Below are 144,179 nucleotides of genomic sequence, written 5' to 3' on the forward strand. Positions count from 1 at the left end.
AACTCTGTGATTCTGTGTCTCTGTGACTCTGTGATTTTGTGACTCTGTGACTCTGTGTCTCAGGAGCTCTGTAACACTGTGATGCTGAGATTCTGTGACTCTGTCTCTGTGACTCTGTGACTCTGTGACGCTGTGACTCTGTGATGCTGTGACTCTGTAACTCTGTGACTCTGTCTCTGTGACTCTGTGACGCTGTGACTCTGTGATGCTGTGTCTCTGTGACTCTGTGATTCTGTGTGACTATGTGACTCTGTGTCTCTGTGACTCTGTGATTTTGTGACTCTGTGACTCTGTGTCTCAGTAGCTCTGTAACACTGTGATGCTGAGATTCTGTGACTCTGTCTCTGTGACTCTGTGACTCGGTGACTCTGTGATTCTGTGTCTCTTTGACTTTGTGACTCTGAGACTCGGTGACTCTGTGACACTGTGATTCTGTGATTCTGTGTCTCTGTGACTTTGTGACTCTGTGACTCTGTGACTGTGACTCTGTGACTCTGACTCTGTGATTCTGTGTCTCTGTGACGTTGTGACTCTGTGACTCTGTGTCTCTTTGACTTTGTGACTCAGTGACTCTGTGATTCTGTGTCCCTCTGTGACGCTGTGACTCTGTGACACTGTGATTCTGTGTGACTCTGTGACTCTGTGTCTCTGTGACTCTGTGATTTTGTGACTCTGTGACTCTGTGTCTCAGTAGCTCTGTAACACTGTGATGCTGAGATTCTGTGACTCTGTCTCTGTGACGCTGTGACTCTGTGATGCTGTGACTCTGTAACTCTGTGACTCTGTCTCTGTGACTCTGTGACTCTGTCTCTGTGACTCTGTGACTCTGTGTCTCTGTGACTCTGTGACTCGGTGACTCTGTGATTCTGTGTCTCTTTGACTTTGTGACTCTGAGACTCGGTGACTCTGTGATTCTGTGTCTCTGTGACTGTCACTCTTGTGTCTCTGTGACACTGTGAGTGTGTGTTTCTGTGATTCTGTGACTCTGTGACTCTGACACGGTGACTCTGTGACTCTGTGTCTCTGTGACTCTGTGACCCTGTGTCTCTATGACTCTGTGACACTGTGTCTCTGTGACTCTATGACTGTCTCTATGACTTTGTGTCTCAGTGATTCTGTGACTCTGTAACTCTGTGATTCTGTGTCTCTGTGACTCTGTGACTCTGTGACGCTGTGACTCTGTGATGCTGTGACTCTGTAACTCTGTGACTCTGTCTCTGTGACTCTGTGACTCTGTGTCTCTGTGACTCTGTGACTCGGTGACTCGGTGACTCTGTGATTCTGTGTCTCTTTGACTTTGTGACTCTGTGACTCTGTGTCTCTGTGACTCTGTGACTCTGTGACACTGTGATTCTCTGATTCTGTGTCTCTGTGACTTTGTGACTCTGTGACTCTGTGACTGTGACTCTGTGACTCTGACTCTGTGATTCTGTGTCTCTGTGACGTTGTGACTCTGTGACTCTGTGTCTCTTTGACTTTGTGACTCAGTGACTCTGTGATTCTGTGTCCCTCTGTGACGCTGTGACTCTGTGACACCGTGATTCTGTGTGACTCTGTGACTCTGTGTCTCTGTGACTCTGTGACTGTGACTCTGTGACTCTGACTCTGTGATTCTGTGTCTCTGTGACGTTGTGACTCTGTGACTCTGTGTCTCTTTGACTTTGTGACTCTGTGACTCAGTGATTCTGTGTCCCTCTGTGACGCTGTGACTCTGTGACACTGTGATTCTGTGTCCCTCTGTCTCTGTGAATCTGTGTCTCTGTGACTCTGTGTCTCTGTGATTCTGTGTCTCTGTTACGCTGTGAAGCTGTGACTCTGTGTCCCTCTGTCTCTGTGACACTGTGAATCTATGATTCTGTGACTCTGTGACGCTGTGACTCTGTGTCTCTGAGACTCTGTGATTCTGTGTCTCTTTGACTTTGTGACTCTGTGACTCAGTGACTCTGTGATTCTGTGATTCTGTGTCTCTGTGACTTTGTGTCTCTTTGACTGTGTCACTGTGTCTCTGTGACGCTGTGACGCTGTGGCTCTGTGACACTGTGACTCTGTGACTCTGTGATTCTGTGTTTCTGTGACTTTGTGACTCTGTGTCTCTGTGACTTTGTGACTCTGAGTCTCTGTGACTCTGACTCTGTGACTCGGTGACTCTGTGATTCTGTGTCTCTGTGACTTTGTTACTCTGTGACTGTGTGACTCTGTGTCTCTGTGACTCTGTCACTCTTGTGTGTCTGTGACACTGTGAGTCTGTGTTTCTGTGATTCTGTGACTCTGTGACTCTGTGACTCTGACACGGTGACTCTGTGTCTCTGTGACTCTGTGACCCTGTGTCTCTATGACTCTGTGACACTGTGTCTCTGTGACTCTATGACTGTCTCTATGACTTTGTGTCTCAGTGATTCTGTGACTCTGTGTCGCTGTGACTCTGTGATGCTGTGACTCTGTAACTCTGTGATTCTGTGTCTCTGTGACTCTGTGATTTTGTGACTCTGTGACTCTGTGTCTCAGTAGCTCTGTAACACTGTGATGCTGAGATTCTGTGACTTTGTCTCTGTGACTCTGTGGCTCTGTGATGCCGTGACTCTGTGATGCCGTGACTCTGTGACTCTGTGGCACTGTGACTCTGTCTCTGTGACTCTGTGACACTGTGACTCTGTGTCTCTGTGATTCTGTGATTCTGTGACTCTGTCACCCTTGTGTCTCTGTGAGTCTGTGTTTCTGTGATTTTGTGACTCTGTGACTCTGTGGCTCTGTGTCCCTGTGTCTCTGTTCCTCTGTGTCTCTGTGACTCTGAGCCTCCGTGACTCTCTGTCTCTGTATTTCCATGACTCTGTGACTCTGTGATTCTCTGACTGTGTCTCTGTGTTTCTGAGATTCTGTGATTCTGTGACGCTGTGACTCTGTGACTCTGTGACGCTGTGACTCTGTGACTCTGTGACGCTGTGACTCTGTGACTCTGTGTCTCTGTGACTCTGTGTCTCTGTGACGCTGTGAATCTGTGATGCTGTAACGCTGTGACGCTGTGATACTGTGTCTCTGTGACGCTGTGAATCTGTGACTCTGTGTCTCTGTGTCTCTGTGACTCAGTGACACTGTGACTCTGTGACTCTGTGTCTCTGTGTCTCTGTGATGCTGTGACTCTGTGATGCAGTAACGCTGTGACGCTGTGACACTGTGTCTCTGTGTCTCTGTGACGCTGTGAATCTGTGACTCTGTGTCTCTGTGTCTCTGTGACTCAGTGACACTGTGACTCTGTGACTCTGTGTCTCTGTGTCTCTGTGACTCTGTGACTCTGTGATTCTGTGTCCTTCTGTCTCTGTGAATCTGTGTCTCAGTGACTCTGTGATTCTGTGTCTCTGAGACGCTGTGACGCTGTGACTCTGTGACACTGTGATTCTGTGTCATTCTGTTTCTGTGAATCTGTGTCTCTGTGACACTGTGATTCTGTGACTCTGTGACTCTGTGACTCGGTGACTCGGTGACTCTGTGATTCTGTGTCTCTTTGACTTTGTGACTCTGTGACTCTGTGTCTCTGTGACTCTGTGACTCTGTGACTCTGTGATTCTGTGATTCTGTGTCTCTGTGACTTTGTGACTCTGTGACTGTGACTCTGTGACTCTGACTCTGTGATTCTGTATCTCTGTGACTCTGTAATTTTGTGACTCTGTGTTTCAGTAGCTCTGTAACACTGTGATGCTGAGATTCTGTGACTCTGTCTCTGTGACTCTGTGACTCTGTGATTCCGTGACTCTGTGATGCCGTGACTCTGTGACTCTGTGGCACTGTGACTCTGTCTCTGTGACTCTGTGACACTGTGACTCTGTGTCTCTGTGATTCTGTGATTCTGTGACTCTGTCACCCTTGTGTCTCTGTGAGTCTGTGTTTCTGTGATTTTGTGACTCTGTGACTCTGTGGCTCTGTGTCCCTGTGTCTCTGTTCCTCTGTGTCTCTGTGACTCTGAGCCTCCGTGACTCTCTGTCTCTGTATTTCCATGACTCTGTGACTCTGTGATTCTCTGACTGTGTCTCTGTGTTTCTGAGATTCTGTGATTCTGTGACGCTGTGACTCTGTGACTCTGTGACGCTGTGACTCTGTGACTCGGTGACTCGGTGACTCTGTGATTCTGTGTCTCTTTGACTTTGTGACTCTGTGACTCTGTGTCTCTGTGACTCTGTGACTCTGTGACTCTGTGATTCTGTGACTCTGTGCCTTTGTGACTCTGTGACTCTGTGACTGTGACTCTGTGACTCTGACTCTGTGATTCTGTGTCTCTGTGACTTTGTGACTCTGTGACTCGGTGACTCTGTGATTCTGTGTCTCTGTGACGCTGTGACTCTGTGACACTGTGATTCTTTGTCCCTCTGTCTCTGTGAATCTGTGTCTCAGTGACTCTGTGATTCTGTGTCTCTGAGACGCTGTGATGCTGTGACTCTGTGACACTGTGATTCTGTGTCCCTCTGTCTCTGTGAATCTGTGTCTCTGTGACTCTGTGTCTCTGTGATTCTGTGTCTCTGTTACGCTGTGAAGCTGTGACTCTGTGACACTGTGTCTCTGTGACACTGTGAATCTATGATTCTGTGACTCTGTGTCTCTGTGACTCTGTGACGCTGTGACTCTGTGACACTGTGTCTCTGAGACTCTGTGATTCTGTGACTCTGTGTCTCTGTGACTCTGTGTCTCTGTGACTTTGTAAGTCTGTGACTCTGTGACTCTGTGACTCTGTGTCTCTGTGATTCTGTGTCTCTTTGACTTTGTGTCTCTTTGACTGTGACACTGTGTCTCTGTGACGCTGTGGCTCTGTGACACTGTGTCTCTATGACTGTGTGACTCTGTGACTCTGTGACTCTGTGATTCTGTGTCTCTGTGACTTTGTGACTCTGTGACTCTGTCTCTGTGTCTCTGTGACTTTGTGACTCTGTGACTCTGTGTCTCTGTGAATTTGTGACTCTGAGTCTCTGTGACTCTGACTCTGTGACTCGGTGACTCTGTGATTCTGTGTCTCTGTGACTTTGTTACTCTGTGACTGTGTGACTCTGTGTCTCTGTGACTCTGTCACTCTTGTGTCTCTGTGACACTGTGAGTCTGTGTTTCTGTGATTCTGTGACTCTGTGACTCTGACACGGTGACTCTGTGACTCTGTGTCTCTGTGACTCTGTGACACTGTGTCTCTATGACTCTGTGACACTGTGTCTCTGTGACTCTATGTCTCTGTGACTCTTTGACTGTCTCTATGACTTTGTGTCTCAGTGATTCTGTGACTTTGTGACTCTGTGACTCTGTGTCTCTGTGTCTCTGTGACTTTGTGACTCTGAGTCTCTGTGACTCTGACTCTGTGACTCGGTGACTCTGTGATTCTGTGACTCTGTGACTCTGTGATTTTGTGACTCTGTGACTCTGTGTCTCAGTAGCTCTGTAATACTGTGATGCTGAGATTCTGTGACTCTGTCTCTGTGACGCTGTGACTCTGTGATGCCGTGACTCTGTGATGCCGTGACTCTGTGACTCTGTGGCACTGTGACTCTGTCTCTGTGACTCTGTGACACTGTGACTCTGTTTCTCTGTGATTCTGTGATTCTGTGACTCTGTCACCCTTGTGTCTCTGTGACACTGTGAGTCTGTGTTTCTGTGATTCTGTGACTCTGTGACTCTGTGGCTCTGTGTCCCTGTGTCCCTGTGTCTCTGTTCCTCTGTGTCTCTGTGACTCTGAGCATCCGTGACTCTCTGTCTCTGTATTTCCATGACTCTGTGACTCTGTGATTCTCTGACTGTGTCTCTGTGTTTCTGAGATTCTGTGATTCTGTGATTCTGTGACGCTGTGACTCTGTGATTCTGTGACTCTGTGACTCTGTGACTCTGTGTCTCTGTTTCTCTGTGCCTCTGTGAAACTGTGTCTCTCTGACTCTGTGACTCTGTGACTCTGTGTCTCTGTTACTCTGTGACTCTGTCTCTGGGACACTGGGACTCGGTGCTTCTGTGACTCTGTGACTCTGTGTCTCTGTGACTGTGTCTCTGTGACTCTGTGACTTTGTGACTCTGTGACTCTGTGACTCTGTGTCTCTGAGACTGTGTCTCTGTGACTCTGTGACTTTGTGACTCTGTGACGCTGTGACTCTGTGACTCTGTGACTCTGTCTCTGTGACACTGGGACTCGGTGTTTCTGTGACTCTGTGTCTCTGGGACTGTGTCTCTGTGACTCTGTGACTTTGTGACTCTGTGACTCTGTGTCTCTGAGACTGTGTCTCTGTGACTCTGTGACTTTGTGACTCTGTGACTCTGTGTCTCTGAGACTTTGTACTCTGTCACACTGTATCTCTGTGACTTTGTGACTCTGTGACTCTGTGTCTCTGTGTCTCTGTGACTCTGTGACTCTGTGACTCTGTGATTCTTTGACACTGTGTCTCTGTGACTCTGTGTCTATGTGTCTCTGTGACTCTGACTCTGTGACTCTGACTCTGTGTCTCCGTGAGTCCGTGTCACCATGTCTCTGTGTCTCCGTGTAAAGAGCTGAGCAAACAGTGGGAGATTGTGGGAAAGCCGAGACAGTGAAGGGAGGCTCAGGGAGTGTGGACAGTGAATGCAGACTGAAGGAGTGTGTCAACAGTGAAGGGAGACTGAGGGAGTTTGTGGACTGTGAAGGGAGACTGAGGGAGTGTGTGGACAGTGAATGGAGTCTGAGGGAGTGTGTGGACAGTGAAGGGAGGCTGAGGGAGTGTGTGGACAGTGAAGGGAGACTGAGGGAGTGTGTGGACAGTGAATGGAGACTGAGGGAGTGTGTGGAAAGTGAATGGAGACTGAGGGAGTGTGTGGACAGTGAAGGGAGACTGAGGGAGTGTGTGGACAGTGAAGAGAGACTGAGGGAGTGTGTGGACAGTGAAGGGAGACTGAGGGAGTGTGTGTACAGTGAAGGGTGACTGAGGGAGTGTGTGGACAGTGAAGAGAGACTGAGGGAGTGTGTGGACAGTGAAGGGAGACTGAGGGAGTGTGTGGACAGTGAAGGGAGACTGAGGGAGTGTGTGGACAGTGAATGGAGTCTGAGGGAGTGTGTGGACAGTGAAGGGAGACTGAGGGAGTGTGTGGACAGTGAAGAGAGACTGAGGGAGTGTGTGGACAGTGAAGGGAGACTGAGGGAGTGTGTGGACAGTGAAGGGAGGCTGAGTGAGTGTGTGGACAGTGAATGGAGACTGAGGGAGTGTGTGGACAGTGAATGGAGACTGAGGGAGTGTGTGGACAGTGAAGGGAGGCTGAGGGAGTGTGTGGACAGTGAAGGGTGACTGAGGGAGTGCGTGGACAGTGAATGGAGACTGAGGAAGTGAGTGTACAGTGAAGGGAGACTGAGGGAGTGTGTGGACAGTAACTGGAGACTGAGGGAGTGCGTGGACAGTGACTGGAGACTGAGCGAGTGTGTGGACAGTGAAGGGAGACTGAGGGAGTGTGTGGACTGTGAATAGAGACTGAGGGAGTGTGTGTACAGAGAAGGGAGACTGAGGGAGTGTGTGGATAGTGAAGGGAGACTGAGGGAGTGTGTGGACAGTGAAGAGAGACTGAGGGAGTGTGTGGACGGTGAAGGAAGGCTGAGGGAGTGTGTGGACAGTGAATGGAGACTGAGGGAGTGTGTGGACAGTGAAGGGAGACTGAGGGAGTGAGTGGACAGTGAAGGGAGACTGAGGGAGTGTGTGGACAGTGAATGGAGTGTGAGGGAGTGTGTGGACAGTGAAGGGAGACTGAGGGAGTGTGTGGACAGTGAAGAGAGACTGAGGGAGTGTGTGGACAGTGAAGGGAGACTGAGGGAGTGCGTGGACAGTGAAGGGAGGCTGAGGGAGTGTGTGGACAGTGAAGGGTGACTGAGGGAGTGTGTGGACAGTGAATGGAGACTGAGGGAGTGCGTGGACAGTGACTGGAGACTGAGCGAGTGTGTGGACAGTGAAGGGAGACTGAGGGAGTGCGTGGACAGTGAAGGGAGACTGAGGGAGTGTGTGGACAGTGAAGGGAGACTGAGGGAGTGTGTGGACAGTGAATGGAGTCTGAGGGAGTGTGTGGACAGTGAAGGGAGACTGAGGGAGTGTGTGGACAGTGAAGAGAGACTGAGGGAATGTGTGGACAGTGAAGGGAGACTGAGGGAGTGTGTGGACAGTGAAGGGAGGCTGAGGGAGTGTGTGGACAGTGAATGGAGACTGAGGGAGTGTGTGGACAGTGAATGGAGACTGAGGGAGTGTGTGGACAGTGAAGGGAGGCTGAGGGAGTGTGTGGACAGTGAAGGGTGACTGAGGGAGTGCGTGGACAGTGAATGGAGACTGAGGAAGTGAGTGTACAGTGAAGGGAGACTGAGGGAGTGTGTGGACAGTAACTGGAGACTGAGGGAGTGCGTGGACAGTGACTGGAGACTGAGCGAGTGTGTGGACAGTGAAGGGAGACTGAGGGAGTGTGTGGACAGTGAATGGAGACTGAGGGAGTGTGTGGACGGTGAAGGGAGACTGAGGGAGTGTGTGGACTGTGAATGGAGACTGAGGGAGTGTGTGTACAGAGAAGGGAGACTGAGGGAGTGTGTGGATAGTGAAGGGAGACTGAGGGAGTGTGTGGACAGTGAAGAGAGACTGAGGGAGTGTGTGTACGGTGAAGGAAGGCTGAGGGAGTGTGTGGACAGTGAATGGAGACTGAGGGAGTGTGTGGACAGTGAAGGGAGACTGAGGGAGTGAGTGGACAGTGAAGGGAGACTGAGGGAGTGTGTGGACAGTGAATGGAGTGTGAGGGAGTGTGTGGACAGTGAAGGGAGACTGAGGGAGTGTGTGGACAGTGAAGAGAGACTGAGGGAGTGTGTGGACAGTGAAGGGAGACTGAGGGAGTACGTGGACAGTGAAGGGAGGCTGAGGGAGTGTGTGGACAGTGAAGGGTGACTGAGGGAGTGTGTGGACAGTGAATGGAGACTGAGGGAGTGCGTGGACAGTGACTGGAGACTGAGCGAGTGTGTGGACAGTGGAGGGAGACTGAGGGAGTGCGTGGACAGTGAAGGGAGACTGAGGGAGTGTGTGGACAGTGAAGGGAGACTGAGGGAGTGTGTGGACAGTGAAGGGAGACTGAGGGAGTGTGTGGATAGTGAAGGGAGACTGAGGGAGTGTGTGGACAGTGAAGGGAGGCTGAAGGAGTGTGTGGACAGTGAATGGAGACTGAGGGAGTGTGTGGACAGTGAAGGGAGACTGAGGGAGTGTGTGGACAGTGAATGGTGACTGAGGGAGTGTGTGGACAGTGAATGGAGACTGAGGGAGTGTGTGGACAGTGAAGGGAGACTGAGGGAGTGTGTGGACAGTGAAGGGAGACTGAGGGAGTGTGTGGACATTGAAGGGAGGCTGAGGGAGTGTGTGGACAGTGAATGGAGACTGAGGGAGTGTGTGGACAGTGAAGGGAGACTGAGGGAGTGTGTGGATAGTGAAGGGAGGCTGAGGGAGTGTGTGGACAGTGAATGGAGACTGAGGGAGTGTGTGGACAGTGAATGGAGTGTGAGGGAGTGTGTGGACAGTGAAGGGAGGCTGAGGGAGTGTGTGGACAGTGAAGAGAGACTGAGGGAGTGTGTGGACAGTGAAGGGAGACTGAGGGAGTGCGTGGACAGTGAAGGGAGGCTGAGGGAGTGTGTGGACAGTGAAGGGTGACTGAGGGAGTGTGTGGACAGTGAATGGAGACTGAGGGAGTGTGTGGACAGTGACTGGAGACTGAGGGAGTGCGTGGACTGTGACTGGAGACTGAGCGAGTGTGTGGACAGTGAAGGGAGACTGAGGGAGTGCGTGGACAGTGAATGGAGACTGAGGGAGTGTGTGGACAGTGAAGGGAGACTGAGGGAGTGTGTGGACAGTGAAGGGAGGCTGAGGGAGTGTGTGGACAGTGAAGGGTGACTGAGGGAGTGTGTGGACAGTGAATGGAGACTGAGGGACTTTGTGTACAGTGACTGGAGACTGAGGGAGTGCGTGAACAGTGACTGGAGACTGAGCGAGTGTGTGGACAGTGAAGGGAGACTGAGGGAGTGCGTGGACAGTGACTGGAGACTGAGGGAGTGTGTGGACAGTGAAGGGAGGCTGATGGAGTGTGTGGACAGTGAAGGGAGACTGAGGGAGTGTGTGGATAGTGACTGGAAACTGAGGGAGTGTGTGGACAGTGAAGTGAGTCTGAGGGAGTGAGTGGATCGTGAAGGGTGACTGAGGGAGAGTCTGGACAGTGAAGAGAGTCTGAGGGTGAGTCTGGACAGTGAACAGAGATGTGTCATGTGTTGGGGTATGAATGGGGATGTGGGATGCGGCGGACGGTGACATCCTGTATTGTCCTGTGCCCGTGAGGCTGATGTTGGCATGGGCGTCTGAGTCCCAGTTGAAGACTGGAAGAGGAGGAGTACTGGGTGAAAGGGCACAGTGGAGTGAGTCTGGATTTCCGTCCTCACTCACTGCTGGTTTCCGAGGTCACTGTTCAGCTGTGTCTGTCCGCAGGGAATAGCATCGTGGGGAAGCTCATCATGAAAGCTGCTGCGGAACACTTGACGCCTGTCACCTTGGAGCTGGGAGGGAAAAATCCATGTTACATAGACCAGAGCTTTAGTCTGGAGAGCACAGTTCACCGCCTGGTCTGGGGCCGTTTCTTTAACACTGGCCAGTGCTGTGCCTCTCCAGACTATGTGCTCTGCTGTAAAGAGGTTCAAGAGCAGCTCGTCCCTGCCATCAAACAGTGTCTGAAGAGATTCTACGGGGAGGAACCGAAAGAAAGTGCCGACTATGGGAGAATAGTCAGCGATCAGCACCTGCATCGTCTGCAGCAGCTCCTCAACGCTGCTCAGGTGGCGATAGGCGGCGACACTGATAAACAGGACCGATATTTCGGTAGGCATTGCTGAGTCCGTGAATTAAACACTGTGTCCCTGTCCCAGTCAGTATTACTGAGTCAGTGAATTAAATAGTGTCCCTGTCCCAGTCAGTATTACTGAGTCAGTGAATTAAATACTGTGTCCCCTTCCCAGTCAGTATTACTGAGTCAGTGAATTAAATAGTGTCCCTGTCCCAGTCAGTATTACTGTGTCAGTGAATTAAATACTGTTTCCCTGTCCCAGTCAGTATTACTGAGTCAGTATATTAAATACTGTGTCCCTGTCCCAGTCAGTATTACTGAGTCACTGAATTAAATACTGTTTCCCTGTCCCAGTCAGTATTACTGAGTCAGTATATTAAATACTGTGTCCCTGACCCAGTCAGTATTACTGAGGCAGTGTATTAACTACTGTGTCCCTGTCCCAGTCAATATTACTGAGTCAGTGAATTAAATACTGTGTCCCCTTCCCAGTCAGTATTACTGAGACAGTGAGTTAAATACTGTGTCCCTGACCCAGTCAGTATTACTGAATCAGTGTATTAAATACTGTGTCCCTGTCCCAGTCAGTATTACTGAGTCAGTGAATTAAATACTGTGTCCCCTTCCCAGTCAGTATTACTGAGACAGTGAGTTAAATACTGTGTCCCTGACCCAGTCAGTATTACTGAATCAGTGTATTAAATACTGTGTCCCTGTCCCAGTCAGTATTACTGAGTCAGTGAATTAAATACTGTGTCCCTGACCCAGTCAGTATTACTGAGGCAGTGTATTAAACACTGTGTCCCTGTCCCAGTCAGTATTACTGAGGCAGTGAGTTAAATAAAGTGTCACTACCCCAGTCAGTATTACTGAGTCAGTGAAGTATAAACTGTATCCATGTCGCAGTCAGTATTCCTGAGTTAGGGAATTAAATACTGTGTCCCTGTCCCAGTCAGTATTACTGAGTCAGTGTATTAAATATTGTGTCCCTGTCCCAGTCAGTATTACTGAGTCAGTGGATTAAATACTGTGTCCCTGTTCCAGTCAGTATTACCGAGTCAGTGGATTAAACACTGTGTCCCTGTCCCAATCAGTATTACTGAGTCAGTGTATTAAATATTGTGTCCATGTCCCAGTCATTATTACTGAGTCAGTGAATTAAATGCTGTGTCCATGTCCAAGTCAGTATTACTCTGTCAATCAATTCAGTACCTTGTCCCTGTCCCTGTTAGTAATACTGTGTCAGTGAATTAAATACCGTGTCCCCGTCCCAGTCAGTATTACTGAGTCAGTGGATTAAATACTGTGTCCCTGTTCCAGTCAGTATTACTGAGTCAGTGGATTAAACACTGTGTCCCTGTCCCAATCAGTATTACTGAGTCATTGAATTATAAACTCTGTCCATGTTCCAGTCAGTATTACACATTCAGTGAATTGAATACGATGTCCCTGTCCCAGTCTGTATTACTGAGTTAGTGAATTAAATACTGTGTCCCTGTTCCAGTAAGTATTACTGAGTCAGTGAATTAAATACTGTGTCCCTGTCCCAGTCAGTATTACTGAGTCATTGAATTATAAACTCTGTCCATGTTCCTGTCAGTATTACAGATTCAGTGAATTGAATACGATGTCCATGTCCCAGTCTGTATTACTGAGTCAGTGAATTAAATACTGTGTCACTGTCTCAGTCAGTATTATTGAATTAGTGAATTAAATACAGTGTCTCTGTCCAAGTTAGTATTACTGAGTCAGTGAATTAAATACTGTGTCCCTGCCCCCGTCAGTATTACTGAGTCAGTGAATTAAATACTGTGTCTCTGCCCCAGTCAGTATTACTGAGACAGTGAGTTAAATACTGTGTCTCTGCCCCAGTCAATATTACTGAGTCAGTGAATTAAATACTGTGTCTCTGCCCCAGTCAGTATTACTGAGTCAGTGAGTTAAATACTGTGTCACTACCCCAGTCAGTATTACTGAGTCAGTGAAGTATAAACTGTGTCCATGTCGCAGTCAGTATTCCTGAGTTAGGGAATTAAACACTGTGACACCGTCCCAATCAGTATTACTGAGTTAGTGTATTAAATATTGTGTCCCTGTCCCAGTCAGTATTACTGAGTCAGTGAATTAAATGCTGTGTCCATGTCCAAGTCAGTATTACTCTGTCAATCAATTCAGTACCTTGTCCCTGTCCCTGTTAGTAATACTGTGTCAGTGAATTAAATACCGTGTCCCTGTCCCAGTCAGTATTACTGATTCAGTGGATTAAATACTGTGTCCCTGTTCCAGTCAGTATTACTGAGTCAGTGGATTAAACACTGTGTCCCTGTCCCAATCAGTACTACTGAGTTAGTGAATTAAATACTGTGTCCCTGTTCCAGTAAGTATTACTGAGTCAGTGAATTAAATACTGTGTCCCTCTCCCAGTCAGTATTACTGAAAAAGCATATTAAATACTGTGTCCCTGTCCCAGTCAGTATGACTGAGTCATTGAATTATAAACTCTGTCCATGTTCCAGTCAGTATTACAGATACAGTGAATTGAATACGATGTCCCTGTCCCAGTCTGTATTACTGAGTCAGTGAATTAAATACTGTGTCACTGTCTCAGTCAGTATTATTGAATTAGTGAATTAAATACAGTGTCTCTGTCCAAGTTAGTATTACTGAGTCAGTGAATTAAATACTGTGTCCCTGCCCCCGTCAGTATTACTGAGTCAGTGAATTAAATACTGTGTCTCTGCCCCAGTCAGTATTACTGAGTCAGTGAATTAAATACTGTGTCTCTGCCCCAGTCAGCATTACTGAGTCAGTGAATTAAATACTGTGTCTCTGCCCTCGTCAGTATTACTGAGTCAGTGAATTAAATACTGTGTCTGTGCCCCAGTCAGTATTACTGAGTCAGTGAATTAAATACCATGTCCCTGTCCCAGTCTGTATTGCTGAAGTAGTGAATTAAATACAGTGTCTCTGTCCAAGTTAGTATGATCGAGTCAGTGAATTAAATACTGTGTCCCTGTCCCAGTCAGTATTACTGAGTCAGTGAATTAAATATTGTGTCCCTGTCCCAGTCAGTATTACTGAGTGAGTGTAGTAACTACTGTGTCCTGTCCCAGTCAGTATTACTGAGTCAGTGAATTATAAACAGTGTGCATGTCCCCGTCAGTATTCCAGAGTCAGTGATTTAAATACTGTGTCCATGTCCAAGTCAGTCTTACTGTCAATCAATTCAATACCATGTCCCTGTACCTGTCAGTAATACTGTGTCAGTGAATTAAATACCGTGTCCCTGTCCCAGTCTGTATTACTGAGTCAGTGAATTAAATACTGTGTCCCTGTCCCAGTCAGTATTCCTGAGTTAGGGAGTTAAATACTGTGTCCCAGTCCCAGTCAATATTACTAAGTCAGTGAATTATAAACTGTGTGCATGACCCCGTCAGTATTACAGAGTCAGTGAAATAAATGCTGTGTACCTGTCCCAGTCAGTATTACTGAGTTAGTGAATTTTAAACAATGTGCATGTCCCCGTCAGTATTACAGAGTCAGTGATTTAAATACTGTGTCCCTGTCCAAGTCAGTATTAATGAGTGAGTGAATTAAATGCTGTGTCCATATTCCAGTCAGTATTCCTAAGTCAGTGAAGTATAATTTGTGTCCGTGTCCCGGTTTGTAGTACTGAGTCAGTGAATTAACTACTGTGCCCCTGCCCGAGTCATTATTACTGAGTCAGTGAATTAATTACTGTGCCCTGTCCCAGTCAGTATTACTGTGTCAGTGTATTAAATATGGTGCTCCTGTCCCAGTCAGTATTACTGAGTAAGTGAATTATAAACTGTGTGCATGTCCCAGTCAGTATTACTGAGTCAGTGACTTAAATGCTGAGTCCGTGTCCAAGTCAGTATTACTCTGTCAATCAATTCAATACCATGTCCCTGTCCCTGTTAGTATTACTGTGTCAGTGAATTATAAACTCTGTCCATGTTCCAGTCAGTATAACAGATTCAGCGAATTGAATACAATGTCCCTGTCCCAGTCTATATTACTGAGTTAGTGAATTAACTACTGTGTCAATGTCCCAGTCAGTATTAGTGAGTCAGTGAATTAAATACTGTGTCTCTACCCCAGTCAGTATTACTGGGTCACTGAATTCAATACTGTGTCCCTGTCCCAGTCAGTATTACTGAATTAGTGAATTAAAGACAGTTTCTCTGTCCAAGTTAGCATTACTGAGTCAGTGAATTAAATACTGTGCCTCTGTCCCAGTCAGTATTACTGAGTCAGTGAATTATAATCTCTGTTCATGTTCCAGTCAGTATTACAGATTCAGTGAATTGAATACGATGTCCCTGTCCCCGTCTGTATTACTGACTTAGTGAATTAACTACTGTGTCCATGACTCAGTCAGTATTACTGAGTCAGTGTATTAAGTACTGTGTCCCTGTCCCAGTCAGTATTACTGAGTTAGTGAGTTAAATACTGTGTCCCTGTCCCAGTCAGTATTACTGAGTCAGTGTATTAAATATTGTGTCCCTGTCCCAGTCTGTATTACTGAATTAGTGAATTAAAGACAGTTTCTCTGTCCAAGTTAGTATTACTGAGTCAGTGAATTAAATACTGTGTCTCTGTCCCAGTCAGTATTACTGAGTCAGTGAATTATAAACTCTGTTCATGTTCCAGTCAGTATTACAGATTCAGTGAATTGAATACGATGTCCCTGTCCCCGTCTGTATTACTGACTTACTGAATTAACTACTGTGTCCATGTCCCAGTCAGTATTACTGAGTCAGTGTATTAAGTACTGTGTCCCTGTCTAGTCAGTATTATTGAGTCAGTGAGTTAAATACTGTGTCCCTGTCCCAGTCAGTATTACTGAGGCAGTGTATTAACTACTGTGTCCCTGACCCAGTCAGTATTACTGAGTCAGTGTATTAAATAACGTGTCCCTGTCCCAGTCAGTACTACTGAGTCAGTTTATTAAACACTGTGTCCCTGTCCCAGTCAGTATTACTGAGTCAGTGTATTAAATACTGTGCCTCTGTCCCAGTCAGTATTACTGAGTCAGTTTATTAAGTACTGTGTCCCTGTCCCAGTCAGTATTACTGAGTCAGTGTATTAAGTACTGTGTCCCTGTCCCAGTCAATATTACTGAGTCAGTGAGTTAAATACTGTGTTCCTGTCCCAGTCAGTGTTACTGAGTGAGTGAATTAAATACTATGTCTCTGTTCCAGTTAGTATTACTGAGTCAGTTAAGTATAATTTGTGTCCGTGTCCCATTTTGTAGTACTGAGTCAGTGAATTAACTACTGTGCCCCTGCCCGTGTCATTATTACTGAGTCAGTGAATTAAACACTGTGTCTGTGTCCTAATCAGTATTACTGAGTCAGTGATTTAAATTCTGTGCCTTGTCCCAGTCAGTATTACTGTGTCAGTGTATTAAATACGGTGCTCCTATCCCAGTCAGTATTACTGAGTAAGTGAATTACAAAATGTGTGCACGTCCCCGTCAGTATTACTGAGTCAGTGAATTAAATGCTGAGTCTGTGTCCAAGTCAGTATTACTCTGTCAATCAATTCAATACCATGTCCCTATCCCTGTTAGTAATACTGTGTCAGTGAATTAAATACTGTGTCCCTGTCCCAGTCAGTATTCCTGTGTTAGTGAGATAAATACTGTGTCCCAGTCCCAGTCAGTAATACTGAGTCAGTGTATTAAATACTGTGTCTCCGCCCCAGCCAGTATTACTGAGTTAGTGAATTAAATAGTGTGCTCTTGTCCCAGTCAGTATTACTGAGTCAATGTATTAAATACTGCGTACCTGCCCCAGTCAGTATTACTGAGTTAGTGAATTAACTGTTGTGTCCATATCCCAGTCAGTATTACAGAGTCAGTGATTTAAATACTGTGTCCCTGTCCCAGTCAGTATTACAGAGTCAGTGATTTAAATACTGTGTCCCTGTCCCAGTCAGTATAACTGTGTCAGTGTATTAAATATTGTGTCCCTGTCCCAGTCAGTATTACTGAATTAGTGAGTTAAATACTGTGTCCCTGTCCCAGTCAGTATTACTGAATTAGTGAGTTAAATACTGTGTCCCTGTCTCAGTCAGTATTACTGAGTCAGTGAATTATAAACTGCGTGCATGTCCCCATCAGTATTACTGAGTCAGTGAAATAAATGCTGTGTACCTGTCCCAGTCTGTATTACTGAGTTAGTGAATTATAGACTGTGTCCATGTCCCCGTCAGTGTTACAGAGTCAGTAAATTAAATACTGTGTCCCTGTCCCAGTCTGTATTACTGAGTTAGTGAATTATAGACTGTGTCCATGTCCCCGTCAGTGTTACAGAGTCAGTGAAGTAAATGCTGTGTACCTGTCCCAGTCAGTATTACTGAGTCAGGGAATTATAAACAGTGTGCATGTCCCCGTCAGTATTACAGAGTCAGTGAATTAAATACTGTGTCCCTGTCCCAGTCAGTATTGCTGAGTCAGTGTATTAAATACTGTATCCCTGACCCAGTCAGTATTAATGAGTCAGTGGATTAAATACTGTGTCCATGTCCCAGTCAGTATTACTGAGTCAGTGAATTAAATACTGTGTCCCTGTCTCAGTCAGTATTACTGAGTCAGTGAGTTAAATACTGTGTCCCTGTCTCAGTCAGTATTACTGAGTCAGTGAATTGTAAACTCTGTCCATGTTCCAGTCACTATTACAGATTCAGTGAATTGACTACAATGTCCCTGTCCCAATCTGGATTCCTGAGTTAGTGAATTAAATACTGTGTCCATGTCCCAGCCAGTATTACTGAGTCAGTGAATTAAATACTGTGTCTCTGTCCCAGTCTGTATTACTGAATTAAAGACAGTGTCTCTGTCCAAGTTAGTATTACTGAGTCAGTGAATTAAATACTGTGTCCCTGTCCCAGTCATTATTACTGAGTCAGTGAATTAAACACGTGTCTCTGTCCCAATCAGTATTACTGAGTCAGTGAATTAAATACTTTGCCCTGTCCCAGTCAGTATTACTGTGTCAGTGTATTAAATATGGTGCTCCTGTCCCAGTCAGTATTACTGAGTAAGTGAATTATACACTGTGTGCATGTCCCAGTCAGTATTACTGAGTCAGTGACTTAAATGCTGAGTCCGTGTCCAAGTCAGTATTACTCTGTCAATCAATTCAATACCATGTCCCCATCCCTGTTAGTAATACTGTGTCAGTGAATTATAAACTCTGTCCATGTTCCAGTCAGTATTTCAGATTCAGTGAATTGAATACAATGTCCCTGTCCCAGTCTGTATTACTGAGTTAGTGATTTAACTACTGTGTCCATGTCCCAGTCAGTATTACTGAGTCAGTGAATTAAATACTGTGTCTCTACCCCAGACAGTATTACTGAGTCAGTGAATTAAATACTGTGTTCCTGTCCCAGTCTGTATTACAGATTTAGTGAATTAAAGACAGTGTCTCTGTCCAAGTTAGTATTACTGAGTCAGTGAATTAAATACTGTGTCCCTGTTCTAGTCAGTATTATTGAGGCAGTGTATTAAATACTGTGTCCCTGTCCCAGTCAGTATTGCTGAGTCAGTGAGGTAAATACTGTGTCCCTGTCCCAGTCAGTATTGCTGAGTTAGTGAGGTAAATACTGTGTCCCTGTCTCAGTCAGTATTACTGAGTCAGTGAGGTAAATACTGTGTCCCTGTCCCCATCAGTATTACTGAGTCAGTGAAGTAAATGCTGTGTACCTGTCCCAGTTAGTATTACTGAGTCAGGGAATTATAAACAGTGTGCATGTCCCCGTCAGTATTACAGAGTCAGTGAATTAAATACTGTGTCCCTGTCCCAGTCAGTATTGCTGAGTCAGTGTATTAAATACTGTATCCCTGACCCAGTCAGTATTAATGAATCAGTGGATTAAATACTGTGTCCATGTCCCAGTCAGTATTACTGAGTCAGTGAATTAAATACTGTGTCCCTGTCCCAGTCAGTATTGCTGAGTCAGTGTATTAAATACTGTATCCCTGACCCAGTCAGTATTAATGAGTCAGTGGATTAAATACTGTGTCCATGTCCCAGTCAGTATTACTGAGTCAGTGAATTAAATACTGTGTCCCTTTCTCAGTCAGTATTACTGAGTCAGTGAATTGTAAACTCTGTCCATGTTCCAGTCACTATTACAGATTCAGTGAATTGACTACAATGTCCCTGTCCCAATCTGGATTCCTGAGTTAGTGAATTAAATACTGTGTCCATGTCCCAGCCAGTATTACTGAGTCAGTGAATTAAATACTGTGTCTCTGTCCCAGTCTGTATTACTGAATTAAAGACAGTGTCTCTGTCCAAGTTAGTATTACTGAGTCAGTGAATTAAATACCGTGTCCCTGTCCCAGTCTGTATTACTGAATTAGTGAATTAAAGACAGTGTCTCTGTCCAAGTTAGTATTACTGAGTCAGTGAATTAAATACTGTGTCCCTGTCCCAGTCATTATTACTGAGTCAGTGAATTAAACACGTGTCTCTGTCCCAATCAGTATTACTGAGTCAGTGAATTAAATACTTTGCCCTGTCCCAGTCAGTATTACTGTGTCAGTGTATTAAATATGGTGCTCCTGTCCCAGTCAGTATTACTGAGTAAGTGAATTATACACTGTGTGCATGTCCCAGTCAGTATTACTGAGTCAGTGACTTAAATGCTGAGTCCGTGTCCAAGTCAGTATTACTCTGTCAATCAATTCAATACCATGTCCCCATCCCTGTTAGTAATACTGTGTCAGTGAATTATAAACTCTGTCCATGTTCCAGTCAGTATTTCAGATTCAGTGAATTGAATACAATGTCCCTGTCCCAGTCTGTATTACTGAGTTAGTGAATTAACCACTGTGTCCATGTCCCAGTCAGTATTACTGAGTCAGTGAATTAAATACTGTGTCTCTACCCCAGACAGTATTACTGAGTCAGTGAATTAAATACTGTGTTCCTGTCCCAGTCTGTATTACAGATTTAGTGAATTAAAGACAGTGTCTCTGTCCAAGTTAGTATTACTGAGTCAGTGAATTAAATACTGTGTCCCTGTTCTAGTCAGTATTATTGAGGCAGTGTATTAAATACTGTGTCTCTGTCCCAGTCAGTATTACTGAATCAGTTTATTAAATACTGTGTCCCTGTCCCAGTCAGTATTGCTGAGTTAGTGAGGTAAATACTGTGTCCCTGTCCCAGTCAGTATTGCTGAGTTAGTGAGGTAAATACTGTGTCCCTGTCTCAGTCAGTATTACTGAGTCAGTGAATTATAAACTGCGTGCATGTCCCCATCAGTATTACTGAGTCAGTGAAATAAATGCTGTGTACCTGTCCCAGTCTGTATTACTGAGTTAGTGAATTATAGACTGTGTCCATGTCCCCGTCAGTGTTACAGAGTCAGTAAATTAAATACTGTGTCCCTGTCCCAGTCTGTATTACTGAGTTAGTGAATTATAGACTGTGTCCATGTCCCCATCAGTATTACTGAGTCAGTGAAGTAAATGCTGTGTACCTGTCCCAGTTAGTATTACTGAGTCAGGGAATTATAAACAGTGTGCATGTCCCTGTCAGTATTACAGAGTCAGTAAATTAAATACTGTGTCCCTGTCCCAGTCAGTATTACTGAATTAAAGACAGTGTCTCTGTCCAAGTTAGTATTACTGAGTCAGTGAATTAAATACCGTGTACCTGTCCCAGTCTGTATTACTGAGTTAGTGAATTATAGACTGTGTCCATGTCCCCGTCAGTGTTACAGAGTCAGTAAATTAAATACTGTGTCCCTGTCCCAGTCTGTATTACTGAGTTAGGGAATTATAGACTGTGTCCATGTCCCCGTCAGTGTTACAGAGTCAGTGAAGTAAATGCTGTGTACCTGTCCCAGTTAGTATTACTGAGTCAGTGTATTAAATACTGTATCCCTGACCCAGTCAGTATTAATGAATCAGTGGATTAAATACTGTGTCCATGTCCCAGCCAGTATTACTGAGTCAGTGAATTAAATACTGTGTCTCTGTCCCAGTCTGTATTACTGAATTAAAGACAGTGTCTCTGTCCAAGTTAGTATTACTGAGTCAGTGAATTAAATACTGTGTCTCTGTCCCAGTCTGTATTACTGAATTAAAGACAGTGTCTCTGTCCAAGTTAGTATTACTGAGTCAGTGAATTAAATACTGTGTCCCTGTCCCAGTCATTATTACTGAGTCAGTGAATTAAACACGTGTCTCTGTCCCAATCAGTATTACTGAGTCAGTGAATTAAATACTTTGCCCTGTCCCAGTCAGTATTACTGTGTCAGTGTATTAAATATGGTGCTCCTGTCCCAGTCAGTATTACTGAGTAAGTGAATTATACACTGTGTGCATGTCCCAGTCAGTATTACTGAGTCAGTGACTTAAATGCTGAGTCCGTGTCCAAGTCAGTATTACTCTGTCAATCAATTCAATACCATGTCCCCATCCCTGTTAGTAATACTGTGTCAGTGAATTATAAACTCTGTCCATGTTCCAGTCAGTATTTCAGATTCAGTGAATTGAATACAATGTCCCTGTCCCAGTCTGTATTACTGAGTTAGTGAATTAACTACTGTGTCCATGTCCCAGTCAGTATTACTGAGTCAGTGAATTAAATACTGTGTCTCTACCCGAGACAGTATTACTGAGTCAGTGAATTAAATACTGTGTTCCTGTCCCAGTCTGTATTACAGATTTAGTGAATTAAAGACAGTGTCTCTGTCCAAGTTAGTATTACTGAGTCAGTGAATTAAATACTGTGTCCCTGTTCTAGTCAGTATTATTGAGGCAGTGTATTAAATACTGTGTCTCTGTCCCAGTCAGTATTACTGAATCAGTTTATTAAATACTGTGTCCCTGTCCCAGACAGTATTGCTGAGTTAGTGAGGTAAATACTGTGTCCCTGTCCCAGTCAGTATTACTGAGTTAGTGAATTAACTACTGTGTCCATGTCCTAGTCAGTATTACTGAATCAGTGTATTAAATACTGTGTCCCTGACCCAGTCAGAATTAATGAGTCAGCGGATTAAATACTGTGTCACTGTCCCTGTCAGTATTACCGAGTCAGTGAATTATAAACTCTCTCCGTGTTCCAGTCAGTGTTACAGATTCAGTGAATTCAATACGATTTCCCTGCCCCGGCCAGTATTACTGAGTTAGTGAATTAACTACTGTGTCCATGTCCCAGTCAATATTACAGAATCATTGAATTAACTACTCTGTCCCTGGCCCAGTCAGTATTACTGAGTTGGTGAGTTAAATACTCTGTCCCTGTCCCAGTCAGTATTACTGAGCCAGCATATTAAATACTGTGCCCCTGTCCCTGTCAGTATTACTGAGTCAGTGAATTATAAACTCTGTCCGTGTTCCAGTCAGTATTACAGATTCAGTGAATTGAATACGATATCCCTGTCCCAGTCAGTATTACTGAGTCAGTTTATTAAATACCGTGTCCCTGTCCCAGTCAGTATTACTGAGTCAGTGTATTAAATACTGTGTCTCTGTCCCAGTCAGTATTACTAAGTCAGTTTATTAAATACTGTGTCCCTGTCCCAGTCAGTATTACTGAGTCAATGTATTAAGTACTGTGTCCCTGTCCCAGTCAATATTATTGAGTTAGTGAGTTAAATACTGTGTTCCTGTCCCAGTCAGTATTACTGAGTGAGTGAATTAAATACTGTGTCTCTGTTCCAGTCAGTATTAGTGAGTCAGTTAAGTATAATTTGTGTCCATGTCCCAGTTTGTAGTACAAAGTCAGTGAATTAACTACTGTGTCCCTGCCCGTGTCATTATTACTGTGTCAGTGAATTAAACACTGTGTCTGTGTCCCAGTCAGTATTACTGTGTCAGTGTATTAAATACCGTGTCCCTGTCCCAGTCAGTATTACTGAGTCAGTGAATTAAATAGCGTGTCCTGGTCCCAGTCTGTATTACTGAATTAGTGAATTAAAGACAGTGTCTCTGTCCAAGTTAGTATTACTGAGTCAGTGAATTAAATATTGTGTCCCCGTCCCAGTCAGTATTACTGAGTCAGTGTATTAACTACTGTGTCCTGTCCCAATCAGTATTACTGAGTTAGTGAATTAAATACAGTATCCCTGTTCCAGTCACTATTACTAAGTCAGTGAAGTATAATTTGTGTCTGTGTCCCAGTGTAGTACTGAGTCAGTGAATTAACTACTGTGCCCCTGCCCGAGTCATTATTACTGAGTCAGTGAATTAAACACTGTGTCTGTGTCCCAATCAGTATTACTGAGTTAGTGAATTAAATACTGGGCCCTGTCCCAGTCAGTATTACTGTGTCAGTGTATTAAATATGGTGCTCCTGTCCCAGTCAGTATTACTGAGTAAGTGAATTATAAACTGTGTCCCTGTCCCAGTCAGTATTACTGAGTCAGTGACTTAAATGCTGAGTCCGTGTCCAAGTCAGTATTACTCTGTCAATCAATTCAATACCATGTCCCCATCCCTGTTAGTAATGCTGTGTCAGTGAATTATAAACTCTGTCCATGTTGCAGTCAGTATTTCAGATTTAGTGAATTGAATACAATGTCCCTGTCCCAGTCTGTATTACTGAGTTAGTGAATTAACTACTGTGTCCATGTCCCAGTCAGTATTACTGAGTCAGTGAATTAAATACTGTGTCTCTACCCCAGACAGTATTACTGAGTCAGTGAATTAAATACTGTGTTCCTGTCCCAGTCTGTATTACAGATTTAGTGAATTAAAGACAGTGTCTCTGTCCAAGTTAGTATTACTGAGTCAGTGAATTAAATACTGTGTCCCTGTTCTAGTCAGTATTATTGAGGCAGTGTATTAAATACTGTGTCCCTGACCCAGTCAGTATTAATGAGTCAGTGGATTAAATACTGTGTCCCTGTCCCAGTATGTATTACTGAGTCAGTGAATTATAAACTCTGTCCATGTTCCAGTTAGTATTACAGATTCAGTGAATTGAATACGATGTCGCTGTCCCAGCCAGTATTTTTGAATTAGTGAATTAACTACTGTGTCCATGTCCCAGTCAGTATTGCTTAATCAGTGTATTAAATACTGTGTCCCTGTCCCAGTCAGTATTACTGAATCAGTGTATTAAATACTGTGTCCCTGTCCTAGTCAGTATTACTGAGTTAGTGAGTTAAATACTGTGTCCCTGTCCCAGTCAGTATTACTGAGTTAGTGAGTTAAATACTGTGTCCTTGTCCCAGTCAGTGTTATTGACTCAGTGAATTAACTACTGTGTCAATGTCCCAGTCAGTATTACTGAATCAGTGTATTAAATACTGTGTCCCTGTCCCAGTCAGAATTACTGAATCAGTTTATAAAATACTGTGTCCCTGTCCCAGTCAGTATTACTGAATCAGTGTATTAAATACTGTGTCCCTGTCCCAGTCAGAATTACTGAATCAGTGTATAAAATACTGTGTCCCTGTCCCAGTCAGTATTACTGAATCAGTGTATTAAATACTGTGTCCCTGTCCTAGTCAGTATTACTGAGTTAGTGAGTTAAATACTGTGTCCCTGTCCCAGTCAGTATTACTGAGTTAGTGAGTTAAATACTGTGTCCTTGTCCCAGTCAGTATTATTGACTCAGTGAATTAACTACTGTGTCAATGTCCCAGTCAGTATTACTGAATCAGTGTATTAAATACTGTGTCCCTGTCCCAGTCAGCATTATTGAGGCAGTGTATTAAATACCGTGTCCCTGACCCAGTCAGTATTACTGAGTCAGTGAATTATAAACTCTGTCCGTGTTCCAGTCAGTGTTACAGATTCAGTGAATTGAATTCGATTTCCCTGTCCCAGTCAGTATTTCTGAGTTAGTGAATTAACTTCTGTGTCCATGTCCCAGTCAGTATTACTGAGTCAGTGAATTAAATACTGTGTCTCTACCCCAGTCAGTATTACTGAGTCAGTGAATTAAATACTGTGTCTCTGTCCCAGTCAGTATTACTAAGTCAGTTTATTAAGTACTGTGTCCCTGTCCCAGTCAGTATTACTGAGTCAGTGTATTAAGTACTATGTCCCTGTCCCAGTCAATATTACTGAGTTAGTGAGTTAAATACTGTGTTCCTGTCCCAGTCAGTAATACTGAGTGAGTGAATTAAATGCTGAGTCCGTGTCCAAGTCAGTATTACTGAGTCAGTTAAGTATAATTTGTGTGCGTGTCCCATTTTGTAGTACTAAATCAGTGAATTAACTACTGTGCCCCTGCCCGTTTCATTATTACTGAGTCAGTGAATTAAACACTGTGTCTGTGTCCCAGTCAGTATTACTGAGTCAGTGAATTAAATAGCGTGTCCCTCTCCCAGTCTGTATTACTGAATTAGTGAATTAAAGACAGTGTCTCTGTCCAAGTTAGTATTACTGAGTCAGTGAATTAAATACTGTGTCCCTGTTTCAGTCAGTGTTACTGAGTCAGTGAAGTATAAATTTGTGTCCATGGCCAAGTTTGTAGTACTGAATCAGTGAATTAAATACAGTATCCCTGTTTCAGCCAGTATTACTAAGTCAGTGAAGTATAATTTGTGTCTGTGTCCCAGTGTAGTACTGAGTCAGTGAATTAACTACTGTGCCCCTGCCCGAGTCATTATTACTGAGTCAGTGAATTAAACACTGTACCCTGTCCCAGTCAGTATTACTGTGTCAGTGTATTGAATATGGTGCTCCTGTTCCAGTCAGTATTACTGAGTAAGTGAATTATAAACTGTGTCCCTGTCCCAGTCAGTATTACTGAGTTAGTGAGTTAAATACTATGTCCCTGTCCCAGTCAGTATTACTGAGTCAGTGTATTAGCTACTGTGTCCCTGTCCCAGTCAGTAGTACTGAGTCAGTGTATTAGCTACTGTGTCCATGTCCCAGTCAGTATTACTGAGTCAGTTTATTAAATACTGTGTCCCTGTCCCAGTCAGTTTTACTGAGTCAGCATATTAAATACTGTGTCCCTGTCCCAGTCAGTATTACTGAGTCAGTGAATTATAAACTCTGTCCGTGTTCCAGTCAGTGTTACACATTCAGTGAATTGACTACGATTTCCCTGTTCCAGTCAGTATTACTGAGTTAGTGAATTAACTACTGCGTCCAGTCAGTATTACAGAATCATTGAATTAACTACTCTGTCCCTGTCCCAGTCTGTATTACTGAGTTGGTGAGTTAAATACTGTGTCCCTGTCCCAGTCAGTATTACTGAGTCAGTGTATTAACTACTGTGTCCCTGACCCAGTCAGTATTACTGAGTTAGTGAGTTAAGTACTGTGTCCCTGTCCCAGTCAGTATTACTGAGTCAGTGTATTAACTACTGTGTCCCTGACCCAGTCAGTATTACTGAGTTAGTGAGTTAAATACTGTGTCCCTGTCCCAGTCAGTATTACTGAGTTAGTTAGTTAAATACTATGTCCCTGTCCCAGTCAGTATTACTGAGTCAGTGTATTAACTACTGTGTCCCTGACCCAGTCAGTATTACTGAGTTAGTGAGTTAAATACTGTGTCCCTGTCCCAGTCAGTATTACTGAGTTAGTGAGTTAAATACTGTGTCCCTGTCCCAGTCAGTATTATTGAGGCAGTGTATTAAATACTGTGTCCCTGACCCAGTCAGTATTAATGAATCACTGGGTTAAATACTGTGTCCCTGTCCCAGTCAGTATTACTGAGTCAGTGAATTAAATACTGTGACCCTGTCCCAGTCTGTATTACAGAATTAGTGAATTAAAGACAGTGTCTCTGTCCAAGTTAGTATTACTGAGTCTGTGAATTAAATGCTGTGTCCATGTCCCAGTCAGTATTACAGAGTCAGTGAAGTATAATGTGTGTCCATGGCCAAGTTTGTACTACTGAATCAGTGAATTAAATATTGTGTCCCTGTCCCAGTCAGTATTACTCAGTCAGTGAATTAAATATTGTGTCCCTGTCCCAGTCAGTATTACTGAGTCAGTGTATTAAATATTGTGTCCCTGTCCCAGTCAGTATTACTGAGTCAGTGTATTCAATATTGTGTCCCTGTCCCAGTCAGTAATACTGAGTCAGTGAATAATAAACTCTGTCCATGTTCCAGTCAGTATTACAGATTCGGTGAATTGAATACAATGTCCCTGTCCCAGCCAGCATTACTGAGTTAGTTAATTAACTACTGTGTCCATGTCCCAGTCAGTATTACTGAATCAGTGTATTAAATACTTTGTCCCTGTCCCAGTCAGTATTACTGAGTTAGTGAGTTAAATACTGTGTCCTTGTCCCAGTCAGTATTACTGAGTCAATGTATTAAATACTGTGTCCCTGTCCCAGTCAGTATTATTGAGGCAGTGTATTAAATACTGTGTCTCTCTCCCAGTCAGTATTACTGAGTCAGTGAATTATAAACTCTGTCCGTGTTCCAGTCAGTGTTACACATTCAGTGAATTGAATACGATTTCCCTGTCCCAGTCAGTATTACTGAGTTACTGAATTAATTACTGTGTCCATGTCCCAGTCAGTATTACAGAATCATTGAATTAACTACTCTGTCCCTGTCCCAGTCAGTATTACTGAGTTAGTGAGTTAAATACTGTGTCCCTGTCCCAGTCAGTATTACTGAGTCAGCATATTAAATATTGTGTCCCTGTCCCAGTCAGTATTACTGAATCAGTGAATTAAATACTGTGTCCCTGTCCCTGTCAGTATTACTGAGTCAGTGAATTATAAACTCTGTCCGTGTTCAAGTCAGTATTACAGATTCAGTGAATTGAATACGATTTCCCTGTCCCAGTCAGTATTACTGAGTTAGTGAATTAACTACTGTGTCCATGTCCCAGTCAGTATTACTGAATCAGTTTATTAAATACTGTGTCCCTGTCCCAGTCAGTATTACTGAGTCAGCATATTAAATACTGTGTCCCTGTCCCAGTCAGTATAACTGAGTTAGTGAGTTAAATGCTGTGTACCTGTCCCAGTCTGTATTACTGAGTTAGTGAATTATAAACTGTGTCCATGTCCCCGTCAGTATTACAGAGTCAGTAAATTAAATACTGTGTCCCTGTCCCAGTCTTTAGTACTGAGTCAGTGTATTAAATACTGTGTCCCTGTCTAAGTCAGTATTACTGAGTCAGTGAATTGTAAGCTCTGTCCATGTAACAGTCAGTATTACAGATTCAGTGAATTGAATACAATGTCCCTGTCCCAATCTGGATTCCTGAGTTAGTGAATTAAATACTGTGTCCATGTCCCAGTCAGTATTACTGAGTCGGTGAATTAAATACCGTGTCCCTGTCCCAGTCTGTATTACTGAATTAGTGAATTAAAGACAGTGTCTCTGTCCAAGTTAGTATTACTGAGTCAGTGAATTAAATACTGTGTCCCTGTTTCAGTCAGTGTTACTGAGTCAGTGAAGTATAAATTTGTGTCCATGTCCAAGTTTGTAGTACTGAATCAGTGAATTAAATATTGTGTCTCTGTCCCAGTCAGTATTACTGAGTCAGTGTGTTAAGTTTTGTGTCCCTATCCCAGTCAGTATTACTGAGTCAGTGTATTAAATACTGTGTCCATATCCCAGTCAGTATCACTGAGTTAGTGAGTTAAATACTGTGTCCCTGTCCCAGTCTGTATTACTGAGTCAGTGAATTAAATGCTGAGTCCGTGTCCAAGTCAGTATTACTCTTTCAATCAATTCAATACCATGTCCCTGTCCCTGTTAGTAATACTGTGTCAGTGAATTATATCCCGTGTCCCTGTCCCAGTCTTTATTACTGAATCAGTGAATTTAATACTATCTCCCTGTTCCAGTCAGTATTACTGAGTCAGTGTATTAACTACTGTGTCCTGTCCCAGTCGGTATTACTGAGTTAGTGAATTAAATACAGTGTCCCTGTTTCAGTCAGTATTACTAAGTCAGTGAAGTATAATTTTTGTCTGTGTCCCGGTTTGTAGTACTGAGTCATTGAATTAACTACTGTGCCCCTGCCCGAGTCATTATTACTGAGTCAGTGAATTAAATACTGTGCCCTGTCCCAGACAGTATTACTATGTCAGTGTATTAAATATGGTGCTCCTGTCCCAGTCAGTATTATTGAGTCAGTGAATTATAAACTGTGTGCATGTCCCAGTCAGTATTACTGAGTCAGTGAATTAAATGCTGAGTCCGTGTCCAAGTCAATATGACTCTGTCAATCAATTCAACATCATGTCCCTGTCCCTGTTAGTAATACTGTGTCAGTGAATTAAATACCGTGTCCCAGTCCCAGTCAGTATTACTGAGGAAGTGGAGTAAATACTGTGTCTCTGCCCCAGTCAGTATAACTGAGTCAGTGAATGAAATACTGTGTCATTGTTCCAGGCAGTATTACTGAGTCAGTGCATTAAATAGTGTGTCCCTGTCCCTGTCCCAGTCAGTATTACTGAGTCAGTGTATTAAATACTGCGTACCTGCCCCAGTCAGTATTACTGAGTCAGTGAATTAACTGCTGTGTTCATGTCCCAGTCAGTATTACAGAGTCAGTGATTTAAATACTGTGTCCCTGTCCCAGTCATTATTACTGAGTCAGTGAATTAATTGCTGAGTCCATGTCCAAGTCAGTATTACTCTGTCAATCAATTCAATACCATGTCCCTGTTTGTAATACTGTATCAGTGAATTAAATACCGTGTCCCTGTCCGAGTCTGTATTACTGAATCAGTGAATTTAATACTATGTCCCTGTCCCAGTCAGTATTACTGAGTCAGTGTATTAAATACTGTGTCTCTGCCCCAGTCAGTATTCCTGAGTTAGTGAGTTAAATACAGTGTCCCTCTTCCAGTCAGTATTACTGAGTCAGTGTATTAAATACTGTGTCTCTGTCCCAGTCAGTATTACTGAGTCAGTTTATTAAGTACTGTGTACCTGTCCCAGTCAGTATTACTGAGTCTGTGTATTAAGTACTGTGTCCCTGTCCCAGTCAATATTACTGAGTTAGTGAGTTAAATACTGTGTTCCTGTCCCAGTCAGTATTACTGAGTCAGTGAATTAAATACTATGTCTCTGTTCCAGTCAGTATTACTGAGTCAGTTAAGTATAATTTGTGTCCGTGTCCCATTTTGTAGTACTAAGTCATTGAACTAACTACTGTGCCCATGCCCGTGTCATTATTACAGAGTCAGTGAATTAAACATTGTGTCTGTGTCCCAATCAGTATTACTGAGTCAGTGAATTAAATACTGTGCCTGTCCCAGTCAGTATTACTGTGTCAGTGTATTAAATACGGTGCTCCTGTCCCAGTCAGTATTGCTGAGTAAGTGGATTATAAACTGTGTCCCTGTCCCAGTCAGTATTACTGAGTCAGTGAATTAAATGCTGAATCCGTGTCCAAGTCAGTATTACTCTGTCAATCAATTCAATACCATGTCCCTGTCCCTGTTAGTAATACTGTGTCAGTGAATTATATCCCGTGTCCCTGTCCCAGTCTGTATTACTGAATCAGTGAATTGAATACAATGTCCCTGTCCAAGTCTGTATTGCTGAGTTAGTGAGTTAAATACTGTGTCCCTGTCCCAGTCAGTATTACTGAGTCAGTGTATTTAATACTGTGTCCCTGTCCCAGTCAGTATTACTGAGTCAGTGTATTAAATACTGCATACCTGCCCCAGTCAGTATTACTGGGTCAGTGAATTAACTGCTGTGTTCATGTCCCAGTCAGTATTACAGAGTCAGTGATTTAAATACTGTGTCCCTGTCCCAGTCATTATTACTGAGTCAGTGAATTAATTGCTGAGTCCATGTCCAAGTCAGTATTACTCTGTCAATCAATTCAATACCATGTCCCTGTTTGTAATACTGTATCAGTGAATTAAATACCGTGTCCCTGTCCGAGTCTGTATTACTGAATCAGTGAATTTAATACTATGTCCCCTGTCTCAGTCAGTATTACTGAGTCAGTGTATTAAATACTGTGTGTCTGCCCCAGTCAGTATTCCTGAGTTAGTGAGTTAAATACAGTGTCCCTCTTCCAGTCAGTATTACTAAGTCAGTGAAGTATAATTTGTGTCTGTGTCCCAGTATAGCACTGAGTCAGTGAATTAACTACTGTTCCCCTGCCCGAGTCATTATTACTGAGTCAGTGAATTAAACACGTGTCTGTGTCCCAATCAGTATTACTGAGTCAGTGAATTAAATACTGTGCCCTGTCCCAGTCAGTATTACTGTGTCAGTGTATTAAATATGGTGCTCCTGTCCCAGTCAGTATTACTCAGTAAATTAATTATAAGCTGTGTGCATGTACCCATCAGTATTACAGAGTCTGTGAAATAAGTTTGTGTCCCTGTCCCAGTCTGTATTTCTGAGTCAGTTTATTAAATACTGTATCCCTGTCCCAGTCAGTATTACTGAGTCAGTGAATTTTAAACTCTGTCCGTGTTCCAGTCAGTGTTACAGATTCAGTGAATTGAATACGATATCCCTGTCCCAGTCAGTATTACTGAGTTAGACAATTAACTGCTGTGTCCATGTCCCAGTCAGTATTACTGAATCATTGTATTAACTACTCTGTCCCTGTCCCAGTCAGTATTACTGAGTTGGTGAGTTAAATACTGTGTCCCTGTCCCAGTCGGTATTACTGAGTCAGTTTATTAAATACTGTGTCCCTGTCCCAGTCAGTATTACTGAGACAGTGTATTAAATACTGTGTCTCTGTCCCAGTCAGTATTACTGAGTCAGTTTATTAAGTACTGTGTCCCCGTCCCAGTCAGTATTACTGAGTCAGTGTATTAAGTACTGTGTCCCTGTCCCAGTCAATATTACTGAGTTAGTGAGTTAAATACAGTGTTCCTGTCCCAGTCAGTATTACTGAGTCAGTGAATTAAATACTATGTCTCTGTTCCAGTCAGTATTACTGAGTCAGTTAAGTATAATTTGTGTCCGTGTCCCATTTTGTAGTACTAAGTCAGTGAACTAACTACTGTGCCCATGCCCGTGTCATTATTACAGAGTCAGTGAATTAAACATTGTGTCTGTGTCCCAATCAGTATTACTGAGTCAGTGAATTAAATACTGTGCCTGTCCCAGTCAGTATTACTGTGTCAGTGTATTAAATACGGTGCTCCTGTCCCAGTCAGTATTGCTGAGTAAGTGGATTATAAACTGTGTCCCTGTCCCAGTCAGTATTACTGAGTCAGTGAATTAAATGCTGAATCCGTGTCCAAGTCAGTATTACTCTGTCAATCAATTCAATACCATGTCCCCATCCCTGTTAGTAATACTGCGTCAGTGAATTAAATACCGTGTCCCTGTCCCAGTCTGTATTACTGAATCAGTGAATTGAATACAATGTCCCTGTCCAAGTCTGTATTGCTGAGTTAGTGAGTTAAATACTGTGTCCCTGTCCCAGTCAGTATTACTGAGTCAGTGTATTTAATACTGTGTCCCTGTCCCAGTCAGTATTACTGAGTCTGTGAATTATAAACTCTGTCCATGTTCAGTCATTATTACTGAATCAGTGATTTAAATACTGTGTCCATGTCCCAGTCAGTATTACTGAGTCAGTGAATTAAATACTGTGTCCCTGTCCCAGTCTGTATTACTGAATTAGTGAATTGAATACATTGTCCCTGTCCCAGTCAGTATTACTGAGTTGGTGAGTGAAATACAGTGCTTGGCCCAGACAGTATTACTGAGTCAGTGAATTAAATATTGTGTCCCTGTCCCAGTCAGTATTACTGAGTCAGTAAATTATAAACTCTGTCCATGTTCCAGTCAGTATTACAGATTGAGTGAATTGAATATGATGTCCCTGTCCCAGTCAGTATTACTGAGTTAGTGAATTAACTACTGTGTCCATGTCCCAGTCAGTATTATTGAATCAGTGTATTAAATACTGTGTCCCTGTCCCTGTCATTATTAATGAGTCAGTGTATCAAATACTGTGTCGCTATCCCAGTCAGTATTACTGAGTCAGTTTACTATAAACTCTGTCCGTGTTCCAGTCTGTGTTACAGATTGAGTGAATTGAATACGATTTCCCTTTCCCAGTCAGTCTTACTGAGTTAGTGAATTAACTACTGTGTCCATGTCCCAGTCAGTATTACTGAATCATTGTATTAACTACTCTGTCCCTGTCCCAGTCAGTATTACAGAGTTGGTGAGATAAATACTGTGTCCCTGTCCCAGTCAGTATTACTGAGTCAGTGAATTAAATACGGTGTCCCTGTCCAAGTCGGTATTACTGAGTCAGTTTATTAAATACTGTGTCCCTGTCCCAGTCAGTATTACTGAATCAGCACATTAAATACTGTGTCCCTGTCCCAGTCAGTATTACTGAGTCAGTGAATTATAAACTCTGTCCCAGTCCCAGTCAGTGTTAATGAGGAAGTGGAGTAAATACTGTGTCTCTGTCCAAGTCAGTATAACTGATTCGGTGAATGAAATACTGTGTCATTGTTCCAGGCAGTATTACTGAGTCAGTGCATTAATTATTGTGTCCCTGTCCCAGTCAGTATTACTGAGTTAGTGAATTAAATAGTGTGTCCCTGTCCTAGTCAGTAGTACTGAGTCAGTGTATTAAATACTGCGTACCTGCCCCAGTCAGTATTACTGAGTCAGTGAATTAACTGCTGTGTTCATGTCCCAGTCAGTATTACAGAGTCAGTGATTTAAATACTGTGACCCTGTCCCAGTCAGTGTTACTGAGTCAGTGAATTAATTGCTGAGTCCATGTCCAAGTCAGTATTACTCTGTCAATCAATTCAATACCATGTCCCTGTCCCTGTTTGTAATACTGTATCAGTGAATTAAATACCGTGTCCCTGTCCGAGTCTGTATTACTGAATCAGTGAATTTAATACTATGTCCCTGTCCCAGTCAGTATTACTGAGTCAGTATATTAACTACTGTGTCCTGTCCCAGTCAGTATTACTGAGTTAGTGAATTAACTACTGTGTCCATGTCCCAGTCAGTATTACTGAATCATTGTATTAACTACTCTGTCCCTGTCCCAGTCAGTATTACTGAGTTGGTGAGTTAAATACTGTGTCCCTGTCCCAGTCAGTATTACTGAGTCAGTTTATTAAATACTGTGTCCCTGTCCCTGTCGGTATTACTGAGTCAGTTTATTAAATATTGTGTCCCTGTCCCAGTCAGTATTACTGAGTCAGTGAATTAAATACTGTGTCCCTGTCCCTGTCGGTATTACTGAGTCAGTTTATTAAATACTGTGTCCCTGTCCCAGTCAGTATTACTGAGTCAGTGAATTAAATACTGTGTCCCTGTCCCTGTCGGTATTACTGAGTCAGTTTATTAAATACTGTGTCCCTGTCCCAGTCAGTATTACTGAGTCAGTGAATTATAAACGCTGTCCGTGTTCAAGTCAGTATTACAGATTCAGTGAATTGAATACGATATCTCTGTCCCTGTCAGCATTACTGAGTCAGTGAATTATAATTTCTGTGCATGTCTCCGTCAGTATTATAGAGTCAGTGATTTAAATACTGTGTCCATGTTCAAGTCAGTATTACTGTCAATCAATTCAATACCATGTCCCTGTCCCTGTCAGTAATACTGTGTCATTGAATTAAATACCGTGTCCCTGTCCCAGTATGTATTACTGAATCAGTGAATTAAATACTGTGTCCCTGTCCCAGTCTGTATTACTGAGTCAGTGAATTAAATACTGTGCCCTGTCCCAGTCAGTATTACTGTGTCAGTGTATTAAATACTGTCTCCCTGTTCCAGTCAGTATTACAGAGTTAGTGAGTTAAATACTGTGTCCCTGTCCCAGTCAGTATTACTGAGTCAGTGAATTATAAACTCTGTCCATGATCAGTCAGTATTACTGAGTCAGTGAATTATAAACTCTGTCCATGTTCCAGTCAGTATTACAGATTCAGTGAATTGAATACGATGTCGCTGTCCCAGTGTGTATTACTGAGTTAGTTAATTACTACCGTGTCCATGTACCAGTCAGTATTACTGATTCAGTGAATTAAATACTGTGTCCCTACCCCAGTCAGTATTACTGAGTCAGTGAATTAAATACTGTGTTCCTGTCCCAGTCTGTATAACTGAATTAGTGAATTAAATACAGTGTCTCTGTCCAAGTCAGTATTACTGAGTCAGTGAATTAAATACTGTGTCCCTGTTCCAGTCAGTAGTTCTGAGTCAGTGTATTAACTATTGTGTCCTCTCCCAGTCAGTATTACTGAGTCAGTGTATTAAATTCTGTGTCACTGTCCCAGACAGTATTACTGAGTCAGTGAATTTTAAACTCTGTCCGTGTTCCAGTCAGTATTACAGATTCAGTGAATTGAATATGATTTCCCTGTCCCAGTCAGTATTACTGAGTTAGTGAATTAACTACTGTGTCCATGTCCCAGTCAGTATTACTGAATCATTGTATTAACTACTCTGGCCCTGTCCCAGTCAGTATTACTGAATTGATGAGTTAAATACTGTGTCCCTGTCCCAGTCAGTATTACTGAGTCAGTGTATTAACTACTGTGTCCCTGTCCCAGTCAGTATTACTGAGTCAGTGTATTAAATACTGTGTCCCTGTCCCAGTCAGTATTACTGAGTCAGTGTATTAATTTCTGTGTCCCTGTCCCAGTCAGTATTACTGAGTCAGTGTATTAAGTACTGTGTCCCTGTCCCACTCTGTATTACTGAGTTAGTGAGTTAAATACTGTGCCCCTGCCCGTGTCATTATTACTGAGTAAGTGAATTAAACACTGTGTCTGTGTCCCAATCAGTATTACTGAGTCCGTGACTTAAATACTGTGTCCCTGTCCCAGTCAGTATTACTGTGTCAGTGTATTAAATACGGTGCTCCTGTCCCAGTCAATATTACTGAGTCAGTGAATTAAATGCTGAGTCCGTGTCCAAGTCAGTATTAGTCTGTCAATCAATTCAATACCATGTCCCTGTCCCTGTTAGCAATACTGTATCAGTGAATTAAATACCGTGTCCCTGTCCCAGTCTGTATTACTGAATCAGTGAATTTAATACTATATCCCTGTCCCAGTCAGTATTACTGAGTCAGTGTATTAACTACTGTGTCCTGTCCCAGTCAGTATTCCTGAGTTAGTGAGTTAAATACTGTGTCCCAGTCCCAGTCAGAATTACTGAGTCAATGCATTAAATACTGTCTCCGCCCCAGTCAGTATTCCTGAGCTTATGAATTAAATAGTGTGTCCTTGTCCCAGTCAGTATTACTGAGTCAATGAATTAACTGCACTGTCCATGTCCCAGTCAGTATTACTGAGTTAGTGAGTTAAATACTGTGTCTGTGTCCCAATCAGTATTACTGAGTCAGTGAATTAAATACTGTGCCCTGTCCCAGTCAGTATTACTGTGTCAGTGTATTAAATATGGTGCTCCTGTCCCAGTCAGTATTACTGAGTCAGTGAATTATAAACTGTGTGCATGTCCCCATCAGTATTACTGAGTCAGTGAAATAAATGCTGTGTACCTGTCCCAGTCTGTATTACTGAGTTAGTGAATTATAGACTGTGTCCATGTCCCCGTCAGTGTTATAGAGTCAGTGAAATAAGTGCTGTGTACCTGTCCCCGTCAGTATTACTGAGTTAGGGAATTAGAATTTCTGTGCATGTCCCCGTCAGTATTACAGAGTCAGTGATTTAAATACTGTGTCCATGTTCAAGTAAGTGTTACTGTCAATCAATTCAATACCATGTCCCTGTCCCCATCAGTAATACTGTGTCGGTGTATTAAATACCGTGTCCCTGTCCCAGTATGTATTACTGAATCAGTGAATTAAATACTGTGTCCCTGTCCCAGTCAGTATTACTGAGTCAGTGAATTATAAACACTGTCCATGTTCCAGTCAGTATTACAGATTCATTGAATTGAATACGATATCCCTGTTCCAGTCAGTATTACTGAGTCAGTGAAGTATAATTTGTGTCCATGGGATAGTGAGTTAAATACTGTTTCCCTGTCCCAGTCAGTATTATTGAGTCATTGTATTAAATACTGTATCCTATCCCAGTCAATATTACTGAGTCAGTGTATTAAATACTGTGTCCCTGTCCCAGTCAGTATTACTGAGTCAGTGAATTAAATAGCGTGTCCCGGTCCCAGTCTGTATTACTGAATTAGTGAATTAAAGACAGTGTCTCTGTTCAAGTTAGTATTACTGAGTCAGTGAATTAAATACTGTGTCCCTGTTTCAGTCAGTGTTACTGAGTCAGTGAAGTATAAATTTGTGTCCATGGCCAAGTTTGTAGTACTGAATCAGTGAATTAAATATTGTGTCCCTGTCCCAGTCAGTATTACTGAGTCAGTGTATTAACTACTGTGTCTGTGTCCCAGTCAGTATTACTGAGTTAGTGAATTAAATAAGGTATCCCTGTCCCAGTCACTATTACTAAGTCAGTGAAGTATAATTTGTGTCTGTGTCCCAGTGTAGTACTGAGTCAGTGAATTAACTACTGTGCCCCTGCCCGAGTCATTATTACTGAGTCAGTGAATTAAACACTGTGTCTGTGTCCCAATCAGTATTACTAAGTTAGTGAATTAAATACAGTGTCTCTGTCCAAGTTAGTATGAATGAGTCAGTGAATTAAACACTGTGTCCCTGTTCCAGTCAGTATTACTGAGTCAGTGAAGTATAATTTGTGTCCATGGGATAGTGAGTTAAATACTGTGTCCCTGTCCCAGTTAGTATTACTGAGTCAGTGTATTAAATACTGTATCCTGTCCCAGTCAGGATGACTGAGTCAGTGTATTAAATACTGTGTCCCTGTCCCAGTCAGTATTACTGAGTTAGTAAGTTAAATACTGTGTCGCTGTCCCAGTCAGTATTACTGAATCAGTGTATTAACTATAGGTCCCTGTCCCAGTCAGTATTACTGAGTCAGTGTATTAAATACTGTGTCCCTGTCCCAGTCAGTATTACTGAATCAGTGTATTAACTACTGTGTCCCTGTCCCAGTCAGTATTATTGAGTTAGTGAATTAAATACTGTGGCCCTGTTCCAGTCAGTATTACTAAGTCAGTGAAGTATAATTTGTGTCCGTGTCCCAGTTTGTAGCACTGAGTCAGTGAATTAACTACTGTGCCCCTGCCCGAGTCATTATTACTGAGTCAGTGAATTAACTATTGTGCCCCTGCCCGTATTATTATTATTACTGAGTCAGTGAATTAAACACTGTGTCTGTGTCTCAATCAGTATTAGTGAGGCTGTGAATTAAATACTGTGCCCTGTCCCAGTCAGTATTACTGAGTCAGTGAATTAAATACTGTGTCCCTGTCCCAGTCAGTATTACTGAGTCAGTGAGTTAAATACTGTGTCCCTGTCCCAGTCTTTATTACTGAATCCGTGATTTAAATACTGTGTCCCTGTCCCAGTCAGTATTACTGAGTCAGTGATTTAAATACTGTGTTCCTGTCCCAGTCTGTATTACTGAGTCAGTGAATTCAATACTGTGTCCCTGTCCCAGTCAGTATTACTGAATCAGTGTATTAAATACTGTGTCCCCATCCCAGTCTGTATTACTGAATCAGTGGTTTAAATACTGTGTCCCTTTCCCAGTCAGTATTAATGAGTCAGTGAATTAAATACTGTGTCCCTGTCCTGTCAGTTTTACTGTGTTCGTGAGTTAAATTCTGTGTTTCTGTCCCAGTCAGTATTACTGAGTAAGTGAATTATAAACTGTGTGCATGTCCTCGTCAGTATTGCAGAGTCAGTGAAATAAATGCTGTGTATCTGTCCCAGTCAGTATTACTGAGTCAGTGTATTAAATACTATATCCCTGTCCCTGTAAGTATTACTGAGTCAATGTACTAAATACTGTGTCCCTGCCCCAGTCAGTATTACTGAGTTTATGAAGTATAAACTTTGTCCCTATCCCAGTCAGTACTTTTGGGTCATTGAATTATAATTTGTGTCCATGTCCAAGTCATTATTATTGAGTCAGTGAATTAACTACGGTGTCCCTGTCCCAGTCATTATTACTGGGTCAGTGATTTAAACATTGTGTCCCTGTCCCAGTCAGTATTACTGAGTTAGTGAATTATAAACTGTGACCCTATCCCAGTCAGTATTACTGAGTTAGAGAATTATAAACTATGTCCATGTCTCAGTCAATATTACTGAGTCAGTGAATTATAAACTGTAACCATGTTCAAGTCAGCATTACTGAGTCAGTGAATTAAATACTGTGTCTCTACCCCAGTCAGTCCTCCTCCTTTTTAAACAGCTATAGGTGTCCTCTTTCTCAGCTCTCGTTCATCCTGCCATGTGACGGTTGTAACTGTTGCTCTTTTTTGCCTGTGATGATATGAACAGTGACGACTGAGCTGGCAGGTTCACCAAGAAAGCTCCAGTGTCAGAGAACAGATGAAAAAATCTCCCTCAGCACTGATTTTCCGACAGTATAGCTCTCCCTCAGTACTGACTCTCCATTGATGCAGCACTCCGTCAGTAGAATCCCCGACAGTTCGGCATTCCCTCAGTACTGACTTTCCGACAGTGCAGCACTCCCTCAGTACTGACCCTCTGACAGTGCAGCACTCCCTCAGTACTGACCCTCCGACAGTGCAGCACTCCCTCACTACTGACCCTCTGACAGTGCAGCACTCCCTCAGTACTGACCCTCCGACAGTGCAGCACTCCCTCAGTACTGACCCTCCGACAGTGCAGCACTCCCTCAGTACTGACCCTCTGACAGTGCAGCACTTCCTCAGTACTGACCCTCCGACAGTGCAGCACTCCCTCAGTACTGACCCTCCGACAGTGCAGCACTCCCTCAGTACTGACCCTCTGACAGTGCAGCACTCCCTCAGTGCTGATCCTCTGGCAATGTGGCATTCGCTCAATGCTGACTCTCCGACTGTGCAACACTGCTTCAGTACTGACCCTCCAACAATGCAGCAGTCCCTCATTACTGACCCTGCAACGTGCAGCTCTCCGTCAGTACTGACTCTCCAATAATGCAGCACTCCCTCAGTACTCACCCTCTGACAGTTGGCTCTCCCTCAGCACTGACTCTCCGACAGTGTGGCATCCCCTCAGTATTGACCCTTTGACAATGCAGCACTCCCTCAGTTATAATCCTCCAATAGTGCAGCAATCCCTCAGTATTAACCCTCGGACAATGTAGCACTCCCTCAGTGCTGACCCTATGACAGTGCAGCATTCCCTCTGTACTGATTTTCCGACATTGCAGCACTCCCTCTGTACTGACCCTCCTCGGCCCGTAAAGGCCATAAAACGATCAAATGTTTCCCCTGTCTCTGGAGTGTAGAATCACCAGTTGATATTTTGGTACGATGGAGGAGATTTTTTTTTTTACTCAGAGGTTCTGAATGTTGGAACTCTCTAATGGAGAGTGGATGATCAGTATGCAAGCACGGTTAAGGTAGAGACTGAATGATTTTTGGTCCGTAGTGGTGCGCAGTATAATGAGGAATAGTTAGAGTGATAGCCCTCTATTGTTCAATCGACCATGATTGTATTGGTTGAAGGGACAGCCTCGCTTGGCTGAATGGCCTCTCGGGTCCTATTTTTCTCCATCGTCCTGCCTCATTCCCATGCCATTTCCCCCCCCCTCCGTGTTTGTGATGTTCTTTCCTATACACCTTAAAATAATGTGAGCCACGCGTGTTTTCCCGGTCCTTCGGCCTCCCACTGACACTGCATCTTCTGCTCCCAGCTCCCACAGTCCTGGTGGATGTAAAGGAATCAGATGCAGTAATGCAGGAGGAGGTTTTCGGTCCAATTCTGCCCATTATCAACATCAACTCCATGGAGGAAGCCATCGCCTTCATCAACAGGCATCAGAAGCCTCTGGCCATCTATGTTTACACCACAAACATTAAGGTTGGGAGTATTGTGAGCAGGCTCCCTGTGTGGGTAGGGAGAGCTAGTATGTAACTGAGGGAATGGCCTGAGGGAGTATAGGAAGCTTGGAGCTAATCCCTGTCAGACACGGTCCCAGAACTCCCTGCACTGCCATGCTGGGCTCCACGGGATGTTGCCTGGAGATCCCTGAGCGGGATCCACAGCCTCACTGAGGCTTCTGCTAAATGTCTCAGCTCAGCGACACCCACAGAACCAGGCAGGTCACAGCCTGAGCAAGGCTTCCCTATTGGTCAGTGCGCTTGGAATGATGTCTCCCTATTGGTCAGTAGGCTCAGAATGATGTCTGCCTATTGGTCAGTGTGCTAGGAATGATGTCTCCTTTTTTGGTCAGTATGTTCAGAATCATGTTCTCTATTGGTCAGTGTGTTCTGAATGACGTCTGTCTGTTGGTTAGTGTGTTCTGCATGATATCTCTCTATTTGTCATTGTGTTCTGGAGGATGTCTCTATTGGTCAGTCTATTCTGGATGCTGTCTCTCTATTGGTCAGAGTGTTCTGAATGGTATCTCTGTATTGGTCAGTTTGCTCGCAATGATGTCTTACTGTTGGTCAGTGTGCTCTGCATGATGTCTCTCTATTGGTCAGTGTGCTTGTGATGCTGTCTCTCTATTGGTCAATTTGCTCTGGATGCTGTCTCTCTAATGGTCAGTGTGCTCTGGATGATGTCATTCTATTGCTCATTATGTCTCTCCATTGGCTACGGGTCAGTCGATCCCAAAGTCACCTACAGGTCTGGAGGTGGCATAACCTCCCATCCTGAATCTGAAAGTGCCTCCCACCTTCCTCACCACATACAGTGAGCAAACACTAACATGTAAAACACGTGATGTAACCTGACTCAACACCAACCCTCTCCATCTCTCTCTCTCTGTCTCTGTCTGTCATTCCATCTCTGTAAATCAATCTCAATTTCTCACTCATTGCATCTTCATCATTCCATCGTCTCTGTCACTCTCTCTCTGCTTTTTTGCGAGTCTATCCTTCTGTTTGTCCTCACATCTGTCTATCTTTTCCTTTCTCTTTCTAGACCCTGTTTGTCTCTAACCCCTTCATCTCCCTCTCTCTCTCTGTTTTGGCTCCGAACCCCCCCCCCCCCCCCGGTCCACAATCTCTTTCTGTGTATCGAACCGAGCGCGTGTGCGTGACCCGCATTTCCCACACGGTTCAGCGGCATCCTTGGTTGTGACAGCGGAGGTTGCCATCCTCTCCAGTTGGTTAAGGAAGGAGCCGAAGCTGTGACCGATAGGGGTGAGGCTCCGTGGGCCCAGCTGGAGTAACTGGGAAGGCCAGAGGAGACTGCCAGACAATTGGAAATGTGTCCATGGTTCACAGTCAGCACTGTTCACTTTCCAACCAGATCGAATTGGATCTCACCCTCATTAATAATCCAGGACGAGTCCCCTCCATGCCCCAGTTCCAAGATAGATGGGCCCTGGGGAATGTTGTTGAACAGATAGACCCTATATCTGCAGGTACATAGTTCCTGGAAAGTGGGTAGACAGGGTGGTGAAGGAGGCGTTTGGCATGGATGTATTTCCTCGAAACCTGTCATATTCTAAGGGAGCCAAGACCGGGTAAACGTAAGAGGTGACATTGTGAGCTTTTCACATCTATTAGTCAGTGCATCGAGTTTGGGAGTTGGGGCTGTTGGGGATGTATCAGACGTTTGTGAGGCCACCTTTAGAATGCTGCGTACAGTTCAGGTTTCCCTGCTGGCAGAAGGATGTCATAGAGTCATAGATTTGTATAGCACAGAAACAGACCCTTCGGTCCAGCTCGTCCATTTTCCGACCTGATATCCCAACCTAATCTAGTTCCATTTGCCAACACTTGGCCAATATCCCTCTAAATCCTTCCTGTTCATATACCCATCCAGATGCCTTTTAAATGTTGTAATTGTACCAGCCTCCACCACTTCCTCTGGCAGCTCATTCCACACACGCACCACTCTCTGGGTGAGCGTTAAATGAGAAAAGATTTACAAGGATGTTGCAAGAACTGGAGGACTTGAGCTAGAGGGAGAGGCTGGACAGGCTGGGGCTGTTTTCCCTGGAACGGCGGAGGCTGAGGGCTGACTTATAAAGATTTATAAAATCACAAAAGGCTTAAGAAGGTATTTTTTCCCAATGCATGGCGTAGGTTGTAAGGTGGAGAGGAGGAAGATTTAGAAGGAAGTCGAGGGGAAACTTTTTCACACAGAAGGTGGTGCATGTATGGAATGAACTGCCAGAGGAAGTGGTGGAGGCTGGTAAAATTATAGCATTTAAAAGGCATCTGGATGGGTTTATAAATAGGATGGGTTTGGAGGGGTATGGACCAGGCACAAGCAGGTAGGACTGATCCAGTTTGAGATGCCTGGTCAGCACGGATGAGTTGGACCAAAGGGTCTGTTTCCTTGCTGAATGACTCTGACTCTCTGACCCCAAGAGAATGGCTGATCCAGCAACAAACTGCTGTTGACTGACAAGCAGGAGATGCCGCAATGTGACCTGGATATCCTTGTACACCGTCGCTGAGAGTAAACATGGCGAGGCAGCAGGAGGTGAAGAAGATAAAAGGTACGTTGGTCTTCGCAGTGAGAGGATTGGAGTAAGGAGCAGGCTTGGCTTGCTGGGATTGTACAGAGGCCTGGGTGATACCACCCCTGGAGTACTGGGTGCAGTTTGGATCTCCTTATCTGAGGAAGGAGGTTCTGCTGATGGAGGGAGAGCAGTGAATGTTTCCCAGACTGAGTCCTGGGATGGCAGGACCCACCTATAAAGGCAGACTGGATCTTTTCGCATTATATTCAGTAGCGTTCAGAAGAATGAGGGAGGTATTTCCTTGAAACCTGTCATATTTAAATGGGGCCAGGACCGGGTAGACATAAGAAGTGACATTGTGAACTTTTCACTTCTGTTTGAGTACATATGACAACAAAGGATATGCTATTGTGTTCTGTAATGAGGGAGTTACTTCATTGAAACTGGTAAAATTGTGACTGGGCTGGTCAGGGTAAACACAGGAACATAGATAGAACATAGAATGCTTCAGCGCAATACAGGCCCTTCAGCCCTCGACCTGTGGAACCAATCTGGAGCCCATCTACCATACACTATTCCATTCTCGCCCATATGTCCATCCAGTGACCATTTAAATACTCTTAAAGTTGGCGAGTCCACTACTGTTGCAGGTGCAGGCATTGCATTCCACACCCCTACTAATCTCTGAGTAAAGAAACCACCTCTGACGTCTGTCCTATATCTATCACCCCGCAATTTAAAGCTATGTCCCCTCGTACTGGCCATCACCATCCGAGGAAAAAGACTCTCACTGTCCACCCTATCTAACCCTCGGATTATCTTACGTGTCTCGAGGAAGGACATTATTGATGACTGGGGATTTCTGGGACCCGGGGGTCACAATTTGAGGATACAGGGTAGGACTGAGGTGAGGAGACATAGAGAGCGAAGACCTTGTGGAACTGTCTGCCCACAGAAAGTGATTGAGGCCAGAATATTGAATGTTTTCAATAAGGTGTTTGTCGTGGTTCTTACGGTCACTGGGATCCAACGGTCTGGGGGAGAAAGCAGGAAGTGGGGGAACTGAGTTGGGCGATCAGCCATAATTGTATTGAATGGTGGAGCAGACTCGATGGGCCGAATAGCCACCTCTTGCTCTGATTTTTGATGTTTCGGACAATCAAGGGGCAGTGACCACAACATAAGGAGAAGAAGGAATCTGTGGGGAATTACCCACGGCAACAAACGAGGCTTAAGTAAACACAGCGAGGCCAGAAGGCCAGCCAACACAGTGCTACTGTTCAGCAGGATTGCTTTGAAGAGATTGTCAGGTTGAGATTTCAAGAAGCCGAAAGAGAACATAAACCTTAAACAGTAACATTTTCACAGTCGTAGATGTCAGACAGAAGCTAAATTATTCCAGCTTCCCTTTGGAAAACTGGATGGAATTCCACAGGACGCGGCCCATTTCAGACTGCGAGGTGGAGAATTGGCTTCTCAGAGGATGGTAATCCTGTGGCGTTCTCCTCCACAAAAGGTTACAGCCAAAGAACTAGATGAATCTCTAGAAACTCACTGTGTGCAGGTTAATGGGGATAGTACTTGTTTCTGGTGTTGAGATAGACGATCAACTCCCCCACTAACTCTCTCTCTCTCCCCCTCTCACACACACACTTTCTCCATTTCTCTGTCTCACATCCCTTTATGGTGTTTCTCACTCGCTGCCTCTTTATTTTATTATCTCTTTAGGTTTTTCAATTTTGTTCTTTTACATTCTGTTTGTGTGTTCAATGTGGTCTCTATTTTTCTCTTCCACACCATCTCTTACTCTCTCATTCTCTCTGTCCTTCTGTCACTTTGTCTTGCTGTCTTTCCCCTCCTTTGTCTGTGTCCATCTCTCTACATCCCCCCGCCTCTCTCTCTCTCACCTTGTCTCCCTTTAGTTCCTCATCTCTTGCTATCTGTCTCTCTACACATTCAGCTGTCTGTTTTTGTTTTCCTGTCTGTCTATTCTGCTTCTCTGCCTGTCTCTTGCTTTCTGACTCTCTCTATGTCTCTCTGTCTCCCTCTCTGACTGTCCCTGTGGCTCTGTCTGTGTGTCTCTGTCTCCCTCTCTGACTGTCCCTCTGCCTCTGTCTGTGTGTCCCTCTGCCTTCCTCGTTAACTGTCCCTCTGTCTGTGTCTGTGTGTCTCTCCGTCTCCCTCATGGATTGTCCCTCTGTCTCTGTCTGTGTCTCCCTGTCTCCCTCATTGACTGTCTCTCTGCCTCAGTCTGTGTGTCTCGTTGTCTGCCTCACTGACTGTCCCTCTGTCTCTGTCTGTGTGTCTCTCTGTCTCCCTCGCTGACTGTCCCTCTGTCTCTGTGTGTCTCTCTGTCTCCTTCACTGACTGTCCCTCTGTCTCAGTCTGTGTCTCTGTCTCCGTTGCTGACTGCCCCCCCCGTCCCTGTCTGTGTGTCTCTGTCTCCCTCTCTGACTGTCCCCCGTCCCTGTCTGCGTGTCTCTGTCTCCCTCTCTGACTGTCCCTGTGTCTCTGTCTGTGTGTCTCCCTGTTTCCCTCACTGACTGTCTCTATGTCTCAGTCTGTGTGTCTCCCTGTCTCCTTCGCTGACTTCCACTCCGTCTCTGTCTGTGTCTCTCTCTCTCCTCACTGACTGTCTCTCTGTCTCTGTTTGTGTGTCTCTGTTTCCCTCCCTGTCTGTCCCTGTGTCTCTGTCTGTGTGTCTCTGTCTCCCTCTCTGACTGTCCCTGTGTCTCTGTCTGTGTGTCTCTGTCTCCCTCTCTGTCTGTCTCTGTATCTCTGTCTCCCTTGCTGACTATCCCTCTGTCTCTGTCTGTGTCTCTCTCTGTCTCCCTCCCTGTCTGTCCCTGTGTCTCTGTCTGTGTGTCTCTGTCTCCCTCTCTGATTGTCCCTGTGTCTCTGTGTGTCTCTGTCTCCCTCTCTGTCTGTCCCTGTATCTCTGTCTCCCTCACTGACTGTCCCTATGTCTCAGTCTGTGTGTCTCCCTGTCTCCTTCACTGACTTCCACTCCGTCTCTGTCTGTGTCTTTCTCTCTTCCTCACCGACTGTCTCTCTGTCTCTGTTTGTGTGTCTCTCGTTTCCCTCTCTGACTGTCCCTGTGTCTCAGTCTGTGTGTCTCTCTGTTTCCCTCACTGACTGTCCCTCCATCCTTGTCTGTGTGTCTCTGACTCGTTCGCTGACTGTCCCCCTGTCTCTGTCTCCCTCTGTGATTGTCCCTGTGTATCTGTCTGTGTGTCTCTCTGTCTCCCTCGCTGACTGTCCCTCTATCTCTGTCTGTGTATCTCTGCTTCCCTCACTGACTGTCCCTCTGTCTCCATCTGTGTGTCTCTCTGTTTCCATCACTGACTCTCTCTGTCTCTGTTTGTGTCTCTCTGTTTCCCTCACTGACTGTCCCTCCGTCCTTGTCTGTGTGTCTCCTTGTCTCCTTCGCTGACTTTCATTCCGTCTTTGTCTGTGTCTCTCTGTCTCCTTCACTAACTGTCCCTCTGTCTCTGTCTGTGTCTCTGCCTCTTTCACTGACTGTCCCCCTGTCTCTATCTGTGTGTCTCTGTCTCCCTTGCTGACTGCCCCTGTGTTTCTGTCTGTGTCTCTGTTTCTCTCGCCGACTGTCCTTGTGTCTCTGTCTGTGTGTCTCTCTGTCTCCCTCGTTGACTGTCCCTCTGTCTCTGTCTGTGATTTTCTGTCTCCTTCATTGACTGTTCCTCTGTTTTGGTCTGTGTCTCTGTCTCCTTCACTGACTGGACCCCGTCTTTGTCTGTGTGTCTCTGTCTCCCTCTCTGACTGTCCCTGTGTTTCTGTCTGTGTCTCTCTGTCTCCCTCACTGTCTGTCCTTGTGTCTCTGTGCGTCTCCCTGTCTCCATCGCTGACTGCCCCTCTATCTCTGTCTATGTCTCTCTGTCTCCCTCTCTGACTGTCCTTGTGTCTCTGTCTGTGTCTCTGTGTCTACCTCGCTGACTGTCCCTTTGTCTCTGTCTGTGTCTCAGTTTCCCTCACTGACCGTCCCTCTGTCTCTGCCTGTGTGTCGGTCTGTTTCCCTCACTGACAGTCCCTCTGTCTCTGTCTGTGTCTCTGTTTCCCTCACTGACTGTCCCTCTGTCTCTGCCTGTGTGTCGGTCTGTTTCCCTCACTGACTGTCCCTCTGTCTCTGTCTGTGTCTCTGTTTCCCTCACTGACTGTCCCACTGTCTCTGTCTGTGTCTCTGTTTCCCTCACTGACTGTCCCTCTGTCTCTGTCTGTCTGTCTCTCTGTTTCCCTCACGGACTACCCCTCCATCCTTGTCTGTGTGTCTCCCTGTCTCCTTCCTGACTTTCACTCCGTCTCTGTCTCTGTTCGTCTCTCTGTCTCCCTCACTGACTGTCCCTGTCCCGGTGTGTGTCTCTGTCTCCTTCGCTGACAGTCCCCCTGTCTCTGTGTCTCTGTCTCCCTCTCTGACTGTCCCTGTGTCTCTGTCTGTGTCTCTCTGTCTCCCTCACTGACTGTCCCTCTGTCTCTGTCTGTGTCTCTGCCTCTTTCACTGACTGTCCCCCTGTCTCTGTCTGTGTGTCTCTGTCTCCCTCTCGGACTGTCCCTGTGTCTCTGTCTGTGTCTCTGTCTCCCTCGCTGACTGGTGAGGACAGTGCAGGAGAGAGAGAGAGAGAGAGAGAGAACCTGCACAGTTACTGCCTTTGCTGTTTTTGAATTCATGTGTCGCTGGACATCGGAGTGTGCCTCGGAAAATTAAAAAAGAGTGAAGTTCACAACTAATCTTGGAGGAACCTGTTGGGCGAAGTTCACATTGAATCAGATAAGTTAATTGTTGTTTTAAGTCTGTCCAATAGAAAGGCTGCAGTGGTGAGTACAGTGGGTTCTTTCTTGATTGTATGTTTTTGGAGATAAGTCTCTAGATTAAACTTAAAATATAAGCCATAACTATCTATTTAACCTGGGGCAGTGTTTTATAGAGGAATAAGACGGTGTTATTTTCTGGGTCTGTAGATTGTGAAGGAGCAAAAATAGCCTTTGCAGTGATATGTACTTCTTGTCAGACGTGGGCGTTTAAAGAGAGTTTAAGGGTTACTGCGGATTGTATCTGCCATAAATGCTGTTGGATGCGAATCTTATCAGATCGAGTGGATCGGTTGGAGAGACAGATAGAAGCAATGAGGAAATTGCAACAGTAACAGTATGTGATGGATGGCAGTTATAGGAAGGGGGGAAAGTCTCAGATACACTCACATAGATGGGTTAACTCCAGGAAGGGTAAGAGAGGTAGGCACCTAAGCCAGGAGTCTTTTGTGGATATACACATTTCAAACAGGTATGCTGTTTTGGAAAATGTAGGGGGTGATGGATTCTCATGGGAACATAGCACGAACAGCCAAGTTTCTGGTATTGTGTGTTTCTGTTTCCCTCACTGACTGTTCCTCCATCCTTGTCTGTGTGTCTCCTTGTCTCCTTCGCTGACTTACATTCTGTCTTTGACTGTGTGGGTATCTAATGCAACGAGGGGTACGTCGGCTTCCAAGAGATCAATTGTGTTAGGGGATTCTGTAGTCAGAGATACAGACAGACGTTTCTGTGGCCAGCAGAGAAAAAGCAGAATGGTATGTTTTTTTTTCCTTGTGCCAGAATCAAGGATGTCTCAGAGAAGGTGCAGAATGTTCTCACGGGAGAGAGGGGCCAGCAAGAGGTCTTTGTCCACATTGGAACCAACGACATAGGAAGGGAAAAGTTTGAGATTCTGAAGGGAGATTACAGAGAGTTAGCAGAAATTTAAAAAGGAGGTCCTCAAGGGTGGTAATATCTGGATTACTCCCAGTGCTACGAGCTAGTGAGGGCAGGAATAGGAGGATAGAGCAGATGAATGCATGGCTGAGGAGCTGGTGTATGGGAGAAGGAGTCACATTTTTGGATCATTGGACTCTCTTTTGGGGTAAAAGTGACCTATATAAGAAGGACGGATTGCACCTAAATTGGAAGGGGACTAATATACTGGCAGGGACATTTGCTAGAGCTGCTTAGGAGAATTTAAACAAGTAAGGTGAGGGGGGGTGGGACCCAGGGAGATAGTGAGGAAAGAGATCAATCTGAGACGGGTGCAGTTGAGAACAGAAGTGAGTCAAACAGTCAGGGCAGGCAGGGACAAGGGAGGATTAATAGATTAAACTGCATTTATTTCAATGCAAGGGGCCTAACAGGGAAGGCAGATGAACTCAGGGCATGATTAGGATCAAAGGACTGGAATATCATAGCAATTACAGAAACATGGCTCAGGGATGGGCAGGACTGGCAGATTAATGTTCCAGGATACAAATGCTACAGGAAGGATAGAAAGGGAGGCAAGATAGGAGGGGGAGTGGCATTTTTGATATGGGATAGTATTACAGCTGTGCTGAGGGAGGATATTCCCGGAAATACATCCAGGGAAGTTATTTGAGTGGAACTGAGAAATAAGAAAGGGATGATCACCTTATTGGGATTGTATTATAGACCCCCAAATAGTCAGAGGGAAATTGAGAAACAAACTTGTAAGGAGAACTCAGCTATCTGTAAGAATAATAGAGTAGTTATGGTAGGGGATTTTAACTTCCCAAACATCGACTGGGACTGCCATAGTGTTAAAGGTTTAGGTGCAGAGGAATTTCTTAGTGTGTACAAGACAATTTTCTGATTCCGTATGTGGATGTACCTACTAGAGAAGGTGCAAAACTTGACCTACTCTTGGGAAATAAGGCAGGGCAGGTGACTGAGGTGTCAGTGGGGGAGCACTTTGGAGCCAGCGACCATAATTCTATTCGTTTTAAAATAGTGATGGAAAAGGATAGACCAGATCTAAAAGTTGAAGTTCTAAATTGGAGTAAGGCCAATTTTGACAGTATTAGGCAAGAACTTTCGAAAGCTGATTGGAGGCAGATGTTCGCAGGTAAAGGGACGGCTGGAAAATGGGAAGCCTTCAGAAATGAGATAATGAGAGTCCAGAGAAAGTATATTCCTGTCAGGGTGAAAGGAAAGGCTGGTAGATATAGGGAATGCTGGATGACTAAAGGAATTGAGGGTTTGGTTCAGAAAAAGAAGGAAGCATATGCCAGCTATGGACAGGATAGGAACTATGAATCCTTAGAAGAGTATAAAGGAAGTAGGAGTATAATTAAGAGGAAAATCAGGAGGGCAAAAAGGGGACATGAGATAGCTTTGGCAAATAGAATTAAGGAGAATCCAAAGGGTTTTTACAAATATATTAAGGACAAAAGGGTAACTAGGAAGAGAATAGGGCCCCTCAAAGATCAGCAAGGCGGCCTTTGTGTGAAGCCACAGAAAATGGGGAAGATACTAAATGAATATTTTGCATCAGTATTTACTGTGGAAAAGGATATGGAAGATATAGACTGTGGGGAAATAGATGGTGACATCTTGCAAAATGTCCATATTGCAGAGGAGGAACTGCTGGATGTCTTGAAATGGTTAAAGGTGGATAAATCCCCAGGACCTGATCAGGTGTACCCGAGAACTCTGTGGGAAGCCAGAAAAGTGATTTCTGGGCCTCTTGCTGAGATATTTGTATCATCAATAGTCACAGGTGAGGTGCCGGAAGACTGGAGGTTGGCAAACGTGGTGCCACTGTTTAAGAAGGGTGTAAAGACAAGCCAGGGAACTATAGACCAGTGAGCCTGACGTCGGTGGTGGGCAAGTTGTTGGAGGGAATCCTGAAGGACAGGATGTACATATATTTGGGAAGGCAAGGACTGATTAGGGATGGTCAACATGGCTTTGTGCGTGGGAACTCACGTCTCACAAACTTGATTGAGTTTTTTGAAGAAGTAACAAAGAAGATTGATTAGGGCAGAGCAGTAGATGTGATCTATATGGACTTTAGTAAGGCATTCAACAAAGTTCCCCATGGGAGACTGATTAGCAAGGTTAGATCTCATGGAATACATGGAGAACTAACCATTTGGATACAGAACTGGCTCAAAGGTAGAAGACAGAGGGTGGTGGTGGAGGGTTGTTTTTCAGACTGGAGGCCTGTGACCAGTGGAGTGCCACAAGGATCGGTGCTGGTTTCTCTAGTTTTTGTCATTTACATAAATGATTTGGATGCGAGCATAAGAGATACAGTTAGTAAGTTTGCAGATGACACCAAAATTGGAGGTGTAGTGGACAGCGAAGAAGATTACCTCAGGTTACAACAGGATCTGTACCAGGTGGGCCAATGGGCTGAGGAGTGGCAGATGGAGTTTAATTCAGATAAATGCGAGGTGCTGCATTTTGGGAAAGCAAATCTTAGCAGGACTTATACACTTAATGGTAAGGTTCTAGGGAATGCAGGTTCATAGCTCCTTGAAAGTGGAGTCGCAGGTCGATAGGATAGTGAAGGCGGCGTTTGGTATGCTTTCCTTTATTGGTCAGAGTATTGAGTACAGGAGTTGGGAGGTCATGTTGCAGCTGTACAGGACATTGATTAAGCCACTGTTGGAATATTGCGTGCAATTCTGGTCTCCTACCTATCGGAAAGATGTTGTGAAACTTGAAAGGCTGCAGAAATGATTTACAGGGATGTTGCTAGGGTTGGACAATTTGAGCCATAGGGAGAGGTTGAACAGGCTGGGGCTGTTTTCCCTGGAGCGTCGGAGGCTGAGGGGTGACCTTACAGATGTTTACAAAATTATGAGGGGCATGAATGGGGTAAATAGGCAAAGTAGTTTCCTTGGGGTGCGGGACTCCAGAACTAGAGGACATAGGTTTAGGATGAGAGGGGAAAGATATAAAAGAGACTTAAGGGGCAACTTTTTCACGCAGAGGGTGGTGCATGTATGGAATGAGCTGCCAGTGGAAGTGGTGGAGGCTGGTACAATTGCAACATTTAAGAGGCATTTGGATGGGTATATGAATAGGAAGGGTTTGGAGGGATATGGGCCAGGTGCTGGCAGGTGGGACTAGATTGGGTTGGGATATCTGGTCAGCATGGACGGGTTGGACCGAAGGGTCTGTTTCCATGCTGTACATCTCTATGACTCTATGACTGTCTCTGTGTCTCTGTCTGTGTGTCTCTCTGTCTCCCTCACTGTCTGTCCCTCTGTCTCTGTTTATCTCTGTGTGTTTGCCTCTTTCTTTCAGTCTCATGTTCTCTGTCTCTCTATGACCCTTTGTCTTCTTTTTCCACACTCTCTCAGCCACTGTTTCTCAATCAGTTCATCTGTCACTTCTTCTCTTTGCCTTTCTCTTTCTGCCTCTCTCTCAATGTCTCTCTGTGTTGCTCCTGTCTTCCTATTCTTTACTCTCACACTCTGGCTCTGCCTCACCCTTTCTCTCTTCCCTACTCCTGAATCTGTCTGCCACTTTTGCCTTTTTCCTCTGTCTGTTTCACCCTCCTTTACTCAGTCTCTCTCTCTCTCTCTCTCTCTCTGCCTTCTCCCCATTCTCTTTTTCTCCCAGCGGATTTTGAGAGCCTGTAATTTTTAATGAGTATTGCCTTCAGGGAGTTGCCCTACACCCCCGACCCTGACCCCAGCAGTGTTTCTGACCCGATGCTGTGTTTCCAGGTGGTGAATGAAATGTTGGAGAAAACTAGCAGTGGGGGCTTCTGTTCCAATGACAACATGGTGCAGATGACTCTCAACACATTACCCTTCGGAGGGATCGGTAAGTCTTCTTCTTGGGACTCGATGGAGATGGAAAGGCCCAGGCTCCAACCGCGGCCTGTGTCCCTTGTTCACACTCACTCACTCTCACTGCCAATTACACCGAAGCACACACACACGCGCGTGCACACACTCACTCACACACACACATGCACTCACACATGCACTCATAATCGTTCTCTCTCTCACTCACACACACACCCTCACTCACTCGCAATCACTCTCACTCACACATACACATGCACTTACACACATATATACACATACACACATTTACACATACACACAAACATATGCACACACACAATCACTCTCAACCACTCAAACACACACATTCACACATTCACACTCAATCACACTAACACACGTGCACACACATATACTCTCACACTCACACTCTCACACTCACTCTCACACACTCACATTCACACACTCACACTCTCACAATCACATAAACACACATTTATTCACACTCGCACACACTCAATCAAACAAACACGCTCACATTCACTCACACAGGCGCACTCATACACGCACTCACACTCACATTCATGAACGTGCACTCACACACACGTACACACTCACACATACACACACTCACAGATACATACATACTCACACACATGCAAACACATTCAGAGACACTCACTCACACACATACATCCGCACTTACTCACACTCTCACTCACATACACACTCAGACACACTCGCAGTTGCACTCCACTCACACACATGCAGGCACACACTCACTCCCTCTGTCTCACACACACACACACACACCACTCTTCAGATTGTCCAGATAGCATCTATGATATATGTGGGCTGAGACAAAACACGTCAATCTAAATGACAGTATTTTGAACAGATGAGTGCTCCCTTAGGACATCCAGTGCAGCATTCCCTCAGTACTGACCCTCTGACAGTGCAGCATTCCCTCAATACTGACCCTCTGACAGTGCAGCACTCCCTCAGTACTGACCCTCTGACAGTGCAGCATTCCCTCAATACTGACCCTCTGACAGTGCAGCATTCCCTCAATACTGACCCTCTGACAGTGCAGCATTCCCTCAGTACTGATCCTCTGACAGTGCAGCACTCCCTCAGTACTGACCCTTTGACAGTGCGGCACTCCCTCAATACTGACCCACTGACAGTGCAGCATTCCCTCAGTACTGACTCTCTGACAGTGCAGCATTCCCTCAATACTGATCCTCTGACAGTGCAGCACTCCCTCAGTACTGACCCTCTGACAGTGCAGGATTCCCTCAGTGCTGACCCTCTGACAGTGCAGCATTCCCTCAGAACTGACAATCTGACAGTGCAGCACTCCCTCAATACTGACCCTCTGACAGTGCGGCATTCCCTCAATACTGACCCTCTTACAGTGCAGCCTTCCCTCAGCACTGACCCTCTGACAGTGTGGCACTCCCTCAGTACTGACCCTCTGACAGTCCAGCATTCCCTCAATACTGACCCTCTGACAGTGCAGCACTCCCTCAGCAAAGACCCTCTGACAGTGCAGCATTCCCTCAATACTGACCCTCTGACAGTGCAGCATTCCCTCAATACTGACCCTCTGACAGTGCAGCATTCCCTCAATACTGACCCTCTGACAGTGCAGCCTTCCCTCAGCACTGACCCTCTGACAGTGCGGCACTCCCTCAATACTGACCCTTTGACAGTGCAGCCTTCCCTCAGCACTGACCCTCTGACAGTGTGGCACTCCCTCAGTACTGACCCTCTGACAGTGCAGCCTTCCCTCAGTACTGACCCTCTGACAGTGCGGCACTCCCTCAGTACTGACCCTCTGATGGTGCAGCACTCCCTCAGTACTGACGTTCCGATAGTGCAGTACTCCCTCAGTACTGACCCTCTGATAGTGCAGCACTCCCTCAGTACTGACCCTCTGACAGTGCGGCACTCCCTCAGTACTGACCCTCTGATATTGCAACACTCCCTCAGTACTGATGTTCCGATAGTGCAGTACTCCCTCAGTACTGACCCTCTGATAGTGCAGCACTCCCTCAGTACTGACCCTCTGACAGTGCAGCACTCCCTCAGTACTGACCCTCTGACAGTGCAGCACTCCCTCAGTACTGACCCTCTGACAGTGCAGCACTCCCTCAATACTGACCCTCTGACGTTCCGATAGTGCAGTACTCACTCAGTACTGACCCTCTGATAGTGCAGCACTCCCTCAGTACTGATCCTGAGACAGTGCAGCACTCCCTCAGTATTGACTTTCTAACAGTGCAGCACTCCCTCAGTACTGACCCTCTGACAGTGCGGCACTCCCTCAATACTGACCCTCTGATAGTGCAGCGCTCACTCAGTACTGACCCTCTGACAGTGCAGCACACCCTCAGTACTGACCCTCCGACAGTGCAGCACTCCCTCAGTGCTGACCCTCTGACAGTGCGGCACTCCCTCAATACTGACCCTCTGACAGTGCAGCACTCCCTCAGTACTGACCCTCCGACAGTGCAGCATTCCCTCAGTACTGACCCTCTGACAGTGCAGCACTCCCTCAGTACTGACCCTCTGACAGTGCAGCACTCCCTCAGTACTGACCCTCTGATAGTGCAGCACTCCCTCAGTACTGACCCTCTGACAGTGCAGCACTCCCTCAGTACTGACCCTCTGATAGTGCAGCACTCCCTCAGTGCTGACCCTCTGACAGTGCGGCACTCCCTCAATACTGACCCTCTGACAGTGCAGCACTCCCTCAGTACTGACCCTCCGACAGTGCAGCACTCCCTCAGTACTGACCCTCTGACAGTGCAGCACTCCCTCAGTACTGACCCTCTGACAGTGCAGCACTCCCTCAATACTGACCCTCTGATAGTGCAGCACTCCCTCAGTACTGACCCTCTGACAGTGCAGCACTCCCTCAGTACTGACCCTCTGATAGTGCAGCACTCCCTCAGTACTGACGTTCCGATAGTGCAGTACTCCCTCAGTATTGACCCTCTGATAGTGCAGCACTCCCTCAGTACTGACTTTCCGATAGTGCAGCACTCCCTCAGTACTGACGTTCCGATAGTGCAGTATTCCCTCAGTACTGATGTTCCGATAGTCCTGGACTCCCTCAGTACTGACCCTCTGATAGTGCAGCACTCCCTCAATACTGACCCTCTGATAGTGCAGCATTCCCTCAGTACTGACCCTCTGACAGTGCAGCACTCCCTCAGTACTGACGTTCCGATAGTGCAGTACTCACTCAGTACTGACCCTCTGATAGTGCAGCATTCCCTCAGTACTGACCCTCTGACAGTGCAGCACTCCCTCAGTATTGACTTTCTGACAGTGCAGCACTCCCTCAGTATTGACTTTCTGACAGTGCAGCACTCCCTCAGTACTGACCCTCCGACAGTGCAGCACTCCCTCAGTACTGGCCCTCTGATAGTGCAGCATTCCCTCAGTACTGACCCTCTGACAGTGCAGCACTCCCTCAGTACTGACGTTCCGATAGTGCAGTACTCCCTCAGTACTGACCCTCTGACAGTGCAGCACTCCCTCAGTATTGACTTTCTGACAGTGCAGCACTCCCTCAGTATTGACTTTCTGACAGTGCAGTGCTGCTTCCATCACGATAGATTGGCATGGAACACTATGCTGTGGGGTTGGGCAGAGTTGATGTGGTCTCTTATTGATCATTGGCAGGTTACAGTGGGATCGGGGCCTACCACGGGAAGTTCAGCTTTGACACGTTCTCCCACAAGCGGGCGTGTCTGCTGAAGAATGTTGGGATGGAAAAGGTCAACGCTACCCGTTACCCTCCCTACAATGAACAAAAACTCACCTGGCTCCTTTGGGCCACTGACATCAAGAAGAGAGACTGTAGCTGTCAGCTGTTGTAGATTCGGACCGTGAACAGCTCTCTACCACAGTTGTTCAGCATCAATATCTGTTACTGCATTAAAACCTGTTGTTGTTTGTTTAATACCTGTTACCTATCGCTCTTGCAACCTGTGCATCACAACAGGGAACTGCAAACCCTTTGTTCTTGTTTCCTCATCCTGTACAATTAGCACATCCCTGGTTATTGATTTCACAGCAGGACCCGACGGCTGGACACTGCCTTAAGACACATTGCTTCATGACTCCCGTGTTACGATTTCACGATTTAATTGTTTATCCCTTGATAAAACCCAGATTCTCAAACTTTTGATTAAAGCACATTGCATCGAAATCTCGCCGGTGTTCTCTGTGACTTAGGTTATCTGTGCTTTCTTGCATTCTGTCATTCTGAGCGCAGGATTAGAGAACATAATGGAATGAAAATAGGATGGCGAGGGGTGTGTACGCAAAGTATACGGTGCAGGATTGTTGACCACAGTGCCGACTCTGGAAGGCTGCCATCTTTTTATTCACTCCTGGGACATTGGCTGGACTTGCACTTATTCCCGTCTTTAGTTGCCCCCTTGAGAAGGTCGGGGTGAGCTGCCTTCGTGAACCACTGCAGTCCCTGTGCTGTAGGCAGACCCACAATGCCCTTAGGGAGAGAATTCCAGGAGCTTTACCCAGTGATAGTGAAGGAGCGGTGATATATTTCCAAGTCTGGGTAATGCGTGATGCAGAGTGGATTGTTGGGAGTCTGCGGTCAGTCAGTGGGCTAGAGTAAGAACAATGGAGCAAGGCACGGAGTGAATCCAAATGGACCTTCTCCCACAATCGGCCAGTTTCTGCTGTTGATGTCTAACCCCAGGAAGATTGGACAGACTTCTCCAGTTGACATAAAGGATCCCACTTTCAAGCAGAACAGAGATGGCGACTGAGGTGATGCTAATATTCTGACTGATATTTCACCCCCTGTGACTTCAATCCTGATTTATAGCAATACAGTTAACCCTTAACTGTCCTCTGGAATGACCTAGTGAGACACTCAGACTTGGAGCACAGAACAACACGGTATGTGTGTGCGTGTGTGTACAATGTGTGTGTGTGTCCGTGTACAGGGGTGTATGTGCGTGTGCATATGGCCGCGTATGTGTGCAGGGCTGTTTGTGTGTACAGGGCTGTGTGTGTGTGTGTGTGTTTAGGGGTGTATATGAGTGTATAGGGTTTTGTGTGTACAGGAGTATGTGTGTGTATACAGGGGTGCAGGTTGTGTACGGGGGTATGTGTGTACAGGAGCATGTGTGTGCGTAGGGGTGTATGTGTGTGTGTACAGGAGTGTATGTCTGCGTGTGTATAGGGTGTGTGTGTGTGTATGTACAGGGGTGTATGTATAGAGTGCGCGCGTGTGTGTGTATACCAGAGTGTGTGTGTGTACAGGTGAGTGTGTGTGTGTCTATACAGGGGTGTATGTGTGTGTGTGTACAGACATATGTGAATGTACAGGTGTGTGTGTAGAGAAGTGTGCATCTGTGTGTATGTGCGGGGCAAAGGTGTGTGTACGGGGTGTATGTTTGTGTGGGTGTACGGGGTGTGTGTACAGGGTTGCATGTTTGTGTGTGAACCGGTGTGTGTGGGCGCAGGTTGCGTGTGTTGTATACAGGGTTATATTTGTGTGTTTATACAGGGATGTGTGTACAGGAGTGTATGTATAAGCGTATGTACAGCGATGTGTGCATGTAAAGGAATGTGTACAGGGGTGTCCATATGTGTGTATGTGCAGGGGTGTGTGTTTGCACAGAGGTGTGTGTATGTGCAGGGGTGTGTGAATGTGTACAGGGGTATGCATGTGTGTGTACATTGTGTGTGTGTCCATGTATAGGGGTGTATGTGTATGTGAACATGGCCGTGTGTGTGTGCAGGGGTGTTTGTATTTACAGGGGTGTGTGTGTACAGGAGTGTATATGTACTGAGGTGTATATGAGTGTACACGGCCCAACAAGTCCACACCGACCCTCTGAAGAGTATCCCACCCAGACCCATTTCGCTCTGACTAATGCACCTAACACTATGGGCAATTTAGCACGGCCAATTCACCTAACCTGCACATCTTTGGACTGTGGGAGGAAACCGGAGCACCCGGAGGAAACCCACGCAGACACGGGGAAAATATGCAAACTCCAGACAGACAGTCGCCCATGGCTGGAATTGAGCCTGGGGCCATGGTGTTGTGAGGCAGCATTGCTAACCACTGAGCCACAATGCCGCCCTCATGTGTATGTTTGTGTGGGTGTATGGGGTGTGTGTACAGGGTTGTATGTTTGTGTGTGTACAGGTTGTGTGTGTGTGTGTATACAGGGTTAAATGTGTGTGATTGTACAGGCATGTGTATACAGGAGTGTATGTATGTGTGTATGTACAGTGCTGTGTGCATGTAAAGGATGTGTGTATGTGTACAGGGGTGTGTGTACAGTGGTGTGTGTATGTATAGAAGTGTGTGTATGTGCAGGGGTGTGTGTATGTGTACAGGGATGTGCATGTACAGTGGTGTATGTACAGGGGTGTGTGTATGTGTACAAAGGTGTGTGTATGTGCAGGGGTGTGTGTATGTATAGGGGTGTGTGTATGTGCAGGGGTGTGTGTATGTGTACAGGGGTGTGCGTGTACAGTGGTGTATTTATGTACAGGGTTGTGTGTATGTGTACAGAGGTGTGTGCATGTGCAGGAGTGTGTGTATGTGTCCAGGGGTGTGCGTGTACAGTGGCATGTTTGTATGTACAGATCTGTGTGCGCATAGGGGTATATATATGTGTGTATGTACAGGGATGTGTGCATATACAGGGGTTTGTGTATGCACAGGGTGCATGTATGTGTACAAGGATGTGTGTGCATGTGTGTGTGTGTGTGTGTGTGTATACACCAGTTTCCACTGCTCTCCCAGTGGAAAGACCCATCCTTTGGGTGAATGTTACAGACTGGCCTTTGCCAAGATCCAGGAAAACGTGCTGAGGGACTCACTAGAGCTCAGGGCAGTAAGCAATCCCCACTCAGGCAAACCTACTGCCTCAACTCGATCCGCCATTATGGAGTGAGGGCTGGTAACATATAGAATCCTCATTGCTCCTACTGGAATGTATATATTTATTAGCATATTCAATCAATGTTCCATTTGGATGGCAACACATAACAGAACATAAGAAATAGGAACAGGAGTGCACCATTCAACTCCTTTGAGCCTGTTCCACCACTCAATAGGATCATGGCGAATCTGACATTCCTCATGCTCGTGCCACGTATCCTTGATTCCCTGACTGAACAAGAATCTATCTGTCTCAGCCTTCATTATATACAAGGACTCTGCTCAGCTCCATCTCTCTGTAGCAAAGCTTCCAAAGACTCTCACCCCTCTGAGTGAAGAATTTCCTCCTCATCTCAGTCTTGTATTGGTGACCAGATGGTGCCAGCTGTCCTAAACTTTCCTAAAGGAGGTCGGGTTTGGGGGGGAGACATCCTCTCAGCATTGACTGTCCAGCTCCATAAGAGTCCAGTATATTTCAATGAGACACCTCTCATTCTTCTAAACTCCAGTGAGTAAAGTCCCAACTTATTTAGCCTTTGCTCATCAGACAATCCCTCCCTACCAGGGTTCATCCTCATGAACTTTCTCTGAACTGCCGAAAATTAAATCATGCCTTTTCTTAAGTAAGGGAGCCAAAACAGAGCTCCAGATGTAGTTTCACCGGTGCCTTGTACAGCAGCGTTAAGACTTCCCTATTCTTATATTCCAAACACCCTTGAAATAAGGACCAACATTCCATTAGCCCTCCCTTTCTGACTCACTGTTGCCCCAATGTACTAGCTTTCAGTGTTCATGCACAAGTTGCTCTCAGACCCTTTCTGTTGCGTCTTTCTGCTGCTTTTCTCCATTTAAGTAAAACTTTTCTTTGAATCTTCCTTCCAAAATGACCTTCACATTTTCCCACGTTATACTCTGTTTACTTACTTTCTGTGCACTCATTAAACCTATCATTTTCTCTCTGGAAATTGCCTGTATCCCTCTCAAAACCTACCTTTCTACCTTTTCCTCTCAAGGTTTCCTGAAGAAGGGCTCATGCCCGAAACGTCGACTCTCCTGATCCTTGGATGCTGCCTGACCTGCCGCGCTTTTCCAGCAATACATTTTCAGCTCAAGGTAACCTTGTAGGTTGAGTCACTAGTTAGGAAGGCAAAAGCAATGATGGCATTTATTTTGAGAAGACTTGAGTATAAAAGCAGAGGTGCACTCCTGAGGCTCTATAAGGCTCTAGTCAGACGACATTTGGAGTATTGTGTGCTGTTTTGGGCCCCATATTTCAGGAAGGATGCACTGACCCTGGAGCGTGTTTAGAAGAAATGCACGAGAACGGTCCCAGGAATGAGAAGCTTAACATATGAGGAACATTTGAGAATTCTGGGTTTATACTCGATGGAGTTTCAAAGGATGTGGGGGCATCTAACTCAAGCACACAGAATACTGAATGGCCTGGACAGGGTGGATATTGGGAAGATGATTCCATTGGGAGGAGAGACTAGGAACCAAGGGCACAGCCTTAGAGTAAATGGGAAGACCTTTTAGAATGGAGATTAAGCGAAACTTCTTCAGCCAAAGAACGGTGAATCTATGGAATTCACTGCCACAGAAGGCTGTGAAGGCCAGGTCATTAAGTGTATTTAAGACTGAGACAGATAGGTTCTTGAGTATCAAGGGGATCAAGGGTTACAGGGAGAAAGTGGGTGAATAGGGTTGAGAAAATAATCAGCCATGACTGAATGGTGGAACAGACGCAATGGGCTGAATGGCCTAATTTCTGCTCCTATGTTTTATGGCCTAATGGTCTTTTTGTGTTTCATCTGCAAATTTGGCTTCAGTACATTTGCTTCTGTCACTAAAGTGAAAATCCTCAAGTGAACACTTTAATAAGTTTTTGTATTATGTTCCATACATGACCATTCATTTAGCTCAGTTGGCTGGACTACTGGCTTGTATTGCAGAGTACTGCCAGTTGTAGAGGTTTAAATCCCTGACTGACTGAAGTGACCATGAAGGAGTCTCCCCACCCTCTCCCCTTGCCTGAGGTATCGTGTCCCTCATGTTAAACTATCATCAGTTACCTCTCTCTCTAATGAGAGAGCGGGACGATGGTAACTTTGCCTTATCTGTCATGTCTGATTGAAATGACAGTAATGTAGTTTATTTTGCATTTTATTTCATAAAGTACAGTATACTTTTGCAACAAAAAAGTAATCGATTCATGTAAATTATCTAATTTTATTATTTAACAATTCAGTATCATCATTAAAACATATTCTGTCACAACCATATTGTTTGTTTTCCCAAACAAGTCATAGGTTTGTTTTCCCAAATTGTAAAAAAGAACACTTTGAAAATGCTGCAATCCTCATGTCCCTGTGGAGATTTCCAGAGAGTATAGATAATAGGCTTCATTAACTCTGAGTCGAGTTCAGTCGGATAGTTCATCGAGGCAGAGTAGTGCATTCAGTAGATGCACGGAATAGCTCTGATTGCCAATGAAATATATTCCATGACCCTGGCTATCATTGGGTGTTCTGAGTAAGTGGGTTTACACAGAAACTGTTTTTCCTGTGGGACTGATACAGACCTTTATGCAGACACCTGAATCACTGTTATAATTTCATTTTCAAAGCATCAATTGGGCTGAATTATCTTGACTGTGAGTTTCTGATTGTGGTTTGGAAGCAGTGAGGACTGCAGATGCGGGAAAGTCAGAGTCCATAAAGTGTGGAGCTGGAAAAAGCACAGCAGCACAAGCAGCATTAGAGTCGATGTGTTGGGCAGGACCTGACGCTAAACCCCCTGCTTTTCTGATGCTGCCTGACCTGTTGTGCTTTCTCGACTCTGATTGTAGTTTGCATGATTGTGTTTAGATTACATTACATTACATTACATTACAGTATGGAAACAGGCCCTTCGGCCCAACAAGTCCACACCGACCTGCCGAAGCGCAACCCACCCATACCCCTACATTTACCCCTTACCTAACACTACGGGCAATTTAGTATGGCCAATTCACCTGACCTGCACATCTTTGGACTGTGGGAGGAAACCGGAGCACCCGGAGGAAACCCACGCAGACACGAGAGAACGTGCAAACTCCACACAGTCAGTCGCCTGAGGCGGGAATTGAACCCGGGTCTCAGGCGCTGTGAGGCAGCAGTGCTAACCACTGTGCCACCGTGCCTCCCACAATAACGCAATAATGCACCAGTGATGTCTCATCAACCTGAATCAATGTAGTTACAGCACAGATAGCCTTTCTACGTATCAGAAACACAAAAAAATGCTGGAGAAACTCTGCAGGTCTGGCAGCATCTGTGCAGAGAAAGCAGCGTCAATGTCTTGAGTACTTCCTTCAGAAATGCATCTGTTCAACCCGTGAAACTGATTTTGATAACTTTTTGTAAGTTCTCTGTTCTCTCTGTTGTAGACTCTGTTCTCTCTCCAGAACCACTGAGTTTCTCTAGCAATTTCTGTTTTTGCTTCAGATCTTCAGCATCAGCACTTGTTTGGGATATTTTCGAATCAGTCTGTTCAGAGGTGACATGACCCACCTGAGATTGCAAAAACGGGGATGTGATGTTGGAGCTGTACAGGTCCTTGGTGAGGCCACAGCTGGAGTACAGTGTGCGGCTCTAGTCCCCACACTACAGGAAGGACGGGATCGCACTGGAGGGGGTGCAGAGGAGATTCACCAAGATGTTGCCTGGGATTGGAGGTATTCAGAGGTGACGGAAAGGCTGGATAGGCTCGGGTTGTTGTCTTTGGAGCAGAGGAGGCTGAGCGGGAGCTGATCGAGGTTATGAGGGTGCTAATGGAGTTTAGAAGGACGAGGGGAATCTGATTGAAACTTTCAGAACACGGAGAGGCCTGGATAGAGTGGATGTGGAGAAGATGTTTCTAATAGTAGGAGAGACTAGGGCCCGAGCGCACAGCCTCAGAACTAAGGGATGATCCTTTAATGCTGGGAAGTGATTCAGTCAGAAAACTTAGCAGCACAAGCTCATTTTCTCAGGCCGGGTTATTTCCATGTTTCTACTGCCCTTTCTGTTAGTGAAAGGCAGGAAAGTCACCCTTGAGCCTGCCTGTATCTCTTTGCTCAGTTAACATCCTCCTTATGACTTCAAACCAAGTGTTTGCCTCCCCATCCTATCTGGTCTGGTGTGTGACTGCTCCTCCATTTGGTGTGGTGGTGGTGAGGGGAGTGGGCGGGTTGGGAGGGGGGGGAAGGGTAGTGAGGGGGTGGCGGTGGGAGATGAGGGGATGCTGCGATGCTGGATTGTTTTCACTCACTTCATCGTCCCACCTCATCCTGTTCTCCTGCTGCTCCCCTCCAACACCAAAAGTTTCCATCTGGTCAAACCGAAATCTACTCAGGATACGCTTCCTTGCACCCTCCCAATTTCGATTCAGTCAGGACTTTTGCTAAAGCTTCATCCAATTGGTTCAGACGACCCTAAATGACCCGTCACTCTCTCTCTTTCTGTCTGTCTCTCACTCACTCTCTCTCTCTCTAGCTCCCCAAGAGAGTTGTCATGACTCCCTGCCTGTCCGGCCTCCCAGTTCTTGCCCTCCAATCCAGTTTGACCACCTCACCATGGATCAGCAGTGTATTGGCACGTTTTACCACCTGGCTTCCACAGGGAATGGAGGAGATGGAATTTCCCAATGGAGCTGGAGATCCCACTTTGATACATGACTATTGGGCTGCCCCATACCCCTGGCGTCCTCGTGGCTTTCCTGCTCCAATTGACAGTGACCCAGCGCATTGTCATCACAAGAAACTCTGTCTTCTCACGGTAGCACTTACATCTCCACCAACCCGTCTTCTCACTCTTTCGCCTCGTTCACATTTCAGGAGAATCATACACAGAATGGTGAACGTCTTCCCTTTAAATATCCCCTCTTGTTCTCCCAACCTTTTCTTAGCAGTTCATTGCTGATGTGATCCAGGTCAGATACAAATATTAGCCAAAAGTGAGTACTGCAGATGCTGGAAATTAGAGTCGAGAGTGTGGGGCTGGAAAAGCACAGCAGATCAGGCAGCATCCAAGGAGCAGGAGAATTGACGTTTCGGGCAAAAGCCCTTCATCAGGAAGGTATTCCGAAAGATCGATTCCCCTGCTCCTCAGATGCTTCCTGACATGCTGTTTTTCCAGCACCACACTTAGATACAAATATTATCAACCTGACAGGTTCACACAGCTTCTTTCCCAACTGGTGCTACCTGAGCAGTTGCGTGTTTCCATTTATTCATATATACATGCTAGTTTAATTGTAAAATCACATTCCCAGCTCTCTGAGTATTTCCTTTTATTGTCGAGGGATTGCACCTGAATAGCTGGAAGTGTCAAATGAGTCTGAGGCATTGGGGAGGTGGAATCTCTGATTTAAGGTCCATGTCTTAAGATCAAAAGAAGTAGAAACAGGAATAGACCATTCAGCTCCATGAGTTCACTCTGCCTTTCAATTGGATCATGGATGGTCGGACCTTCCTCACTTTCCTGCCCTTTTCCCATACCCTGACTGATCAAGAGTCCACCTGTCTCAGCCTATACACAAGGAGTCTGCTCTTACAGCTCTCTGTAGGAAGGAGTTCCAAAGACATCCAGCCCTCTGAGGGAAGAAATTCCTCCCTACCTCAGTCTTAAAGTGGTTCTCCTTTATTCTGAGACTGTGCCCTCTGGTCCTCTATTCTCCCATGATGTGAAACATCCTCTCAGCATTTACACTGTCAAGCCCCTTAAGAATCTGACATGTTTCAATGAGATCACTTCCCATTCTTTTAAACATTAGTAAATAGAATCCAAACCTGTTTAACTTCTGTACATACAACAATCCCTTCATTATCAAGGGTCATTCTAGTTTTCTGGCCCCAACAGCCATTGGAATGTCCTGGCCCACCAATGACTACTCAGCTCCTCATCCAGACGTGTGCACCCACTGGAAACTGTGGTAACATGGTGGAATCTGGAGTAGAAAGTCCGGTGCAGGTAACATCCAAACGGAAGTGTGTCTGACCACGCATTAATTGACCAAATCCCATAGCGATCTGAAGATGCAAACATAATGCGTTTGATCCTTCACATTATGGACCCTTCGCCTCTCAGGATCTGGGAATGGGCGTGGTGTGAAAGTCAAAGAAAGTCATTGCCATTTGTCCAAACCCACAAGTAGTGTGCTTCCATTTTCACGGATGCTGAATTTCACCTCCCTTCAGCTTTCTACTTTCCTACACTAGGTTGCTTATGGTAAAAAATGCAAAGCCAGTTAAATTTGTTAATGTGAAGGTGCTGGTGTTGGACTGCGGTGCACAAAATCAGAAGCCACATGCCACCAGGTTATAGTCCAACAGGTTTATTTGAAATCATAAGCTTTTGGAACGCTGCTCCACAGTAAAATAAACTTGTTGAACTGTAACCTGGTGATGTATGACTAGTTAAATTCAAGGTTGGGAATATCACTCAAACTTATTAATATATCAAGCAGGAAGCGAACTAAGACTTATCCCATAAACTCTCAGTGTGTTAGGCCTGGGAATAGGCATATCTGAGATGAACCAAAATCATAAATGTGATGCTTAAACAATTTAATGCCTCTTTTGTTTGATTCAAACATGTTCTCTTCTCGCTCTTGCAGTTAATTTAGTGGCGCTCATGATCCTGTCTCAGGGAAGCTGTGGTCTGTCCTCCTGCACCACTTGTTATCTGGTGGCCATGGCAGCATCATATCTGATGGTTCTTATCACTGAGGTTATACTGAGGCACATCAATTCTTATTATTTCCATTATCTTTCTTGGATATCAGTCCTGTGTGCAAGATAATCTATTTCTTGTCAACAGCTGCCACCGTCTGCTCTGTTTGATTCATGGTCACTTTCAGCTTTGAGTGATTTGTCATTATCTGCTACCGGAGACTGAAACCTGAACATTGCAAAAAGACAAATGCAGTTGCAATTCTATCAATAATGTACAGCCTGATCTGTTTAATACATGTTCCTTTCTACTTTAGATTTAAACCTTATACAATATTTCACAACCTACCATGGTTCCATGTTTCAAAGCTGAGCTATTTTAGTGAGCTCAGCTGGGTGGGATTTACATGGTTCCTTACACTTGTTAATCCATTGCTGCCATTTATTCTAATTCTGCTACTCAATGCTCTGACAGTCAGACACATTATAGTGGCCAGTCGAGTCCAGAAGGGACTGAGGAGACAGGGCAAGGGAGAGAATCACAGTGACCCAGAAATGGACAGCAGGAGGAAGCCTGTGATTTTACTCTTTACCATTTCCAGCAGTGTTGTGATTTTGTGGTCAGTATATGTGATAAATTTCATTTATAACATTATTCCTGCAACTGATCCCACAGATGGTGATAATTCTTTATTCATATTTGAACAAGTTGGAGTTATGTTCGTGAATTTAAGTTGCTGCACAAATGCATTTATTTACGGGGTGTCACAATCCAAATCAAGAAAGCAGCGAGATGTACCTTTTGCATCAATCAACATTGTGATTAGCCAAATGCAGATCCCAAAGTTTCCAAATTGTGGATGATGCTTTAATATTTGTAAATATCTGCATTGACTGGTTTGAGGGGTGGGTGATTTAAATGTTACTGGTGAGGGCACAGCCTTAAAGTAAAGGGAAGACTCTTCAGAACGTAGGTAAGGAGAAACTTCTTTAGACAGAGAGTGGTGAATCTGTGGAATCATTGCCACAGATTGTGGAGGCCGCATCATTGAGTATAAGTAAGACAGAGATATATAAGTCCTTGATTGTCAAAGGGATCAAGGGTTACAGGGAGAAAGTGGGAACAGGAGATTGAAAAAAACCTATCAGCCATGATGGAATGGCGGAGCAGGCTCGATGGGCCGAAAGGTCTAATATCTGTTCCTATGGTCTTATGGCTTAGAGGGGGCAACATTCTTAACATGTAACCAGGAGAACATTCATACCAACACGTACGAAGTAACACAAGGGTGAAAGCTCCTGGATCTAATTTTGTGAGTGGAATTGAAGTGACAATTGTCAGCTTTGCAGATTGAGCCAAGTTCATCAACAGTAAAAGAGGTGACCGCTGCTCAAATAGCCAGACAGCTCAACCTTTCACAACTTGAACAACTCACCACTTTGAAACTGAGGATCCGAAAGATGATTTACCACATCTTATGCAATTTTTCAAGAGCAGCAAAGAATAAGATTGTCTCTATTTTGGTGCACAGTTGATTTTTTTAAAAAATTATCATTTGGAGTTTGAAATGAATTGTGGATTTTGCAGACACCTTGAAATAAGCAGATCTGGAAAATGAAAATCTGGGAGTTTTCTGGCTCTATTCCCACATTCTTGCTGTCAATTCAATAAGTAGGAACAGAAATTTCTCCAAAAGAGCATCTGGAAATTTATTATTCATTGCAATTAAAGGCAATTATGTTAAACCCACTATGGTTATCAACCCCAACATTAATTTAATACAATACAATACAGTTGCACAGCACAGTCTGACAACTGTCTGAATATAGTTAAAATCTGAGAATGACAAGGTCAAATATGAATGCAGATTGAATGTTTTGAAATGTCAAATTTCCTGGACTACACAGAAATCCCAATCCAGGCAGCAGTTAGAATTCTGCATCAGTTAGCCGAATTTATTCGCAAACAACATCGAACATTTACTGAGCCAACTTATCTCCAGCAGCATTACAGCTCAATCCTCATTCACCTTGGTCCCATGTGGAATTCATACATCTCCATTTCAAGATTTAAACTTGCCTCTTCCCTGTATTGCTTGCAAAGAGTCTGAACAACACTTGTTCCACCCCAACAAGTTGCTCCACGTTAATTAGGTTTAACTTGAACTTTTGAAACTTGACACGTATGCCACTGCTTTAGACTCCACAGGATCTGAAGCAGTCCATGGCCCCTTTGCAGAAAGATCTGAACAATAAAAGACATTTGGATAGATCCATGAATAGGAAAGGTTTGGAGGTATATGGGCCAGGAGCAAGCAGGTGGGACCAGTTCAGTATGGGATTACCTTCAGCATGGACTAGTTGAAACATGACTGAATGGCAGAAAAACCTGTATTTATAGATGCTTCAATCTTCCACATCGTGAATAATTTAAAATTACAGGTGGTGATAATTACAACTGTGCAACACATGGATTTAGGTAGGTTGTTACATTTGTTACAACAGAGTATAGAAGGCAATATTACGACAAAGTTTACTGAGCAGATGAAATCTCCCTGTGCTGTTGTGGAACCTGTTCCTAAAGGACTGACGCTAACAGCTACATGGAGCCACATCATCACAACCGGGAGACCCCACATTCCAAGTGAGGGGACAGTTTCAGACCGGGCAGTGATGCAAATCCTGCCAAACATGAGACTAACCTGATCCCACAATCCAAATAATGACTGAAGTCTTCTGATTAATGATATACTTCACTTAAACTTGAGCTTACCATGTCCGCCTCTCAGTAACTTACATTTGCAATAGGGGTCAGCATATCCCTCCAGTACAAGTGACACTTGAACCCATGATGTAGTTAGCCAGGCTGCTGTGGTCTCACTGCTGGTGTTAATCACATTTGACCATGCTCATCCCATTCTGCTGGTGCAACACAAATAATGAAGTTGACCATTATTTAGTATTGGCGATGTCCCACGCTATCGGTAGAAGTGACTGTACTGCATTGATATGAGAATGATGATCTCATTGACATGAGATGTAGTAAAAATATCAGTTCATTAACGCTGGTGCCCTGCAGATACACCGGAGAAAACCGTGCTGCTCTGGTACTAGTGCCCAGCTACAAATATCTAGATGTGGTTCTTTGGTAATGGTTGTACAGTGACACTTGATCAAACAAAGATATTCTGATAAGAACAGTACTATTAAATGAACATGAGGCATCGCAGTGCTTCTTTGCTGTGATACTTTTCTGATATTTACATTTACGCTTTGAGTGCTTTTCCACAGAGAATTACACTAATTATTTTCATAGGGGCTAACCGTGCTCCCATAAACCCTTCTTCAGGAATGAGGCTGGTGTGCCAAGCGGGCTGAGATTAAAGGTTGGGGGAGGGGGTGGAATTTGGTGGAGGAGCGCTGGGAATACGATAGGTGGAAGGAGGTGAGGGTGAGGGTGATAAGCCGGAGAGGTCGGGAAGGAGATTGCAGGTCAAGAGGGCGGTGCTGAATCCGGGGGTTGGGGACTGAGCTAAGGTGGGGGGGAAGAGGAAATTAGGAAGCTGGAGAAATCTGCATTCCTCCCTTGTGGTTGGAGGGTTTCTAGGTGGAAGATGAGGCGCTCTTCCTTCAGGCGTCGTGTGGCCAGGGTCTGGCGATGGAGGAGGCCAAGGACCTGTATGTTCTTGGCGGAGTGGGATGGGGAGTTAAAGTGTTCAGCCATGGGTCATGTGGAATATAAATAGCAACTGATGGGATGAATAGTTTGTGTGTGCTCCTGATTCAAGGTTCAAGCAAAAGAGAAGTCGCAAACAATCACACTGACATTCCAAATTAATTGGAACAGTTATAGGGCCATCCAGCACAGAAACAGACCCTTCAGCCCCCCAATCCATGCTGAGCATAATCCCAAGCTAGACTAGTCCCACCTGCCTGCTCCTGGCCCATATCCCACCAAACCTTTCTTATTCATGTACTTGTCTTTTAAACATTGTAATTGTACACACATCCACTGGTTCCTCAGAAAATTCATTCCAAAAATCAACCACTCTCTGTGTAAAATATTTGCTTCACATGTCTTTTTTAAATCTTTAAAGATTTACCCCCTTTTCTTGAAATCCCCCATCTTTGGGAAAAGACAACTACCATTAATTCTATCTGTACCCCTCATTAGTTTAAAAACCTCTTTAAGGTGACTTCCCAAGATCCTTTACTCCAGTGAAGAGAAGTCTCAGTGTTATGAAGTTGAAGACATGTGCTGTACCTTTCAGAGAGAGCGAATGCTGTCCTGCACTGAGAGCTTGCAAGCACCTGTCGTATGACTAACTAGCAGTTTCAGAGTGTACTGCAAAATTAAAAATATGTAGCATTTGCCTGCGAAATGGATACTGAGTTCGTTGCTGTTTTGACAGTAATTCAAATTTAATGAATCAATTTAAATTATGCCCCAGTAACTAAAACACAATTGAGTTTGAATTTATTGTTTTTGCCAACATCGAACCGATGGGACGATGTGATGTTAGAGGTATAAAATAGGCTGGCAGTTTGAAAGTCAGACAGAGTAACTGCCATCGACAGTGTAACTGCCATTGAAATACTCCCTGTCAAAGGTACTTTTAATATAAAAAATATTTGCAGTAAAATAATGAAAATGACCCAGAGAGATCTTCAGCCAGAACAAGAGAGACAGAGACAATGACAGCCGCTGTGTGGTTTTGAAATTAACTTGGTGTAATTTTAGTAAGTATCTTATTGGAACGGCATATTGTTATAAAGTTGGAGGCAGACAGTAAGCAGTTAAGAGAAAGGGGGGCTTAGAGTTGTGAATACTTTTTGTTTAATGTTGACTTTTAGAGTTAAGGAATGAATTTAGCTTCCATCAAGAATTTCATCCAGTGAGGGATAGAAATTGGGAAAAGGGAAGATCTTACACTACAAAACAAAGAGTAGAGAACATTGGAAGTTGTTTATCACAGGATTAAAAATAAGTCTTAGTGGGGAGAAAGGAGGTGAAATGCCTCAGGTGTTTCCACTGTGGAAAAGTGGGACACTTAAAGTCACAGTGCTGGCTGTTAAAGAAAGGCATTGTTGGAAAAGATGTGGTAAAAGAGGCTCAGCCAGTGGCATTCGTGAAGATAGTAAAGGAAACCCCAAGAAAAGTCGAGGAACTGCAGGAGAGGTCACAGCCTTGGCAGGGGCTGGATATCGAGTTAGTATCTGATCTCTACAAAGACGTTGCCTCTGTGGGTAAGGTTTACTCAGAAAGAAGGAAAATATGTTATAATTTTGAGAGATACAGGTTCTAATCAGTGTCTCATAGTAAGAGATGAATGTAATAACACTCCTTCTGACCTGTTACCTGAGAGAGCGGTAATTTGTGGGATAGATGGACAGAAATTTGGCATTCCCCTCTATAAGATCAGGTTGGAGTGCCAATCAAGACTGGGCAAGTTACAGTGGGAGTGATTGACAGAGTGTCTGTTCCAGGAATGTAGTTTGTTGGGAACGATTTAGCAGGATCCAAGGTAGGAGTGACACCCCTTGTTGTGGAGAAGCCCAAGGAAGACCAAGAAACTGCGGAGTTAAAAAGAAAAATACACTGAAAACTTTCCAGACTGTATTAAAACGATCTCACTACCGTAAGTTACAGCAAGTCACAAAAACTAAACAGACAGATGAAGATGTTGAGGTTCAGTTAGCTGACACACTGTTCGACGTAATAGTGCAGGAAATACCTGAACAGACAGAGGGTCAGGCTGAAGTGTGTAGTTCTAAAAGGCTAATGGACTTTGAACAGAAAGACAAGACAATAAAAGATATATGTATTGATGAATACTCAGTAAAGGAGTCAGAATGTATTCCTGATGGCTATTATCTTAAAGATAGAATCATAAGGCGGAAATGGAGAGCATGGCAAATTAATGCAGAGAAGAAATGGGCCAAAGTGTACCAGACTGTGTTGCCAGTAGCATATCGACAGCAAGTGATACAGTTCGCACATGAAAAACTAGTCGGAGGTCACTTAGATGTAAGGAAGACTCAGGCTAAAGTGCAAAAGCATTTCTATTGGCCTGGACTGCACAAGGATGTGGTTAACTATTACCATACATGTCATACATGCCAAATGGTAGGTAAGCCACAGGCAGTAATAAAACCAGCCCCTTTGTTGCCAATCCCACATTCAAAGAACCTTTCACGTGGGTTATAATTGATTGTGTAGGTCTCCTTCCTAAAACTGAAAGTGGGAACCAATACTTGCTAACCATGTGTCTACCAGATTTCTAGATGCAATTGCATTATGGAGTATTAAGGCAAAAAAGTGTGGTAGGCGAGTTCGTAGCTTTCTCCACACGGTATAGGCTACCCAGAGAGATTCAATCAGACCAAGAGTCTAATTTTACTGCTTGGCTGTACAAGGAGGTTATGGATAACTTAGGCATACAGCTGTTTAAATCAAGTGCACACCATCTTGAATCTTAAGGAGCTTTGGAAAGGAGGTATTAGACCTTGAAAAACCATGTTAAGAGTGCACTGTCAAGATTACCCAAATGATTGGGATAAAGGTATCCTATTCGTATTATTTGCCATTTGAGATGGCCCAAACAAATCTACTCAAATTACTATCTTTGAGTTAATACTCGGACATGAAGGGGGAGGGGATTTGAAATTAGTTAAAGAGAAATTAACAGGACCCAATGTCGGAGATCTCACACTTGGATTATGTATTGGAGGTGAGGGAGAGAATAAATTGGGTACATAAGTTTGCTAAACATTGCCCAAAGTGGTCACAACATAGAATGAAGCAGGTGGCAGCTCAAAACTCTGAAATTCAGATGTTTTCCCATGGGGAAGACGTATTGGTATTGTGACCAGTGGTAGGAGATCCATTCAAAGGCAGGTTTAGTGGTCCCTATCAAACTAAGAAAAAAATAAGTCCGGTAAACTATCTGGGAAGGATGCTAGATAGAAAACAAACTATATCGGTATGTCATGTGAATGTGTTTAAATCTTATTATAATAGAGACAGGGAACTGGAGAAACAGATGTTAGGTACTGCCCTGCAGAATGAGGATTCAAATCCAGATGTCTTGGAGTTTGATGTGCCTCAAAATATGTTAAACAATATGAAAGTCCTTGAGGAGTGGGATAGGTTAGTAAACGATCTGTCTCAGGGTGGGACGGTGGCACAGTGGTTAGCACTGCTGCCTCACAGTGCCAGAGACCCAGGTTTGATTCCAGCCTCAGGTGACTGTCTGTAACTGAGTTTGCACATCCTCCCTTTGTCTGCATGAGTTTTCTCCGGGTGCTCCGGTTTCCTGCCACAATCCAAAGATGTGCAGGTTAGGTGAATTGGCCGTGCTATATTGCCCAGACTTCAGGCATGTATAGATTAGATGCATTCTTCAGGGGTAAATGCAGAGGAATGGGTCTGGATGGGATACTCCTTGGACGGTCACTGTGGAATTGTTGGGCCGAAGGGCCTGTTCCCACATGATAGGTATTCTAATTCTGAACACAGTTGAAAGAGATCATTGCAGCAGTATGAGGACATATGCAGGAATAAGACAGGGAGGTCTAATGTTATTGTGCATGAGGTAAAAGTAAGGAATGCTGTTCTGATAAAACAACACCCCAACAGACTTAACCCTGGTAAGCCACATAGGTCCAGAGGAAGTGGATGCGAAGCTCAATGAGGATATCAGAGTCAGAGTGAGTAGAGTTCGACGATCGTGTTCTTTCCCAAACCTGATGGGACTGAATAGTCTAGTGTGGATTATCAGAAGGTGAATACCAAATTAATATCAGACTCATACCCAATACCAAGATTGGAGGACTGTATAGAGAAAAACGGACAAGCCAGTTCCATCACAATGTTGGACTTACTGCATGGTTATTGGCAGGTAGGTTTATCAGAGTAAGCGAAAGAAGTTTCTGCATTTGTAACCCCAAATGGGCTATATCAATACAAAGTGATGCCGTTTGGAATGAAGAACGCACCCGCCACATTCAAAAGATTCATGAACAGAGTTGTGGTTGGACTAACAAACAGTGCAGTTTATCTGGATGACGTAGTGATCTTTAGCGAGTCATAGAAAGATCACATGGTACAGTTGGCAGAGCTGTTTAATCAATGAGAAGCAAAATCGGTAATAAACTTAAAGAAAGCAGAACGTGTGAAGGCAGAGACGATGTTCTTCGGGCATAACATCGGTCATAGAAGGTTGACCCCAAGGAACACCAAGACGAAGTCCATCAAGGAATTTCCTTGAAGAAAGTGGTGCTTCAATTTTTGGGACTTAGTGGATTCTACCAGAAGTTTGTGGTGGCACCGCTAACAGATTTACTGAAGAAGAACACCACATTTCAGTGGATAGAACAATGCAGGAGGCCTTTGAGAATTTAAGAGCAGTGCTAACCGTCGCACCAGTTTTATCTGCATCAAATCTTTTGAAAGCCTTCGATTTTGCAATCAATGCTAGTGATATCGGAGTTGGAGCTGTACTGCTACAGAAAGATGATGATGCAATTGAAAGATCAATTGGCTACTCTCCAAAGAAACTCAATACACACCAGAAAAAATACTCTACCATTGAAAATGAATTATTGAGTTTGATACTGGCCTTACAAGTTTTTAATGTTTATGTGACGAACAATATGTTGGAGACAATGGTATACATGGATCACAATTCTCTTACATTATTGGAATGTTTTGAAGACAAGAATATGAGACTATTTTGTTGGAATCTCATGTTACAGACTTTTAACTTACAAATTGTGCATGTTGTGGGTTGTAAAAATGTAATAGCAGATGCGTTATTGCAGATTTAACCAATTAGGTATAGATAAGATTGAACAGATATCAATATTAAATGTGTGTGTGTTTAAAAAAATTAATATAAACTTAGATTAATGTCCGATGTGTTTCATTGCAATGGGGGTTAAGAATTAGGAAAAATACGAAGCCAACTTTTCATTATGATGGTTCATTTCTTCTTAAGGTGGAATTGTTATGAAATTGAGAGGTTATGAAATTAAGAGAGAGTGAATGCTGTTTTACACTGAGAGCTTGTCAGCACCTGCCATACAACTAGCTAGCAGGCTCAGAGTGTACTGGAAAATTGAAAATATGGAACATTCGATGTGAAATAGCTAGCTGAGTTGGTTGCTGTTTTTATGACAAATCATATTTAACCATTCAGTTTAAATTATGCCTCAGGATACTAAAGCCCAATCGATTTTGCCAACCTTGAACCAATGAGGTGATCTGATGTTGGGGGTATAAAAAGGCAGGCAGTTTGAAAGTCAGACAGAGTAACTGCCATTAAAAGAGTAACTGCCTTCGAAACACTCTCTGTCAAAGTTACCTTTTCATATAAAGAATATTCACAAGAAAAGAAAGATAACCCAGAGAGATCTTCAGTCGGAAGAAGAGAGACAGCGACAACAACAATCGCTGTAGGGTTTTGAAATTAAGTTGATGTGATTTTAATAAGTATTTATTGGAACAGTATATTGCTATAGGGTTGGAGACAGATAGTAAGCAGTTAAGACAAAGGGGGGCTTCGAGTTGTGAATAGTTGTTTCTTAATGTTCACTTTGAGAGTTAAAGAATAAATTGATAATATTTCCTTTAAATAGTGGCATTTGAGAGTTTTCTGTCACTCGTATTTTAACAGATTACAAGGTGAGGTGAGCTTTTCTGGGCGTTTGCTTTAATTAACAGAAGGCTCACCGCCGTGTCATAACAGCAAGGCTAAATCATATGAACTACATGGAGAGCTGGCTATTTAGAATCAAAATTGGCTTGAAAACAGGAGACAGATAGTGATGAGGGTTTTTTTTTGACTAGAGGCCTGTGACCAGCAGTGTGCTGCAAGGACAGGTGCTGGCTCTATTCCTTTTTGTCATTTATATAAATGATTACGATATGAACATAGGAGGAATGGTTAGTAAGTTTTCTGATGGCACCAAAAATGGAGGGGTAGTGGACAGTGAAGAAGGAGTATAATGGGGTTTGATCAGATCGGCCAATGGGGTGTGGAGTGGCCAATTGAGTTTGGTTTAGAAAATGTGAGGTACTACATCTTGGAAAGACAAATCAGGGCAGGTTCATTGTTCCTTGAAAGTGGAGTCACGGGTAGACAGGAGAGTAAAGAAGGCATTTGGTATGCTTGGAGACAGTAAGGAGTGCAGATGCTGGAAAGTCAGAGTCAACAAATGTAGAACTGGAAAAAGGAGAGTCGATGTTTTGGGCAGGAGTCATCACCAGGCCTGGGGAGGGGGAAAGGCATGTGAGAGATAAATAGAGGAAGGGGGATGAGGCTTGGGGAATGGTAGGTGGTATGGCATTGGTGGATGCAGAGAGGAGATGATTGTGACTGGTCAGTTGGAAGGGTGGAGTGGACAGGTGGGAAGGAAGATGGACAGGTTAGGGTGCGGAGTGGAGATGGAAGGCTGGACTTGGGACGAATTGAGGGGTAGAGGAGAGTTTGAAGCTGATGAATTCCATGTTGAGGTCGTATGGTTGTAAGATCCCAAAGTGGAAGACGATGTTCCTACTCTAGTTTGCTTGTGGCCTCATATTGATGGTAGGGGACGCCCATGATGTACATGTTATTGGGGGTGGGGAAGTTGGAATGCTTGACAATCAGAAGGTAGGTTGATTGGAACATGTGGACTTGAACCGTTCCACAAATTTATGTTAGGTGCCCTAAGGTAGAGAAGACCACATCGGGAGGAACAGATGCAGTAAATCAGGTTTGAGGATATGCAGCTAAACCTCTGCCAGACTTAGAATGATTCCAGTATAGGAGTTGGGAGATCGTTGTGCTGCTCTGCAGGGCATTGGTCAGGCCACTTTCGGAATACTGTGTATTTTCCTGGTTTCCCTCCTTGCGGAAGGATGTTGTGAAACTTGAAAGGATTTAGAAAAGATTTACAAGGACGTTGCCAGGGTTAGAGGATTTGAGGTACAGGGAGAGGCTGAACAGGCTGGAACTATTTTTTTGGAGCATCGGAGGCAGAGGGGTGACTTTATAGAGATTTACATAATCAGGAAGGGCATGGATAAGGAAAACAAACAGAGTCTTTTCCCTGGGGTGAGGGAGTCCACAACCCAAGGGCATAGGTTTAAGGTGAGAGGGGAATTATTTAAAAGGGACCTAGGGAACAACAGTTTCACGCAGGTGGTGCTGTTTGTATTGAATGAGCTGCCAGAGGAAGTGGTGGAAGCTGGTACAATTATAGGACTTAAAAGGCATCTGGTTGCGTCTATGAATAGGAAAGGTTTAGAGGCATATGGACCAAGTGCTTGCAAATGGGACTAGGTTTATTTCAGATATCAGGTCAGCATGAATGGGAAGGGCTAAAGAGTCTGATTCCATACTGTACATCTGTGTGAAGCTATATACAACTATAGGAACAACAGGACAAGTAGGTTTTAGGAAGCAGTGCCAGAGACTGAGTGTGAATTGTGGAAGACACTTTCAAATGTTGTATGTTAAGGTCCCAGCTGCTAATAATACTGGTCAAATCATATTCGAAAACGTCATCAGTTTGAAAGATTTTAAGATTAATAATTGTATTTGGTTGTCATGCTAGTCAGTGACTAAACATATTCATATGAGGCTGCCACTGTCCTTTCAGCACAAGAACATAAACTTATAAATGGGACAGAGGAAAGCAATAAACACATTAGAAATAGGAATAGGCCATACCAGGAAAGACGAAATTCAGTCTTTTGACTAACTATACCCTGTACAGACTCTCAATCTCAGTGGAATATTATTCTCAATTCAATTACTTAATTTTTCACACAATTGATTATTTCCAATTTTTGTGGCCAAGAGTGATCTTTCCAATTCTGAGGACACGGACTTCTTTTCAGTTAATGCAGCCAGGGAAATTCCACGAGCTCTTTCAATCTGGAGATCCCCTTGTAAGACTGGAAATACACCTTCAAATACAGGTCTGACCTGCATGCTTATTTGCACAGTTTAACAATTCGAGTAAATAGATATTTTGCTCCGTTGATTAACTCCTGTCTGAATTTAGTTTGTGTTAGAGCGTATATGCAGGTGTTAGTGCATGAACTCAGAAGCCGTAGCATGAATCCAATTTCTTGAAAGACAAATATTGGACCATTCAAAGTCTTGTCTTTATAATTATAGTTTTCTTCTCGCCATATTAAAGCACGTATGATAAATGGTGTCCACAACAGCATAAAACTAGCAGACAGTGCAAAGAGCAAGATGATGGATTTTCTCCGTTGTACCACCTCTGGATCAATATTATTCTGCTCACTTCCATGGATCCGGAGGCGACAGCGGATGTGGTTGGCTCTTATAATGTTCCTGACAGTTAGAGCATTGAATACCAAAATCAATACAAATGGGAGCAATGATATCATTATAACATTAATCCAGACATAAACTTTCCAAAATAATGATGTATGATAGTCTGATTTTGTGACACAAAACCATGGTACATTGTCAATAACAATTGAAGGAGTAAGAACGAAATACCAAATAATTGACCGCAAAAAGCTGCCCACACTCACACTTACTAGAAGCACAAACGCAGTTCTCGTATTACAGTATCTTGTTCTTAGCTTCTGACAACAAACTGCTACAAACCGGTCAAATGTGAAAGTGACTGTGAACCAAACTGAGCAGCTCAGGGCTGCAACGTACAAAACAACTCTCAAGGCACACACAGGAGTGATGGATAGGAAAGTAACTGGAAAATAAAGATTGTTAATTCGGTCCAGTAAGACATTAAAGATGACGAGAAGTAGATCCGCTGTAGACATTGCCAACAAATAGCGAGTGACGCATTTGGATAGCCCACAATTGCCTCGATTCAGGATCACAATTCCCACCAAGTTAACTGGAAGCAAAATTAGAAAAAAGTTCACTTATTCATGACTAGAGCAAAGCAAAAATGTCAGCTTAGTATGTCTGTTATATCTCACCAATTGCCTCAGATTACTATATTCACTAAATTACATGATGTGTTGTGAAAAGTTAAACCAGAATACAATAAAAAACATGTTGTGAATCAACAGACAAACAGAATAAATGAGCAAATAAAAGAGGAAAGAAAACTGTTATGAATAAAACATTTTAATGCAAGTGTATTATGCTGATGGATTCACCGAAATGTTCAGTAGATTTTTCATGCTGATTGAACTGGTAATGGAGAAACAAAACTTAAAGTGGGAATAAGGGCAAGGTGTTTTACGGCAATGGATCCAATCAGGAATGTAATAAGTAGCCACCTAACCTGCACATCTTTGGACTGTGGAAAGAAACCGGAGCACTCGGAGAAAACCCACGCAGACACAGGGAGAATGTGCAAGCTCCACACAGCCAGTCACCCAAGGCAGGAATTGAACCCAGGTCCCTGGTGCTGTGAGGCAGCAGTGCTAACCACTGAGCCACCATGCCGTCCATGTATGGAGTAGTCCAAAATTGGACTCACCAATGGCCTGTAAAAGCACAATGTGAAGTTCCAACTCCTGTACTCAATGGTCTGAGATATTAAGGCCAGCATGCCAAATGCCTTCCTTACCACCCTGTTTACCTGTAGCACAACTTGCAGCGAACTATGCACCTGAACCCTGATGTCTCCCTGTTTGACAGCATGACACAGGGCTGTTCCATGAACTGCATAAGTTTGCCCTTGTTCATTTTCCGAAAGTGCAAACATTCATCTAAATCAAATTCGAATCTACATTCCTCAGCCCATTGGCCCATTTGATCAAGATCCCTTTGTGATCTTAGATAACCGTCTTCACAGTCTGCTACACCAATAATGAAATTTACGAAACATGCTTCAAATGAATTGCTTCTCACAGAGGGTAATGAATACCTGAAATTCTCCACCCAGAAAACTTAGGAAGCTAGATCACTGAAAGTATTTGAAGACGAGGAAGATGGATTTCTGAAATATCAACGACTTGAGGGATATGACAAAAAAGAAGTATTGAGACTTGGGGCAGATGAGCCGAGGTCCATAGGAGAGCCAGTAGGCTTGAAACAAGAACAAAAAAATTCCTGCACAAAAACAGGCCCGCCGGCCCTCCACGCCTGCACTGATCCAGATCCTCTATCTGAATGTTCTGCCTATTTTCTGAGGATTTGTATCCCTCTGCTCCCTGCCCACTCACGTATCTGTCTAGATACATCTTAATTGACACTAGTGCGCCTCTGCCATGTTCGCTGGCAATGTTCCAGGCCCCCCCACCCTCTGCATAAATAACTTTCCATGCATATCTTCCCTAAATCTTTCCCCTCTCACTTTGAACACATGACCCTGAGTAATTGAGTGCCCCACTTTAGGAAAAAAAACCTTTTTGCTATCCTCCCTGTCTGTACCTCTCATGATTTTGCAGAACTCAATCAGCACCCCCTAATCAACCTGCGTCTTTCTAATGAAAGCAATCCTAATCTAATCAACCTCTCTTCATAGCTAGTGCCCTTCATACCAGGCAACATCCTGGTGAAACTCCTTTGCATATTCTCCAAAGCATCCACATCCTTTTGGTAACGTTGCGATCAGAACTGTACGCAGTATTACAAATATGTCCAAACCAAAATCTTATACAACTGTAACAAGACCTGCCAACTCTTGGATTCAATGTCCTGTCCAGTGAAGGAAAGCATGCCGTATGCCATCTTGACAACTTTATTGACTTGCATTGTCACCTTCAGGGTACAATGAACCTGAACACCCAGAACTCTCTGTACACCAATTGTCCCCAGGACTTTTCCGCATAAGCTATAGTTCACTCGAATTAGATCTTCCAAAATGCATCTCTTTGCATTTACCCTGATTGTACTCCATCTGCCATTTCTCCACCCAACTCTCCAATATATCCATATTCTGCTGTATTCTCTGACTGTCTCATTCACTATCTGTTACTCCATCAATATGTGCGTCATCTGCAAACTTGCTAATCAGACCACCTATACATTCCTCCAGATTATTTATGTATATCACAAACAACAGTGGTTCCAGCACAGATCCCTGTGGAACACCATTGTTCACAGTTCTCCATTTTGAGAAATTCTCTTCCACTGTTACTCTCTATCTCCTGTTGCCCAGCCAGTTCTCCATTCATCTAGCTAGTACACCCTGGACCGCATGCAACTTCACTTTCTCCATCAGCCTACCATGTGGAACCTTATCAAATGCCTTACTGAAGTCCATGAATATGGTATCTACAGCCCTTCTCTCATCAATCAACTTTGTCACTTCCTCAAAGAATTCTATTATGTTTGTAAGACATGGCCTTCCCCTGCACAAAATCATGTTGGCTATTACTGACAAGCTCATTTTTACCCGAATAGGAATATATCCTATCCATCAGTATCTTCTCCAGTAGCTTCCCTACCACTGACGTCAGGCTCACCGGTCTATAATTATCTGGATTATCTCTGCTATCCTCAATGTTGTGAAAAGTAAAATCTCCAATCACCACCACCCTGTTACTCCTATATCTATCCATAATCTTTTTACATATTTGTACCTCTATCTCATGTTCACTGTAGGGAAGCCTGCAGTACAGCTCCAACAGTGTTCCTACTGAGTTTGGCTCATATTGCTGCACCCTCCAGAGTTCCTGCCTTCAGCACAGCTGTTATCTCCTCTCCGACCAGTAATGCAACTCCTCCAACCCTTATATCTCCCTCTCTATGATATCCTGGGATGTTGCCAATCATGCTCTTCCCTCAACCAAGTCTCAGGAATAGCAATAACATCATACTCCCAGGTACTAATCCAAGCCCTAAGTTCAACTGTCTTACCTACTACAGTTCTTGCATTAAAACAAATGCACCTCAGACCACCTGTCCCTTTGTGTTCATCATCTGCTCCCTGCCTACTCTTCCCCTTAGTCAGACTGACTTCATTATCTAGTTCCTTACGGGCTTTAGTTACTACCTCCTTACTGCCCACTAACCTCCTCATTTGGTTCCTATTCCCCTGCTACATTAGTTTAAACTCTTCCCCATCAGCGTTAGCAAAAGCACCCCTGAGGACATTGGTTCCAGTCCAGCCCTGATGCAGACCGTCCAATTTGTAATAGTCCCACCTCCCTCAGAACCAGTCCCAATGACCCAAAAATCTGACCCTTCCTCCTGAACCACCTCTCAAGCCACACATTCATCCTGCCTATTCTTGCTTTCCTACTCTGACTAGCACGTGGCACAAGTAGCAATCCTTAGATTACTACCTCTGAGGTACTACATTTTAACTTGGCTCAGAACTTCCTCAGCTGAAAATGTGTTGCTGGAAAAGCGCATCAGGTCAGGCAGCATCCAAGGAACAGGAGAATCGACGTTTCGGGCATAAGCCCTTCTTCAGGAATGAGTAAAGTGTGCCCAGCAGGCTAAGATAAAAGGTAGGGAGGAGGGACTTGGGGAAGGGGCGTTGGAAATGCGATAGGTGGAAGGAGGTCAAGGTGAGGGTGATAGGCCAGAGTGGGGTGGGGGCGGAGAGGTCAGGAAGAAGATTGCAGGTTAGGAAGGCAGTGCTGAGTTTGAGGGATTTGACTGAGACAAGGTGGGGGGAGGGGAAATGAGGAAACTGGAGAAATGTGAGTTCATCCCTTGTGGTTGGAGGGTTCCTGGGCGGAAGATGAGACGCTCTTCTTCCAACCGTCATGTTGCTATGGTCTGGCGATGGAGGAGTCCAAGGACCTGCATGTCCTTGGTGGAGTGGGAGGGGGAGTTGAAGTGTTGAGCTACAGGGTGGTTGGGTTGGTTGGTCCGGGTGTCCCAGAGGTGTTCTCTGAACTGTTCCGCAAGTAGGCGGCCGGTCTCCCCAATATAGAGGAGGCCACATCGGGTGCAGCGGATGCAATAGATGATGTGTGTGGAGGTGCAGGTGAATTTGTGGCGGATATGGAAGGATCCCTTGGGGTCTTGGAGGGAAATAAGGGGGGAGGTGCGGGCGCAAGTTTTGCATTTCTTGCGGTTGCAGGGGAAGGTGCCGGGAGTGGAGGTTGGGTTGGTGGGGGGGTGTGGATCTGATGAGGGAGTCACGGAGGGAGTGGTCTTTTCGGAACGCTGATAGGGGAGGGGAGGGAAATATATCCCTGGTGGTGGAGTCCGTTTGGAGGTGGCGGAAATGACGGCGGATGATGCGCTGTACATGGAGTTTGGTGGGGTGGTAGGTGAGGACCAGTGGGGTTCTGTCCTGGTGGCGGTTGGAGGGGCGGGGCTCAAGGGCGGAGGAGCGGGAAGTGGAAGAGATACAGTGGAGGGTATCGTCGACCACATCTGGGGGGAAATTGCGGTCCTTGAAGAAGGAGGCCATCTGGGTTGTACGGATTTGGAACTGGTCCTCCTGGGAGCAGATGCAGTGGAGACGAAGGAATTGGGAATATGCGATGGTGTTTTTACAGGGGGTAGGGTGGGAGGAGGTGTAGTCTAGGTAGCTGTGGGAGTCGGTCAGTTTATAGTAAATGTCTGTGTTGATTCGGTTGCCTGAGATAGAAATGGAAAGGTCTAGGAAGGGGAGGGAGGAGTCTGAGATGGTCCAGGTGAATTTGAGGTCGGGATGGAAGGTGTTGGTAAAGTGGATGAACTGTTCAACTTCCTCGTGGGAGCACGAGGCAGCGCAGATACAGTGATCGATGTAGCGGAGGAAAAGGTGGGGGGTGGTGCCAGTGTAGCTGCGGAAGATGGACTGTTCCACATATCCACATATCAGAACTTCCTAAATTCTGCTTGGTGGACCTCATCCTGTTTTTGTCTTACCTGTATCATTGCTGCCAAAATGCATCACGACAACTGGCTGTTCACCCTCTGTTATTGCTGAGAAAATAGTTTATTTCTGTTCACATTTCCTATGATCTTACATCAAGGTTACTAATTTGCCAGGAGTTTGCAAAGATCATGGAAGTGTGAGAATTCAAGCTTGGGAGAAGATCGACAAATGGGAGGGAGAGTTTAAAAAGGATTCAGCAAAATTAGCTTTTTGCTAATCTCGGAATCTATGGTTCCTCAAAATTAACATACTACCATACTTGATCTTTGAGCTGTGAAAAGAAATCTGGTTTCGATCTCCAGGAAGAAGATGTTGAGAATCAGACTCAGAAATGGAACCTTTGATGTAGGGAGGACAAATGGACAAACAGACAAACGCACAGAAACCAAGCAACTGCTTGGGGGTGGCACGGTGGCTTAGTGGTTAGCACTATTGTCTCACAGTGCCAGGGACCTGGGTTAGATTCCACCTTGGAGTGACTGTGTGAAGTTTGCACATTGACCCCGAATCTGTGACAGTTTCCTTTGGGTGCTCTCGTTTCCTCCCACAGCCCAAAGATGTGCACATTAGGTGGATTGGCCATGATATAGTGTCCAGAGTTGTACAGGCTGGGCGGGTTAGCCATGTCAATTGGAAATTTATAGGAATAAGGTAGTGGAGGTGGGTCTAGGATTGATGTGGACTCGATGGGTTGAATAGCTTGCTTCCACAGTGTAAGAATTCTATGAGCTGGTCTGTGCAAGGAAATTCATGGAGTACAAAAGCACTGAAATGACAGAACTGATGAAAAACAAAGATCATTGCTCCAGAATCTGCTATCCTGCTGGTCCACCTTGACAAGAGAGCATCCATTTAATAAAATGATGATGCTAAATTGCACAAACAAACTTTCTCTCAGTTCCAAAGTTACGGGAGACAGTGTTAGTCTTGCAACTGCTCCTGGGATTGGAAAATGTTTGGAAAATTAAAATACTCCATCGTTGCAAACCTTTTACGTTGGCTTATAATCAAACTCCACACACAATGAGAGCTGATAGTTAGTTGTCTTTTCTTGAGGATGGGAGAATTCAAGACCAAGGGTGCCACTTTTAAGGTGAGAAGTGAAAGTATTGAAAAAGACATTGAAAAATGTTTCCCTTCATGGAGAGATGGGTATCAGAGGGCACAGTCTCAGAGTAAAGGGGCACTGATTGAAGACTGAGATGAGGGAGGATTTCTTTCTCGGAGGGTTGTAAGTCTTTGGAACTCCTTGCCAGAGAGAGAGCTGTGTATATTTAAAGCAGAGATAGATCAATTCTTGATCAGTCAGTAAATTAAGGTTATGAGGAAATGCAGGAAAGTGGACGTAAACAATGTTGAACGGTGGAGCAGGCTCGATGGGCCGAACAGCCTCTTCCTGTTCCTGAAATGGGCGGCACGATGGCACAGTGGTTAGCACTGCTGCCTCCCAGCGCCAGAGACACAGGTTCAATTCCCGCCTCGGGCGACTGTCTGTGTGGAGTTTGCACATTCTCCCTGTGTCTGCGTGGGTTTGCTCCGGTTTCCTCCCACAGTCCAACAATGTGCAGGTTAGGTGAATTGGCCATGGTGAATTGTCCGTAGTGTTAGGGGAATGGGTCTGGGTGGATTGCTCTTTGGCGGGTCGGTGTGGACTTGTTGGGCAAATGGGCCTGTTTTCACGCTGTAAGCAACCTAATAAGGGGTATTTTTTTTTTTACAGACAATGATTTGCATGTGGAATAAACTTCCTGAGGAAGCATTCTCTATGACTCTATGACTCTAAGTGGTGGATGTGGTCAAAATTCTGACGTTTCAAAGACACTTGGAAAAGGACATGAAGAGGACATAACGATTTGGAGGAATATGGGCAGGTGGGACCAGTTATGTTTGGGATTATATTTGGCATGGACTGGTTGGACTGAATGGTCTGTTTCCATGCTGTATGACTCTATGACTCTCGGACTCTAAGTGATGGATGCCAGTACAATTAAAATATTTAACAGACATTTGTAAAGATACAAGAATCAGAAAGGTTCAGAGGAGAATGGTCCAGGAATAGATTGGTGGGCCTAGTTGAGTTTGGGCTTACCTTTGGCATGGACTGGTTGGACCGAAGCATTTGCTTCCATGCTCGATGAGTCTATTTAAATCAATGCCACGCAAAACAATTTTGGATGGAAAATCTGAACAAGAGTTGCAAAACTGATCTGATGGACTTCCCTTTTTGACTGTGTCAGACATTTAAAAGAACTGATATGTTTTCTGAGTCAACCTGTTCATCAATGTTATGACACAACACTGGAGCAGGTGGGACTGGGACTTGGGAGCCCCGGTCCACAGGTGGGGATTCACAGCATCAATACAACAGAGTTGAAAGTTAGTGGGAATCTACTAGAGAGCAATACAACTTATCTGTTTGACATTGTAACAGTCAGATTGTAAACATACATATTAACCAGTTCCAGACATCATGCTGTGTAATTATTTATTCAAGCTCACAACAGACAGACCCAGTGGCAGCAGTCATGATATGGGTAGATCACGGTGCTACTAATCTGATGGTTTGAAATTTAAGTTATTTTGCATTGCTGTGCTTGGCAATGTAGGACAATATTTCACATCTTCTGCTAATCTATGCCCTTTGAAAAAATAATTAATCAAATAACGAAAACAATGAACACTGGACCACTTGATCACTAGGAATCAGAAAATATGCTTTTTAGTACTAATAATTACTAGAAAATAATTGTAATCATTACAAAAAGCTTATAATGAACAACGTGGAAAGTGTAATTAACTCATATATGTAATAAAAGTGGACGTTTCATGTATTCATTAGTTTTATGTCCTCATGGGGAGACATTTAACACCTTACTCAACATATTGTGAACAGTTTTGGGGCTTGTGCCCAAGGAAGATGTTGGACTTGAATGGGGTTCAGAGGAATTTCACAAGAGTCATGTACGAGGTGAAGAGTTTGTCATATGAGGAGCATTTGAGGACTCTGGGCCTGCTCTCAATGGAGTTTAGTAATACGAAGGGGATCTGATTGAAACTTACAGTACACTGAGAGATCTGGACAGAGTGGACGCGGAGAAGATATTTCCACTAATAGGACAGATCCGGACCTAAAGGCACAGCCTCAGGGTTAAGGGATAACCCTTTACAACTGAGATGAGGAGGAATTCCTTCAGCCAGTGAATAGTGAATCTATGGAACTCATTGCTGCAGAAAAGCTATAGCGACTAAGTCATTGAGTGTATTTAAGACAGAATTTCTTGATGAGTAAGGGTGTCAAGGGTTACGGGGGAGGGGGAAGTGAGAAAATCGGGTTTAGAAACTTATCAACCCTGATTGACTGGCAGAGCAGACCTGTTGGGCCAAATAGCCTAATTCTGCTCTGATATTTTATATTCTTATGTCTTTATGAACAAGTAGCAAACAGCATTTGATCCACACATGTGCCAGGCAATTACCATCACTAACAGAAGGGATTCTGAAAACTCCCTTTGGTATTCAATAATATTGTCTTCAGGGAGCCCAAAGCTGTCAATGTCCTGGTCATTACCATTAACCCAAACCAGCCCTGGCTTAACCATACAAGTATTGTTGCGACAGTAGCAGGTCAGAGGCTGGGAATCCTGCTGCGAAAAACACACCCCTGATTCTTCCAAGCCTGTTCCACCATCTCGAAGGCTCAACCAGGAGTGTGAGGGAATGCTGTCCTTTACCTGGATGGGTGCAGATCCAACAACACTCAAGAAGCGTGACACCACTCAGGACCATAGAGCATTCTGAAGAAGACTCATACCAGCCCCAAAGACTTAAGTTTTGCTGCTTCTTGTCCACGTGCTGGTAGGCTGACCCACAATGCCCTTCAGGTAGAATTCTATGATTGTATGAACTGCTCTATAGTGAGTGCGAAAGCACTGTATTGGTAGAAGTGATAAAAAAACAAAGATCATTGCCACAGAATCTGCTATCCTGCTGGTCCACCTTGACAAGAAAATATCCATTTGCTAAAATGATGATGTTAAATTGAACCATCAAAGTTTACCTCTGTTCTGAGGTTGTGGGAGGCAGCGAAGATCTTGCAGCTGCTTCTGGGATTGGAAATGGCTTGGAAAATCAAAATCCTTGATTATTGCAAACTTTTTATGCTCACATACACGTTGTTCTGCTATAACGCGCGTTTCATTAACACAAATTCAATTCAATGCAATTGACAAATTGGGGACATTGTTTCTAAAGTGTGAACCTTTGAAACGTGCGTTGGGTGTGATGTGATTACATTGTCAACACTAAGCGCTGTTTCTAAAGCACGACTTTTCTGTAATGTGGCAATGTACAAGAACACAACCATCATGTTATAAAAGAACTTTGTACGGTTACAAAGCTAGTTCCTTTGTTTTCTGAAAACTGTTGCTTAGCTCAAGGATTTCTTTCAGAGGGGTAATAAACTGGGCCGGCCTCGATAAGATGAGAAAGATTTTGAGAGGCCTTTTGTTTATATGTAAACAGATGAGACTTCAGGCTAAAGTGGTCATGTTTTCGAAGTAACCTGTGTAATGAAAGGGGAGTGGTCAGCTCTCTAGCTAGCTGAGCTGAGCAGTTTTAGTTCAGTCTTGAACTGGTTGGAAGTTCAACAGGGAGCTGTGTAGAAACTTAGTCTCCCGCACTTCCTGCTCTTCAACTTCAACCTGTAAGCATGTGTTCCATTTACACTAGTTTTAAATGGAGTTTGCTTATTGGTACTGTTGCTTGTATTCTGAACAGCATAATTAAGTCTAGTTGGATTGGCTGAGTTCTGGAGGGGTTCTTTATTCTGTTCTTTGTGTAGATTAGATTAGATTCCCTACAGTGTGGAAACAGGCCCTTCGGCCCAACAAGTCCACACAGCTCCTCCGAAGAGTAACCCACTCAGACCGCTACCCTCTGACTAATGCACCTAACACTATGGGCAATTTAGCATAGCCAATTAATCTGACCTGCACATCTTTGGACTGTGGGAGGAAACCGGAGCACCCAGAGGAAACCCACACAGACATGGGGAGAATGTGCAAACTCCACACAGACAGTCACCCAAGACTGGAATTGAACCTGGGTCCCTGGTGCTATGAGGCAGCAGTACTAACCACTGAGCCACTGTGCCACCTAATTTTATACTTTTGTGAATAAATTTTTGCCTGTTTTAAAACCTAGTGGTCAATCTAGCTATCTCACTCTGGGTAATTTTCACTGTACACTTACTGAAACAAATTGCAAAGTTATGGTCTGAACTGCCTGCTTAAGAACCTTTCGAGTGGTCTGGCTTCGTCCATAAGGGTACCTGCAATCTCCGCACATAATGAGAAGTAGAGATCGAGTTGATGGCAATTGTCTGTTCCCACAGATAGGCAATTTCAAGACCAGGGTTTGCACTTTTAAGGTGAGAGAAGTGAGATTTGAAAAGAACATGAGAGCCAAATGTTTACACAGACTGTGGTTTGCATGCGAAATGAGCTTCTTGAGGAAGTGTTGGGTGCAGGTACAATTACAATGTTTAAAAATATTTGGATAGGTGCATGAATTAGAGTTTAGACATTGTTCTCTGTGACCAGGATCGAGAGTCCCGAATGGTGTGTTGCCAACCTGGTGCTCGGGTTCAGGATATCTCATCTGGGCTGCAGAGGAACGTGGAGTGGGAGGGTAAAGATCCAGTGGTCTACGTAGGTGCCAACGACATTGGGCAGAGGATCTGCTAACAGACTGTAAAATCAGAACCAAAAAGGTAATAATCTCTGGGTAACTACCTGAACCATGGGCTAATTGGCACAGGAGTAACAAGATTAAGAAGGTTAATGGGTGGATTAAAGATTGGTGCGGGAGAAATGGGTTTGAATTAGTGCAACATTGGCACTAGGACTAGGGATGAAGGGGCCTATTCTAATGGGCCAGTCTTCACCTGAACTGCCCTGAGATGAGAGTCCTAGTGAATCCTACAACTAGGGCTGTAGACAAGGCTTTAAACTAAATAAGAGGAGGGAGGTTCAGTTAATAAGTAAATCGCTAAACCCAAATTAAAGGAGGAGGTAAGAATGCAGAACCCAGGAAAAGTTATAAAATTCTCCAGCACAGACACAAATAAGACAGAGTGTATGGAAAGGGTTAGCAATCAAACTTCAAGCAGGGTTGGTGTGGACCTGTTGGGCCGAAGGGCTTGTTTCCATACTGCAGGGATTCTAAAATCCATGTTGGACAGTCAAATGGCGATGGCGAGAAGGATGGTTAATAGAGGACTGAAGGTGTTATATGCACTTCAAGGCCTTTGACAAGGTGACGCACAGGAGACTGCTGAGGAAAATAAGGGCCCATGGCATTAAGGGCAATGTGCGAGCAAGGTTAGAAGCTTGGTTGTCTGGCAGAAAGCAGAGAGTGGGGATATAAGGGTCTTTCTCAGGTTGGTAGCCTGAGGTGTTCTTCAGGGGTCATTGTTAGAACCACAACTTTTCACTTTATGCATTAACGATCTACAAGAAGGAATTGAGGGCATTCTGGCTAGGTTTGCAGACAATATAAAGATAGATAGAGGGACAGGTAGCATTGAGGAGGCAGGGAAGCTGCAGAAGGTTTTGGACAAGTTAGGAGAGTGGGCAAAGAAGTGGCTGGTAGAATACACTGGAAAGTGTGAGGTCATGTACTTTTGTAGGACGAATATAGGCATGGACTATTTTCTAAATGAGGAGAACATTCATGTGTAAAATGCAAAGAGACTTGGGAGTTCTCATCCAGGATTCTCTTAAGGTAAACTTGCAGGTTGAGTCAGTAGTTAGGAAGGCAAATATAATGATGGTATTTATTTTGAGGGGACTTAAATATAAAAGCAAGGATGTACTTCTGAGGATCTATAAGGTTCTGGTCAGACCACATTTGGAGTATTGTGTACTGTTTTCGGCTCCATATCTCAGGAAGGATGTATTGGCCCTGGAGTGTTTTCAGAGAAGGTTCATGAGAATGCTCCCAGGAATGAAAAGCTTAACATATGGGGAATATTTGAGGAACTGGGTCTATACTCGACAGAGTTTCGAAGGATGAGGGGGGAATCTAATTCAAACTTACAGAATAATGAATGGCTTGGACAGAATCGATGTTAGGAAGATGTTTCCATTGGTAGGAGAGACTAGGATCTCAGGACACAGCCTGAGAGTAAAGGGGAGATAAGGATAAACTTCTTAAGCCAGAGAGTGGTGAATCTATGGAAAACATTACCACAAAAGGCTGTGGAGACCAGGTCATTGATTATATTTAGGACAGAGATAGATAGGTTCTTGATTTTCAAGGGGATCGAAGGCTATGAGGAAATAACAGGAGAATGGGATTTAGAAACTTATCAGCCATGATTGAATGGTGGAACAGACTCGATGGGCTGAATGGTCTAGTTTCTGCTCCGATATCTTATGGCCATATGACTCAATGCCACACGAACAATGCTGGAAGAAACATCTGAACAAATGCTGCCAAACTGATCTGGTTCACTTCCCTTTATAGACAGTGCCAAATGTTTAAAAGCAACAACATGTTTTCTGAATGAACATCTTCATTATATACCTTTGGAGCAGATCTAGGACTTGAATCTGGGACCCCCTGGTCCACACGTAAGTATTAATAGCATCAGTAAAGCAGAATTTAATGTTTCTGGCAATCGACTGGGGAGTCAATGCAAATCACCTGGTTAAAATTGCAACAGTCAGATTGTAGATGTACCTATTAACTATTCCAAGGCAGAATGTTGTGTAATTATTTATTCAAGCTCATAACAGACAGACCCAGTGACAGGCGTCATGACATGCGCAGAACAGTGTGCTGCTAATCTGATGGTTTGGAACTGAAGTTTGAAAATGCAACATAGCATTTTACATCTCCTGCTAATTACTGCCCTTTGGTAAGCATTCAATCAACATCTAGAATTGATCTCAGGACCACTTGGTCACCAGATAATCAGAAAATATTTCTTTCAATATAAACAATTACAAAAACATCATTGCAATTATCAGAAAAAAATGGTTACAGTGAACTATTTAGGAAGTATAACTAACTCACATAAGTAATAATAATGGAAATTAGTTTCACGTTCTCATTAGTGGATGTTTACCAACTCACTCAACATATTGTGGACAGTTTTGGGTCTTGTGTCTCAGGAAGGATGTCTGGACTTGAACAGGGTTTAGAGGACTTTTACAAGAATCATCCAGGGATGAAAGGTCTGTTATTTGAGGAGTGTTTGAGAACTCTGGGTCTGTATTCAATGGAGGGGAGTCTGATTGAAACTTATACAACGCTCAGCGACCTCGATGGAGTGGACATGGAGAAGATGTTTTTACCAATAGGACAGATCACGACCCGAAGGCACAGCCTCAGGGTGAAGGGATGACTCTTTAGAACTGAGGTGAGGGGGAATTTCTTCAGCCAGAGGATGGTGAATCTATGAAATTCATTGTCACAGAAAGGCTGTGGAGACCAAGTCACCAAGTATATTTAACACAGAAATAATTTCTTGATGAGTAAGTGGATCAACGGTTACAGGGGGAAAGCAGGATAATGGGGTTAAGAAACACCTCAGCTACGATTGAATGGTAGAACAGACTCGATGGAATGAATGGCCTCATTCTGCTTCTATCTCTTATGTTCTTATGATGTTATGGACAATATTTGACCCGCAGAAGTGTCAGGCAATGAGCATCTTCAACAATAGAGATGCTAACCATTGCCCTTTGATATTCAATGACATTGCCATCTTGCAATCCACCCTTTGGAGATTACCATTGCTTCAAACCAATAACTTATCCATATAAGTATTCTTGCAACAAGAGCAGGTCACAGTCTAGGAATCCTGTTGTGAAAAACTCACATCCTGACTCCACAAAGCATGCCCCACCATCAACAAAACGAAAGTCAGGAGTGTGAGGGAATACTCCCCACTTGCCTGGATGGGTGCAGCTCCAATAACGCTCAAGGAGCTCAAAACCGTCAAGGACCATGGAAAATTCTGAAGAAGACTCATACCAGAAACTGCCAGATCTGCTGAGTTTATCCAACATGGTCTTTGTTTATTGAAGATAAAGCATGCACAGTAGTTTGGCTTTATTCCAGGATTTCTCAGCCCACTTGGTTGCCATCACATGCACAAACCTTCAGTCTGTGCCCCTACTGTTGCTCAGTAACTGCAGGGTGTACCGTCTGCTGGACATATTGCAGCAGCTCACCAAGGTTCCTTAGACATTTGCCTCTCACCCTCACAGCCGCTACTGTTTAGCAACAGCAGATGAATGGGAATGACACCACTTGTAAGTTCCCTTCAAGCCACTCACCTTCCTGGTTTGGAAACACATCACCATTCCTTCAGTGTTGCTGGATCAATTTGAAAAACATTTAGACAGCTCCATGGAGAGACAAGGTTTAGGGGAATATGGGCCAAAAACAGGCAAATGGAAATGGTTGAGTTGAGGAAACCTGGTCAGCATGGATGAGTTGGACTGAATGGTCTGTTTCCGAGCCCTATGACTATATGTGGGTGACCTGACACCAAATGGTCTGCAGTGGTTTGAGAAGGCAGCTCACTACCACCTTCTGAAGTGTAACGCGGGATGCGGAATAAATACTGACTCAGCCTGCTCTGTATTGGAACTAAGTTCCCTGTAGCACATGTATAATTAAACCTGCTTCCACAGACAGAAGGGAGCAACAGCAAAAGTGAACGAATAGTGGAACCATTAGGAACGCACAGGTTGAAAATAACCAAAGCCAGGGAAAGTATATCAAATTTCAACAAAAAAAAAGGAATCAAGTTAAATAGGGCTGACAAAAACATAACTGGATTTAAGAACTTACCAATAATGCCAACGGCTGCGAGTATCGGGTAGTAAATACGTGCTATCTGGAAGATTGCTGAGTATTTCATTTTGTCCAGCCAGGTCTGTTTCTGTGAAGTCAATGAATCTCTTCACTGAAATACAACAATGTTGTCAGCGTTGCCTCATTTTATTTGGAAGCTAAATGTTCAGTGAGACAATTAATCTGGTTGAATCACTAATCACGCTAGTTGCAGTAATCTGAACAAGCAGCAAATTAACCACTTTCCTCTGAGAGTTATTACGCAGTGGAAAGCTATTTTGAAGAACAAAGTTTCAGTGATTTCTTGAGAATTCAAGTTAGATTTTATTGCCATGCGCACTCAAGTACAGAAGTACATGGGTACAGTGAAAATTGTACAAATTTGCGATTCCCAGGGATATCTTAGATACAAAAGTACAAAGTCTTATGTACAAAGTAGCAAAATAAAGTTAAAAGTTAAATACATTACTGTCCTTCTTACCATTACGAAGAAAGATAATAAATTTTGAAATATTTTCGAAAGTCAGAACAATGCATACCGTTTGCAATGAAGCTATTCTGAACCAGACTAAGCTGTCGCTTTTCCTTCATTGTCACCTCTTAAATCAACAAAATACTGGGACGGGTTTTCCAGTGAGTGAGAATCTCACCTGAATTGCTACGGGGGGCCCTTGTCTTTCTGATGAAAGAACGCAGCTCTGCATTTCTGAAAGGAGATTCCATCAGGGTTACCCTCTGGAATGTGGAACCGTACTTCTATCCTGGCAGATCTTTCCTGGCGAGAACAGTACTATAATGCGTAAAGTAACTGTGATGTGACAGTGCTGTAAGGTATGGTGCCAGGTGGATCGTGATGTAGGGCACCTCGTGAATAGGGTAAAAAGTGGTTAGGGTGGCAAGGTGCCAGGTATGTAGGGTGGCAATTGGGGAGGAGTTAGAATATTAACTGAGATGTGGGTAGGGTCCCAGCTGGGATGGCATCAGAATTTCAGCTGGCATGTGAGCAGGATGCCAGTGGGGTACTCTGCCAACTGCTGTGGGGGCTTATGAATGTCTGATATAAAAGTAATGAGGGGCAATTAAGTGTGTGGAGTAGATTAGGGTGCATTGGAGATATAGGGTGTGGCAGGGGCCATGGATGATAGTTCTGAGGCCAGGTCACATTCCGCAGAGGATCTTCATAAAGGAGAACACAAAGAACATGCCACAATGTTGGGGAACGCAGAAGAAGACAGAGCATTGTGGATAGTGAGAAATAGAGGGAGATCAAGAGAGAAACAGACAGAGAGAGAGAGATAGAGGGCAGAGACTACTGACATAAAAAGGTCATCCAAAAACCTTGGAAATGATTGCAATTAATTGAAATGTGGAAAAAGGAGGTGGTGAGCAGAATAAGAGTCAACATTAGCATTTTAACGGGCAGGAAGAGAGTATTAATTGCTATTTACTGAAGATATATTTAATCAAGGATTAGAAGCTGACCTGTCACAGTGAAAGATGAGACAATTGGAATATTGGGAATGTGAGGAATGCTACCATGCTGCAACTGGAGAAGCTATTTCCCATATAGAATGGATAGCAATAGAGGAGATGTATCTTTAGATTCAGGAGGAGTAAGGGCCTCGATTGGAAATGCCCTCGCCATTCTTCCCTCATCCTTCTGAGAAACATGGGCTGTTTAAGTGAACTGGTTAATCTCACAAGTTACACTCTTGTTAAAAATACAAGTACTCAGTTATCTTTAACTATTATCTGGACAGATTCAGGGTAACCATGGATTTGCTCAGGATAATAGATTTTGTTCAATAATAGGATAAAACATGATTCATGATGACAGATTCTGGCTGAAAAATGACCTGAGCTTGAATGGTCAGTGCCATCAGTAAACCCAGGGAATGTCAATGAGTGCTTCTGTTAATAAATGGTAATATGAGCACCATATGAGTTCACAAGACAAGAATTTGGAAGCAATTTGAACAGAGTTGAGAAATAATGAAGGCAAATTGCTGCTTCTGGGAATGGTGCACAGATTCATTCATCAGTACAATATGAGATGATGTTGTACAAAGTAAGCGATAACAGGAACTTGTCACAAAGATGCAGCGATTATTAATCAAAGGATACTTTAATGTGTTCGAAATGAAGATGAGTACAAGTGGCCAAGGTTAAAGTTCATGGAATTTTACTCTCACAATAGCATCTTCTGGAACAACAAGAGAAAATGTTGCACTGGACATGATATCGTGCAAAGAGCTATGATTAATGAATACATTTATAGTGATAGTGTCCCTAACAGTGATCATTATATGATTGAACTTTGAACTCAAATTGAGAGGGAGCGAAGAATGGGTCCAAGACCAGAATTTTAAACTTATGTAAGGACATTTATGAGGTCACAAATGCAGAGCGATTTAACATGAACTAGGGACGTTCCTGAAATCATATCACGGGATATTGGCGTCGCTGGCTGGTTCAGCATTTATCACCCAACCTTAATTTTCCTGGTGAAGGTGTTGGTGAGCTGTCTTCTTGAATGACTGCAGTTCGTGGGGTGCTCAAGGGATATGGAATTCTGTTTTGACATAGTTAAATCGAAGTGAGGAGACTGTGTTCTCATTCCAAATGAGGTTGGTGTGTAACTTGGAAGTGGGTTTAGAGGTGGTGACATGATGTTCTGGAATAAGGTTTGCTCGCTGAGCTGGAAGATTTGTTTTCAGACATTTGTCACCATATTAAGTAAGATAATCAGTGAGCCTCTGGATGAAGCACTGTTGGTATGGCCCACTTTCTAATTATGTCTTTGGGTTTCCTTGGGTTGGTGATGTCATTTCATGTAGTTCACCATTTCCTGTGTTGATGTCATTTCCTGTTCTTTTTCTCAGGGAGTGTTAAATGGGATCCAAGTCAATGTGTTTGTTGATAGAGTTTCAGGTAGAAGGCCCTGCTTCGAGGAATTCTCATGCGTGTCACTGTTTGGCCTGTCCTAGGATGGATGTGTTGTCCCAGTCGAAGTGGTGTCCTTCCTCATCCGTATGTAATGATACTAAGTAAGAGTGGGTCATGTCCTTTTGTGGCTAATTGATGTTCATGTATCCTGGTGGCTAGTTTTCTGCCGGTTTGTCCAATGTAGAGTTTGTTACAGTTCTTGCAAGGTATTTTGTAAATGGCGTTAGTTTTGCTTGTTGTCTGTATAGGGTCTTTCAAGTTCATGAGCTGCTGTGTTAGTGTGTTGGTGGGTTTGTGGGCTGCCATGATGCTGATAGGGCTGGGATCATGGAAAAGTGGTGACATTTCCATGCATCCAGTGTCTTTGTTACTCTAGCTGGTTTACATGTTGCGTTTAGATGGGTCTGTTGGAAGACCCTTTGTGAGTAACTGCAATACGTCTTGTAGATGGTACACAGAGATGTTGCTGTGCATTGGTGGTGAAGGGAGGGAATAATCAAAGTGGATTATGGTTTACTACTCAAGCTCCATCTACGCAAGGTGCAAGAAAGAAACAGATTTAACATTGACTGAGTTCTGATGAAGGACCACTGGATTTGAAACAATAATCTGTCTCTCTGTCTCTCTCTCTCCACAGATGCTGCTAGATCTGCTGGGTTTCTCCAGCAATTTGTACATTTGCAACATTTCTTTGAAAACTTGTGACATAAAATTTGAACCTTGGTCTGACTGTATTGCTTTGGGTAATCAATGCCACATAAATAATAAGAAAAATAACAATCCTTTCATATGTCAATTTGGCAGCTTTTTTTAAACCAAAATGCACAGTTTCAGGATTTTGTTTGGAGACATCCATCGTTGTTCAAAGAGATAGATTCCCATTTCTGATTTTAGCTAAGAGTCGTGCACAATTAATTGAAACCTTGCAAAATGATTTCTCACAACCAGGTTTTGGAATTAAAGATGCAAGCTGAGGTGAGGAACAGACTTTCTGCACTACCTGACACGCAAGGCATTTGTGGTAAAATTTGACTCCATCTTTATATAATCTTGGACAATAAAAATACTTTAATATTGTAGCCTGTTCTTTTTTTTCCCAATCTTAAGTGAGCTGCCATAGGAATTTTATCAACCATTTCTAAAGCCTAGCTATGAGGGGAATGGCATGTTGGCTCAGTGGTAATCACTGCTGCCTAAAAGTATCAAGGACGTATGTTCAGTTCCCACCTCTGGTGACTGTCTGTATAGAGTTTGCACATTCTGTCCGTGTCTGTTCAAAGATGTGCAGATTAGGTGAATTGGTCATGTTAAATTGCCCATACTGTGCAGACTATGTCGATTAGCCAATATAAATGCAGGTTTGTGGGGATGCTCTTTCGAGGGTGAGTACCGACTCAATGGGTCAAATGGCCTTTATTTCCTCTCCAGGGATTCTACTAACATTTATTTTCCATCATTCACAGGATGGGGCAATCGTTGGCCACGCCAGCCTTACTGCCCATCCCTAATTACCCAGAGGGCACTTAAGAGTCAATAACTCATTGCTGTAGGCCTGGAGTCTTGTGTCAGCCAGACCAGGTAAGGATAGCAGTTTCCTTCCCTAAAAGACATTGGTGAACTAGATGGGTTTTCCTGACAATGAACAATAGTGGTCATTAGGCTTCTAATTTCTAACGTGATAGGATTTGAAACTGGCCCCGACAACATCGTCTGGGTCTCTGTATTAAGAGTGCAGTGAAAATACCGCTAGGCTGTTACCTGGTTGCTGTTTGAGATGGGTTCCAATTCCCCATCAATACTTTGTCTTTGAACTAATAACACAAAATAGAATCACAGGATTTAGTGAACAGAAGGAGGCTATTCGATCCATCATAACTACACCAGCTCTAGATAGAGTTACCCAGCTAGTCCCACTCTGCAGCGCTATCTTCATAGCCCTTAGCAAATAACACTCCAACATTGTTTCTGATTCAATTTCTGAGTGAGCTGATTTTTCAATATCAAATCCATTTGGACATTTCCATGAAAGAAAATGGGTTGAACATGTGAACCTCATTGTCTTTATCTTGTGTTGTTAATTCTTTGAAATTTTATCTGACAGCCGAATTTGGACATTGCTTCTCTCTTTCCTTGGATATGAGATTCAGTCACAACGCAGTTAGGAAACAATCCAATTGTTCCTCCTGCAAAAGCTTGTATGTTTTACTTCCACAGGTTGATCTGCTACCTTTGGTGAAGCCAATATTCCTGAACTTAGCAGGTCACTTCTACAAAACTTGCTTTACTACTCTCACGACATCTTCTCCGTATACCAAGTCAAATTTTAAAACAACTAAAGATAATGATGCAGGAATGTCTGTCAGTACTGACACTATAATCATGTGTTAGTTCTTTACCACTGACCCTTTAATAATGAGGTGCTCCCTTAGTACTGACACGCTGACAATGAGGCCCTCCCTCATATCCTGGCTGATTATTGACTCTCTGTTACTAACGCAATCCCTAAGTTCTGACCCCCTATGACATTGAAAAACTGCATAAGTAATGACCCTCTGACAATGAGGCACTCCTTCAGTACTGACCCTCTAACAAATAGCCTCGGGCAACTGTCTGTGTGAGGTTTGCATGTTCTCCCCGTGTCTGCGTGTGTTTCCCTCAAGTATGAACTCATTACACTGAGGCACTGAACCCGTGTATTAGTGATGGAGGGACAATACTTAAACAGTGCTTTTTTTGTGAAGGGATCAAAACTGAGGGAGTGCTACAAAATTAGTGGGTCAGCACTGAGGTACTGAAGCACTTGTCAGAAGCTTAGTACTGACGGAGTGCTTCTTTGTCAGAGAGTCAGAAACGAGTAAACAGAGGATTAGATAAGGTGTACAGGGAGAGCCTTATTCCAAGTATGCTGACGGTGATCACCTGGGGGCATAGCTTTAACTTGAGGGGTGATAGATATAGGACAGATGTCAGAGGTAATTTCTTTACTCAGAGAGTAGTAAGGGTATGGAATGCTTTGCCTGCAACGGTAGTAAATTCGCCAACTTTAAGTGCATTTAAGTCGTCATTGGACAAGCATATGGACGTTCATGGAATAGTGTAGATTAGATGGGCTTCAGATTGGTATGTCTGGTCGGCGCAACATCGAGGGCTGAAGGGCCTGTACTGCGCTGTAATGTTCTATGTTCTATGTCTTATTGTTGGAGGTTCCGTCCTGAGGCAGTGACTTGTCAGAGAGTTAGTGTTGCGAGGTTGTCTAAGTGCCCAAGTCCAAATCTGCCATTTAGGGGTGCCCTGCTCAAATATGCCCATTCAGTATTATCCTTCCCCAAATTATTTTTATTTCCATCCAGCTATATAGGTCAGTGTTTTCTCAACCCGAGACCCTACCTTTGTAGGGCCTCCCGACAAACTACCTTCTCCAACCTTAAAGACCTGGGACATATCAAGTAACCATCTCTTCGTTTTTACTTTGTGGTAAGGGGACTAGCAGGGATGGCAGTGCAGGGAGAGCAATGTTCCTCCTGCATGATGTTTGAGGTGAGGGCCGCCATTAGTATCCCATCCAAGTACATCTGCAGGAAGTGCACCCAACTCTCGCTCCTCCAAGACTGTGTTAGGGAACTGGAGCGGGAGCTGGATGAACTTCGGATCATTCGGGAGGCAGAGGCTGTGATACATAAGAGTTACAGGGAAGTAGTTACTCCTAGGTACGAAGAAAGCTGGATGACTGTTCGAAGGAGGAAAAACAGTCATTGGAGAGATCCCCTGTGGTCGTTCTCCTGAAAAACACGTATAACATTTTGGATACTGTTGAGGGGGATGACTTACCAGGGGCAAGCAGTGGGGCCTTGGTCTCTGGGACAGAGCCTGTCCCTGTTGCACAGAGGGAAGGAGGGAAAGGAGGAGAGTGTTAGTCATTGGGGGCTCAATAGTTAGAGGCTGAGATAAAAGGTTTGTAGGGAATGAACGAGACTCGCAGTTGGTGTGTTGCCTCCCAGGTGCCAAGGTGCGTGATGTCTCGGATCGTATCTTTGGGTTCCTGAAGGGAGAGGGTGACCAGCCTCAAGTCGTTGTCCAAGTAGGTACCAACGACATAAGTAGAAAGAGGGATAGGGATGTAAGGCAGGATTTCAGGGTGTTAGGGTGGAAGCTGAGAGGTAGAAAAAAAGAGTTATTATCTCTGGTTTGTTGCCCGTGCCACATTATAGTGAGGCAAGGAATAAGGAGAGATATCACCTGAAGACGTGGCTGCAAGAATGGTGCAGGAGGGAGGTTTCAGGTTCTTGGATAATTGGGGCTCATTCTGGGGAAGGTGGGACTTGTACAAACAGGACGGTCTTCACTTGAACCAGAAGGTACTAATACCCTGGGTGGGAAATTTGCTGGTGCTATTCGGATGGGTTTAAACTAGCTCAGCAGGAGCATAGGAACCGGAGGTGTAGTTGCAGTGCACAGGACGATGAGAGTAGGAAGGACAGGGACAGGATTTCAGGGTCACAGGAATGTACTGGCAGCCAGTAAACTGGTTTGAAGTGTGTCTACTTCAATGCCAGAAGTATCCGAAATAAGGGAGGTGAGCTTGCAGCATGGATAGGTACCTGGGACTTCGTTGTTGTGGCCATTTCGGAGACATGGTTAGAGCAGGGTGAGGAATGGATGTTGCAGGTTCCAGGACTTAGATCTTTCATTAAGAACAGGCAAGGCAGTAAAAGAGGGAAAGGCATGGCCTTGTTAGTCAAGGATTATATAACGGTGGCTGAGAGAACGTTTGATGAGGACTCGCCCACTGAGGTAGTGTGGGCTGAGGTTAGAAACATGAGAGAAGAGGTCACACTGCCCAAAGTTTTTATAGGCCTCCGCAGAGTTCCAAGGAGGTGGAAGAGAGGATTAGCAAACGTATTCTGGGTAGGAGTGAAAGGAACAGGGTGGTCATTATGGGGGACTTTAACTTCCCCAACATTGACTGGAAATGCTATAACTCTACGGAATGGGGCTATTTGGCCCCGTCGTTTTGGCTATAAACTGTTTTCACCCGATGTAATTTCCTCAACTAGCAAGAGTTGATAGTCAAAGCTGTAATGATCCGCTGTAGATTCAAATCTCGTTTTGCAACCCTTCTTAAGCCCTTCTGTCTTCACATTGGAAAGCTGTAATACAATTTTCTCTCCATTTTCTTGTACAGCCCATACCAGAAATGGTTGAAAATATTCTAAGCAAGAGAGACAAGCCAAAATTTTCACACGATGGTTATCTATATGTATTTGATAAATGTAACAAAAGCGACCCACCTTTAATGTTTTGGAGATGTGAATTAAAGAACGAGTGCAAAGGTCGCATTCACACTAAAAACCATGAAGTAATAAAATAAGTGAACGAGCATTCTCATGGTGCTTCAGCAGTAAGTGTGGAAGTTGCTACCATCAAAACAAGTGTAAAACGTAAAGCTGAGGAAACTTTTGAAGTGCCGTCATCAGTTATAAATGTTTGCATTGAAAATAGTTCTCAAGCTGCTCAGGCAGTAAGTATCATCAAGACAGTAGATAACTATTAACAATTGTTAAATGAGAAAAATGATTACAAAACGAAATTTGAGTCTACAGCGGGTCATTACAGCTTTGACTATCAACTCTTGCTAGTTGAGAAAATTACATCGGGTCGTTAGTCATCCTCTCTTCTTTCACCACACAAGACTTTTTTAAAATTCTGAATTGGCGCCAAAACAGCTCAGCGCCAAAGTAATGAGCGCCAAAACGGCGGGGGCCAAATGATCGGCTCCCAGAGGGCGGTGCCAAAACGTACCCGACCCATAACTCTAGTAAGTTGGATGGATCCGTTTTTGTGCGATGTGTACAGGAGGGTTTCCTGACACAGTATGTCGAACGGCTGACAAGAGGGGAGGCCACATTGGATCTAATGCTTGCTAATGAACCAGGCCAGGTGTTTGATTTAGTTGTAGGTGAGCACTTTGGAGAGAGTGACCATAATTCAGTTCCGTTTAGTTTAGCGATGGAAAGGGATAGATACATGCCACAGGGCAAGAGTTATCGATGGGCCAAGGGCAATTATAATGCGATTAGGCAGGAATTAGGATGCATAGAATGGGGTAGCAAAATGCAGCGGGGGCGCAGACAATCGAAATGTGGAGCTGGTTTAAGGAACAGATATTGTGTGTCCTTGATAGGTATGTCCCTGTCAGGCAGGGAGGAAGTGATAAGGTAAGGGAACCATGGCTTACAACAGAAATTGAATCTCTTGTTACGAAGAAGAAGGAGACTTATGTGTTGGCAAGGCAAAATGGTTCAGGTGAGGCGATGGAGAGTTACAGATCAGCTAGGAGCAAAGAGAGGACACGAGCAGTCTTTAGCAAATAGAATAAAGGAGAACCCTAAAGATTTCTATTGGTATGTGAGGAACAACAGGATGATTAGGGTAAGAATCGGGCCAATCTAAGACAGAAGTAGGAAGTTGAGTGTCGACCCTGTGGAAATCGGAGAGGTGCTATATAAACACCTCTCAGACTGCAGTTAGATCACACTTGCAGAGTATGTTCAGTTCTGAGCTGCAATGCTGTGCATGATTTAATCTGATTATTACTATCATATACCAACATATAATGAAAAGTAATGGCCCGGTGCTAAGCAGACAAATCACACATTACATGATTACTTCAGGCTAACAGAGGTGATGCAGACTATACCGTTACAGCTACAGAGAAGGAGCAGAGAAAGATCCACTCTAATATATGAGAAGTTCGTTAATACGTCTGATTACAGTGGAAAAGAAGGTGTTCTTAAATATGTGGTATGGATTTTCAAATTTTTGTATCTTCTGCCTGATCGAAGAGGGTGGAAGAGACTATAAATGGGGTGGGAGGGGTATCTGATTAAGTTGGCTGCTTTACCGAGGCAGCCGCATTGTCGACGGTATCAATGAAAGGAAAGTCGGTTTTCAAAATGGACTGGGCTGATTTGACAGTTCTCTGTAATTTCTTGCGAACTTGGGCAGAGCAGTTATCAAACCAGACTCTGATGCACCTGATAGGATACTTCCTATGGTGCAACCATAAAAAAAGTTGTTAAGCGTCATTGTGTTCATGCAGTATTTCCTTAGCCTTCTGAGGAAGTAGAGGCATTGGTGTATTTTCTTGATTGTAGTGTTGATGTGGAAGGCGGTGCTGAGTTCTCTCACCTTGTCTCAGTCAAATCCATGGAACTCAGCACCGCCTTCCTAACCTGCAATCTTCTTCCTGACCTCTCCGCCCCCACCCCACTCCGGCCTATCACCCTCACCTTGACCTCTTTCCACCTATCGCATTTCCAACGCCCCTCCCCCAAGCCCCTCCTCCCTACCTTTTATCTTCGCCTGCTGGACACACTTTTCTCATTCCTGAAGAAGGGCTTATGCCCGAAACGTCGATTCTCCTGTTCCCTGGATGCTGCCTGACCTGTTGCGCTTTTCCAGCAACACATTTTCAGCTCTGATCTCCAGCATCTGCAGACCTCACTTTCTCCTCACGTTTTCCTCTTGTCAGCTCCATAAATGATCAAAATAATTATTCATGCTCACATTCTGTCTTTGGTTTTCTGAGCTCTCAGTCACAGTTTCTTCGTTCAGTTTTAAAATCATTTTGCAGGGAATTCGATGGATAACATTTACAGACTGGAAGTTCAAGCTAAATATTACAACATATCGTGACAGAGATCTGCAATGCATCAGAACATGAGCGTCAGGCATTGATCATGGAACAAAATTTAGCATTTGCACTGCGGAACCTGGAAAATCAAGGAATGTGGGAAGGGACTCACATGTCCATTACCTCTGACAGAAGATGGGACTGGGGTGAAGAAGATATTAATTTCCACAGAAATCAGAGTTAATGTTTTGGTGAAAAGTCATTCGACCTGACAGAGTTAACTTTGATATCTCTCCACAGATGGTGCCAGAGGTGCCGAGCTCTTCCAGCTATTTCTATTTTTTTGATTTCGAGCATCTGCATTCTTTCAGCTTTTAAGTAGTTAACATTAACTTTGGGAGATACTAACGCCGTAGTTGTTGAAAGCCATTTGCTCAGGCAAACGTTTTGGTCCAGATAAGTAACCTGTTGAACAAAGGACTGTCCAATTCCGCTCTTTGCACTGCAAAAGGCGAGGTCTCTATGCGCATGAGTGACAAGAAATATGATTGGGAGGAGCCTTACAAGGGAAACAAATTTTGCTGCCCACCATTCCCACTCCTGACCCACATGAAGATAACCTGGAGAAAAGTGAGTTAGCAATGGAGACCGTGTGACTGGAAAGGGTCTTTCATGGCAGTGACAACACAAAATCTCAAGTCAATATCTTATAATTCCTTACACTGTAACCGGACATCCCCGGGTGTGAGGTGGGGGGGAGGGGTTGGGTGGATGGATGCGATGGCAGAGATAATGGAGCTGGTCTTTTTCTCCACTATGACTTTTTCAATAACAGCGTCCCTTACAGTCGCCTGAAATCAGTACTAAGACAGAGAGTGATCCAAAAGCATCATTAGTTCAAGACTTGCAAACTTTTCTGTCATATAAAACTGTTAAAGCTATTTTATTAACTACTGTATAGATAATGTTGTGAGAAAATTGTGTGACTTCTCAAAGCATTGATGAACTCCATTTCGGAAGAAATTCAATTCGAACTGATAATTTAAAATGAGAAATGCTTTGCCTGTATTCCAGTATTGCTTTTGTTTTAAAGATGGTGTTCAACGATGATTAGATAGTTTCAGTGGTGACATAATTGATAATATCTTGACAATCGTTGTTTTTGTAAAGGAAGATTCAAATTATCAGATGGTTTGAACAGAATGTAAGCAGTTTAATGAAATCTGTCAGCCTGACAATACAAATAAACCATCAAGTCAACTCCTCCTCTGTTTTTACTTGCACTTCAGCCCCACGCTCCTGATCTTGGCACCCGGTGTGAAGGGGGGGGGGGGGGTAGGTCAGAGGATCTCCTCATGGGTCTGTTCCTGCATCTGCCCAAACTGGCTATAACCAGATCCAGGCAGCGGGCCATGGAGGGATTCATTAGGCCAATTGTCTGCCTCTCTTCCGCGGATATGTCAGAGCCAGGGTGTTCCTGGAGAAGAAGCATGCACCAACACCGTCGAGATTTTCAGGGAGAGGTGGGCACCGCAGGGAGGAGAGTGCTTTATTCCCCCTCCAACTCTATTTTTGAGTTAATCCCCGCCCTTCCCGTCATTTTCTTGATCATGCAGCATTGCCCTTTGTCAAGAAGGGCACTGCTTGTCACTGGCTACTCTGGTGTCTCCTTTCTTCCTGGTTGTGGAATATAAAAAAAAGATTTACAAAGAAAGACACCAAGTCTATTCAGCCTCTTTTGAACGAAGAATAATTTTAAAATAGTAAGTCGTATACACTCTAAGAAGTTACTGATGTGGAAATTGCATTTCTTTCTTGCAACAACGAACAAACACGCAGAAGCTGGCCATAGTTGAAACAGCATAGTAATATTTGGTAGCTATGGATCAATATGAGAAAATTGTGTGACTTCTCAAAGCATTGATGAACTCCATTTAGGAAGAAATTCAATTCGAACTGATAATTTAAAACGAGAAATGCTTTGGATCAATATGGAATCAATATGCATTTTTCTTTTTACCCGGGCAGTAAAGTGTGTCCAGAGTTTACCATCAGCCAAAATGGTAACTAATGGGATACCCACATTGAATTGGATAAAACGAGAAGGAAGAAGTGGCAAAATGCGAATGGAATTGATTCATGCAAAGTGTATTTTAAAGGGAATGCATAAAGTAAAAGGGAAGCATAAATGAAATTAAAAAAATTGCCAAATCTTTGTCTTGGGGAAATTCTGTGTCCTGACGTGTGAAATATTTTCAGGGAGCTGAATTGGATCATTGAGGCAGCACCCAACCCTTTGGAACCAATCAGAGAGGATACAAATGCCGCTACTCTTCTTTGAAATGCCGCAACAAATAACATTCATCATTATAATGTATTAGAATACTTGAATAATACTGTTTTATATTGTCAATCCGTATGTTTTATCCTGATGAAGGCAAGAGAAAAGGTTGCAACCAAATAGACCTTATTCCGCAAAACTATAATGAAGCTATTGTGAATTACAGCAGTTTGAATTTACAGGTAGTGTACAGGACAACTTGTGTGCAAAATGTATATGTGTTAAACGAATATATCCACAGTGAATACACTGGTTGCATGTTGCACCTGTGCGCAGTTTACCTGACCAACACCCAATAAATAAATGGGAAAGGGGTGGCGCGTAGGCACATTGGTTAGCACTGCCTCCTCAGAGTGCTGGAGTGCTTGAGTGACAGTCTGCGTGGAGTTTGCACTGGTATAAACCCGCCCAGATTAGACACCATCAACTAACACCACGAAAATGGTTGTAATTAAACAAAACGCAATCTTCTGACACAGTTAAAATAAAAAAAGGGCAGAACTTTAAATCTATTGAAGCACTGAATGCATTATTTAACCATTAACTATCGACTGTTCCATTGTAGGCATCATCCCATAAACACCCCCACCAAGGACATTGAGGAAAACAGTTTATTCTCATGTGATGTCTTCTCAAAATCCCAGAAGAAATTAAAAAAAAATCCTCTTGAATTTTATGAAGAAACCTCACAATCTAAGACTTAACTCCAGCAGTGAACTAAAACTTCTAGCTCAGCAACAATCTCAGTGACTGAAAACAAAACTAAATATCTACCTGATTCTGTGTGAGTTCTGACACCAACCACTCATTCTTCTTTTTTCTAACTAAAAAAAACACAGACCCCAGGGGTAACTCCAAGCTGCTTACTACTGTCTGCAGCAAACATACCTTCACCATTGGAACAACGCAATTTAGCGACAGAAACATGACAGAGCAGATCTTTCTAAAGGCACAGTACAGTCACAACACGTGCTCTCCATGTCTCCGTGTGTTTCCAACAGGTACTCTGGTTCTCACCTACATCACAAATGTACAGATTAGGTGAATTAGCAATGCTACAATTACCTCGCACTCTCCGTGGCAATAACCTGCTCTTTTTAATCACGTGACTGTTAATCCCAAAACTCAGCTAATGATCCGGGATCCAGGAGAAAACCCCACATTGACAGATGGTGAAATGTGAATTCGGTAACGCATCTACACTTGCGCACCTACTGACAATCATGAAACCATGGTCAACTGTTGGGGTGGAAAAAAAAATCTAGTTCACGAAGAGCCTTTAGGGAAAGAAACAGCCATTTTCTTTTTACTTTGTGTGGCCTATATGTCACTCCAGACCCAAGCAACGTGGTTGACTGTTAACAGCCCCCCTCTGGGCAATTAGGGATGGGCAATAAACGCTGGCCTGTCTGGCAATGCTTGAATGAAGTTTTTTTTTAAAAAAAGGATGTGCAGGCTTTTGCTCGATTAGCCATGCTATAAACGGGATTCAAACATCAGAGAAGGATGCTGTTCAATGTTTGGTGCATTATTGACGTGCTGAAAGCCCTCCATCTGCGCGATCGGAAGTCGAGGATTCTTGTTAAGAATAGGATAAGGCAGTGCTGAGTGGAATAATGATGAGCTGGCCTTCTGCACCAAGTCATTGTTCTCAAATCCGCCTGTGAAGAATGCGATATTGTCACGATAAACGTCGTGCCCAGCTTGGGAGTGATTTAAAATAGCAATGAATTAATGATTGGAAAGACAAGCAAGTGAGACAAAAACAAATCACGGCGAATGCTGGAAACCGGAAAGAAAACTCGACAGATCTGGCAGGAGTTTGGAACAGAGAAACAATATTAATTGTTTTGGATTAAATGTGATTCTTCTTCTTCCTCCTCCCCTTGGGAAAAAAAATCTAGGTTTTCTTTTCTTTAATTATATGGTGGAATAAATAATTCTGTTGTCTCTAAGTATTTTATGCTTGAATTGTGCAAAATAGTCCCTTTTCATTGATGCATTCTATGCAAGCAGCACCTGCACTAACCCCTTTGTGAAAATATACGTGGGAAATGTAAAGTTCCAGTCGAATAGTTGTCTCCCTGAAGCCTGCGATCACTTACAAATATGCTCCACTCTCAGTGTTCAGCGCGCTCAGAGCTTCATTTAAAAATACACGAAATATGAACCGGTCTGCTGCTTTCCATTTACTATCCAATAATTGCATCGATTGACCTTCCACGCAAGACATTTTCATAATTTGATAGGAGCCTGATTCATTGGTTAGATGTATAAATTCGCTCAATTTACACTTTTCCACGTTGCGAAAAAAAAATCACTTACCATCTTATAGTGGCACCTGTCTGCCATTGTGCAGTGTGTTAAACTGGAATACTTCCTATTTTTTCCATTTTAACTGCTATATTTTTTAACAACATATTGCTTTTTCATGTATTAGCAACACAGCTGATCCCTTTAAGTTTTATCAATTCATTCCTTTACTCTTACAATTTATTCACAATATGTGTAAAATTTATCGCTTCAGCCACATCTTGCGTCCTTTCATTGCTTTAATTACCGATTTTGTCATATGTGCTACTGACATCTCACAATGTGAATCTCGTCATATTAAGCTATTAGGAATGTCATTTTTTGTACTTTTTCAACAAAGATGTAAAATTCATTTCGTTCAGTCATTTATAATAAAGCAACGTGAGAGCATTCAAATCATTAACTTGGCATAACCCAATTATGTCTTGTTGGAGCACTGTATCTGTGGGGATATAGTCAAATTGTAATAATGGTTTAAATATCCTTCTAATGTGCCATTGATTTTGACAGGTATGTAAAGATTTCGACATTTATTTCATTGATTGCGTGGGGATATTGCAACACTAATGACTAATTGTGATTAATAAAATCATTGGCACACTGAGATTTTTGTTTGCTTTGGATTTTAAGGGGAAGCGCAGTGTTTGCATTCCGCAATCTATACCACTCACTGTTTCAGCCGGACTCTGCCATTTCCTATTCCTGTGGATAGTTCTGAAGTGACGTCCGTTGAGATTAGATTTTGTTCGTGATCGTAAAACCGCAAATATCCCTCGCAGTTTCCATCTCCATCACCCGTCATGCTGGAAGAAGGCTCCACAAATATTTGCCTAGCTCATATGCAAGAGACAAGGTTTTTATCTGAAGTCGTCATAGCAAGTACAAGTTGATGATTTATCAAGACATCACAGCAAGGCTCAGAGGAAGTATTCTTTCGTTTCGACTTCTTCCACCGTGTGACTCGGAAGATCCTGTAATCGTGACTCATTTATACGCACAGAAAGTTCTCAAGTAGCAGAAAGGTCTGCTGTCTAGTCACTCCAGTCTGCTCACAGATTTTGATAAGAAGAAGTTGATTGCAATTTTAAGTTAATTACATGCTTTAATGAGAAGAAGTTATCTTTAATCTCCAATAAGATATACTTCATTATCTCATTCGATATCACACTTTGTGACGAGTTAATTGCTTAATTTCCCCATTTTAATATTTACGCTATGTTCCGGCTGATTTTCTTTCTCCACCATCAATGTGTTATCATCTCGCAATACCCTCAATAAATTAGTTAACATTTCATGCCTAACTTGTAATTCAGTCGACTATTTTAGAGATGGATGTGATTTTGCCAAGTCTAGCGTATGCTTACAAACTTATAATGAAAACGAAACTTGACGTCTTGTATTTGACATAGAATTTGATACAATAGAAAAAGTTCAGGTTCAAAGGTCTAACTTGTTCCACGATGTGCAGATTAGATGAATTGGCCATGCTAAATTGCCCATAACGTTCAGGGATATGTAGGTTAGGTGCATAAGTCTGGGGTAAATATAGAATAATAGGGTAGGGGAATGGGTCTGGGTGGGTTTCCCTTTGGAGTGTCGGTGCGGACTTGTTGGGCTGAAGGGTCTGTATCCACACTGTAGTGATTCTATGATTGCCTCTTTATCGCTCTGCCTCATACAAGCATTGTTAAATCCCTTCATCAATTTCGCTCTCTATTTGCAGTTAATTCGGCAGTTTTGTTTTAATGTTATTTGATTCATTTTATGGGATGCAGGTGTCGCGGGCTGGTCAGCATTCATTGCCCCTGAGAAAGTGGTGGTGAGCTGCCTTCTTGAACGTCTGCCGTTCACTTGCTGTGGGTTGACTCACAATGTCATTGGGGTTGAAATTCCCGGATTTTGACGCAACAACAGTGAAGGAACGGTATCATTTTTTCCAAGCCAGAATAATGAGTGGCTTGGAGGGGACCTCGAATTAGGTGGTGTTCCCATACACCTGCTGCCCTTGTCCTTCAAGATGGAAGTGTTGTGCGTTTGGAAGGTGTTATCAGAGGAGCTTAGGTGAACTTCTGTAGTGCAATTTGTAGACAGTACAGTCTGCTGAGAGTGAACATCGATGGTAGAGAGGATGGATACTTGTAGATGCAGTGCCAATCAAACGGGTTGCTTTGATATGGTCTTTTGAGTGTTGTTGGGCTGCACTCATCCAGGCAAGTGGGGAGTATTCCATCACACTCGTGACATTATGTGACTTTGTCGTGAAGAAGGTGCGGTCTCTCTGAATATATCACTTATCTGTTATCCATGGCCGTGAGGGATCCCCTGATCATGGTCATGGCTGAAATATTATATCAAGTTATTGGGATTTATTGCCCCTCCAGTTTCACACCAGTGTGTAGCGTTCGTTCTGCATTGGCTTTTGCAGCACTAGGCTGTTTTGGATTGTTAACACTGGTGTTCACACAGTTGATTGATAATTAGGTGTTGCCAGAAGCTGACAATAAAATACTGTACTGGGAAGACAGCAGCGCGGGCGATAGGAATCATTGTCACACTAACCTGCATAAAAATGCATATTTGCATATTTTTATTGTCAGCTTATCAATATAACTCACAATATAAGCTCGTTCTGCCACGTGAAAGCTATGTTTTACACATCACCTGCATGAGTCACATTTGATTGGATGCGGCCCATCTTACCTCCTTGCATTTCCATTCATCCTGATTTTACTGTTTAATGCTTTGCTAAACGTCAAACACATTCTAGTTGCCAGTGCAAACCGCAGGAGACTCTGGGCACAGAGCAAAGGCGAGAATCAGAGTGAAATGGAAAAGCAGAGGAAATCCATTATGGTACTGTTCACCATCTTAGGTAGTTATATTCTCTTAAATTATTCATTTGTAAATAACGACTGCTTATGTTCGAATTACAAATATGACTTTTTCTTCCCGGTCCAGTCCAGTTTCACATATATTCTGCATTGAAGCTCGCACATGCTTCAGTTATTGAATTCCTGCACTGATCAGTTTGTTTGTGCTGGGACCTAGAATAATTACAGAACTGAGTTAAATAACGGAGTGCAATACCTATGAGTGAATTCATGAAAATCTTTAAGTTACAGAAGTAGGAAAATGAAATTCAAATTTTACGTTTTATTGCAACAGATCCCATTATTGTCTTTGTCATAAGCTGCAACTCTTTCAAGTTGCTCTTGACTTTAAAGTAAAAAAAAAGTAGTATTCTAAAAATGTTTAAAGAACACTGCACTCATACATAAATACATTTGCAAACCCTGTTCTGAGTTCGTTTCCAGTTCTGTTGCATCTTGTTGACCCATATTTTCTTCACATTTTATGAGGTGACTCAGGTATGTGTGATTCTCCATTTCAAAACATTATGTGCAGTCATTCACGGAATGTCAATTTTATGGATAATCTTCAAATCATATAATGTTTATGCCTGTGGAATTAGTCATTTGGCTAATCATGCTTGCATTGTTTGATAACAAGCCTTCCAGTTTAACGTCACTTACCAGTATTTGATCCATAGCACTCTAGGTTGTTGTACATGATGGTGAATTGCAGATACCCTTTCCAGTTATTGAATGTTTCTACCTTTATCTTTCTGGTAGTAGTTTTCAGACCCCAATCACTGTCACAGAAAGCGACTTTTCTCATCCTCCCCTTTTACGCTCATTGAAAACTCCTTTAATTTGTGCGCCCTAATAACAGGTTTCACTGCTCAGTTTAATCAACCCTCAGCATCCAAGATGGATTCCTTACAAATTTTTATATTATAATGAAGTCTCCACTTAGCCTCCCTCTGTCCAACTGAAACAGCAGAAGCCTTCCATCATCGCTGAATTTCCCCAGTCCTGCAAACATCAGTGTAAGTCTCCTCAGTCATTGTCCTTCAAGTTATTACACTGTAACTGCGTGAGTTCAAAGCTTCTGGTGGTAATTATGTTAACAGCCTCTCTTCTTGTACAGATATAATTGTGTTATAATTAAGAAAGGAAAAGCCCACTTTGTTCATTATGTTTACTCACTGTTTTACTTCCTCGATATCAGTTTTCTCAGCTTTTAGAACATGCTATCAAATAATTTTGTTCAAAGAGAATTGCATTTCCAAAATTACAATCTTTCGACTATTTGGATACTTTCAAACTGAACTACATTTACAATGAGCAATTCTTATCATCCGAGATTAAAGATTCACTCGTGTTCAAACAATATTTTGAAGTTCACTCAGACTATCTCGAATGGGACCAGGCTACACAGCGAGTTTAGGGATGTCACTCGATACCTTCATTGCCCATTTTAAGGACAAGTGGGAATCATCCACACGAGTGCCCTTGGGAGGAAATCATCCTTTGGCGGTCCAAATTCTGTTAAATTGTGTTGAGCCCCAGATATCACAGGCTTCCCTTCTTACCAGTCTCACCTGGAATCGGCAGGATTGGGGGAGGGGGTGCGGCTGTAGTTACCTCTGTCACGAATATGGACCAACAAGGACCATTTAATAAGAAGTCTGAAAGTCCCAAGGGCCTGTTTGTCCAATAGCACCAATCTTATAACAACAGGCCCCAGAAATATTACCCAGCTTGTTTAGATAGGGGATAGGGGCCGCGTTAGTCCAATGATAATGACATTTGCCGTCGGTATGGTCGGAAGGGTCATTGGGCTAGTGACATTCGGGAGCAGTTGGCTGCTTCTCCTTCAACCGCAGGAATTCATCCCTCTTTCTGCCCCAACCTTTACACTTATGGACTGTTTCCAAACTGCACGATAGTGGTTATCGGAACAGGCTGTCTTGATTAGGCTATCCACCTCTCCCCTTGAAGATCCAATGATGGTAATTAATGTCCAGGGGAAGCGTGTTAAGATTTTAGTCAGCTCCGGCATGACTATTTCTTCTTTACACAGCTTTGTGGAACTTCCAATTGGCACTCACCATTGGTATTGCCGGACTTCCCATGGTGGAATCTCTTTCCTAACCTGTTTGTATTCAGATTGGTCAGCTCCAGGTAGAGGAATCGTTTGCCATTGCCAATAATTCACTTGCTTGCTTCCTGGGTCGTGAGACACCGTTTAAAATCAGTGCTTTGATCCACTGTTTGGATCAGGGGATATTGTTGGAGCTCCCCGATTACTCTATGGCGTAGGTCCTGAATTTGCTGATGCAGTGCTCTGACTCTGAGACATAGGCTATATTGTACCCCTGGCAACTACAGAACATTATGCACCTCCAACAACGGACCGAGAAGGAAGCACTGACCTTTGCTTAAGCTTTTGCCATCACCTAATCCTCACATTTCCCTCTTCCGAAAGCGTCCACTGAACGATCCTTTTCAACTACCGCCTGGTCCTTGACTTATATGCAAGTCTGGTGGCCTTTTGTTTAGGTCAGTCAGGTTCAATGCAGTCCCATGGACCTAGGTGTTTCTGTTCAGCTTGATACTGTGCAATCAACTTTGTTTGCGATTGGTCCCTCCTCAGTGCCCTTTGTCACTGTTTCTGTTAAGTCCCACATCAGCCTGAGGAAATTGTTCCTATGATCCAATCCTCGACTTGTGGTGAATCTGTAAGGGAGACCCATTGTGGGAACTTTCGGATTACTGTCTTCTGATGAGGCTGGTTGCATCTGACTTCCACCTGATGACTGGCCGGTGATTTTTCTCCAGCATCAATCACTTTCGCTCCATGACCATATGACCCCACCGCTCCCGGTGTCCCCTCCCACTTCTCTGTGGGCACTCCATAAAAATCATGTGCTTTCTCCTCTGTGTTGCTGTCCGCCCTGGTGTGGTCATCCCTAGCGTCACCGAGGTTTGAGAAGAATTGCGGTTCAGGTTGAGGTTTTGAATGTAGACTTGCTCGCTGAGCTGGAAGGTTCACTTTCAAACGTTTCCTCACCATACTTGGTAATATCATCTGATGATATTACCTAGTATGGTGACAAAATCTCTGAAAACAAATGTTCCAGCTCCGAGAGCAAACCTACATCCATAGACTTTCACCTGACGTGGAAATAGGCATTCAGCCTGTTATTGATGCTCTGCTCTCTCAGAGGGTGTTGTGTCTGACTCGAATTCCCTGTAATACTCCCATTTTACCTGTTCCTAAACCAGGCAGGAACAATGAGTGGCGGTTTGTACGGAATTTGCATGCTGCAAGTCAGAATGTTATCCCTATGGTGCTAATCATCCCTGATACCCACACCATCAAAATGAACGCTCCCTGCTTAGAGTTATCTTCCACACCTGTTGACAATCCTGACCTTTTCCTATTAACTGATGGCTCATCCATGCCCCCCTCTGATGATCATTGACTTTCAAGTTACACAGTCTTTCCTCCCTTCAAAGCACTGGAGTCACGTGCTCTACTGTCCGGGACTTCAGCACAGTTGCTGAACCCTTTGCCCTTACCTGTGCATGTATCCTTGCCATGGGAAAATACGTTAACATTTACACTGATTCCCAGTATGACTTTGGGGTGGTCCATGACGCCGATACACCCCAGAAAAATCGTGGGTTAGTACATCATCCGGTAAACCTATTCAGCACGCGACTCGTATCAACAACCTATTGGAGGCCGTGCTTTAGTGTGTAGTGGTTGCCAAGTTTGAAGCTTATATAACCCAAAAGATAAGGTGTCCCACGGCAATGCTGCAGCAGGTGGCCCCTTGGATGTGATTGGTCATGGTCCCCTCCTTGGTGAGGATACTAGTCCCTTCCACCATTCTACTTACAGCAGCTCTCCAAGCGCCGGAAGTGGCTGCAGAGGCGGAGCATGATTTCTGGGCTCGTGTTGGAAAGTACCCTGGTGTTTCTCGCCTTTGGCGGCATCCTGATTGTAGGGTGGTCTGTCCGCGCACTCTCCTCCATGTGCTTGCCCGGCAGGGACATGTAGGAAAAGGAGGATACTGCATCAAGTTGCCCAACAATGGTTTGCACCTCCATATGTACTATCTTAAATTAAATAGTCGAAACCTACGTAATTTGCCAACAGTAAAATAGAGGGAGAACAACTGCACGTTTTCAACATCTATTTCGCCCTGAGATGCCATTTGGGAACTTGAGGATTGATTTTGTCCATATGACTCCTTCGGGATGGTTTAATTATATAGTGGTCATAGTAGACTAGGTCTCCAGATGGATAGAGGCATTTTCCACCAGAAGGGATGATGCCCAAACAAGTAGTAAACTGTGTTATAAAAGATATAATACCCTGATTTGGAATACCAGGACAAATGAATAATGACAGGGGTACTCACTTTACTGGGAAATTCGTAACAACACTGTGCGCAGTATTGGGATTTGTGTGGAAGGTTCATATCCCCTATCAATCCCAGTCCTCAGGAATAGTGGAATGAAATAATGGGATGCAAAAAAAATATTTTTGCAAAGACTTGTCAGGAAAGTGGACTGAAGCGGCCTGAGCCTTGCCACTCTCCGAAACCAGGTTAATAGAATCACTGGTCTAACCCCATTTGAAACTCTGATGGGAAGACCTAAGACTCCTGGTACATGGCCTGTCTACATGGGAACATAAGCCATAGAATAATGCAGTGCATAACTCGCCCTTCGGTCCTTGCTGTTGCACCGACCTGTGAAGCAATCTAAGCCGATCCCCCTACACTATCCCATCATCATCTATGTGCTTATCAAAGGACTGTTTAAATGCCTCTAATGTGGCCGAGTTAACTACACTGGCAGGCGGGGCATTCCACGCCCTTACCACTCTCTGAGTAAAGAACCTGCCTCTGACAGCTGTTTTAAATCTATCACACCTCAATTTGCAGCTATGCCCCCTCGTACAAGCCGATGTCATCATCCTAGGAAAAAGACTCTCACTGTCCACCCTATCTAATAGTCTGATTATCTTGTATGTCTCTGTTAAATCCCATCTTAGCCTTCTTCTCTCCAATGAGTACAAAACCAAGTCCCTCAGCCTTTCCTCATAAGACTTCAGCCTTTCCTCCAGACCAGGCAACATCTAGGTAAACCTCCTCTGCACCTTTTCAATGCTTCCACATCCTTCCTGTAATGAGGCGACCAGAACTGTACGCAATTAGTAGAAATAGCCCTGATTGAGGGTAGATGGGAAAACCCTCCAGTGTTCGCAGGTGCTCTGTTTCTGAGGAAAGGACTGTATCAAGTGTTACTGAGAAACTAAATGGCAGTTAATTTGGAAGGACATAGGAGTGGGTGCACTTGACCAGCTATAAAACACATAACCTCACCAACTCGGTAACTACTAAAGCGAAGCAAGAGAACCCTGTGGATGCAATTCCTGGGCCCCCTCAGCTTGCAAACGACTGAAACTACATATGCATGGCCTTGTTTTGAGCATGCCAAAAGTGGCCCCCCTTTGCGTAATGATGACATAATACAATGTGGATCATACTGTACGCTGTTTTTAGTCAGATGGGTCAGGGTCTGGCGAGAGGTAACCGCCATTCCTCCACTGCAGTGAGAGGTCAAAAAGGGTATCAGATACTTGGCAATGTTGTTTCTTGTAAGTTAAGACTCTGCTGTCTGGAGGACATTCCATGTCCCCTTGTGGCACTTCTTAGTTTACGAGGGTGGATCACAACCCGTAAGTAATCTGTAGCAGGGGAAGATATGGAAACTAAAAGGATTTTCTAGCAAGTGTATAAAAAGGAGGAGGCAGGTCATGGGCATATGTCAGATGGAGATGCGATTTGAATTGGTCCTAATTCCATACCAAGATCAGCTACAATCCTCGTGTGACACACCAGGTTTGTCAATACAAGGGTTGAGAGGCGGAGTGTATTTTTTCCTGTGTGGAATCCCTGGACAGAACCTTTGCAGTGGTGTCTGGAGTCTGGGTTTTGGCATTTAGAAAACCCTTTTCTGTCTGAGAGTATAGCTCAGAAAAAATGTTTCCCCTCTGTTGTGGGAATAAAGTGACTAAAATGATCAATACACCACGAAACGTTTCTGCATCTGGCCTAACAAAGCACTCGTATGGTGGGAAAATGAACCGCCTATTGGCTGTGTGCATATATGCCGACCTATTTACAGTGGGATGTCCCCATGTGGCCAGTATCATTTAGCTGGCCTGTATTTGCCAAATAGCTAATATACCAAACCTCTTTTGGCAGATCTGATAACTCTGAGAATGTGCAGGAGTGGAAGTCAGCAGGGGATAATCTGGCCCGATTCTGAGATTGGCACCAACCCGACTATAACAAATTCCATATGCCCCATTTCCTTGTAGTCCTCAACAACTCTGTCAGTGCTATCAATTTATTCACACGAGACGGGAAGGTTTCTACTGACTCTTACCTGGAATGTAGTCAATGTTCATTCATTGGTCTAGCGTACTTCATAAGTGGGCAGATCCAGGTACCAGGTTGTGGAGGGACAGACATTCCAACTTAACGTCTGACAACAGCATCTATTTTACCTGCTGTCTTAAGGCCTATCCTTGGCTTCCTTCAGATTAGAGATGGTCGTGTTATATGGGATGTGTTGTTCCACGCATCAGAGTGTTGAATGCGCTACATTCATCCTGAAGCCCAAGTGATCCCTCACCAGATTCCTCACCTAGGTAGGGACGCCTTCTTCTCCTATTGAAATCTATCTGCGTTCCCAAGAATTGGGCAAATTAAAACTGTATTAGACACTGTTCCCAATGATACCGCTGAGACCCTGACTGAGGTCAAAGCTGAGTTAGTCGTAGTTAGAACAGTGGCCCTTCAGGACTGTCTTGTCTTGCATCTTCTACTATCCACAGAAGGTCGTAATTATGTTGTTATTGGGCGGGAATACTGTACCTAAATACCTGACATTTTGAAAAATATCTCAGATTTGGTGACGCACATTCTCAAGAAAGTCAAGAAATTAAGCTCCCCTTTTGTTTCCAGGTGCTCTTTGAACTCGCCTGACTGGGTAGTGGGGATCCTCCTTAGTCATTAGCTCATCATCTTTACTATCACACTCCCGATACTTTGTATCATATGGTGAACGACAGGCTGTTGCTGAGCACAGTTTGTTCTTATTACATTTTCTGCTCCAAAGCCGGTAAGCAACTACCACATCATTCCCAATAGCGACCCCTCCAATGAGCGAGCATGTGTGTGTATGCGTTCTTTTCCAAAAGGGTATGCACCCACCTGTTTTGGATGACCCGGTATCCTAGACGTAGGTGTTGAACTGGAAGACCAACAAGGAGGGAATTGTGGAAGGTAGTAATAACTTGACATACTGATGCATGATGGGGTGCTTGATCAAGGTAAAAGGTGACTTTGCTGTCAGGCTTTCAGCTGTAGTGGAAAAATACTGCTGGAGATCAAGACTGCGGTTATATAATTAGTTAAAAATCACACAACACCAGGTTATAGTCCAACAGGTTTAATTGGAATAATTAGAGTTTGATGAAATATAGAGAGTGTATCTTAAGTGTATCGTTGGTGTCTGTTCCTGAGCAACATCGGGACTAAAGGGAATGGCTGCACCTTGCTTTTCCTGATTTATTGTTTCCCACATTGCGTTAGTGATGCATGAAATGTAAGTAAAACAAGCGACTTGTCTGTATTATTGTGTAAACATCGGCTGACTGTTCAGCTTGGGAGACAGAGAAGACTGGAAGCCTCTCCGTGAATTCACAAAAAATAAAGCGGCTTCAAACAAGTCTTGACGTCTCAGACGAAGTAATTTCTTCGATACTATCGCTCACTTATGAAGAAACTTTAACTTTCCTTCCAGCGTTTTCTTTTCTCTTTGCTCGTAAGTAGAATGAGACATTCAATACTTTCACATTCCAGAACCAGCAGTTATATAATACATAGTCACAATCAGAGAGTTTGCTTCCATAAATCTCAGTTGTGATATATAGCTGTTATCCAAATCCACTCTATTTTAATTCTACATGAGTTCGACGTGCTAATAAAAAGCGTCTCTATCTTATTTGTTTCTAAGTCCCTTTTACCACTCTCTTTGCAAACTGCGTGGCTTTATAGGATTGCAGTTAGCTTTAAGCATTTGGTCCATTTGTTCAATAACACTTGACTCTGCTAGAGTAAAGGGTTCTAGGCTAATTTTCTTCCTGTCCTGTCGATTCCACTGTCTATCTCTTTATATTTTAATTAGAGCCCACGGACGAGCTATAGACATGGCTCATTTTGATTTATAGAGTGGTAGGTCATCTACACATGATTGTCCCAATCTCGATATAGAACAAAGAATAACGAAAATTTACAGCCCAGGAACAGGTCCTTCGGCCCTCCAAGTTTGAGCTAATCCAAATCCACTGTCTAAGCCTATCACCCAATTCCTAAGGATCTGTATCCCTCTGCACCCCACCTACTCATGCATCTGTCCAGACGCACCTTAAATGAATCTACCATGCCTGCCTCTACTACCTCTGCTGGCAATGCGATCTAGGCAGTTACCACTCTCTGTGTACTTGCTGGGTGTATCCGCCTTACACTTTTCACGTCTCACCTTGAAAGCATGACTTCTCGTTATTCAATCCCTCACCCTGGGAAAAAGTTTAACTCTATCCACCCTGTCTATACCCTTCACGATTTTGTAGACCTCAATCAGGTCCCCTATCAATCTCCTTTTTTCTAATGAAAACAATCCTAACCTACTCAACCTCTCTTCATAGCTAGCACCTGCTATACCAGGCAACATCCTCGTAAGGAGAAAGTGAGGACTGCAGATGCTGGAGGTCAGAGTTGAAAAATGTGTTGCTGGAAAAGCGCAGCAGGTCAGGGAGCATCCAAGGACCAGGAAAATCGACGTTCAGGAAGAAGGGCTTATGCCCAAAACGTCGATTCGCCTGCTCCTTGGATGCTGCGTGACCTGCTGCGCTTTTCCAGCAACATGTTTTTCAGCAACATCCTCGCAAACCTTCTCTGCATCCTCTCCAAAGTGTCCACATCCTTTTGGTAACGTGGTGCCCAGAGCTGTATGCAGTATTCTAAATATGTTAGGCTTTGTCCTGTAATCCATTCCTGTATATATCATCATTCTCGCCATCCTCTGGGAAGAGCAGGGCACTGTTCACCTCCTCTATTGCGACCACTGTCCGGTCTTTTAGCTATAAATTCTCGTGTCTGAGCTGCCACCCTTTATGTTTCCATCTCTTCCTGGCCATATTTCTGACGAAGGCCTGTCAGAACTACAACCACTTTCTTGCATTTATCTTCCTCTTGTCCCTTCCATCAACCTCTTTGCTCTGTCATCAGAGCATCTTGGTCATAGCCCTTCTTGCTCATGTTCATGACCAGCTTCTGATTGCATTCCAGTACACACGATACTAATGACCTTGCTGAACCTTGTAGTATTTTGCCTTTAGACACGTGTGGGCGGCACGGTGGCACAGTGGTTAGCACTGCTGCCTCACAGCGCCAGAGACCCGGGTTCAATTCCCGCCTCAGGCGACTGACTGTGTGGAGTTTGCACGTTCTCCCCGTGTCTGCGTGGGTTTCCTCTGGGTGCTCCGGTTTCCTCCCACAATCCAAAGATGTGCCACTCAATACTAAATTGCCCGTAGTGTTAGGTTAGGGGTATGGGTGGGTTGCGCTTTGGCGGGTCGGTGTGGACTTGTGGGGCCGGAGGGCCTGTTTCCACACTGTAATCTAATCTAATCTAAAAATCCCTTCTAGACATCTTCCAGTCTTATGTACTTCGAGTACTTCTCCACCTGGGGCGTCCAGCTATGGGGTTCAAAGCTCCTTGAGTACACTTCTTGTGCCCAAGCATCCCACTGTGGGGCACAAGTCTCCACTGTGAAGACTAAGCCTTCTTCATCCAAAGAATCCAACAATGAGTTTCAAAACTTCCGTTGAGATCTCTCATCAGATCCACCCATCCCACTGTGGGGTACAAAACCCCTCATTAAGCATTAGCCATTCTGTTTATCCTAAATAAAACTGTCTTCTCCATCTTAGTTTTTTTTGTACTGCAACTTACAGCTGGTGCTGATTATGGGGTTTGTCCTCTAGCTAAAGGGTGGTAATATTAAACGTACTCACCTGATTAGTATTTACATAGCTGATAATGGAATGATCCAGTATCCTGATTGCAGCACCAATATTTGAGTAGAGCACAGTCAAAGACCCGGCTTGAGTTCTGTGTTCAGAAGTAAAATTGATTTTTATTCGAGCTCTTCATCACACATGGGGGAGAGGCCAGAGACTGCTCTGACTTTGGCCAATACATGAGACCCAGTCACCCTCTTAATATTCATCTCAGATTGGGCGAGATGTCAATGACGCTCTGGTACCCCCAGTGAGATATAGCATTTTTATGCATTTTACGTTACAATAATTGCGTGAAACATTGCCATTGTTAATTCCCCCTTATTCTATACACCCAATCCTGTAAAATGGATGATCAATGATGAGCAACTCTATGGACATCCCTAGTTTCCTTATCATCTCATGAGTTTTACCAGGTATTCTAATCACTAGGCCTTGGGATCTGAAAATATATCCCATTAGTTCAAATCCCAAAGTTAATGGTGATATTCCTTCAGACTTTTCCCAGACTTAGTTATCTCTAAGGAGTGCTCAAATTCTGTTAATCATTTTAATCAATGCTATCTCTGGCACGTTCTGTTACTCGTCTTATAATTCTCACTGCCCTTATCACAGGAGATACAAAAGAATGTTAATTCTTATTATAAAGTTAGTTAAAAGTAAAGCTTTATGTGTACACCAACAGTTAGAATTCTTTAGCTAATGAATTTTGAGCAGTTTCTGTCCGACCTGACCTTGAAGGCTCCATTCAATACTTCCCCTCTGTCTTGCAGTTGCATTTTCATTCTTTCTTGTTACACGCTCTCTTCTGGTCTGAAATTTACTGCCACTATTCTGACTAACTCTTTTACTTAATAAGACAACACCTTTGTCGTTGATAAGGTTAAAACTCAAACTCTTTCATTCACAGCTCCATGAACTTGTCTGATATTGGGTTTTATGAGCCAGATTCCCACCGTTATCGTACGGTGGGATCACCGTATCATCCCACCGTTATTCTGTCTTTCTGTGGGATCCTCCTTTAATACTTGCTACAATCTTCAGTCTGTCTGTGCTCAGACATTTCTTATCAAATTGATTCCTACATTCAGCTGCAGCTGCTGTTTGTGCAGAACTCACTTTGTACTACTTCTTTGTTCCAAGTAGACACCATTACCTTGAGAAACTCCTTCTCAAAGCTACCAATGTGGATACTTATGGCCTCACTTTAATGCTGGAGCAGCCAACCTAATTCTGTTGCTACAGCAATATCTGTGCCAAAGGCAGGCAATACTGCTGATCATGGACTACAGCAACACGTACACTTTAATAGCAAAAGCTTGAATGTTGTCCAGCTCTTGCTGCAGATGGATGCAGACTGATTCAGCAGCTCAAAGCTGACAAATTGTTCTGAACATTGCGTTATCTTCATTGAACATCCCCACTTCTGATCATTGTGGACCCAATGGCTTGAATGGCCTGCTTCCACACTGTTGGGATTCTATGATCGAGAAAATGGAGATGTCTGGCCCAAGGAAGCTCTCCTGGTGATCTTCTGCAGTAACGTCTCATGGCTAATCTCATTGATGTCTATCGATGATAAACAGCATCTTTTGAATGATGAAAGACTCCAACCATTAGGAAGGTTGCAACTGATTCCCATTAAGTGCAATTTTCTTCAGTTCTGATAACATATTTAGTCAAACACTGCCTAGACTTCGGAGTTAATCCATCTTACCCGAGCCTTTGTTTTCACCTATTTTCTTCATACGAATAGGTCTTAATGTATTTTATACACGGAGAGATGAGCAAATATCAGGAATTCTCTATTCCAGATGTTTGGGGAGTTATTTCAATGAAAGTATTTAAAGGGGAGGTAGAAGGATGTTGAATTGTCAGAGAGTTGAGGGCTATGAAGTATTGGACATTAAAGAGAATTTGAGACCACGAACAGTTCAGCCATGATGTCATTGAAGGGAATGGCAGTTTTGGGGAGCAAACGATCTGCTCTACTTAAAAATGTTCTCATACTCCGTTGTTGTAAATTTAATGATAGTTATTTTGAAGGAAGTTATGTTATTGAATGTTGGAATCGAGGAGACGAGAGGATTTTGTGAGCCTTCTCTGGGTAAGGTGTGGAGGCTGTCTTCACTCTGAACCTGGGTCTACAACATGACCGACAAATAAAGCACAAATTGCAAAGAGGGGGAGCCCCATAAACAGAGATGAGGGGCCTCTTCCATATCCAGCTTAGGTTTTCCAATTGCATTTTCCAAATCACCCCAAACAGTGTGCAACACTCTTGAGGGGCTGAATGATCTCCTCATTTTCTGTGCAGCAAGTTATAGGAAGAAGTGTCCTCCAACTGCTCCTGTGTAGCAGATTTGAGGGGCTGAATGGAATGGAGGGGCATTGGACTGAGAAATAGGGGTTGGTCCTTAGACACTTTGAACCTGCCTTACCATGCATCAAGATCAGAGCTGATCTGGGTCTAAACCGTATAGTCCTAATTGAAGTTCATTATTCTTGACTCTTCAATATCTAATTAATTCAGCTTTGAGTAAATGCAACCACGCAGGTACCGCAAACTTCTGGAGAAAAGGATTTCAATTCAAACGCCCCCTTTGAGAATTTCTCCTGATGATTTTTCTGACTGAGGTCGGAGGGTCACTGCTTCTGTTTCGAGACCCATTGCTCCACGGATCACAACACAATTTAAATATAACCAGGTTGGGGATACGGTATGGTATGCAGGTCTCAGGCTATGCCAAATTCAGTGCGAGGAACAATTGGTGTCGGTGTCTTTAATATGCAAACAATAGCATGTTTATTTCCAAACCAAATTTATTCAACCTATTATGGATAAGTGAACGACAAACAGTTTGCATATTCTAAACACCTACAAATGTTTACTTTTCCAAAAGTACTGAGATACGCGGAAACACTTGCTCACAGAGATGCATACAGGAACACACGTGCATCTGAAGACAAACAAAATAGCATGAAATTTCTGCAGATTGTTAACTAAAAAGAAGTTAGCTAAGTAACAGTTAAGTACATGACAAAATGGTAATTTACGGATTGTCCCAAACGTTATTCTGCCTGTGATATTATTCTGCTCACACATGCTGCTGGCAATGGGACTTCTTCCTGGAACAGTTCCGGTTTGGCTGACTTCCCTTTACTTTAGGCAGTGGGGAACGTCTAAAGAATCCTCGATTGGGATCCTCCACGAGTGGTTAAGATAAAAGAAGGGTTTTCAGCTCGTGTACATTGATGTGATGAGAAAGAAAGGGGGCGGAGACAATAAGTCGTTGATTCTCAGGAATGTTATAATTTTACCCCTCTGAGTTGCATCATACAGTAATATTACCTCAACCCCAAATCTGATCACGTGAAACCTCCTTGAGCATTCTCCGGACTGGATGACTCCAATCTAGCTCCCTAATCCATCGAGGTGCCTCATTGTTGCTGTTGTACCAGTTAAAAAAAAATCCCACTTTATAATTTGGAGATGGTCAGTTCTGCTAAAACACACGTTTCTTCATCGCAGCTTGGCTGTGATGTGATTGGCAAACTTGAACCGTTATTTGCAGAACGCAAACTCCTTTAGTGCCTATATGGAAATTCCGGTCCCATTAGCAAGACTGGCGTGGCTATTGCGCAATTTTTGTACAATGCTAGATGGCAGAAGAAAACAAGCATCGTATAGTTTAGAGCCGACTTGATGCTTAGATGTGTCGGCGTAATTTTTAAGCATAGAATCCCTACATTATGGAAACAGGCCATTTGGTCCAACAAATTCTTGTTCTCTCTTTATTCAAATTGTTTGCTGTTGTTCTATCCTTGTGCAAGAACAGAAAATTTCCTTAATCCACATTATACTGTTTCTGCTGTAGGTTTGCTCACGCACCTCCCTTGTCTATGTCCTAATGTAGATGCTCTACCTCCGCTTAATAACTTATTAAATTCATATCTTGATTTCTTAGCTAACTGAGCTCAAAGAAATTCAGTTCCCGAACCAAATCATTGATAGAAATTTTAAATCATTGATGACCCCTCACGGATCCCTGAGGCACGTCATTAGTTACATTTGCTCAATTTGAAAAGAAACATTGATCGCTACTATCCATTTCCGACAGTTAATTAGGGCTCAACTGTTCCTATGGGCCTGCATAGAAATGTTGAATGGCATCGCGCTGCCCTGTGCAATGTTCTCAAAAAGCTGAATACTTCATTCTATTCATGTCTTACTTCATATCTTGCTTTGCTTCGGTATTCACAAGTGAGAGCGACTTTGTCGTTTGTGAGGACAGTGTGAAACAAGCTGATATGCTCCAACAGGTTGAAGTTACCTAAAAGGGTGTTGTGGAAACTTTGAAAACATGAGGGTAGTTAAATCCCCTAGGCCAGACAGGATGCACCCAAGCTTATTACAGGAAGTGTGGGAAGAGATTGCTGAGCCGTTGGCAACGATCTTTACGTCCTCATTCTTCACTATAACACCAGATGATTGGAAGATGGCAAATGTTATTCCCTTGCTAAAGAAAGGGAATAAGGATAACCCTGGGAATGACAGACCAGTCAGTCGTCAGTGTTAGGAAAATTATTGGAGAGGATTTTGAGAGAGAGGATTTATGATTATTTGGAAAAGCATAATTTGGTTAAAGATAGTCAGCATGGCTTTGTGAGGGGTAGGTCATGCCTCACAAGCCTGATTGAATTCTTTGAGGTTGAGACAAAGCAAATTGATGAAGGGAGAGCAATAGATGGATTTTAGCAAGGCGTTTGATAAGGTTCCCTATCGTAGGCTTATTCAAAAAGCAAGAAGGCATGGGATAAAGGGAAACATGGCTGCCCAGATACAGAATTAGGTATTAGGTGGAAAGTATTCACCTGGTGCTCGATGACCAGTGGTGTTCAGAAGGGAACTGTTCAGGGACATCTGTCCTTTGTGATTTTTATAAATGACTTGGATGAGGAAGTGGAAGGGTGGATTGATAAGTGTGTCGAGGACAAAAAGTTTGATGGAGTTGTGGATAATAACGAGGGCTTGTTGTTTATTGTAATATGCTATTGACAGGATGCAGACCTGAGCTGAGAAATGGCTGATGGAGTTCAACCTGGAAAAGTGTGAAGTGATTCGTTTTGAAAGATCGAATTTGAATGCAGAATGCAGGGTCAAAGGACAAAAAGAACAAAAAAAATACAGCATGGAAACAGGCCCTTCGACCCTCGAAGCCTGCTCTGAGTCAGATCCTCTATCTAAACCTGTCGCCAATTTTCTAAGAATCTGCATCCCTATTCTCCCTGCCCGCACTGTATCTGTCCAAATACATCTTAAATGGTGCTATCATGCCCGCCTCTACCACCTCCCCTGACGAACCATTCCAGGTACCCACCACCTTCTGCATGACGAGCCTTCTATGTATATATCCCAAAAGAGTTTCCTCTCATTTTGAACTCATGACCCCTAGTAACTGAGTTGCCCAATCTGGCAAAAAAAAAGCTTCTTGCTATCCACCCTGTCTCTATCTCTCATGATTTTGAAGACCTTAATCAGGTCCCCTCTCAACCTCCATCTTTCTAATGAAAACAATGCTGATCGATTCAACCTCTCTTCATAATTAGCACCCTCCATCCCAGGCAAAATCCTGGTGAACCTCCTCTGCACCCTCTTCAAAGGATCCACATTTTTTTGTTAATGGCGACCAGAACTGTACTCAGTATTCCAAATGTGGTTGAACCAAAGTCCTATATAATTGTATCACGACCTGTTAACTCTTGTACTCAATAACCCATCGGATGAAAGAAAGCATACCATGTGCCTCCTTGACCACTATATCGACCTTTGTTGCCACTTTCAGGGTACAATGGACTTGAGCACCCAGCTCTCTCTGCCCGTCAATTTCCCCCCGGACTTTTCCATTTACTGTACTTTTCACTTTTGAATTGAATCTTTCAAAATACATCACCTCGCATTGGTTCGGATTGAGCTCCATCTGTCATTTTTGTGCTCAACTCTCCAGTTTATCTATATTCTGCTGCATTCGCTGATAGTTCCCTTTACCATCCCGCGGACTACATCTGTAGATCCCTTAAAGTTGTCACCCAAGTTGATAAGGTTGTTCAAGAAGGCGTATGGTGTGTTGAGGGATTGAGTTTATTAACTTTGAGGTTATTCTGCGGCTTTGTACAGCTCTGGTTAGACCACACTTAGAATACTGTGTTCAGCTCTGGGTGACTCATTACAGGAACAGTATAAAAACTTTAGAGGGGTACTGAGGAGATTTACGAGGATGCTGCCCGGACTGGAGTGCATCTCTTATGAAGAAAGGTTGAGGGAGATAGGGTTTTTCTTATTGGAGAGAATTAGAATGAGAAGTGACTTGATGGAGGTGTACAAGATGATGAGAGACGTAGATCAAGTGACCTTTTCCCAGGGGGGAATGATTTTACGATGGTTAGAGGAAGGTTTAGGGGAGATGACAAAGTTAGGTTCTTTACACAGAGAGTGGTGGGTTCGTGGAATGTAATGCCAGCAATATTAGTAGAATCAGAAACATTAGGGGCATTTAAGCGACTCTTGATAGGCACATGGATGGTAGTAAAATGAAGGGCATGCCAGTTAGTTTGACCTTAGTATCAGATGAAAGATTGGCACAACATCGAGGGTCAAAAGGCCTATACTGTTCTATGTTCTCTCACTCTAAGGAACTTAATGTTCTCAACTATCTCCATCTTAGCTCCAGTAATGTAGATATGGGCATGACCCCCATCCCACCTTCATTCATAAAACAATGATAAGATCTTTCGTTTTGTTGAAGTTGAGGGAGGGATTGGTATATTTACATCACACCAACAAGCATTTTATCTCCTGTGGATACTGAAAGTAAGCTTGCTTAGTTAAACAGCTTCACTCATATTCTAATTATATTTCCATAGGCAGCTATGCATTAATAAGTAAACTCAATGTTAACCGGTTTAACAGGAATAGTCTACATTGAAACTAACAATAGGCATTTGTTCAGGAATCTTCTGAAAAAAATGAATGAACTGGGTAGCTCGTGTTCACAGTGAGCATGACCGTACTGATCAGTGCTAGTTGACTCCAATATTAAAGCGCTCCATGAAATTCCTTCTAACAGTGTAACCTCAACAATAGTTAACAAGCCCAACTCGGGTCTGTCTATGAACATTCAATATGTCTGTTCTTAATTGGACCTGTGTTGCTTAATTAAATTGTAACCAGTCTTCTGCATATCATGTCGTCTAAGTATAGCTGCGATCACGGGCATGTTGTCACATTTTGTATTCTTCTATAGTTGACCATAAAATATTAAATGTAACAATATGGAATTATACATTTGTCAACATTAAATCTTTTTGATCTGGGAGAAAGTGAGGACTGCAGATGTGGGAGACCAGAGTTGAAAAGTGTGTTGCTGGAAAAAACACTGCAGGCCAGGCAGCATCCGAGGAGCAGGAGAATCAAAGTTTCGGACACAAGCCCTTCTTCAGGAATGAGGCTGGTGTGCCAAGCGGGTTGAGATAAAAGTAGGGGGGAGGGAATTTGGGGGAGGGGCATTGGGAATACGATAGGTGGAAGGAGGTGAGGGTGAGGATGATAGGCCGGAGAGGGGGTGGGGGCGGAGGGGTTGGGAAGAAGATTGCAGGTCAAGAGGGTGGTGCTGAATCTGGGAGTTGGGACTGAGATAAGGTGGGGGAGGGGAAATTAGGAGAAATCTACCATCATCCCGTGTGGTTGGAGGGTTCCTAGGCTGAAGATGAGGCACTCTTTCTTCAGGCGTCGTGTGACCAGGGTCTGGCGATGGAGGATGCCAAGGACCTGCATGTCCTTGGCGGAGTGGGAGGGGAGTTAAAGTGTTAAGCCACGGGGCAGTTGGGTTGGTTGGTGCGGGTGTCCCAGAGGTGTTCCCTGAAACGTTCGCAAGTTGGCAGCCAGTCTCCCCAATGTAGAGGAAGCCACATCGGGTGCAGCGGATACAGTAAATGATGTGTGTGGAGGTGCAGGTGAAGTTGCATTGGATATGGAAGGATCCATTGGGGCCTTGGAGGAGGTGAGAACGGAGGTATGGGCGTACGTTTTGCACATCTTGCAGTTGCAGGGGAAGGTGCCGAGAATGGAAGTTGGATTGGTGGGGGGTGTGGCCTGAAGAGGGAGTCACGGAGGGAGTGGTCTCTCCGGAATTCTGATGGGGTGGGGAGGGAAATATATCCCTGGTGGTGGGGTCTGTTTTGAGGTGGCGGAAATGGCAATATATCTGGAGGTTGGTGGGGTGGAAGGTGAGGACCAGTGGGCTTCTGTTCTGGTGGCGATTGGAGGGGTGGCGTTCAAGGGCGGAGGTGCGGGAAGTGGAGGAGATATGTGGAGAGCATCATCGACCACGTCGGAGGGGAAATTGCGGTCTTTGAAGAAGGAGACCGTCTGGGTTGTTCGGTATTGGAATTGGTCCTCCTGGGAACAGATGCAGCAGAGGCGAAGGAACTGGGAATAAGGGATGGCGATTTTACAGGGGGCATAGTGGGAGGAGATGTAATCTAGGTAGCTGTGGGAGTCGGTCAGTTTGTAGTAAATCTCGGTGTTGAGTCGGTCGCCCGAGATAGAAATGGAGAGGTCTAGGAAGGGGAGGGAGGAGTCTGAGATGATCCAGGTAAATTTGAGGTTGGGGTGGAAGGTGTTAGTAAAGTGGATGAACTGTTCAACCTCCTCGTGGGAGCACGAGGTAGCACCAATACAATCATCGATGTAGCGGAGGAAAAGGTCGGGGGTTGTGCCAGAGCGATGAAGAGGCAGTCATAGCTGTGGCCCATGCGGGTGCCCATGGCTACTCCTTTGGTTTGGAGGAAGTGGGAAGATTGGAAGGAGAAGTTGTTAAGAGTGAGGAAGAGTTCAGTCAGTAGAAGGAAAGTGTCAGTGGAAGAGTACTGGTTGGGTCACCGGGAGATGAATAAATGGAGGGCTTGGAGGCCTTCGTGATGGCAGATGGTAGTGTTTAGGGACTGGATCTCCATCGTGAAGATAAGGAGTTGGGGGCTAGGGAATCGAAAACCATGGAGGAGGTGGAGGTGGGGAGTTCTTGGACTAAGGGGGACAGGACTGTGTCGAGGTATGCAGAGATGAGTTCGTTTGGGCAGGAGCAGGCGGAGACAATGGGTCAGCCGGGGCAGTCAGTTTTGTGGATTTTGGGCAGGAGGTAGAAACGGGCGGTGCAGGGTTGTGGGACTATGAGGTTGGAGGCGGTTGATGGGAGATCTTCTGAGGTTCTGAGGTTATGGATGGTCTGGGAGATGATGGTTTGGTGGTGGGAGGTGGGGTCATGGTCAAGGGGGCAGTAAGAGGAGGTGTCTGTGAGTTGGTGCCCAGCTTCAGTGGTGTATAAATCAGTGCACCAAACTACCACTGCGCCTCCCTTGTTTGCCGGTTTGATGGTGAGGTTGGGGTTGGAGTGGAGGGACTGGAGGGCTGCACGTTCTGAGGGTGATAGGTTGGAGTGGGAGAGAGGGATGGATAGGTTGAGGCGGTCAATGTCGCGGTGGCAGTTGGATATGAAGAGATTGAGGGCGGGTAAGAGGCCAGCACAGGGTGTCCAGGTGGATGGGGTGTGTTGGAGCCGGGAGAAGGGGTCGTCAGAGGGTGGGCGGGAATCCTTGTTGAAGAAGTAGATGCGGAGGCGAAGGCGGCGGAAGAAGTGCACAATATATAGCCGCGTGTCAAACTCATTGATCCGGGAGCGTTGGGGGGATGACCTGTACAACTATGCACTACATAGAAGCACATCAACCAAATCAGATTCAATGAATATCATGGTGTTCAACTGGACGTGTTAAAATTACATTAAGCTGTACTGAGCTTTAGCAGTGCATACAAAATGGGACCATGCAGCAGAGGTTAAAGTGAACAACTTTGTTTAACAATTGGCAAGTCTTAACACAGACAATCAGAAAGCAGCCCTGCTCAATTGCGCCATGCCATTGTAAAGGTAAATTTGTTTTTCTGCTGATTAACAAAATAATTTGAATGATTCTGCAAGGAACGGGCCTCCACAAAACATAACGGTATATCGTTGGTTCTGTGCAAATGAAATATAACCCCTTGGAACGTTGCGTCAAGATGCTAGTTTGGTGAAGTGATCATAGAATCATGGATTCGTAGAGATGTACAGCACAGAAATAGACCTTTCTGTCCAACTGGTCCATGCCACCCAGATATTGATAAAGGCAGAAATTGATAAATTCTTGATGTCACAAGGAATTAAGGGCTACGGGGAGAATGCGGGTAAGTGGAGTTGAAATGCCCATCAGCCATGATTGAATGGCGGAGTGGACTCGATGCGCCGAATGGCCTTACTTCCGCTCCTATGTCTTATGGTCTTATGGTTTTATATCATAACCTAATCTAATCCCATTTGCCAGCACTTGGCCCAGATGCCTCCAAACCTTTCCTAATCATCCATCCATCCAGATGCCTTTCAAATGCCATAATTGCACCAGTCTCCACCACTTTCTCTGGCAGCTCATACCATACATGCAGCACCGTCTATGTGAAAAACGTTGCCATGAACCTAAGCCCTCTACTTCTAGATTCCCCCACACTGGGAAAAGATTTTGTCTTTTTATCATAAAAAAGCCCTTCATGATTTTATAAACCTCTATAAGGTCACCCCTCAGCCTCCGAAGCTCCAGGGAAAACAGCCCCAGCCTATTAGTGGGCGGATGGTGGCACAGTGGTTACCACTGCTGCCTCACAGCGCCTGAGACCCGGGTTCAATTCCTGCCTCAGGCGACTGACTGTGTGGAGTTTGCACGTTCTCCCCGTGTCTGCGTGGGTTTCCTCCGGGTGCTCCGGTTTCCTCTCACAGTCCAAAAATGTGCAGGTCAGGTGAATTGGCCATACTAAATTGCCCGTAGTGTTAGGTAACGGGTAAATGTAGGGGTATGGGTGAGTTGCGCTTCGGTGGATCGGTGTGGACTTGTTGGGCCGAAGGGCTTGTTTCCACACTGTAATGTAATCTAAAATAAAATCTAATCTATTCCACCTCGCCCTATAGCCATGTTCACACAACATTATGTGGACCATTGCATACTGACAGTAACCATGGTGATTGTATACTGACTGCGCACTCATTGTAAACGTGATCCATTTGACCACATCAATTTCTATTCTAAGCTCGATGAAGTGGGTTTCCCGACTTTTGAATGGAATTGCACATAAACCAGCATGCTCATGCTTTTTGTGACTAAGAAAGAAAACATCTAACACACAAATTTGCATTAACGTAGAACTTGACTGAATGGAATCTGTGGATACAGGTACTTATTTACGTGACTGATCCCGTCTACACCAAAAATATAAAAAAACTAATGTAGACCCATGGCAGTGACTACTTCAGTACTGAACTGAACCTTCCTAGAGCAAATGCAGTTCTGAAAAGCTGGCCCAGTGAACGATACTGATTGCCCAACTACTTGCAGACTCAGACTGTGACTGTAATAGACTGCAGCAAACAACTGTTCTGAATTGAACCTCTCTATACAGTCCTGAAACTACATGCTGACTCTAACTGGTTTAAAACTGGATGTAATTGTGATAACCAACAACAATCCAAATTGAAAATACTCAAATTGAATCACACCTTTCGACAATAAATTAAGACGAGTGATCGATTTTTATTTAGGTGGCATTACTTCAGATACCTGAGAGCATTCTTTAACGAAAACACTCATATTCATTAAAGCACGAATACTGTAACGGTAGAAATAATGTCTATATGTTTGTTTCTTTTCCTGTTAATTAATACAATCACCTGATTCTGGCCCTGGGGGCTGACACCATATAAAGCTGACGATGATTGTGTAAAGGACTTGTTCAGTGTTTGTTACAGAAATGCATGGATTACCAAAAGGTCTGGTGTTTGCCATTTATTACCCCGTTATTGCAGCAATTGGGGTTCCAGGTAAAGCATTATAATGAGAAGGGACATTTATTTATATATTGGAATAAATGTGTAGCGTTGTTGTACAGAGGGTACTACACCTAAAATTTATTCTCACAGATGTGACTGATATAAATATCTTCCTACATCCATCTACATAGGTAAGAGTAAAGACATGAATAGTCTGGTGTATTGATTGATGCTGCAAGTAAAAATTAAGTCTCGGGCATATCATTGGTTATTGCACAACTGTCAGCAGCAAAAATAATTGAAGAAAGAAATCTTATGGAACCAACGACAGAGATCATATTTGAGCAGCATTTATTAAAAGTGTTTCACGATGCCCTTTCGACCAAAACTGGCCAGAATTGTTTTCGGAATTAATGGAATAATTTGATCCTTACTATTGCTTTGGTGTCCTCATGATACGTTGTCAATATGATTTACACTTTGCTGTTCTCTTAACAATATTATCTTGGGTGAAATTTCGCAATATTGTCAATAAAAAAACTTTCTCCGAGCCCATTCTCATCCTACTTAATCCTTTCTAGTGGATAGATATGACAGTGTTACCAAATCAAATGTAATCGTGTCAATGTTGCTCTTCTATTGTACGATGACATAGTTTAATTATTTTATTAATACTGCCACTGCACCTGGATTCTCAAAGATTAAATAAAGTTCTACTGCACTATTCATTCTGTCATTGCAGGTAAATATTGCACTGTTAGCATTTTATAAGTATATTTGGTTATGAAGTTGTTATGCTAAAGTAGATCAATTATCACACTTTAATCACAGGGCATATGTAACTGGTGTTATTAACGTTGCTGCTAGGGACAGATTTTCTGACTAGAATCAATTTTTTGGTTGCTGTAGCTCTCTTTTGTTGGTAATACTGCAACTTCAGATGAGTCATTAGGTTAGCACCAAGGATTAGATGCTATTTTCTGATACTTTAATCTTTTTTACAGTGGTGAATTAGAAAACTGACTGTGTACATGTATCTGTTATGTCTTGTTGAGTATGAATAATTTCACAGACGATTCACAGATTTTGATAATTTGACTAATCAACTGTTAGCTGCAACGAGGGAGTTTTAAAAAGGGCCAATATGAGGTAATTAGGAATTCGTTTCCTGTACTTAATGCTCATTCTGTGAATGGATTGGTATTCAGTTTGGACGCCCAGAATCTCAGGTCTAACTCAATTCAATAAGATAACTGTCTTCCACCTTTGTTGCTGATGCTGGTTTTGAATGATGATGACAATATCTATGATTTTGTTTCCACTTCTAGCACAATCAATATCAATGGTTGGTACATTCTTTACCCTCACTTCTCCTCTAAGCTGAGCTCGGAAAACAATCAGTAAATCACTTATGCGAAAAATAACTTTTAGATTTAATGCAAACTTTGTCACGGAGCACACATATCGCCCAACATCACAAAGCAGAACCAAATGAATTGTTGTGAATTGCAATAACTGCAGAACCTGTGCCTTGTAGCTGTAGGATGGTAGAAGAGGTTTGTCGAAGTAACAACAATCATTCTGGTCAATTGAGCAAAACAATAAATCGCAGGCAATTAACAGGTAAATCTGAAATGACTATTGTATGGCCATCAAAACTTCTCCACAAATTCACAAAGGACAACATTTCATTTGAATCTAACTGTTCTGAGAGAATAATTTTGTAAAAGATTATATTCACAGCAATTCAATATATGGTTGTTTCTAATTGTTCTCAGTAGCATATAGTTGGTTGGAAATGGAAGTTTAGATCCCATCTTTCTTTGAGTTTCCATTCTTATTTTTCTTTCTTAAGTATCATTTGCAGTTTCTGCACTGGTGCTCCTAACTTGCTTCCAACGTGCTTCTGATTTACTACATAATCAACAATTTCAACATTTTTATGATAATCCACATTCAAAGCTCAGTATTATTCTCTATTGATAATCAGTGTAATTATTAGAAACATAGAACCGAGTACCCATGAGTCCATTGATACACTCCAACTCAACTTCAGAATCAATAAATGACTCACTCATTCAACCAAAGTACACTGTACTGCTTTCTTTAGAGTGAAGCTGATCAAACAGGTCTCTGACTAAATGACATTTTCTTTTTCATATTCTATCAATTTCTCATTCATGCTTCTCATAGTGTCTGTCTCTCTCTCTGTTTGTATGTTGCAGCTAACATTTCAGTGATTTTAATCCTTTCACGAGGAAAATGCGGTCTCTCAAGATGTATCACTGAATACCTGGTGTCCATGGCAGTGGCGGATTTTTTGGTTATTCTCCTAGCTGTGATACTAAACAGGATTGCTGGTATTTATTTCCTAAAGAGTTTTCTGTCCATCACACCAGTATGTAGTCTCCGTTCCACTTTAATTTATGCCTCCATTGACATTTCTGTCTGGTTAACAGTTGCATTCACATTTGATCGATTTGTTGCCATTTGCTGCCAGAAGCTAAAAATAAAATACTGCACTGTGAAAAGGGCAAGGCTGATAATAGGAATGATTTCAACATTGAGTTGCTTAAAAATTTCTCTGTTGTATTTTATATATGAACCTTTGTACATAATTGACAATGTACCATGGTTCTGTAGTGTGAAATCAATATTTTATACATCATGGGCCTGGGTCACATATGATTGGTTTCATCGCATTTTAACCCCTTGCCTCCCATTTATTCAAATTTTGTTACTAAATGTTTTGACTGTCAGGTGCATTCTTGTAACCAGTAGAGCCCGTAGGAGACTCCGGCTCCAGAACAATGAAAATACTCATAGTGACCCAGAAATGGACAGTCGAAAAAGGTCCATAGTATTGCTCTTTGCCATCTCGGGAAGTTTCATTTTGTTCTACTCTCTGTATTTTGTCACATTTCTTTATGTTAGAATTGCCAGACTAACTTATTTCTCAGGTTCAAATTATACTGATTCAAACTTCATTCTGGAGGAAACAGGGTTCATGCTTCAGCTTTTGAGTTCCTGTATTAATCCATTTATTTATGCAGGAACCCAGAGTAAATTCAGAGCAGAGTTAAAAAACGGAATAAAATTCCCTGTAAGTATTATTGTTAAGTTATACAAACAAAAAAAATTACAAAATTTAATGTGATGTTTCCTTAATGTACCATTCACCCACTCTTCGCGAGCTTACACGTTTTCTCTCATATACATAGCTGGTCACTTTGAGATTTGTATAAGTGCAAAGTTTATAAAGAACACTGCATCAACTCAAAATACAACGAATAAATATTTCCAAATAACATGTCCATTTGTATTGACTCATGTCTGGCTACATTCTCATCATCTTCCAGAAAAGGAGTGAACTAATCTTCAAAACATAGAGAGACACTAGCTGTCTTGTATTTACATTTCACAGTTCAATGAAGAAACCTGAATAATTATTATACATATGATTTGAATTCTAATAGTACTATAGACTCTTTGGTGGAAATGTGTAAATTTATGCATTCTTCTCCTCTAATTATCCATCTCATTCTGCCACATTCCTATGTTCATATTCAAACAAACAGAACGATTGCTGGAATTAAATATAAACTACCACCTAGTATCTTCTCCAAATTTCAAATTGATCAATTATAAAAATCACCAACCCTTGTGTAAACTAAGTAAGAGATACAACCAATAAGCATCCATTAAAAGCACAAATTACAGGAGAACATTATCTTCATGATGCATTATGAACCATTGCATCATCTTTTTACCTGGGTGGCTTTAAAGTTTGAGATATGTAATTGCTTTTGTTTTGTCGAATCACTGCAATTATCTTCGGCTAGTTAAGCCATAAATATGCAGCGATGAAACAAGAAAGTTATCACAAATGTAGTGTTCTTAAAGCCATGAACTGAATTCACTTGTTTCTCTGATGCAGTGTTGCAAATATCCATTGCATGCATAATACGTTTTAAACTGTTGCTCCAGGGATTCGTCTAGCATGCATTGTAAGAATAGTCATTACTGAGATAAGACAGCGACATGGTTAACTGTGAAGGCAGTCAGCATCACAGAGGGGACCGGGCAAAATGATGAAACTGTGGCAAGCAGACAACAGTATTGAGAGGGGCGTATTAAGTGATGACCTCAGTCAGTGTCACTGAGTCGAGCGGGTATACACAATGATATACAGATAGGCAAACTAACTGAAGACCTGCGTGGTATTCATTGTATAAACCTGAAAAGAAAACATTTCCTACTTATGCTTAGGTAAGAATACATTAAAAGCAAAGATTAATATCTCTTTAATTGAAGCATGTTTGGGGAAACTCGTGCTAGTTATTTGCACATCCTGCACAATGTTGGAAATTCTAGGTGCTCCTGTAACCAGGATAACCATGCGTGTAGGAGATGCTTTCAGGTAGAGCGCTCGGGTATTTAGCTTGAGAGGTAGCCGGGGCACAGATCCAAGAAATCAGTAAAAACTACGTATCAAAGGTACCTTTCCACATGAAAGGCATTCACAGTAAAAAGAAAGAAGACGTCCCAGGGTGATCTTTAGCCAGCAGAAGACAGACAACAAAGATGACAGCTGCTGTGTGGATTTGAAATGAAGTCAATTTAACTTTAGTAAGTGTCTTATTTGAACAGTATATTGTTACAGATTTGGAGGCAAGCAATATGCAGATAAGAGAGAGGGTGGCTTGGAGTTCTGAACAGTTGTTGTTTAATCCTCACTTTTGCAATTAAAGAATAAATTGAATTTTTTGGGAGTTCTCAGTCACTTAAGTTTTAACAGATAACAAGGCGAGTTGAGGTTTTCTGGGTGCTTTGTATAATTAGCAGAACAGTTCACTGCTGCGTTGTAACAACAGTTGGAAAAAGAGAATGGAAGAACAGGAAACTCAAAAAATCTTGGGGATAATTGTGTTAGAATCAGATAAAAAATGCTGACGCACAGATGCAGCATGTAATCAGGAAGGCTAGCAAAATGTTGATGCTCATTTCGACGTTTCGTGCCTCAGAATAGAGATTTACTGCAACTATGCAGGGTTCTGGAGAACTGAACGATTTTGATCTCCTTATTTAAAAAAAATATAATTTCATTGTGGGCAGTTCTGTGAAGCTTCATGAGGATGATCGCCAGTGTTTGCCAGCAAACCTGCTCTGCCATTCGATCATGACCGATGTGTTTCTTACTCTCATTGACTTGCCTTCTCCTGTAAACCTTGATTACTCTATTATCAAGGTTTGTCTTAAAAAAGCACTGAAATACCTGATCCACAACTACTTGCAGCAATAACTTCCACAGATTCACCATCCTCTGACTGAAGAAATTCCTTTACATTATCGTTCCTTTGGATTAACCCTTCAGTCTGACGCTATGCTCTCAGTTCTCTTCTCTCCTATGAGTGGGAAAATCTTCTCATGCCTAATCTATCCAGACATGTCAGTAATCCCTAAGGGTCAATAAGAACCGACTTCATTCTCCTCAACTCCACCAAAAACAGACCCAAAATTTTCTCTGCACCTTATTTGACAAGTCCTTCATTATGAGGTCTGTACTTGTGAAACTACTCTGGAACACAATTAAGACAAACAAATGCTTCCTTTGATGCGGGGGTGGGGTGGGGTGGGGGGCAAAACTGTCAAAACATTCTAAAAACAGTCTGACCGAAGCTTTTGACAGCCCCAATAGTACATTCCTGCTCTTGCCAAGGAATCATAGAATCATACAGCACAGCAGCAGACCATTTGGTCCAACCCCTTCCATGGTGAATGTGAACATTCCATTTACCTTCCTGACTGCTTACTAAACCTGCACTTTGACCTGCACTTTAACCGGAAGAGAATTCTGAACTATGTACATTTATTCTTCAGAATTCCAAAGCCTTTATCCACTCAGAAAAGAGTCTACACCTCTAGTCTTCCTACCAAAGAGCATAACCTCACACTTTCTCACGTTTTGTTCCATCTGCCACTTTTTTGCCCACTCTGTTGGCTTGTCCATATCTTCGCTGAAAATGTGTTGCTGGAAAAGCGCAGCAGGTCAGGCAGCATCCAGGGAACAGGAGAATCGACGTTTCGGGCATAAGCCCTTCTTCAGGAATGAGGAAAGTTTGTCCAGCAGGCTAAGATAAAAGGTAGGGAGGAGGGACTTGGGGGATGGGCGTCGGAAATGTGATAGGTGGAAAGATGTCAAGGTGAGGGTGATAGGTCAGACTGGGGTGGGGGCGGAGAGGTCAGGAAGAAGATTGCAGGTTAGGAAGGCGGTGCTGAATTCTATGGATTTGACTGAGACAAGGTGGGGGGAGGGAAATGAGGAAACTGGTGAAATCCGAGTTCATCCCTTGTGGTTGGTGCAGCCTTCGCACATACTCAATATTACCTGTCCTTCTTCAAATCATTGTGTCCTCTACAAACCTAATAATAGCTTCTGCATTTCAGTTGTTCAGATTGTTAATGAGTAACACAAATAGAATATTTGTTGTGTCAATATTCACCTCTGTGCAACTCCACTAGTCACTGCTACCATGCAGAAAAAATGCATTTTTTCCCCACGCTGTGTCTTCTGCTACTCAGCTAACCCTGTACCCATGTCATCACCTTGCCCAAGCGCCATGGGCTCTTCCATGATTTAACAATATGCGATAACTCGTCAAAGGCTTTCTGGAAATATAAGTAAATCACGATCATTGGCTCTCCTTTGTTACCTTTGCTCGTTACCTACTCGAATTGTTCTAACAAGTTTGTCAGGCATGACCTTGCTTGAAGAAACGATGCTGACTCAGCCTATTTTAACATGTACTGCAAGTATTCCAGAAGGTCATCATTAATAATGCACTCTAAAATCTTTCCAACGCCCGACGGCAGGCTGACCAGTCTATAATTTCCCGTTTTCTACCTCTCTCTCTACTTGAACACTAAAATTATCTTAGTCATTTCCAGCACTGCTCCAGCCATTTCTCTTAAATCAACATTTTATGTATTATGGCATGTGGCCGTAATAGGGAACTATTTAATGAGAATAAAAATAGTTTGGTACTCTACTCATTGGCGTTTAGAAGCACGAGAGATCATCTCTTTGACACAAAGGAGAATTTTAAGCAGCTTGACAGTGTAAATACTGAGAGGTGATGAGAGAGTCTAAGCCCAGATGGCGTGATCTCATTGATAAAGGACATCAATTTCAGACTGAGATGCAGAGGAATTTCCTCTCTGTAACAATTGTGAGACTTTGAAACTCCTAACTCCACATCAGTGTATTGGCTGAGTCATTGTGTATATTTAAGGCTGAGATCGATATTTCAGTGACAAGTAGGGAATCAAAGGTTGTGGGGAAAGGATACCAAAGTCGAAGTGAGCATTGTCAAGGAAACTACAACAACAGTAGAATGGTGGAGCCCACCTGGAAGGCCAACCGTTCGACAGCTGTTTCTACTTCTTATGATCTTGTACTCTTAATGGTGCACAGGAGTTTTACCACGATGTGACCTGGATTGGAGAATTTGTTTATGAAGAGAGACTGGGTAGCCAGGAGTTGTTTTCCTTCATCGAAGTAGACTTGAGTGAGATATATAAAATTATGAGGGTCGAGGACAAAGTAGACAGGAAGAAACCATTCCCTTTGATAGAGGATCAATGACAAGAAGACGGATTTAAGGAAAGCAGCATTAGCTTTAGATGGAATGTAGGGAAACTATTTTCCACCAAGAGTGGCGAAAACCCGGATATCATTGCCAATGAAGGTGTTCAGGACATAAACCCTGGGAATATTCAAGAAACACCAAGACATACTATGCAATAAGGCATGCAAGCTACTGGGAAAGTGTTGTAAAAGGGGATTAGAATATTTAAATGATTGATTTTGACTGGAACAGCCTCGATAGTTCACATTCTCTGCTGTAGAACTCTATAAGTGTGAACACAAGAAGAAACTGACATAAAGAGAGAGAGAGTGCACTGAAGGGCTTTGAAGACTTAAAATGAATTTCCATCTTTGGTAGGAGTAGACACAGCAACTGTATGATGGCCCTCTGTGCCGTAAATGTCCATGAGTCCATGAAAATACTGTCATCGAATATTTTGTTGTTGTCGCCACAGCATATCTGTAATGTGCTCAGGAGGTGAGAGAGAGGCGGGTAAAACTGTCCCAACTCCAGGAAAGTATGCAGAACCGGCTCCTGCTGCAGATGATGGGGTCGATGTCATGGAGGACCTCCAGGAGGTGAAGGGCCAGCAAGCCTCGCTCTTTGCCTCAGAGGCCTTCAAGATAATCTTCCGGTCCAGGACGAGACGTGCTCACGTTTCTTCTTCCAGAAGGTGCACAAAGAGAGCTCCGTGTTCAGCAGCCTGAAGGAAGAAGATGGCTCGATAACGTCATCTCAGGCTGACATCATGAGGATCAGCAAATCCTTCTATGTCAGTCTATATGACGCGAAGCCGACCGACAGTACGGTCTCCCAGTTGTTCCTGTCGTCTATCACAGAGGTCTTAGACGACAGAACATTGGAGAGGCTGGACCAGCTGCTATCTATGAGGACCTGACCAAGGCTCTCGAGTCCTTCAAAAAGAATAAAATTCCCGGAAGCAATTGCTTACCGGTCGAGCTCTATTCTGCTCTGTGGGACTTGATTGGCCAGGAGTGCATCCATGAGGAAAGGCATCATTACCCTTATCTACAAACAGAAGGGGGAGAGGGAGGAAATCAAAAATAGGAGACCAATTTAATCTTGTCAAAGGTTATCCCAAACGGGTCAGGTCTGCTCTGGGGTCGGTGATTCATCCTGACTAAACCTGTGCTGTAGAGGGCAGGAAGATTGCTGAGAATCTCGCACTCCTCAGGGATACGATTACCTACGTGCAGGAAAGGGGGAGGGACACCTGCCTCATCAGCCTGCACCAGGAGAAAGCCTTTGACAGGATATTGCATACGTATATGAGAGATGTTCTCTCCAAAATGGGCTTTGGGGAGGGAATCTGTAATTGGATCAGACTGCTCTACGAGAGAAAGTGAGGACTGCAGATGCTGGAGATCAGAGCTGAAAATGTGTTGCTGGAAAAGCGCAGCAGGTCAGGCAGCATCCAAGGAACAGGAGAATCGACGTTTCGGGCATAAGCCCTTCTTCAGGAAGAAGGGCTTATGCCCGAAACGTCGATTCTCCTGTTCCTTGGATGCTGCCTGACCTGCTGCGCTTTTTCAGCAACACATTTTCAGTTCAGACTGCTCTACACCAACATTGTCATTGCAGTCTCAACCAATGGGTGGGAATCAGATAGCTTCCAAGTCGGATCTGGAGTCAGGCAGGGCTGCCTCTGTCTCCTGTCTTGTTTGTATACTGCATAAAGCCAATTTGCCGAGTCCATTAGGAAGGATGCGAGACTGAGAGGGGTGACTATTCCTGGCAGCGGGGCCCTGCAGGCTAAGGCCTCCCTGTACATGGATGGCGTTACCGTTTTCTGCTTGGATCCGCTATCTGTGCACAGACTCATGTGCATATGTGGCCAGTTCGAATGGGTCTCGGGGGCCAAGGTCAACCGAGGCAAGAGCGAGGCCATGCTCTTCAGGAACTGGGCTGACCAATCCTCGATCCCCTTCACCGTCAGGACTGACCACCTGGTTCGGAGGGGCGGGAGCATGCGCCAAGTCTTGGGAGGAGCATGTCAGGAATGTGAGGCAGAAACTGGGCAGATGTGGGCGGCATGGTGGCGCAGTGGTTAGCACTGCTGCCTCACAGCGCCAGAGACCCGGGTTCAATTCCCGCCTCGGGCGACTGACTGTGTGGAGTTTGCACGTTCTCCCCGTGTCTGCGTGGGTTTCCTCCGGGTGCTCCAGTTTCCTCCCACAGTCCAAAGATGTGCAGGTCAGGTGAATTGGCCATGCTAAATTGCCCGTAGTGTTAGGTAAGGGGTAAATGTAGGGGTATGGGTGGGTTACGCTTCGGCGGGTCGGTGTGGACTTGTTGGGCCGAAGGGCCTGTTTCCACAC

The 144,179-nt window shown here is 43.7% G+C and overlaps 1 protein-coding gene and 1 pseudogene across 1 annotated transcript; one reads left to right on the forward strand and one right to left on the reverse strand.

Moving 5' to 3' along the window:
- Positions 1-10,489: 10,489 nt before the first annotated feature.
- LOC122547546 (aldehyde dehydrogenase family 3 member B1-like) lies at positions 10,490-56,642 on the forward strand. Its single transcript, XM_087989499.1, has 4 exons — positions 10,490-10,850; positions 40,436-40,602; positions 52,684-52,783; positions 56,446-56,642. Exons 1-4 carry the CDS (start codon positions 10,490-10,492, stop codon positions 56,640-56,642), a joined length of 825 nt encoding a protein of 274 aa, XP_087845625.1.
- Positions 56,643-78,276: 21,634 nt separating this feature from the next.
- LOC148149483 (putative G protein-coupled receptor 139) lies at positions 78,277-94,101 on the reverse strand (annotated as a pseudogene).
- Between the last annotated feature and the right edge of the window lie 50,078 nt (positions 94,102-144,179).

The sequence above is a fragment of the Chiloscyllium plagiosum genome, unplaced genomic scaffold (genome assembly GCF_037043375.1).
Source record: "Chiloscyllium plagiosum isolate Xiang-an unplaced genomic scaffold, Cpla_swu_hap1 HiC_scaffold_8, whole genome shotgun sequence".
Lineage (NCBI taxonomy): Eukaryota > Metazoa > Chordata > Chondrichthyes > Orectolobiformes > Hemiscylliidae > Chiloscyllium > Chiloscyllium plagiosum.

Excerpts from the sequence above, each read along its gene's own strand:
- LOC122547546 (XM_087989499.1), top strand. The coding sequence starts at position 10,490 with ATGAAAGCTGCTGCGGAACACTTGACGCCTGTCACCTTGGAGCTGGGA. Across the intron at positions 40,603-52,683 it reads TTTACACCACAAACATTAAG|GTGGTGAATGAAATGTTGGA; the intron begins GTTGGGAGTATT and ends CTGTGTTTCCAG. Across the intron at positions 52,784-56,445 it reads ATTACCCTTCGGAGGGATCG|GTTACAGTGGGATCGGGGCC; the intron begins GTAAGTCTTCTT and ends GATCATTGGCAG.